The following is a 135203-nucleotide window of genomic DNA, read 5'->3' on the forward strand; positions in this document are numbered from 1 at the left end:
CTTCACACACACTGAGATGTGTGCACCACTTGGCTCTGCTTTAGCTCTTAATGTAACATATACCCTAAGTAAAAAGTTGTTTTAATTAATTGTTTACAGAGTGCTAAGAAAAAAACCCTGTGTACATTCAGAATTTGTCACCTATGCGTGGTTGAATCCAGAGGTTCAGTGCTCATGGATAAGAAAGAACAACTGTTATTCCTTACCAACTAAGTCCCCAGACTGAGCAGAAGGTTCCCTAGACTAAGAAGTAGATGAGAAACACCTGGTATTTCTGTAGGTCAAATACAAGATAGGTGTTGCCCATAACGTTCTAAATACATTTCTATTCCACTGTACACCAAAAGCCAGAGGACACAAAGTACACAGTTCATTATAAAACAACAACGACAAAGCCTATAAGGAACTAACGCAGAACACAGGCATCTTCTGGGCATCTTTAGAGGGAAAATACTTATTTTCCAGGGAGATGTCTGACAGTTATTACACAGCACGCCTTCTCTCTACTCCTCACTTCCCAGTTGCCTATACCCTCTCAGTAGAAGCAGGATGGGAGTCATGATGGCCATTTGCCTGGGCAACTTGATGTAATACTTGTGTTCTCCCTTACAAAAAAGAGGCCTACACGTTTCAGAACCTTCTAATTGAGCCAGAATAAAGGAGATCTAAAGATTTCTCCGTGGGATCTGATAAAGAAGAGAGTCAGATATGAAAACATGGACTCTATTCCAGGAGAGGTGGGGCTAGAGAGAAGGCTTTACTGTTAAGAACTGTTGCTGTTCTTGCATGGACCGGAACTTGGTTCCCAGCTCTCATGTAACTAACTCCTACGCTAGAGGATCCAAGGCCGTCTTCTGGACTCTGCTAGTACCTTCACGCAAGTGGGCACGCATGCGCGCACGCATGCACGCGCACGCACAGAAGACTATCTGAAAAGCATGGAAATAGATGAGTGGTAGACGTAAAGGAAATAAGCCTAGCCAGCGGCAGCGCCTGGAAGGGTATGGTGATTTCAAAGAGAAGTCTCCCATCATCTTGGACGTTTGAATCCCTAGTTGGTGGCTGTTTGGGGAGCATTAAGGGTTGTGGCCTCGCTGGAGGAAGTATGTCACTGACCACAGGCTTGGAGGTTTCAAAAAACAAAAACAAAACAAAAACCAAAAACCTCCTGCCATTTCAAGTTAGCCCTCTCTGCTTCCTGTTCTGTGGTTTAAGGTGTGAGTTCATCTTAAGCTTCCAGCTCTAGTTCCAGCTGCCTGCCTGGTTCTACCTCTGCTCTGCAATCCTGGACTCTAAGCTTCCGGAACTGTAAGCCCCAAATGAACTCTCTTTTTTTCTATAAGCTGCTTTAGTCATGGTGTTTTAGCACAGCAATAGAAAAGTAATTAATAAACGGGATAAAGTGAGTGGGGGTTTGGGGGGTCACACAAGTTATTTCCTAAGGAAATCCAGGTGAGAGGCAGTCTCACCCGGAAGACAAGCCCACAGCCTCACCTCCATTCCAGCTGTAGGCTCCACTGAGGCAGTGATCCTCTGTCAAATGGAGGAGTAGCATAAAGAACCCCATTTTTAACCCTCCATGTATCTTGGAGAGCAGCAGAGGGCCATATTGAGACACAGGCTATTATTAAAAGCTGAGCTATGTGGGAGGCCTGAGAACAAAGAACAACCCTTGGTCAAGAAGACTTAATTTGGCCTGCCACTGCCCCAGGGTGAACAAAGGCCCAGGGAGGCCATTGTGGAGAGCCTGAGAGCCGGTATTAACAAGCCAAAAGGTGCAGTTAACAGGAGGTGCAGCTCAGGCAGGGGAGTTCCTAGAAAAAGATAGCTCTGTGATCAGTTGCCAAGGGCAGATCTCTTCAGTTGATAGTAACCATGGAGTTATGGCTCCCAGCCTTGGGTCAGCAGGTAGGTCAGTCTGTGAAGCATCTGTCTCCCTTTTCCTACGGCAGGAGAACACAAACATCACGCGTTGCTATCTACACCTCTGTTCCTTCCATCAGCGGCAGCCAAAGAAGTTCAAAGGCAGGTGCTACCCTTGAACAGACCTCAGTATGTGAATGCTCCCCACACATCCAAGGCATCTGAAAGACACACTCCCCCAGCCAGAGGGGATATAATCTATAGAATCTGGGGAGGGTGGGAGAACCTTGCCAACATCCACCATGCCAGGATTGCCTGTGTGTCAAGGTCAGAGGACAACTTGCTCTTCAGCCATGGGTTCTGGGAAGCCTGGGCTTTAAGCTGCTGATCCTTCACTTCAACCCCGGTTCCCTAATTTTAGTTTTGTACCTTTTATTACTGGGGAATCTTTTCCCTGTTCTATTCCTCCTGATCGCTACCTCACTTTTCTTTCCCTCCAGTACAATTCCTCCATTCCTCCTCTTTTTTTTCTCTCTTTTATGTAAGCTTGCCCCTTCTGTTAGTATTCTGTCTAAATTCCACCTCCACAGTTACCTGGCAACAGCCAGGTATGCTCCTCCCCACAGTTACCTGGTAACTGCCAGGTAGGCCTGCCCACTATAAAAGGGGCTGCCTGTCCCCTCCTCTCTCTCTTGCTCCTTCTGCAGGTTCCCTCTGCCTCTTGCCCCTCCCCCTTCCCTTCCCCCTCTCTCCACGTGGCCATGGCCGGCCTCTACTTCTCTGCGCGCCCTCTCCCTCTCCCGCTCCCTCTCGCCCGCCGCGTCCCCCCTCCCCCTCCCCCCTCCCGCGCCCGCCCCCCCCCCTGCGCCCCCTTCTCTCTCTCTCTCTCTGCCTCTACTACCCTCCTGGCTCCCCTCCCCATGCCCTGAATAAACTCTATTCTATACCTTCGTGTGGCTGGTTTCTCAAGGGGAAGAGATGCCTCGATCCCCTTCCATCATTGGTCCCTTTCCTTCACCTCCTCTTTCCACCTTTGTCCTGTTTCCTTCCCTTAAATTAGTCACTTACTATTCCCATAGTTACTCTAGATTTGTTTTAATAATTTTAGCACATTTTGCAGTAGTCTTTACACTTTCTGTTTCATGGTCATTGGTGTTATATTTATAATTGGTTTGAATTTATTTTAAGCACATTACATGTCTTATATTGTTTGATGTTGTATACATCCATTCAAGAAATTCAGACACAAATAGTAGGTGTTGAAGTTACTAAAATGAATAATTTATGTCTATAATGCCAGTGCCTTTGAATTCTACATTTTACTGTGGGTGTGGTGAAAGTATAAACAGACATATAGAACAATCAATTGTGATGCAGCCCTGTAAAAACTCATATCCAGATACGAATGATGTGTGGTGTTAGACTGGAGGAAACCACTCTTTCCTGGGAGAGTTTCACAGGTTGGAGGAGGTCCCAGAACACAAAGAAAACACGTTCACTGACAGTGCTCCTGGGTCACAGGCACCTCAAGATGGACCTGTGCTATCTTGCCCAGTAGGTTCTCATTTTCTATCCCACTGCTTAAGATTTATGAAGTAGTCAAAACCACTAGATGCCAAGAGGAGAAAGGACAAAGAGGAACAGACAGCATAGCTCTTAATATAGGTCTGACAGTTAGCACTGCAGCCTGACTGGGCTAAACAACACAAATGTATTTCTTCCCAGATATAGGGGTTACAAGTTCAAGATCCAGGAGTCAAAAGACTTGGCATCTCCCTCTCCAACCTGTGTGTGTGTGTGTGTGTGTGTGTGTGTGTGTGTGTGTGTGTGTGTTTGTGTGTGTATATACATGTCTGTCTAGTGTCTGCCTGTTTCTCTCTCTCCCTCCCTTCCTCCTCCTCCTTCCCTCAGCCCTTCCTTCCTCTTCCCTTGGCTTATAGACATTAATAGCTTTGATTACATGCTCCAAGAGTCATGGCTGACACCTCTAAATACCTGTCCCAGAATTTCTATCGTGAATGTGTCCCAAATATCTATTTCTTAAACTCTGGATCCCCAGATAGTTCTACTTGGAATGGTAGAAGTATAACTCTTTAGAAGTGAGGCCTAGTGAACTTGTGCCTTGTGAACCATTTGAAATGGGTTTCTGGTCCCTGGCCCCTTTGGTTTTGCTTCCCAATGGTGAGGTAGGCAGCTTTGCTGTACTCTCACTGTGGCTAAGCCACTGGCCTAAAATAAAGGGGCCAGCAGACCACACGCTGAAACCTCCATGACTGTGAGCCAAGATATGTCTTTTTTCCATTGAGGTCATTATCCTTGTTATAGTGACCTAAAATTACTATAACAAGTTTATAAAAGAAAAAAACCCAACAAATTTATTTCATCAGAATTTTATATGACAAAGGACCATCAGAAAAACCCAAAGGCTTGATGAAGAGTGAACGCCTTTGTGGAAAGGTGATTATACCCTCAGGGAATAGTGATCAACCCTGAGGGAAACTTAGCAAGCTCCATGGGTTCCAATTCTTCCTGCTACTTTGCCCTTCTTCCAGGCATAGGATAGGATCCCTTCAGGACATAGAGATCTTGGGAGAGAAGGGGCGAGGTCAGAGAGTGACATTTTTTAGGTGTTGTGACTTGTTTTCATGAGGAGGAGTTCTTACCTCTATGGCCCACCTCAGAGAAGAATTCTTATTCCCATGACTTGCCTTGGAGGGAGAAAGAGAACATCCAGGAAGGATGGGAAAGGATTCTAGAGACATTGCTTCACAGACTCTTTGGATCTCATTCAGTTCAAAACACTCTGCATACCAATACAATTCAAACACTGTGCATACCAATACCTTCCTTTGGGATGGCAAGTTCTTAGCCCCAGCACTGGCTTACTCCATTCCTTTCACATGATCTCTCCTCAGTGTCTTCTTTCAAGGACAATAATCACAGTGACGAGACCTGACCATATGATCTTATCTTACCTTTTTCACTCCATATTGCTGTTTGAGTCCCCTAAAAGACTTGTATTTTGAACACTTCATCATCAGTTGGTGACAGTATTTTGAGAAGTTATATTAACTTCAGGGATTAGAACCTAGGTGGAGGAATGTCAGTGGGGATATGTGTCTGAAGGTTATATAGTGTCCTCAATCCCCTCTGCTCTCTGTTTCCTGTCTGCTGTAAGGTGAACAGTGGTCCTCACCCACACTCACACTGCCATGACATTCTGCACAAGTGTATATTTAGAAGTAGAATCTAGTAGGAGTTCTGAACCTTCTGAAACTGCAAACAAAAATCTTCACCTCTTACTACGTGACTTTTCTATCACATCTGTAAATTAGGAATCATTCTCCTATCTAGAGGATACTATATGAGCCAATTCATGCAATCATTATCATTTTTATTATAATTAGCCTTTCTCAGGAACTATATATAGTATTACATTGTATATAGTAGATAGAGTATATACATATATTAGTATTATGTATCTTAGGCATTTGACCTTTGGTTTATTTGCCCTATCTACTTTATTTAACTCTATGGAATATAATTCATTAGCTCCAGCATCATAGTATCCCACTGCCCCTTGAGATGACTGAGCACAAATCCCATGGGAAAACTCATAAGGACTTACATTCTGCAACTGATAGAGCAATTAGAAATCTGACTTCCCCCTTTTTAGATGGTGCATTCTATCCTCGTGTACCTGATCATCTAGCACAGTTCCTATGACAACGTCTCTGCAGTGTTTCTCTGCTCTTTCCAAATATCAATGGTACTGCGTTTCTTCCTGTTCTCAAAGAAATAAACAAAATATATCAAGTAAGCTCATAAATGAAAGGCTGCCTGTCTTTAGTAATGGCAAATCTCAAAATGGATCCACAACGCTTCATGAACCAAGACAGCAAATTCCTTTGGTGTGTTTTCTTAAATGTCAGAAAGCCTTGTCTGCACGCACTCAGTTTGCAGCACAATTATTAGTAACATATACAAAGATTAGGTGATCGTAAGCACAGTTCAATGCAAAAAAAAAAAAAAAAAGACAGGTACATTTGAATGCTGAAGTTTGAAATCTTTTTCTTGACATTTCTTTGGTCTTCACTATCTTCTCTGGCTTTCATAACCATATTGTAAGATGTCAACAAAGGGAACTTTCTGTGGACAAATGAACTCTAATGTATAGCTAAGGGATAAACTGGCAGATGAAATGCGCTCATGTAATTAATATCCTAAGAACTGACTAGACAGTATTCAAAGTTATTTTTCAGAATGTAGATTTCATTTCCAGTACATACATGAGCACACACCACACACACACACAGAGGGGGGATTTCTAGATTATATGGTATATTTTTTAAAAATAAATTAGATATCTCAAAATGTCAGTATCTTTAAATCAAAATCAAATTTACTATAGAGCATTTAGAGGAATTTTTAATTAGGAACATTTATAGGGCTTAAGTTATGTAATATGAGAAATTAAGTGTCTCTATTTTTGCAGAAGTAACATCAGCCAACACCTGCCTAGGTGAATTGTCTGGATGGGACGTGTGATCTGTCCCTCGGAATACACCTGTCTCTTCAGTAAGAGAGATCCTTTCAGGAAGGTGCTCCTCAGAGTTTCAAGTGAGAGGTCTTCACGTATTTGCAATATACAACAGTGGTCTGCCTGCTTCCTAGTAAATACCTGTTTGCTTATTGATACAGCCTGGGCTGTGTCTTTGCTGTCACTTCCCAGTAGCAATAATGACAAGTAACCATGCAGAGCTGTGGTGACTAGAGCGTCCCAATGCGGTCCACACTTGATGACATTTGCAGACCAGTCACTGCAGAGTCTCACTCCACTCTTTGGTGCACTTGTAAGGAGAAGTGTATCTAAATGTCCTTCTGCCACATCGGCATGTATCTTTATTGATGTGCTCATGGGTATGTATGCAAATATTCGTGCTAACTTCCAGGCTCATCAGCCCCACCCCCCAATGTTGAGTAGACTTGATTTTTTTTTAGGGCAATTTAAAGTTCACATTCAAACTGAGTGGAAAGTATATGGTTCACATATATCCCTTATTTTCGTGTGTGTGTGTGTGTTCTACTATCTATATTCTATCTAGAATATAGAACTATCTACATTCTACTGTATAGAGGTACACATGATAAAACTGGTGAGTCTACATTATTCATTCGAACTCTTGGTTAAGAAAAGGGGGGGTCGCCACAAATGTAAAGACATTGTGGGCATTCATTTGAGGCTTCAGAACTGGGTAATGCCCCATTCTATCTATAAAACAGAATGTCATGGTAAGTAGAGAAAAGGGGGTTGTCTTCATCTGCAGAAAGGTACTATAGAAAGAAGAAGCAGGGACACAGAAGAGTGGTCATATAAAAATCTCCTTCTTAATAGCAGACCTGTTCGTCATCCTGACTCATAATGACTAGAATCTACTGATATTTAGGAAAACTGTATCATTTTAAAATTTAGTTTGATTGTATTAAACACTAATGCTGAACTCTGGTTTGATCTGGTCTGCTTGGGCTTAGGAACCTCATCCAAAACAATGTTTCCTTTAAATTGAAATGTGACCCACTGTCTATGGCTTATAAGAGGGTTTATTTGATGGGTGAGCATTCTGAGTTTTTTATGATCTAAATCCAAAAATAATGACAAACTGAATGTTCTCTCTGCTTTGCTGCAAATCCTGTGTGTTCTTCCTAGTCTATTCTTTTCCCCCTTATCTCCTGGCAACTCTCTGATCTTTGTATTACTTCCTTTATAATTTTACAGAATTAATATGCAAATAGCTCTCTACTTTTGATGGTTTAACTTACAGTTTTTGAATTGACAGTATTCTGAACAATATGTGCATTCAATAAAGACAGAATTTTGTATTCTGGTCTTTTCCTGGGCTGTTAAGCATCAGGACATGTTCTCTTGTTGTGGTAGCAGCTCCTGGGCAGTCACACATCATTAAATAAAACAAGTGATACTCTTCAGTGTGCTACGATAACAAATGGAGATAATTGGTAGGTGAGGTATAGTAAAGTCTTTCACTGTGTGTTATTTTCAATTCACAAGGGCCCTATTGGGTCCCAGACTCTAGACTGTGTCAAGTTAACAGTAAATACTAAGCCAACACTCTCCCACCTTCAGCCCTTGCCACATACAACAGGCAGGAACTGGCCCAGAGGTCAGGGGAGCAGTAGAGCTGCCCCTGCCCCTCACCTGCTGCAGCAACTGGGGGACCAGGATGTGGGTGTTTAGATGAGACAGCCTGAGGGCATGAGCATAGGACAGCTGTCTCTGGCCCTTGTCTGCTATGCAGTAGTCCTGATGAGGGAGAAACACCCTCCTCCCCTCGCTCATTCCTTGCCACCTATGGCAGACAAGAGAGCTGTCCCCTGGGGTCACAAGAGTGGAAGAACAGGCCCTGTCCTGCACTACCTACAACACCTGGGAGAGCAGCCCTGTACCTCACCTGGACATTTAAGATAGAGCTGACTCTGGTTGTGGGTGTTTCCAGTGAGCCAGCTCCTAGGATGTAAGAGCTGGAGAGCCTACAGGCTGACCAGCCCAGATACCTCTCAGACCCAAAAACAGAGCTTTGAGCCAGCCCACCCAACATCTACCCCATCAATGGGTTGCTGGAGTACATGAAGGGGCTTGTTTTACAGATCCAAAACTGTAGGAGGAGTCCCAGTGAGGTTCCAGAATTGACAAAGGAGCAGAAGCCTGAGGCCTTGTACCAAGCCAACGAGTCATTGTAATGAACATTTGCAAGCAAAGACATATGGACAAAAGGGTGTACTGTGGGACACACTGTGACACTCTACAGCTTCCACAACTGGCTGTTTTTCTGTTGGTGGGGAGGAGCTGCAAGGATAGAGGGAGGGTACAACGGGAGAGGGAGATTAGTGGGACTAGATGCATGATGAGAAATTCATAAAGAACCAATAAAACATTTTTTAAAGAATACTTTGAGATTTATAGCACTATTAAACAGAATATTCAAGACTAGCTCTCGCATGTTATACTACAATGGACCCTTCTGTTTTCACCTTGACCCATATCTATGTGGCTCTGTGAAGGAAGAGGACTAGAAATATTTGAGAATTGCTCAGAAAAAAAATAAAGAACCAAGACATAGGGCTGGAGAGATGGCTCAGCAATTAAGAGCACTGGCTGCTCTTCCAGAAGACCTAGGTTCAATTCCCAGCATCTACATGACAGTTCATAACATTCTATAACTCCAGTTCCAAGGGATCTAACACACTTAGACAGCCCTATATGCAAGTACAACACCAAGGCACATAAAATAGGAATAAATAAATCATTAAGAATATTTTTTAAGGCCAGGCAGTGGTGACGCATGCCTTTAATCTCAGCACTTGGGAGGCAGAGGCAAGCAGATTTCTGAGTTCGAGGCCAACCTGGTCTACAGAGTGAGTTCTAGGACAGCCAGGGCTACACAAAGAAACCCTGTCTCGAAAAATCAAAAACAAAACAAAACAAAAAAACAGAATTTTTTTTAAGATCTTAAGATACAGAAAAATAAAGGTTAGGAACCTTTTAATGAGTAAAATAAAAATATGTGACCAGTAAAACAAATTCACTAATTAGCATTTCAACTTTTCCTGCTTGGTGCAGTGATTCCAAACTCCTTGACATGGTTATTTAGACACACCTACACTTTTTAGTTTTGATGTCCTGTTACCTGCTGCAGAAAGTTCCCACTGGCTCTTCCGAGGTAGGTGCTGAGTTTTTATAGCCACTTTTTAGATAGAGCTATTATTAAAAATGAAATAATGTAAATGTTCCCTGCTGGTCAGGCATAGCGCTGCACACCTTTAATCTCAGCACGCAGGAGGCGAATGCAGCCTGAGCTCTGTGACTGAGGTTAGCCTGGTTCACATTTTGAGTAACTGGCCAACTAAGGCTCCACAGTGAAACGCTGTCTCCAAAAAAAAATCAACAAAATAATAAACTTCAATCATTTCCCTTCATCTCACTGGAGAAATCCTATCCCCATTGAAGACCACAAGAAGGTGTGATACAGCAAATTGGCCACTACCCCTGCTTGGTGGCTTCCATTATGGTCCTGCCTATGGAACTCATCAATAAGGTTTCTTATTCTCATTTGCCTCTCTTGCTAGCTGAAGGCTTGGCAGACGGTAGTGATTCAATAATAATTTTGTGAGTGAATGGAGGCTAAAACATTTTCCCTTTCTGATCTCTTTACATCATCCCTCTACCCAGAAGCACTCGATATTTTCCATACATCACCCCCACAACCAAACTTTTATCTCCTAGAAACCTGAGCTCTTCCATCCTTTGATCAATCACTATCAGGATAGTTTTGTTCTCCTCCCAAAGAGGTCCAGCTTTCATTATCCAGGGCTCTTGACTGGAGAAAGTCTTTGAAATGCAGATTAAAAATATAATAACAAGAAGTGGGAGGGATGGGTCATTGGGTTAAGGCACCAGCTGCCAAGTCTGATGACCTAAGTTCAATCCTGAGATCCACACAGTGAAGTCAAGAAAGAGCAACAGCCAAAGTTATAGTCTGACCTACACACACACACCATATACACTGTGTGGGTGGGTGGGTGTATGGTGTGTGTGTGTGTGTGTGTGTGTGTAACTGAGTAATCAAAACTTGTTAAATACAAGAAGTTTAGAAATGGAGACTGTTACAAAGTCCCTCAGGTATAGAAAATAGAATAAATTACAATGAATTACAGTCAAGTACCTATCCAGTGATGTGTTTTGATACATAAGCCTGAACTGGAAGGTCCACTGGTTGGAAACGCCACAGAGGGCTCGTTTCACTTCAACTGGCATTTTGAAAATAGAAGAGGAAATAGGAAAGGCTGACTGACATGTATCATTGTTAAGTGCCTTGCTTAATGGAAGAATGGCCAGGAGAGTTATCCACTGACTGCATACACCTGGAAAACACTTTTTTAATACCTTTAGAACATTCTGGATGATTCATGACATAAATGTACCAAGCACTGGGGGGGTGGGGGGGGGACAAAAGAAAACAAAGGTTGAAAGCCATTCTTTTTGTTTTCAGACTATCCAACCTCAGACAGAGAACTACTTGACCTAACTTCTGATTCCACAAACAGCTTTGGGGAAATAGTTATTGCTTTGCCCAGTCTTCCTAGAACAAGAACCAAATGTCCCTAAGGGCACCGAATGACACCACCACCCCACTGCCAAGCTGGCATCAGCAAAGAGATAGGCTATTTGCAGAGCGTGCCCGCCTCTGCTCTGAGTGGGCAGTAAACTACCAGGAAGACGAGTGCCGCCTGCCTGGAGACAGGGTTGCTAGGTGCCTCTGAAGTAGTGAGGCAGAGAGGTGTGCAGTATTGCCCCCACGCTTCTTATTTTACACAGTGACAGTTGCAGCCTGCAAACAAAGGTGAGAGCAGCCTCTACGGTGTTCAGAATAATGGCCAGCCAAGGGCCCTGTGGGGCACAGGGAATGGGGTTGAAGCTTTCATCGGATGGAGAAGAAAGTAATGACATTTGGTTTCCCCATAATTGCTTTAAGCAGCCTGTGTGAGAACTAATTATGAGGTCATCTGGCTCCAGAGAAACCCCACCTCTTCCCTTCTCTAGAATGCTACTAAAATATCAGCATTGCGTCACCACACTGGCTCCCATTGGCAGCCTTTCTTAAAGAAATCAGCATGGTCTGTCTCTGAGCGCCTGAGATCTTCAAAGACCTAGGAATCCACATTTTTCCATTACAAGCAAAACATCCCTGGCACTCACTTCACCTGGAAACTCAGTGCTGGTCCATTATCATATCACAGAGACGTTGTTGATTTTAAAATACAGGAGTGATGAATCACAGAGAAGGAAATGAAGATGAGTTATAAGCTTTATGTCATTATAATGCTCCTGTAATTGTAAGATCCAGGAGGGGTTCTGGATTTCAGATAAAAACGCTTATTGATATTTTGTCTCCTTCTGTCCCTTACCAGACTCTAGTGCTCCTCAAGTGACAGATACTTTTGCCCAGCAAGCTGAATGCATGCTTCTCAAAAAGGACAGAATTAGCATTGCAAGTCATCCGGATAAGACTGGGATTCCATGACAATTTTTATTCTGAATTAAAAATCTATATGAAACTTAGGTAAGATGCTTTGCTTGTGTATATCTGCAATGCAGGTACTACATCAGGTCTGAGAAGGAGGTGAGCTGTCAGATGGTGGTAGAGGGAGCAGAAGTTCAGACCCGACATTCCGCCTGGCCTCAAGTCCTGATTCTGATGCTTAGTATACAATATAGAATATACAATGGCTGCGTGAAGGTTCCTTGACCTCTCTAGCTCATATTTAACTGGTGAGTCAGGGGGAAATAACTCTTCGATGTGGAGTTTCTCTGTAAAGATGAGGAGCATGTAAATGCTTACATGGAACTTGCAGGAAGTGATACAAGATAAAAGTTGGCAAGTGTCCTAGCTGTGCCTCTGTTCTCAGAGTCTCAGAGTGCCTCTGCATGCTGCACTATGGGGGGGGGGGGGTTTCAAAGAGGTACACTGCGTGACTTTCCTCTTGTAAGCCATCATAATGTGGTGACATGGAGGCGGTGAGGGAAGGGGGCTGTCTGAGAGAAGCAGCAATAAAAAAAAAAAAGACACTACTTAATGAAATCTCGGTTCTCTCTGTGTAACTGCTAGGCGAGGTAGGGATTCAGGAGAAGGGAAAAAACAATGAGATCACACAATAGCTTAGGCTACTAGAGAGAAAAATAAACACTAATCACAAGTGTGACCTGACAACTGCAAAGATTTACACAGAACTCATACTTGGACTTAACAGACTAATCCACTGAAAAGAAGCTTGTCATATTTTACACAGATTTCTAATTGTTCCTGGAGGGATGGATTCTAAAATAATTGAGGGATTGCCATAGGTCAGATCTGAGATGTCTCCCAAAGATGCATGTGTTAAACACTTAGTTCACAACTCACTACTGTTGGGTGGGGGCTGCATCTAATAGGCTGTCCTGTAATCAGGACACAGCGTAGGGGAAGATGGCAGTCACATCAGTCTCTGCCTCCCCTTCTGGGCCACAGGACGAAAGCAACTTGTTCCCACCATAAATTGCTCCTGGCTCAAAGGCTACAAACCAACTGACCATGGGCTGAAGCCTCCAAAACTGAGCCAAAATAAAAATGTTCTCTTTCTCAGATGATTATCTCAGGTATTTGTTTAAAAACCAGAGACATCGAGCATTATCTATTTATATCAACTTTAAAAAGTGCAATACTACAGGATTACCTCTAAAAGGTCTTAAGCATGGACTCACATGTGTGTGTGTGTGGGGGGGGTAACGTTAATTATGGCACAAAGATGACTGACTGGACATACCTGATATTTGAAACCCCATTAAACATAATGGAAATTTTAGCAAACAAAGCATACAATAAAAAACAATAGTAAGAGATAGTAGCATGGAAAGACATGAGTGAAAGCGTACTAATGTCGCTGATTGAAGCGGGCTTAATCCAAGATGGCGGCGCAAAAGGTGACACCCGAGTCTTGACAGTCGGTAATACTGGGTACAACCAGACTGAAAACAAACACAAGGCCAACAAATTATAACTTCGGGTCTCCTGTGTGTTCTCTAAAACGTAGTACCGAGGTTTGTTTTGGAGGACAGCTAAAGCAGAGGACTCTAGGAGAGGTGAGAGTAGAAAAGCAAACAGAAAACGGCATGCTCATGATGAAGTCATTCGTGCTCCCTCCACTCCCTCCCCGACATGGCTTTCAGCACCCTGGGATCCAGACCTGGCTTTCAGAGAGGAGCCCAAAACTCTTTCTCCAGTGAATTCACCCCAACTGAATTAAAGAAATGCCAACATTTTGCCAACACTTATGGCAAGTGAGCTGAGCTTAATCTTCCTGCAGTGAGCCAAGAAGCCTTATCACAATCTGTTCCTGTGGTATATGGACTGACCAAGCCTCAGTTTCCTCTTCTATAGGCATGGCAGACTACCTGTCTACCGAACTCCTTCTACAAAGAATATGTATAAAGTAAGTGAAAGTATCAAAGAGTATATATGCCAACTCCCAAGTCGCCTACCACAGTGTATCAGAGTTAAGTATCAGAGATCCTTACTACAACATTATTCACAATAGAAAAGCTGTGGAATCAGCTGAGGCAGACAACAGAGGAGTACATAACGAGAATGTGATGCAGTATACGATGGACTTTTTCAGCCATAAGGAAAAAAACAAACAAACGATTTTCGGGAAAAAGACTGCAGCTGGAGATGATCCCATTAAGTGGATTAAGGCAGTCTAAGTGGGACAAAGTTCATGTTTCTGCTCATCTTTTGATTGTAAATTTTTCAGATGTACATAATACATGCCGCATAAGGCATGAAAGTAGAAGAGAAATGGTCCTGTCTAGGATGTCTAATTTTTTTTTAAATGAAAGGTGGAAGGGAATATTTTCAATGTACATTATATAGTGGAATGAAAATGGCCTAGTACAACACAGTATAATAAAAATATTACAACACAAAATATACAAGCATACCCAAATACCTATGAGCCAATGAGAGATAAATTATTGTACAAATAAATGTGGAACTTCATAATAAGTAATCAAAAAGAACAAAAAATAAATAATCATCCATAAAAATAATAGGTTTCAGAATACAGTCTAGTGGTAGACTCTAAGATCGCATGTGTGAGAAGCCCTTAACACCTTAAAAAAAAATACAGCAATTATTTTTAAGATTTCAAAAACTATGCGACCAAAGAGGTGGGTCAGAGGTTCCGAGTACTTGGAAAGGACACAAGTTCATCTCCTGGCATGCACACTGGGTGACTCACAACTGCCAGTGACTGTAGCCGCAGGGGTCTTACACATGTGGGCACCTGTACTCATGGTCTAAGATGTAGCAGGATGGTTTCCTACTGCTGCTACATTTTACAATAAAGCTCGGTAATTTGGGAGGAGCTAATGTGGGAGCATCGAAGGAGAGGAAGAGGAAGAGGAGGAGCTAGGAGAAAGAGGAGAGATGTAACATCCATGGAGAACTACTCATTGGTCCAGAACCATCCTAAGTAACGATTTATATCTTAAGGCTAGATATTGGAAAACAATTCTAATTGTGTGGACAAATGGTTAACTGAGCATTTTTAAATATATAAAGCCATTGGCTGATAATTAAGCTTTAGAGTCTGATTTCTACCGGGTACCATGTGGATGATGGGTATTGTCTGGGGTTCAGCCAAGCTTTGTGGAGACAAAATTGGCAGAGCCAGCCGCCTCAATGGTGTCTCGTGGGTGCCAGGACCAGTGTTTCTGGCTGGCTGCTTCTAGCTGCGGCACACTTGGCTTCAGGCCGTGGAGCATGGCAACCTGAGCTAAGCAGTGCTGCCACCAGATAGATAGTCGGCGCGCGCAGTGGCGTGCTTTAAATATTATCCTCAACACTAAGGCACAGATATATACATACAATTTAAAATAAATATTTAGGATTTCAAAAAGTAATAAAAGAACTAAAATATAGTTAATTGTATACATTAAAAATTAAATAGCGGGGGCTGGAGAGTTGGCTCAGCAGTTAAAGGGCACTTGTTGCTCTTACTTTAGACTTGAGTTCCACTCATACCACCCATCTGGTGGCTCACAATCATGTGTAACTTGAATTCTAGGAGATCCAATGCTCTCCTCTGATCTCCTCAGGCACCAGGCATGCATATAGTTCACGAATACATGTGATCAAAATGCTCGCACATAAAATAAAAATGAATAAGACTTTAAAACTCTTGAATACCAATGTAAAAAAATAAAATTAGAGAAATAATCTCCAAGGCGGGAAAAAGGAGAATAAGAAAAACAAAAAGATACAGAAATAGAGAAGATGGGGATGCAAATCAGAAAAGTAGAAGATAAATTCACAAACTGAACAATCAAATAACAAGAACAAGGATGGGAATTTATCTAAGAAACATTACAAGTAAATTTTCCAGAGCAAAATGACCAAGATTGAAGGAGTTCAGGGTACTTGGCTGATGGCTCACAAGAAACATCTAAACCCAGTCCTATTACACTGAGACATGCACTGGCTCGGAGAGGGTGGACATTAAGGCTGCAGATAGACACCAGAATAGTGTTTTAAAGCTTCTAAAAGGAAAGTATTTCCTAAGGTAGATATTTAGGCATTAAGATGAGGAACTACGAACATTTTCATTATTCAGAGCACCGATAACTTTGTCCTTTTTCAGACACCTGACAAAGTGATAAAATAAAAAAAATTTTTTAAACTTTATAATATCCTTGTGTTCTTTTTTATTTATCCATTTATTTATTTATTTATTTATTCATTTATTTATTTATTCATCCATTCATTTTTGGATTTTTTTTATTTACATTTCAAATGTTTTCCCCTTTCCAGGTCTTCCTTTTGGAAACGCCCTATCCCATCCCCCCACCCCGCCTCTATGAGGGTGTTCTCCCACCCACTAAAATAAAATTTTTAATTAAAAAGTAAAATGTGAGAGCCTGGTGACACAGAGAGAGGGGGAAAAGGTTCACATACCATGTCTAAGAGCAAACTTATGACCACAGTTCTGGAGAAGAGTCTGAGGTCAGACTTTTCCACACTAAAAGCATTTATCCTTTCTTCCTGGGGATCTGCAATGGCAGATTACATGTTTGGCCACATGCAATAAGAAGAACATTAGACAATTAGCAGATGTTGGAATAGATAAAAAAAAATACCAATGAAAATATTCCAAAGATTCAACCCAAGAAGGACATAGCTGTAATGGAAAGAATAACACTTATACAAATAATTGTTTTACAGGTTTTGGCCATACATAACATTACTATACTCATTGTAATACAGTAATTCTGCTGTAAGTCAGATTATGATACAGCTTCACTAGAAAAAGGACAGATGTATTCAGAAGATAAGGTAGGATACAGGGATGAGAGAGAGAGAAAAATCATCCCATTCTGAAAGAGGAAGTAAGTTGTGATAGATAGTGACTGAGAGAAAAAAAAGTAAAACTGTAAACATAGTAGTTAATGTAGTGGTATTTTAATCCAGCATCATGGCTGCTTTGATCACATCCAAGGACTAATCTAGGTCTGTGTAATCTGGCTGGAATGTAGAACATGCCCTTCATATATACCTTTAATCCCAAACAGTGAAGATGAAATTTGTAGAGGAAACATCTATGTTTGAAAGGGATGTCCAATTGAGAGGCAGAGAAAGTGATGAATCAGAAAAAGATTTAACAAAATAGGATAGGCCAAACTCTCAAAAGAACAGAGAGGCAACACAAGAGGGAGAAGTGCAGGGGAAGAGGACAAGGAGACCGATTTAATGGGACAGTTTTACAGAGACAGGTTGCAGAAAGAAAGACAGAATGAGTCAGAGAATGAGAAAGAGACAGAAGATTAGAACATATTGCCAAAGTTAGTTTGAGGTCAAGCAGAGGACTTCAATCAGAAACTGAAATAAGCCATATTGAATCAGTCAGCTTAGAGAGCTGGGTACCAATTAATGCAATATTAATATTCTGGGGGGGGGGGGGTTGCTATGCCTCTTTTATCCCTTAGTATCTACAGGGAGCTCTCTGCCCCACTTCTGTTCATATAATTCCCAAGTAATAGACACCAAAACACTGTAAATGTATTTATAAGCCTAGACTAGGCAGGTTCTGAGCTATTCTAACCTATACCCAAACCACAGGCCTTGTGTTACTTGCAGTTCATGACCCACCCGGCATGTTCAGTTCCATATGTGTCCTCCAGACCAGATTCTCTTGGTTACCTGCTCATCATCCATCCGGCCTTCTGGCAACCTCCTTCCCCCATCCATCTTCCCCTCCTTCTCATGTTCTCCCTCTCCCTCTCCCTCTCCCTCTCCCTCTCTCTCTCCCTCCCTCTCCCCCTCCTCAGAGCATTCTTTACAGTAAGTACATAGGTTAATATAGCCTATGTCCCAGGTTGCAGTCTGGACCATGGCATAAAACTCAGCTTCTGAATATACAGCACACAAGACTAAGCCTAACAGAAATGAGTTTGAGCCAGAACAGCTGAGTTAAAACAGCCAACAGCATTCGGAAAGAACTAGAAAGTGAGAGCATATTTAGCAGCAAGTCTCAGAGGCTGAAAACATTCTAGGCCTACATAAGACTGTATGAAGGCTAGAAGTTTCCAGGACTTGGCCTAGGTTAGCAGATGGAGGCAGTAAGCCATGGAGACAACAATTACTCCAGGAGAATAAAAGTTACAGTGACAATTTGGAAGCACAAATTTGATGTATCTTACGGAAAGGCATAAAAAGGTGGAAAGGCGTTGATTCTGAGTAAAGAGAAGTGAATGAGAGCAACTAAAGGGATTTCTTATTTTGTAGCAGGCTGTATTCTGTTCTCTAAGCTTTGTGTACCTTTAATTTTGATTTTTTAAATAATCAGTGAGGGGGGAGCACAAATAAAAACCCTTGTTGTCCAAATATTGCATGAGTGTCTACTTACTGCTTGATGGTAGTAGCATCTTATTCCAGTTCCTCCCAGTTCCTCCCAGCCCTCAAATCCTCATCTCACTGGCTCTAGGATTCCCATAGCTTTTCTGTACTATGTCATGACTCCTCCCTCCAAATCCTTGCACTTAGCTTCCCTGTGTCCACACTCACGTTTCACTTGCTTGCATTCCTTATTGGGAGATATGAACCTACTAATTCTGATAATTCGACATATTTACTCTCCACTCCATAATGGGACATATATTTCTTGAGCACTGAAGGTATATATCTCGTGTTCCTTTGAAAATCTCTAACATCTGATTCCATTCTTCTTTAGTATTTTTTTAATCATGTGTATATGTTTTGGGGGTGTTGGCTATGCGCATGTCAATGTAGGTAAGCTGAAGAGTTCAGATGAGAGCATCAGATCTCCTGAACCTGGAGTCACAGGCAGTGGCTGGCTGGAATTGAACTTGAGTCCTCTGAAAGAGTAAGCACTATTAACTCTTGGGCAATCTCCCCAGGTCTCTGATTTCATTCTTACAATAATATGGACACACTCACATATTCACCTGTGACATCTTATGAATCACATGCAGCTGTACACAGGTCAGCATAATTAATGCTGAAATGACTCTACAAGATGAGTTTTATAGCCACTATTTTGCACATGGCGAGGAGAAGAGAAAGAGGTGAAAATTCCACCTTAGCTTTGGGTAGAAGAAGTATCACATTTCTTTATCCGTTCAGGTGGCCAGAAGTGGCAATGGGCTGGCAGTAAATTGCACTTTAATTATTTGTGGATGCCTCCTCCTCCTCTACCATCTCCAGGTGAAAAATAAACAAAAACAAAAAACAAAGACAAAAAACAAAACCAAACAAAAACAACAACAACAAAACAAAAACCCAGAGGTGGCAATGTCTTTTGCAGTTCCAAATACTTAAAGGACTCTAAAGCCCAAGTGACCCCACTGATAGCCACATTGGTGCTGAGATCACCTGTGCAGTCCCCTAAGCTACTTCATTTTATATAAAACGGTGGTTGCTCAGACAGTAGCTTCTCCTGAGAGACTCTACAGGCAGCCTTTGCCTACCTTTTGAAGATAGAGGATGACTCAGTACCTGGCTGGATAAATGAATATCGCCTCATGAATGGCATTACACCCACAGCACAGGCAGATTATTCATCCCTAGGAGTAGAAAGAGTACCAGTCTCTGAACTTATCAGAGTGAATTGGGATTGTAGAAGCACGTCGGCATATAAAATCCTATCATGGGAGCCAGACTCAAGAATTTATCAGACGTAAAATTGAATGGGTGTATTTCTTCACCTGGGCCCCATAAAGACACGGACAACAAGCATTACAATAGAGACAGACCCCACTGAGCTGTCATCTGACCTGGATGTAACAATAAATCCAAAAGGAGAGAACTCCCAAGCATCCCATCCCAGGGCTTAATCTCAGTTCAGTGCCTGCTGTTGACAAGGTCTACCCAACTCATGTCTGTCCTTCCTCCTATTCATCTCTCTATACCTGCCACTTATCCTTCCACCTGCTCAAATATCTGGACCTAGTCCTGTACTTTGCTTTATCTTACTCTAGAAGCTAAATTTGGCACCTGCATCCTGACCATCTATAACCAGCGAAAGTGGTCAAAGTACCTTTTCCAGGCTTCTGCAGCTCATTTATGTTCATCATCTTAGCAAGACAGATTCTATTTGCATTTCTGTCAGCTTCTCTGACTTCTGAAACATCAACTTACCTTAACCTTTTGTAAGCATTCTGATGTGTGTGTGTGTGTGGGGGGGGGGTGTATTGTGTGGTGTGAAAACTAATATTAATTGTTAGTATTCTGTCTAAACTCCACCTCCACAGTTACCTGGCAGCAGCCAGGTAGGCTTGCCCACTATAAAAAGGGCTGCTTGACCCCCTCTCTTGCTCCTCTCTTGCCCCCTTGGCCCCACGCCTGCAGGCTTCCCTCTCCCTTCCCCTCTTCCCTCTCCACGTGATCATGGCCAGCCTCTACTCCTCTACCTTTCTGCTCTCTCTCTCTCTCTCTCTCTCTCTCTCTCTCTCTCTCTCTCTCAACCCCTTCGTGGAACCGTCTGGTCTGCCGTTATCTGTCTAAGCTGCACCCCGAATTAAGATAGGAATAAAAGAATTAGTACTCCTCTCAGGCAAGGCTATCAAGAAAAGCGAGAATGTCTGCCAAGTTGCTGCCACTGAAACCCGTCTTGTCTATTTTTTGTTATTCCAACATTGCAGAAAGACACAAATGTATTCCTCCCACAAGATCTGATACTTGAAGAGAGCAGTGCTTCCCATCATTTTAGAGAAGAGTTGTGAACCCTTTGTCACAGAACATACCATAGCCACTAGAGTACTTGTTTTCTAAGAGTCTGTGGCAATCCACTGCCAAGTGAGACTATCCAGGACCTTTTCCCTGACCTTTTTAGAAACTACCCAAGTCCTCTCCTTTCCTGTCTTAAGGAATTGCCACCTGTAGTGATTGCTGCTATCCCTTCTCTCTCTGAGGCATCTGCAAAATGTGCTTCTCCACTCTCTGGCCTGACAAGAAATAGTCACCACCTAGATCCTAATCTCTCAAAACAAAATAAGAGAAAGGCTTTTCTATGGCAACATTTGCCTTCTGTTTAGCAACCCAAAGCCCCTGGGGCAAAAGAACACAATGGCTTGGCTACTTTCTTGGAAGGGGAAGGGAAAAACACCATTTAGCAATGAAAACAAAGCACAGGTCTATCCTGCAGTGGGGGAGGGAGGAAGCACTTGAGTATTTGGGGCAAGGGGAGAAAGTTAATCAAAGAGTATAAAGTACAATTGGGAGGAATAAGCTTTGAGATCTATGGCATAGCAACAGATATCACAGTCAATAACTGATAATAATGTATTTCATATTTACAAATACCTGATAAATTTCAAATGCGTGACTACAAAAAGTGGCAAGAAAATGAAGGGATATGCTAATTATCTAAGCATTCCACACTGTGTATAAATATAGACATCACATAGCATCCATAAAGTACATAATTATAATATCAATTATAAATATTTGTACTTCAATACTCCAATACAAGCATACACACATACATTAAAAGCAGAAATATGGAAGGGTAATATGTATAAAATTATATTTATTAAACAATTTACAGACTGCTGTGAAAAATAAGGTTTTTGTTGTGACAGAGCTTTTATTAAAAGAACCTGCTGCATCCTCTACTCTGATACTATTGCCTTTGAACTGTATTCCAAACACAGAGAAAAACATGTTTCTAAAACTCCAAAGGTCAAGGCCAGTAATGGAAATTGATTTTACATGCTCAGCAAAGTGTTTTTAAAAAACTGTGGGACAGTACAAGGGGAAAAAGAAATCTATTTAATTACTCGACGGTCTTTTGTTGTCCATTAAAAAGGCTCCACGATTGTCTACTACCCTGAATCAACTTAACATAAATCCTTCCCGTTAAAGAAGTACTTCTTTGAGATGGCATGGGATGACCTCTTGGAAGAGGTGAAAACTCCAGAGTATGAACTCAAACAGAGAAGAGCAATCCCTGAACCAAGACAAGCTCTTTCCATTAAATGGTTGTAATCAGCCAGAAAATTTCCCTTGACGTTCCTGCCTGCTATCTGAGTACCAGGCCCTTCAAACTTGTATTTTTTCTCCCTTCATCTTCTCTTTGATGAGATAATAGAGAAAAAAATCAATAGCCCCTGCTTCAGGAACAATTATGGTCTATTTTTTTTTTACCTATAATTTTTGTCTATCGTATTCAACACTACATTTTTTTCTCTATATTAAAAGAATCATGTCTTAAAATAAGATTTTATTCTTAAGAACTTACTGCATTTTAAAGTCTTACCCTTTTAGATGGGATGTAAGGACACAAATTAGTTTTAATTTGCTTTCGCTATGAATGACTAGTTGGCTATACAAGAAAGCATAAATCCTGTGACAGGTCAACAGGCAAAACAGTCTCCAGGGACAGCATCCTAGGGACATCAGACAGTATACCCTCCTGCAGATCACTGTACTCATGCAATCATTATTGAATTAATTCCATTTCATTAAAATGTCTGAAGTGCATAGTCCAGGCACTATGCATATGAATTTTAGTCACTTATCCAGAGGACCATTTCCAGCCATTTTTATTTAAACACTGTGTTGGTTTGAATATGCTTGGCCCAGGGAGTGGCACTAATAAGAAGTGTAGCCCAGTTGGAGTAGGTGTGTCACTGTGGGGATGGGCTTAAGACCCTCAACCTAGCTGCCTCCACTAACAGCCTTCAGATGAAGAAGTACAACTCTCAGCTCTGCCTGCACTATGATTGCCTCGATGCTGCCATACTTCCACCTTGATGATAATGGACTGAACCTCTGAACCTGTAAGCCAGCCACAATTGAATGTTGTCCTTCATAAGACTTGCCTTGGTCATGGTGTCTGTTCACAGCAAGGAGACCCCCTAACTAAGACAAACACCCTCAAAACTTTATACTGCTCTTTTCAAAATCATTAATCAGGCCTTTCAACTGCTCGTGACTTCCAGTAAAGCTCTGAATTCCTTTGATATTTTCCTTCTTCAATGTGAAGATGAAAACTGCTGTGCCAAAAGACAGCAGGCCATGTCCTAATCCCAGAAGCCTTTGTCACCTTTACATATCTCATAAGATGGGGGCTCTTAAACTGAAGCGACCCTCCTGGATTACTAGGGAGACCTTAATGGAGGCACATGGGTTCTCATAAGTAAAAGGCAAAGAGAGTTCTGACACATGTGTAGGCGGTACCAGGAAGATAAAATGAAAAGAGACAGGAACATGTTGCCCTTGGTGATTGGAGTAAACGTGGCCACAAGCCGTGCAGTACTGGCAGCTGCCAGCAGCTGAGAGCAGCAGGAACAGAGTCTTCCTAGCAGCCTTTAGAGAAAGCTGACATTTTTTGACTGCAAGCCCACTGATACTAACTCTTGACTTCTGGCCTCCAAAACCATTACAGAATAAACTGTCAAACCACATCCAGAGAACAGTCCATGTCATAAACGTCAAAGCTAGCACAGAATGGGAATTCGTTATCCTTTCATTTTGTTTTGTTTCTTACCCAGGCGGGCTGGAACTCAAGAATTTGTCTAGAACTGTAGGTGGTCAGTATGGACACATAGGGTGAGGTATGGGCTGGGGAGGCCACAGAGCCAAAAGTGGTGTCAGGAAAGTGGTAAAAAGAAGTAGTAAATTAACAGCTAGGAGCAGGGTTGTGAGAGACTGTAAATATATTAAGGTCAGAGCATACAAAGCTTCTAGGGCTCATAAAGATAAAAGAAAAAGTATCTCTAGTGTCTTAGTTAGGGTTTTACTGCTGTGAACAGACACCATGACCAAGGCAACTCTTATAAGGACGACATTTAATTGGGGCTGGCTTACAGGTTAAGAGATTCAGTCCATTATCATCAAGGCAGAAACATGGCAGCATCCAGGCAGGCATGGTGCAGGAGGAGCTGAGAGTTCTACATCTTCATCTGAAGGCTGCTAGGATGAGGGTCTTAAAGCCCATGCCCACAGTGACACACCTACTCCAACAAGGCCATGCCTCCAAATAGTGCCACTCCCTGGGCCAATCGTATTCAAACCATGACACCTAGGGTCATTGAAAGTCCTGTAACTCTGCCCGGGAAAAGGCAATTGGACACAAAAAGGCAGACTTGGAGAGAGAGGTCTTTAAGAAAATGTTATGACCTGATAGTAAAGGAAGAAAGCATAAACCTAGAGATTGAGATAAGCAAACAAGAATGGAAACCCGGATTTGCAGAAATGGAACAAGTTTAGATGGTGATGACTTCTGGGGACGTGCTTATGAGAGGCACAAATCTAAATGGTGGAGAAAAGGGAGTCACACTGGGAACACTTGAGTGATCCCGTGTGATGCCATAAACTAGTAGACCAGGATTCCAAACGGACCGAAACTTAAACATAAACACTATGTATACAAATGATGGAACTTCTAGAATAAACAAACATTTTAAAATGTATCCCCAAATAAGAAAAATACAAAACATTACACAAAATACCAGTAGCAAAACAAAAGACTGATAAACTCCAATAAACAAGGGAAAAATGTCACTTATTTCTTTACAGTATCAGGATTTCTAACTGGAAAATAGGCACACACACACACACACACACACACACACACACAAAGATAGGCAATAGGGATGGCCATCCTTCACAGGAAAAGACATACTGTTAGCAAATCAGGCACCTATATGACCAGCCCCGAGGGACCTGGAGACAAGAAGACAGACACCTCATGACTAGCTGCTCAGAGGCAACACATTCCCATTGTCTTCCTACAGCAGCCCCATAAAAAGCTGTGTTTTTCCTCCCCCATCCCCTTCTTCCCTTCCTCTACCCAGAGGCAGCCTCTGGGCCCCTAACCCCCGACCCCCCTTTAATAAACCTCCCACGAGAGACCTGTTGGATGATGCGATTTTGTCAGAATTCACCGATTGGTTCTATCACATACAATGTTAAACATTTTAAAAGATCTTCAATTTCACTCAGAACAGGAAAACAGTAAGTTGTTAAATGAAAATGTTGAAATAACATAAGCATTCAGCCAATCACAGTGAGTGGTACAGAGTGTTGATGACTAAGAAACTTGTTTCAGATGGGTGGCAAAGTTGGGAGTTCTTCCGTGGAGGTAGTAAACATTACCTAGGAGTACTTTTCTGGCAACAAAGACATGGGTTATTTTTTTGTTGTTTGTTTGTTTGTTTGTTTGTTTGTTTGTTTTTTAACCCTCTTTCTACCGGGAACTTTGTGCTAAGAGTCACCAGTGAATAGCACATGGTGACCAGCAGGGCTAACTTCAGCATTAGCAAGATGGGGCTAATGCTAATTATTGGCTTCTCAGGGTCTGAGGGCGGAACTGATGCTGAGTAAGCCCACAGAATCTTTTAGCGGCTAACTCCTCCCATATGTCTCTTCCTTAGACACTTATGTTTTATTTTCTTCCTTATTCTGCTACAGACTCATTCCCAACTCTTAAACTATTCCAACTTCAGTTGGAATAGAAAGCAATAGTATAGGAAACTTGGGGTGCTGGGAGCAATTGAGGTTAGTAGGTATGGCCATATTTCATTGTATACATGTAAATATCGGGTTGGGGTGGGAGCTGAAAGAAAACGTACTCGCTTCAGATATGGAAGGTTTAAAATGAAAGCTTTCTTTTCTGCGTGGTTAGGGAGGTGTCCAATTCGGGATCTGAATGTCCCCAAAGGGAGCTTGTACATTTTTATAGGATGGGAACAAAAAGCAAGGGGGGATAGGGGTGGGCTGTTGCATTGACCAGTCATATTTTGACCCAAGGGGTTAAGCAAGGAACTTAACATTGGTGACTGGGTCTTACCCAGGTCACCAGGTTTCAGGGTCCTTGAGTCAGCTTTTGCAGCCTGGTCCCCTCCCGGACTCTGGTCCGGAATTTACAATGATAAGAGAACAAAGGAGCCTGAAAGCTGCACGTAGTCAATTAAATTGAGACAGGCAACACATTGCCTTAGTTTAGATAACAGGATAACAGCATCTTTCCTCTTTACATCCCTTACTGGTTAACAAACAAACATTAAACATCTGAAGAAGCAGGATAGGAGTTGGATTCCAGGGCCTGGGAATGTGAACTCAGGTTCGATCCAGCCAGTAAGGTGGAACTCATTCCTGAGATGACTGAACTCAGGAAACAACCTCCTAACATACAAAATTTGTAAGCATATTAAAAGCTTTAAAAATATGACTATAAGATACTGCTATCTAAAGAAGGTAAAGTTGTTTGGCTTGTTATTGAAGAGCAGCCCAAGGCCTTTTTCCAGCTATACTCAATCCTTGAAGGCAAGTTTAAACGGGACTATACTAGTAAAGTTCTTAGTGTATGTGGCTTATAGTTCACTTTTATATATCTGTGGTGTGTTTCTGTGTGTGTGTGTGTGTGTGTGTGTATGAGTGTGGGGTGTGTGTGTATGAGTGTGGTGTGTGTGTGTGTAGTCACCATGCATTTCTATCAATCATCTGTTTAATCTGACTACCCGTCCATTGCTGTTTGTTAACAGAAATGCAAAGGACATTTAAAGATACAACCAAGAAAGATCATATGCTTTGTCATTGGAAGGTTAAATTTCTGAGGAAAGGCAACGTTAGCAACGAAAGTGTTAACTCAGGGCGCCTCAGATGCTTCACTGAGATGGAGAAGAAAGGAGAGCTTCCAGGGAGACTGCATTTCCTTTGGATGTGATGTTGGGGTAAGAGACTCTCCCTTTGGGCTCAGGTATTGGTCTCTGGCTTTTGGTGAGGAAGTACGTCAGGAGAGGCGGGGCTTCCAGTGTTTGTGGTTTTGCACAAACTTCCTCACTCCCTGCCTCCTGAATGCACTTGAAATATGATATCTCAGCCTCCTTCTTCCGCCACCCGCTGCCATTCCTATCTTGCCACTCCACTCCGAACTCTCCCTCTACAACCATAAGCCAAAGTAAATTCTTTTTTCTATAAACATAACTCTTGGTTATGTTGTTTTACCAAGTAACAGAAGAGAAACTAATACATTGCACACTCAAAACCCAGAGAGGATGTCTAAAGGCCTCTTGAAAATGGGGACATTGTGTAAAGACAGAAAGATCCCATGGTCAAATCAACAGATCTGTGTTTCTTAGGATGCTTACTTGAAATTTTGGATGAGATCAAGAATGGAGAGGAGCAAGGGATAAAAATAGAGTTTAAAAGCATTGGAGAAAATGTCCAAGGGCAGGCCTACGAGCAGTACTTCTTGAACTGCAGATTCTCATTGGGTCTATTGCTTGTCTATGGCCCTTACTTAGTTAGTATCCTTACTTTGGTCTGTCCCAAGTTCCCACTTTCTACCTACTACCCTCTCTTTCCACCATCCCCATCCCAGCTTAATCCTTTAACCTCGAGTATTCCTCACCCTCCCTCCATTTCACATGTGTTCTTCTGACCCTCTGTGGTGGTTTGAATATACTTGGTCCAGGGAGTGGCACTATTTGGAGGTATGGCCTTGTTAGAATAATGGTGGCCTTTTACCAAAGGCCCCTTTCTAGTTTACTGGCTTGGGGTTGATGCTTCAAGTTAAACACCTAAAACAAACAAACAAACAAATGAACAAACAAACAACAAGTTGAAGCTAGAATGTGCCCATGAGAGAGTACCACTTGTCTTCCTAGAGTGGAGCAATCTCCATCTTCAGGCTTTGACCCTTGCTTATTAGGTTCTGTCATTTCCCAGCTGTTCTGGTTCCCCACTTCTTTATATAATATCCCTATCCCAGAACCATGCAGTTTTGAAAATCCCAGTAATTGTATAGTGCTCAACTTTCCAGACTATCTTCACATGCATCACATAATTTAACCCTTATTAACAAAAAAATAACAACAACAACAACAAAAAAAACCCTATGACCATGGAATTATTTGTGTGCTCGTTTTACAAATAAAACAAGACCCTAAGTACTTATGTGATGCATTCAATACCAATAGCTGATTCCTTGCACTTGTCTTGGACAGCTTTATTTCCCTAAAGCACAGAGAGTCTCCTCTTAACAAAACAAAAAGTTATCTTCTAGTTACCTACTGAGTGATGCAACCTGACTTTCCAGTTCCAACTCCCCCACACCCCATTCTACATTACACATCACCAGAATGTACCAGTGTTTTCCCAACTCTCATGATATTCATACTGCTCTCACCACCTACGTTGTCTTCTTCCCATTATTATCATTCAAGAAGACTTTCTAGCATTCAAACTCCTGCTGAATGGCCTGGCATCTATGAAGTTCTTTCCTGACTAACTGTGACAAACTTAATTACTGCAGCGTTCCACTTTTGCCCACATGGTAAATAAAAGTACTGCTTATAGAATCTAACTGCCAGAGTTGTGTCATCTATTCATCTCGGGCTTCAGTTCCCATCAGTTAAATACGAAGGACAATAGTTTCTACCTCATTAGCTTATGATGAAACACCGTACAAGCAACGAATATAATGGTGATGGCACTGGAGAGGTTTCTGAAGTGATAGGTTTTCATTTCAGATGAAGAAATAAACAACAAATAAGGAAAAATGATGGAGATCTATCATGTTAGCTGATTAGTTATTTAAAGGCCCTCTGAGAAATGAAGAATGATCAGTCTGTTCAATTTACTAAAGAAATAGCATCTTAGAAAAGGGAAGAATGTTTGCATGAAGACCTGGAAGAATAAAACAAACTGCCATGATTGTATAGCTTTCATAGCAAAAGGAAGGAAGAAAAGAATGAAACAAAATTGGAGAGACCAGGTACTTCATTAAGCATGAATCAAAGAAGTCTGAATGAATTTGAGCTGTAATGTGAGGGCTGAGATATTTTAAACAAGCGACCAATGTAACAACTCCTCCTCCTCCTCCTCCTCCTCCTCCTCCTTCTCCTCCTCTTCCTTCTCCTTCTCCTTCTTCTTGTCCTCTTCCTCTTCATCCTTTTTCTTTTATAATAGCCCAGTATTAGGGAGGTTGTGGAATAAGGATCTCAAGTATGACACCACTGAACTACCCAGTGATGCTGTATCAAAACATAATAAAAAGAATGATAGGAAGAAAGAAAAGTAAAGGACGAAAGGGATGCCAATGTTGGTAGAAGTGAAATAACTCATGCTCCAACATCAGCACATGAGCAGGTAATGAAATTATCCCAAATGTATCAGAACCAAGACAACACAACCCATGTGTTCTTCTTCCAATAAGACATTCATTAGCATCCTCTTATTGATGGCTAGGGTCTAAGTCTCAAAACTACAGAAGGATGATGTCTACAGCACTAGTGATAACATATGAGTCCCCAAATTCACCCACTGTCTTTTAGGGAAGCCAGGAACCTAAAAGTCACTGTCCTAGCAGAGGTTCTGGCTTAGACAAAATGAACCCCTAGATATTCAACTGAGACTTCAAATGATTTTAGCTTTCAGCCTGAACCATGGCAGTGGAGACTGCGGATCTCTGCCAAAATATAGACTTATCAGCAAATTAAATGTTGCCATTACTTTAAGTCACTACATTACTTTGGCATGCTTTGTTGGATGAAAGAAACAGTCTGCTAATTGCCAGCACAACAGACTTTCTCCTTTTCCTTTCTGTGTCCAACTTTCTTTGGAATAGCAAAACTCTCAGTTAGGAAAATATATTCCTCAGATAGGTTGGCATTTGCTAAGACCCATATGACACACAATACCAGGGATGGACTCTAACGTAAACTATGGAAATCCATTGATAATAGAGTGTGGTGCATCAATGCAGCTTCCTTATTTGTAATAATAATAGTATTCTAGGTAGGATGTCAAGATGAAAATTTAGCATGATAGGGGGACATACAAGAGCTGTGCATTTTCTGCTCCTTTGTTCTGTGAATCCAAAACTTCTCTAAAAATAGCGATTAAAATAATTAAAATCTATCTAAAAGAAAAGTAGGAAAATATATAGCTATAGCCATGTATTCCCCATGAGCATATTGACAAGATGCATTTCTTTTGCTATATCTGACTGTCCAACGTTTTATTGTTTGACCATAGTCAGGTTACTTACTATTTTGCTTACTAGGCAGGAGTTTTAATTGACTGGTCCCTCAAACAACTTAGGTGGGTGTGTTTGTGGCTTCATGACACCTCTGAACTTCAGTTTCCACATTTCTGAACTTGAGAATTCTCATAGCCCTTCCTTGTGTCAGGAGGCAATTTTGAGGAGAAATGAGTAAGGAGACATAAAGTGTTTTTATTCACACCTTGTGCTGAATAAATGTTAATACAAGAATCAGTTACTGATGCTGGGAACTCAGAATGTGTTCCCCCCAGGTTTACCAATAACGCCTCTAGTTCTCTTTGGGGCATTAGTATCCTTCCCAGTCACTCATACCGTATGACTTAGTGGGCCCTGGCCCTATCCTAACTCCATGTGGTATACCGGATAAAGTCCTCACCAAATTAATCTGTCACACTTCCAAGACCATAGTGACTTATTTCAGGATATACATCTTAGGCTTGATCCAACTTAGGTGAAGAAAATCAGCAAGATTTTTGCGTAGATTTCCAAGACAGAAGTAGATACTCTTTTCTGTTAGACTTACAGTTAAAAAGATATAAAAAAAAAAAAAAAAAAAAAAAAGGGCTGCTGTTATTATCACAAAAGCAGGTGCTGTTATCTTTCTTAGCTTTCTAATGCTGTAAAAAACACACAATTATACTTCCAGATAACAAATCATCAAAGGTAGCCAGGACAGCCACTCAAGGCAACACCCTAGAGGCCAAGTAGGAGTGCCATTTACTGCCTTGCTCAGCCTGCTATGTTATAGCACCCGAGATTTTCAGTCCAAGGGAGGTTCCACCCTCAGTGAGCAGAGCCCTTCCACATCAATCATCGATCAAGGAAATGTGCCACAGACTTTCCCATAGGCTAATCTGGTGGGGACATGTTCGCCATTGAAGTCTCCTCCTCTAAAATGACTTTAGCTTATGTCAACTTGTCATCAAATTAACCAGCACACTATCCAAGGACAATGGTAGGACAAACGTGAAGAATAGAGGCTAGGAAAAAGAAATTGGCCCTAATGACACCATTCCAGTCTCCCCAGACTGACTTTCAGTTATAGGATCAAATAAGCTTTATTCCTTGAGGCAGTGTAGGTTGAGATTTCTATTCAAAGAAGAAGAGTTCTAATTGACTCAGTTGCATATAATTGATAGACATTTCATTATAATCTACACCAAAAATAGAAGAAACTGGACCAGTGAGGTGGCCCACTGGATAACCATGCCTGATAGCCTAAATTCAATTCCCTCTGCCCCACATAGTGTAAGAAGAGAATCAACTCCCCCAAATTGTTATTTGACCCCCACACAAGTATTCTGGTATACAGGTGCCTGTGTACAATTGCTCCTGTGGGTTAGCATGCATGTGTGTGCTCATGTGTATACACACATACTATGAAAAAAAAGTAAAAGTGAAAAAACAATTGAATGACTGAAGAAACTAACGTATATTTTAATTGTTTATAGTCATTCCAACCTGACTACTTTTATAGTTCGCAATATACAACTGGCCGAATTGCATATTATATGCATATTATATATATACCTCAGAGAAATAGAGATATAGTTAATCTACCTCAACCTGAGAAGAGGCATATGTGAAAATCTGCTACAGGCAGTAAATGGTAAAAGATTGAATTCAACCCAACTCTTTCATATCAATAACAATTCCAACTCTTTCATATCAATAACAATTCTCCAGTGAAACAGGATATAAATATACATCCATATGTATACATGCATACAGAGCAAAGAATTGGCTCTTAGGATTATAAATACTGAAAAAAAAAATCCCATCATCTGCAGGCTGGAGGACCAAACAGCCAGAGCCTGAGTCTGAATACTCAGTCTGAAGGCTGAGAACCAACTGATTATGTAAATTCCAGTACAAAAGAAGGAGATAAGATGCTCCAGTTCAAGCAGCTGGGCAGAACAGAGAGGAGGAATGGGAGTGAATTCTTCTTTCCTTTGCTTTGTGTTTTCTCTGAGCCCTGAACAGATTAGATGCCCTCCCACATCCAAAAGACTCATCTACTGTCCTCTCTCCATTGATGCAAATGCTAATCTCATCCAAAACCAGAACACACACGTTGTTTAAGTCCCTTGTGGCCCAATTAAATTGACACAAAGTTAATCATCCCAGATACCCATGCTACCTATCTTTAATCAAGGCAAGAGAAATAAATTATAAGCAAACAGAATAGAAAAGAAGATTTAAGTCTCTATGCGTAGAAAGGATGATTATCTATGTTAAATAATTTGCAACTATGACATTAGCACTAAAAGAGAGTTTAGTTAAATACCAGTCTATTATGTTGATATAAAAGACTAGTCACTGGGCTAGGGGAATAGCACTTAATACGTGAGGTCATGGGTTCCCACCATCACTACACACACACATACACACACACACACACACACACACACACACAAACACATACACAGAGGCAGATAGAGACAGAGAGACAGAGAGACAGAGAGAGACAATGACAGAGACAGAGAAACAGAGACAAGAGAGAGACAGAGACAGTATTTTTAAGTATTAGCTATGAATAAGAAATTGAAAGGAAACACTAAATTTTTATTTATATTAGCATCAAAAAACATGAAATGCAACACTGAGAACTGTAAAAAAATGCTCAGAACTTTAAAAAATACCTCATAAAGAAATATACACAATCTTCCATTTTTAAACATTACTTGTTATTAAGCTGCCATTTCTTTCTGATTTGATCTATGGATTCAAGATTTCCCAATTTAAAAAAAAAACAGTAGAATACTTTATAGAAGTGACAAGCTGATCTCAAAAGATAGAAAAGGTCTAAAATAGACAAAACCAATAAGGGAAATAAACAGAAAAAGGCAGAGGAGGGTGTGTGTGTGTGTGTTTGTGTGGTGTATGTGTAAAACTAGTGCTAGAAAGTAGTTTCTAGAGAATGAAAAAAATATATTTATTAAAGTAATATATTATTAGAGTAAATCTTATGTTAAATACCATTTAGATTAGAAATATTTTTAAAGTAAATTAGAAGTTTTCATGTACTTGAGAAATGCCTGAATGACTTACCCCTTTGGAGACCAAGTAGGATGAAAAGGGGCGGAGTCAAATTCTAACAATATAAATCTTGGACAGGAAAAACTTCATCTGTAATAAGAAAATTAATATAGTGGTAAGTAGAAAACTTACTGACCAATACAAGGAAAATACCCTGTTTTTTTTAACATACCTTGCAAATATTTGATAGTTATACTTGTGTTTTAATAGCATAAAGAAAAACTAACTTAACACCTATTAACAGAAGCTCCAGAAGATACCTTTAGCTAAGAATCTGCTGATATAAACTGCTGCCCTGGGTCTGTTAATTACCAAGAAGTAATGTTTGAACTAGTGACTTCATAGCTCTGTATTTTAGCATTGGTATTTTCAAAATAAGCTTACAGAATGCCTGTGGGTTTTCCCCCTCTTTTCTTCTTTTCCTGTGCACATGGGTGTATGTGTGTACCATATTCACATTCGTGGACGCATTTGTGTGTGCAGATGAACATACCCCACGGCATCTGAAGGCCTGAGGCTGATGCGGGACTCCTCCGCCCTCATGCTCCACTTCGTTCTTTTTGAAGCAGAGTCTCTGAATGAAACCCATTGCACTCTGCCTTTCAAGGCTAGAATTATCAGCAAGCCTGTACACTCAGGCAGTGTTTCAGGTGGGTTTGGAGGACTCTAACTCCAGCGCTGTTGCTTGCAGGGCAAGTGCTTTAATTGCTGAACTGTCTCATCAGCCCTGTTTGAAAGTATCTGCCACATGCCCAGGATGGTGATCTATGCCTTAATCCTAGCACTCTGAAGGCAGAAGCGGGGACATCTCTGTGAATTCGGGGCCAGCCTGGTCTACAGAGTGAGTTCCAACACAGCCAGGGCTATTACACAGAGAAACCCAGTCTCCAAAAAAAAAAAAAACCAAAATCTGCCAGAGATTCTGTTTATTACTATGTCAGTGTCCAAAGAACTAGTGTTCTAAAATACTCTTCCTTTCACAAGCCGGGCCCATGGAAAAGGAATTCAACAGTCTCTACCATTGGTTATGGAGTCTTCTGTTGTTGGTCTTTTTTAAAAATCTGTCTCCAAAATATAATGTTTGTTATCTCATATTCATGTAACATCAACATTATTTATATCTACTCATTTTCTGAGAACATTAGAATAATGTAAGATGTGTAAGTAAACTGAAAAACGGTCTATGATTTTAAAAGTAATAACTAATTCAAACCTCGGTTGTCCTTTCTCTTATAACAACTGCAATCACTCCTTTCCTTACCTTTACAAGCCCTGTTCTGTTCTTAATGAAAGGGCTACTTAGTTTATTGTGATTGTAATCCAGAAAGAGTCCTGGTTAAGTTACCTTTTAGTGCATAATCCAAAATCTAAGACTGTAAGCAACAGGAACCATTTTGCAATCTTTGAAAACAGCTGTGTCTTGCAGGGATGCTGTTTGTTACTTTATTCACCCAAGACCAGTCTCAGGTCTTCTCTGAACAGCAGACTCCAAGATAAAAGATTTTGAGAGATTGTTCTTTTCTTTTCTCTTCCCTTCCCTTCCCTTCCCTTCCCTTCCCTTCCCTTCCCTTCCCTTCCCTTCCCGTCCCATCCCTTCCCTTCCCTTCCCTTCCCTTCCCTTCCCTTCCCTTCCCTTCCCTTCCCTTCCCTTCCCTTCCCTTCCTTCCTTCCTTCCTTTCTTTCTTTTTCTTTCTTTTTCTAAAACATGCCATTGGTATAAATGACTTGATAATCTTTACCACCCAGTTCACATGAAGCCATTTTAAAGTGTATGCTTCAAGTTGTTTGGGGGGGTGGTGGAATCAACTAAAATACTTGCTACAAAATTACCTTTAGTATACCTTTTAAAAAACAAACAAGCAAACAAGCAAGCAAACAAACAAACAAACCCACATAATCCTTGAAACTGTCTAGCCTATATGCTGAGACAGGATCTGCTCTCCAGCCTGCAAATCACAAAACCCATAATCTACCCCCATACCCCCATACTCCCACACCCCTACTCGGTTTTTCTGTTATTGCTGTTGGGGTTTGGTTTGTTTGTTTGTTTGTTTGTTTGTTTTAAAAGACAACTTATCACATATCCCAGGCTGGCCTCCAATTGGCTATGTAGTTGAATTTGAACTGCAGTCTCCACCTCCAACTGCTGGGATAACAGGCATGCACCGCCCTGCTCTCTCCTTCCGCCTTAAGTACAAGCTAAACTCTAATGACTGCCTGAACTGCCAGCTTGCATTGTGTATCTTAAAGACTGCCGAAAATCCTGCACAGCCTTCGTGTCAATACGCAACTCTGTTATTCGGAGTATCACCCTTATCTGTTCTTTTAATAGCTCTTCCTCTCCTTGATCTTTCCAAAGAGAATGTTAACTCACATTGTGGTCGGTGAAGTTTTCCCCCCACAGGGCCCTTAATCGTTGCATTCTGCATATATTTCATTCAATCCTGACTACAGACTGCAAATGCCTTCATGCTCTTGAAGAAGGGTGTGAATTTTGTCCGCTGGCCACCTTCTCTGACTCTTTCCCTTTGTGGTACTCAAACTACAGAAGGAAATAGGTCAGTTATCGGGTCCAGGTTCACTCTCTCACACACACTCCCTTGCTTTCTGTTGAAGCTTTTAGAATGCAGAGGTTCACAAGCAGGATGAACTGGCTCATGCTCCTCATTGTCCCGGGGAGCAAGGATAACCCGTGCACCACACTGAGGGAGACTGGGCGGGGTGGGCCAACATCCACAGCATCCGCAGATCTTAGATGCCAAGGATGTGGAAGGATGTGCAACAGTGACAATTTGTAGAAATGTGGAAACTAAAAAGGACATAAAGAGACATAAAGTCAAAATCATTAAATCTGCCTCGACAGCTTCAGTGGGGTTCAGTAAGCAGGAACAGTCGCTGGGGTCTGCACCAATCACTTTGATACAATAGCTTTTCAAAGGGAGTCTTAAAATATTTCAATATAGTTTGAATTCATGAAACAGCTTTGCTTAAAAAGATTACAGAGTTTGGTATCTGTGAGTGCTACCCTACACTTAGGTAAAAACAACCAGTAGCCCGGCTGTACTTTTATTTGACACTTTGAAAGATTTCTTAAAAGGAACTCATGCACTGAGCTACAAGAAGCAAAAGATCATAAAACAACAAAACAAAGCAGTGGTGATATAAGATTCGGAAAGAGTGAGACATTTTCAGTCCAACTTTTTAATGTTATGGTCTAACACTATAAAAGTAACAAATTATAAAACTATGTTGTACTAGACGTTTTACCACCAGTGGCCTTGACGTGATTTTACAATAACGTCACAAACTATCTGAATGAAGAATGAAGCTGCTCCTCGGTATGGTTGACAATGTTTATTGTAGAGGTAAGGCAGAGAATAGCAACATACGTGTGGAAGAGTCCAGACTGAACATGGCCGGCTGACTAAATGGGGCCATGGGAGAAGAAGTAATGGGAGAGCAGAGATGCGGGCAAGCAGACAGAGAGAAATCCAGAAGTGGAGCAGCCAGGAGCCAAGAGAGTGCTTAGCAACAGAACTAAGCATTACTACCAAAATGGCTGAGTTATAGAAAAGAGAATCTGGGGGGAGGGAAGCAGTAGGCCAGCCCCTGGGTTGGAAAGGTTTAGGGTAAGGGGCAGGGTAAGAAGTTCTGGGAGGAGCCTCGGGCACTGAGTGAGACCTAACACTACGCTTTTCGACAGAAAAAAAAAATGATCATGTAAGTTCTATATTCATGTGAAAGAACCTACAATGCTAAGTGATCACAAATTAGTGGATAAAAGTATTTTAGTCTTGATGCTCAATTTTCCTAGCCAAGGCTGACTTCCACAAGCATCTTGGAATTTTGACACTTACTCTGTTAAGGCCGAAAAAGCTACACTTCTGAACATGACATTTTAACAAGTTAGGAACTTTAAATCGGGAGAAATTAAAGGTCTTAACTTTGCTGTCTTAGAGCTTGGGTTTTTCTAACCTCTTTCTTCTCCCATGACATGGAGAGAAGCTTTTCTGAAACTTTTTCTACGTGAAGAGCTGATCTGCCAAAAAGCACAAGATTGCCTTCATTGTCTTTCCCTTGGGATCCCGCTAAGCAGAAAAGATTAAACTCATATCACAGTAAAAAAAGAACGGGAAGGTCACTACACCCACACAAGCTCTGTCACCAGTTAACAAAGCCCTTCAGTTCATTTAGCTCTGAGATCCCAGACCTGTGTTCTCCTTTGGGCCCATTGAAATCCTTGAACAGTCGTTTAATACCCTCCACGCATAGAAATTTCTGCCACCTTATCCCTCTGTTTTCACAGACTCCACCATTTCTTGGCCTGGTTTCAGGTAGAGATGTACCTATACACCATCTCCTCTCTACTCCATCATCCTCCTAATCTGCATCCTGCATTTCAGATCTGCTCTTCCATTTTCCTGTGCTCAAATTAGCACTGATCTGGAAAAAATCTCTGATTTTTATGCACCTATGGCGTCCTCTAATTCACAGTTTAGTTCATACCAGAATAACACACTCAGAACATGGGACATTTTAGATGAGAGCAGATGCGACTCCTTCAACAAGACCAGTAGTCAGTAATACTATGAGGATCACAATAGGAAAGCAAGCTTGTCTCAAGACTTTAAAGACAGGATATTTAGTGCTGTATAGGACCTTGAATTGTTCAATTAATCAACTGTATGCAGGAGTTTTTGAGGCAATTATGGCTATTTCAATGGGCTGCATACATGTATATACCAAAATTGCATAAACAAAATATTTTTAAATTTTTTTTTAGAGATAAATGGCATTAGATTGTGGTGTTTTTAAAGTTTATATTTGGGGGATAAATTTTGAAGTATGTGGACGTGACATGGAAGAATTTCTCAGGTTTGCTTCTAATATGTAGCAAAGAAAGAAAAAGACATTAAGAAGGTATGGCAGCATACCTTCCCGGTTTCCCCTCCGCAAGCATAGCGGGATGCTAGGGTGGTGGGGTGGGAATGAGCAGGTGGAAGTGGGAGCACCCTCATAAGCAGGGGGAAAGAGGATGGGATAGGGGGCTTGTGGAGGGGAAACGGGGAAGGGGGATAACATTTGAAAGTGAATACATAAAATAAACAATTTTTTAAAAAGAAGAAGGTATGGTAGATATGTGTTCTCTATTTGTATGTGTGTTTAACTTTTTCACATCATGCAATTTTCAAATTTAAGAATTAAAAAACTAGGGATAGGGAGATGATTCAGGTATTAGAAATGATAAGAACACTTGTTGTTCTTGAAGAGGATCCAAGTTCAGTTCCCAGCAGCCAAATGGTGGTTCATAAATATCTATAACTCCAGTTCTAGAGGGTCTGACACCCTCTCTGGACCTCAGTGGTATAACGTACATGTTATACTTACGTACATTCAGCCAAAATATTCACACACAAATTTATTTTTAAAAATTAAGTAATAAAAATAAACAGTTTTGTTCTTAGGAGTACAGGCAAATTATGATCTTAGAAATTTTCATTTAGATATATTCTCCATTAAGAATCACCCAACATATTTTGGGCAGTTTTGATTTCTCCCTTGACTCTCACTCCTCACTGTGGTGATATTCTATTTTCAAATGCCCATATCCTTCCCATACAGAAGAATTTTAAGAAATCCTGGGTAGTCTCATACTGGTCAGAGACCTAATATCCATAAGGAAAATGGCACATCCGTGTTTTACTAAAAACAGTGCTCTTCTTGACACTATATCAACTTCACCTTTCACTTTCACCTTAATCAATCTTCTATTCATATCATTACATTTTTAAAATAACTGTACTGGGGCAAAATGAGGGAAAAAAAATCTAAGGTATTCTAAACTGAATGGTAAAGAGCTGGGATCAGCCAGAAGAAGGAAGGGTTTAGAGACACTCATCACTAATAAGCTATAGATTTAACACATTTAGTTGAGTGTGTGTTGAAACTTTAACTCAAATGCAAATGTGGTGCTGTATCTCCTGCTCAGAACTGCTTACAAGACAAACCAGTCCAGAGGCAATGGTGACTTACTTCCTTTTGTAGATAGCCCTCCTGTCCCAAAGTGTTCTCCTGAAGAGACTACCCATCTAGTCAACAGGGAAACGTCGGCTCTTTATAACTAAGTTGCTGTTTCTGGCTCAAGCATGCATTTTTAGGTATTGCTACCAGCTCTGGGAACTTGTCCCAGGACTCTTTCTTTCTTTTCCTGGATATCATCTCTAATGGCTCAACATATGTCTTCTGGTCTCAGTGGTTGGGTTTAACATCATTAAAACTGTGAATTCTAGTGGATTATAAACTCCTTGAAGACAGAAACTGTGATGACTAAATGTATGCATTCACTCGACTGGGCTCTCAGATAGCTAGTCAAGTGCTGTTATGGGTATTCCTGTGTGGGATGACGCTAACATTTGAATCTAGAGTTAATAAAGCACAAATGTGAGTATGGCTCATCTAGTTAGCTGAGGCCTGAAGAAGAAAAAAGCACTTACTTTCATCTGACTGAGAGGGAATCCTTCCTTTCTGACAGTCTCTAAACTGGGACATTTGTTTTTTTTTTTCCAGACTTCCAACTCTAACAGGATCATCAGGTCTTCCCAGTGGCAACAGAACAGAGACCCACTGTCTTAGTTAAGGTTTTATTCAGTGAAGAGACGCCATGACCAAGACAACTGTTATAAAGGCAAAGGTTTAATTGGGGCTGGCTTACGTTTTCAGAGGTTCAGTCCATTATCATCATGGTGGGAAGCAAGGCATCATGCAATCAGACTTGATGCTAGAGGAGTCTAGAATTCTACATCTTGATTCAAAGGCAGCCAGGAGGATGTTATGTATCACAGTGGCCAGATTTGAGCATATATATGACACCTCAAAGCTCTGGTTCTATAGTAACACACTTTCTCTAATGAGGCCACAATTTCTAATAGTGCCATGTACCATGGACCAAACGTTTTCAAACCACCACATCCACTATGGGCTCTCCTGAAAACCAAGAATTTGGATACAAACAAGATCCATTCCAGTGGCTGCCCTAGAACTCAGTTTCCAGGCTCATCCTGAAGCTGCCATCACTGAACAAGCCGACTTTTGAAACAAGTGATTTGTACACATTTCTACCAATCTTACACATTCTCTGTCTCTGCAGCATCTTGACACAAAATCATGTAATTCTAAGAACCCAGAACCTGGCATAAAGTCTGACAAAAAGCAGATAATTCTCTTTCAAGGTACAGTAAATAAATTGATATTTAGAAAGAGTATTTTTCTAATCACCTAACATATAAATTTGATTTAATTTTTCTTTTTATTAAAGCAGGAAAAAACTACACAAAAAGTTTGGGAAAACCTGATTTTTGCATTGATGTGTGAGAAAAGGCAAATTTTTGCTTTCAAAAATAATTCGACTAGTAAGTTACTTATCTAAAAGGAAGAGAAGTCATGGAGCTTAGGTAGACCTATGCGTCTTACATATTTTATTGATCCAAACTTTGAGTTTGTACACACACACACACACACACACACACACACACACACAGAGAGAGAGAGAGAGAGAGAGAGAGATACATGCACACACACACACAGGCACACACACACACACACACACACACACACATACACACACCATACACACACACACACCTTTGCATCAGTCCAGGTCTTGTTTTGTGTTCACAGACCATGGAGCCCAATTCTCCTCTTGTGTCTCCTGTCATCCATCTCTCATGTCAGCCTGCCCTATAGAAGCTGCAATGTAATGTGCATAACCCGTGCCTTTTATGTCATCCCAAAGGCTTTAGTAGCTAGCTCATGTACACCGTTATACTCTGATATTGAAGCCACTCACAGTTTGATCACCATCCATTTATCGGACTTGTCTTTCATCATCAATCTCTCAAATGCTCTGGCCTCCCTACAGTGTGGGAGTTTGTATAGAACTGACACACACTGAACTACACTTACCCTATTATCAGGGCACCTCCCCCTGACTCACATCAAGGACAATTATCTCATGGACCAGTAGAAAAAAACACTACAGAATGAAGTTGGAGACCTTGGTTTAGAGTTTTCCTATACCACTGGGATTGGTGACATGAGCAATTTTGTCAGTTGACATCCTTGAAGTTCAATTTTCTTATCCATTTGATTGCAGACAATAGAGTTTCAGTTAAACGGAGGCATGCTCCCTTTTGGGACTGGCTTTTATCATTAATACAACAAATAGTTCTCGAGTGCTTCTTATGAGGAATAAACATCTGGCTCTCATTTCAAGGATCTAACTCAGGTGGTCAGGCTTGACAGCAGATTGGTTTACCTGCTGCCCCTATAATAACTCCTTAAATTTAGGCCTCTATATTTATGTGCCAAAAAGAAGTTCTCAGACTTTGAAAGGTGCAACCTGAGATATTTGCTGGGAAAAAATATAAAATTCCCAAGCCTGCACCCCATTCCAGTTCTGATTCAGTAATTAGAAATCTATTTCATAATAACTCACTCCCTGACTCATGATTCTGATCCATCAAGTGCACTCATGATGAAAGCAAATGTTCAGTCTAGATACAGCAGAATTTTTCATAGTTATATAGACTCTAATTCTAGTTTTAAAGCAATATGTTTCAGTCTGAGACTAGTAATACTTGCACTGATGAGAGGAAGGTCACTGTAAAACAGACAATGCATTATCAAAAATAATAGTCAGGAAGGAAAGGAGAAAATGCTAAGGACAAAGTGCACTGGACAAAGTGCTAACTGACCGGTCAGCTATAAGTACCAAAGGTATTGACAGAAACCTATTAAACGGTGATGTCAAGAGGCAAAATGTCAGACAGAGCTAGCTTGTCACAGGAGTTGCCGAGCCAAGTTCAGACACAAGCAAACCCTTCGGGTTCTCATTCTCTTCATTCTTTACTCCAAGGAGAGACTGAGTTGTGAGCAACAGAACCAATACCCTACAGAGTGCAGTTTTTTTTTTTAAGTATGAGAACTTTGAGGCTCAACTACTCTAGCCCAAGTTTTGTGTAGATCTCCAGTAACTATTCTAATCTCTGAGGAAATATTTTTTTTAAAGTATCAAGAATTGGCAAACATGTTCATTCCTGACTTTGAAAGAAAGGAAAAAGTGGATTCTGAACACTGCAGACTTGATTATTTGTTCTGTCAGGATTTTAATATATTGAACTCCAAACCTTGTGGCTCTTGTGATGGAAGTCTTACGTTTCTGAACATACACTAAGGACAATATTGCCAGGTTGTTTGTTTGCTTGTGACAGACCAGGAGATGTTTTAAAACTGCTACTGATGCCTTTCATGGGCATTTCACAGATGAGTGATATTCTTGTGATTCTCTGTGGTCAATTCAGAGTTGGCCCCTTTTGTCAGACCTAATTAGTAAGTGTGTTCTCAGGAGCTTTTTTCTTTAAGAATACTTCGCAGTCATTCAACAAATATGTATTGGGCATTTTACCACTTATCAGGGACTGTACCAGGTACTGGGAATCCAACAGTGAACACATTACAGTCTCTGCTCTCATGCTACTTAGTAATGAGGGACAGATAGGAAGACAAAATGAAATAAAAGGAAGAAAAAGATTAAATGTGAATGAAGGGTGACTGGAGAATGCTTCCTTCAAAGACAAGACAGAGAACAGAAAGAATATAGTGATGAGGGAGCAGAGATGTGAAAAAAGAATCCAAGAGAAGAACATTTCCGGTAGAAGGACCCTGAGCGATGGATCTGAAATAGAAATCTGCTTGGCTAAGAGATTGTCTAACGTAGTGAAGCTTGATTCCCCAAATATGTTCATGCTATGTTATTCTGTTTTGTGCTACTGGAACAAAGTACCTGAAGCTATATTACTTCATAAAGAAGAAACTTTCTTAGCTTACAGTTCTGAAAGATCAAAGTCCCACACATGACTGTAGCCTGCTTGATGCAGTTCAGAGTAATGTTTGTCATCACATAACATGAACCAGAGAGCACACGTAAGTGTGTGTGTCCCCTGATCATTCTCTCTTCTTACAAAGCCACCAGCATTCAATCAGGGGGACCCATTCTGGTGAACTTACCTATTCCTAAGCATCACCCAGAGGCTCCATTTTTACACCTTTATTGGTTAGTTTGATATAGGAACTCATTATATGGCCCTGTCTGGACTGGAACCTGTTGTATTGCTGGGTAACTTTGAACTCACAGACATCTTCCTATCTCTGCCTTTCAAATGCTGGCTGAGGTTGAAGATATGAGCTAACACACCCAGGCCAGTTCATCTTTTTAATTCCTCATAATGGAGATCACAGTTCAGCACATGGACCTTAACGAACATACTCAAATCATACCTGGACCTTAGTAAGGTGGTACTTCTCAGAACATATGAATGTGTTGTATTATATAGCAAAAGAAACTTGGAGATAGAATTGTTTCAACCCTCAAAATAAAAAATAATTCCAGCTGGGCAGTGGTGGGGCACGTCTTTAATCCCAGCACTTGAGAGGCAGAGGCAGAGGCAGGCAGATTTCTGAGTTTGAGTTCGAGGCCAGCCTGGTCTACAGAGTGAGTTCCAGGACAGCCCGGGCTATAAGAGAAACCCTGTCTCGAAAAACCAAAAAAAAAAAAAAAAAAAAGAAAAATCCAGATTATATAGATTATAATCTATTCACATGAGCCCTTAAAAACAGGAAGAATTTTCCTATGGCAGCAAGAATTATTTAACACGAAAGGAAATCCTTGAATTATGAGGAGGATACCTCACACTGCTGCTAACTTGAGAACCTAGGGACCCACCAGTAAAACTTTGGAGAGTCCTGTAGGATATAAGGACAGACTCTACACAACAGCCAGCAAGGAAATAGTGACCTTGTTTGTACCCATTTAAGGCTCTGAATTTTGCCGACAAGCAGAGAAAATACCTAAGCCAGCTCCAACTTCCAGCCCAGAACTTGCGGACAATAGGTGTATGTTGTTATACGTTGCACAGCAGGGGCAATCTGTGATCATTTGTTGTGACAGCCGTGGCAAAGCCATACAGACTATGACCCTAGACTGAAATGTGGGAGGAGCATGGTAAGAGATCAGGAAAGAGAAGAGCAGGGTATGGGGCAAGACTCAAGGACAAATGAGCAGGATACTGCCTTGGGACATTGTGAACCACTATAAGGCCTTTGTCTTTATTGGACTGATATATGGAACCAACAGGTGTTGGGAGCAGAAGTATGGGATTCTTAGACTAATGTTATAAAGAGACCATTTTGAATGGCCATTAAAATGGTCCAGCTAGACAGATGTTGTGATAGTTTATTCAACAAGAAATCATAATGGAGACTGAGTTAAGTTGAAGCATATTTAGTGGGTTCAAACTTGAAAACAAAACGATAAACTAAGAGACATGATGATGGGGGCGGGGCTTGTGGGGTGTTACAGAAAGAGAAGAGTCACTGTTAGCCCCAAGGACTTGGGCCTGAGCCATGGGTAGAAGAGTTACATATAGGTAACAAAGAATGCAAAGGAGCAAGGTGAAGGGACAGAGACAGCCACAGGATCATCTTAGAACTTGTTATGTAGGAAACGCCTGTCAGACAGCCTTGAGGAGAATAATATCCATCAAGCTGCGTGATACAGTCTGGATTTCAGAGGATTATCTGGAACTACAGTTGCTAATGGTGGGGTTCTTTAAAAGTCATGAGGTGAGCAGTTCAGAGAAATTGGCTCCTCCCAGCTGACTCCTCCGTGAAAGTCTTCTAAAGAGTGTATTGTGTTATTGCTGACTTGTGACTAGAAATGTGTGTGTGTGTGTGTGTGTGTGTGTGTGTGTGTGTGTGTGTGTGTCTGTAAGGGGGAGAGAGATAGTCTTACTATACAGCCCTAAGGTCAATTAGAGCCCTGCTGCCTTACAGCTGCTGAGCGTACAGATGTATGCTACTATGCCTAGCTTCGACAAAACAGTACTTCTATTTCCATATTCATTTTCTCTGTGTGTGTGTGTGTGTGTGTGTGTGTGTGTGTGTGTGTGTGTTCGAGTGTGTGTACACATGCCACACCTAAATGTGGAGGTTAGAGGTTGGTTCTTTCCTTCACCATGTGAGTTCTGGGGACTGAATCCAGGTCGCGGTCATGAGACGTGGGAGCATGCATATTTACCTACTGAGTCATCTCACAGGCCCAAAGCAAAATGTATTTTAAATTATTTATATACTTATTGAAAAATTTTAAAATAATGCAATTAAATAAGTCTTACTGAAACAAAACCAAAAATAGTTAATCACTTTTTTTTTAAACGAGTCTTCCAATTAAGATTACACAGTTGAAAAAGGACATATGGTCCACAGCTACATTAAAGACACAGTAAACTGTATTCCCTGAATTGCTGCCACTCTGACCTTCTAATGTCTCAGGATGGGTGGGGCACTTTTTATGTAAAATTTATGTTGAGGACCTGATAAATAGTATTTATTATTTGTTTTACTTCCTCGGTGCCATACGAATTCAGTTGTTACATGTATGCAATTAAAAACAGAACAAACAAAATGACCAGCTGAGTTCTTCAGCTACTTTCCTCTTCCACCGCTCTGTCTCAGCTAGCTCACTACCTTCACCAAAGTTCTGCTGAGGAAAGAGCAGGGGGAGATCTTTGCACACTTTAGAGTAGTACAAAGATGCTGACCAGAGATCTCTGTTAGAAATTTCCATTACCCTTAGAAATAAAGCAAACACACACACGCACACACACACACACACCAGAGAGTAGAAAGGCTCCTGCAATTTCAGAGAAAACCCTGTCCTGCTGCAATTACCTTCTAAAGCACTCCTATGAGCATGCCATTAGAAAATATTTTTGCTAACCACATCACAAACAATTATTAATGTGCTAACTTTAGTTCATGCTTTAAGCTCTTGCTGGATCGGGGGTGGGGTGGGAACATGCTCATTATGGGAACATCTCATTGGCTCATCTGCTGACAAAGCACCTCTGCAAAGCCTACCCATAATCATTCTAATTAGGCCGTCAAGTGTCAGGACTTGCTGTGTGAATTTCATTAATTCTAGCCATCTCTGTGGTGCGACTAATATTGCCTGCCTTAAAGGGGTGACTCTGCCTGGGAAGCAATTTCCTCATGTTTATGGCCTCTCCTGGCTACCTGCTGGTACCTAGGAAGGCTTGCAAAGATGTCATCACAAGTCTGCCAAACCTCCTTTCAGTTGGAAGCCTAATCCCATCCAGACACACTGATGATAATACCTTTACTACCATTATGAGCCTTTACATCTTTATGTGGCCTTTAATGAATAATTCAACCTATAAAATGTGAAGTAGAGTGTTTGCATGTATCTCTTTGTGCTGCTTTGGCAAAATCTCAGAGACTGAGTAACTTATAAAAAATTGAAATTTATTTGTCTCAGTCCTAGAGACAGGAAAGATCAAGATCAAGACCTCAGCAGGAGGAGTCGTCTGGTGAGGGCTCCACTCTGCATCCACCATGGCACCTAAGGAAGCAGTGCCCTCTCTCTGAAAAACAAAACATTAAAGGAGACAAACTCCATCAAGCCATTTATCTATTGTGATCTGAAGATCCAGGGGGAAGGGTCGCTCCTATGTAGTAAAGACTCTGCAAGGCTGATTGACTGATTAGAACTTCTTGATTGTAGAAAGCAGATGCTGAGCCAAACTATCTTGCACTATCTGCAGTCCCCTTCATAGTCTTTCATATCTCATCTTTGCCTCTGACCTAACATCATTTCAGCTATCGGGTGAAACTTTTTTGAATGTATTAAATGAACAAATGACTACCGATCCACCAAGCCAGAAGCTAAGAATGCCATCAGATAGCATCTGAGACTTACAGCTGAGATTTCTTACTTTGCTGAAACTCACCTACAGATGTTTCCACTAGTGTATCTTGGAAAATGTGTTTATGACTTTCTGTAAAAACTATAAAAACTTCATGAAGTTTTTTTCTACATGGAAACATTGGGATAACTTTGTCTTAGTTACTGTCATATTGCTATGAAGGGACACCATGACCGAGACAACTCTTAAGAAAGAAAGTCCTTAACTGGGGACTTGCTTACCATTTTGGAGGATTGGACCAGATCCTCATGGAGGGAAACAGATAGGCAAGGAGTTGGAGCAGTAGCTTGCCTCCTCATCCACAGGCAGCAGACAAGAACAGAGACTGGGCATAGCATGGGCTTTTGAAACCTCAAAGCCCACTCACAGTAAAATACCTTCTCCAATAAAGCCACACCTACTCAAACAAGACTACATCTCCTAATCCTTCTTAAGCAGTTCCACAGGTGACTCAAATATATGAGCCGATGAGGACCCTTTCCATTCAAGCCACCACAAACTTGAATCTGTGTTCCTGGGGTGGGGTCACTCATATTTGGCTCAAGAACTAAACTATCTCTTATTCTCTTTAAACTAGGATTCGTGTTTTGACTCAGCACCACTTCCATTTAGAAAGCAAGCCTTCTCAATAGCCTAACCATCTGTGGTAGGCCCCCACCTCTCAATACTATCACGTTGTGAAACATCTGAGTTTTGGAGGGGACACACTGAAACCACACTAGCATATCTCTATCTTAGAAGAGGCAGTTGGCCATTGATTAGCCCAGCTCTTGTTCTTAACGGCTGCACTGTCCCCAACACTGTAGCAAATCTTTGGTTACCGAGAAGATTGCTTGCAAAAACAGGCATCCAATCTTCCCTCCCACACCTCTAATGTAACCGTTTACATGAGGAATGTCCTCCAGCCCCTTCAGTCTGTAATCTGAGGCACGTGAACACTTGGTGCCCAGTCAATGGCACAGTTTGAGGGGGTGTAGAAAGTGGGGCCTTGCTGGAGGAAGTATGTTACTGGGGCCTGGCTTTAAGAGCTTAAAGCCTCACCCTACTCTCAGTGTGTTCTCTCTGTTTTATTTAAGATACAATCCCTAGAATTTCTGCTCCTGGTGCCATGTTTGACTCTTATCCCTCTGGAACTGTAAGTCAAGTAAAGGCTTCCTTTATAACTGACCTGGATTGTGGTGGTTCGTCAGAGCTACAGGCAGATTCATACCCTGTACCTCACTCAATACACTCTCCCACCCTCACTACCACAAGATGCCTTAAACAGTCAAAAAAAAAAAAAAAAAAGAAAAGAAAAGAAAAGAAAGAAAGCTCAGATATTTTGGTCATCCTGATAAGCCCTTAGAAATAGTGATCATGGAAGTGATCAGGGAACTTTGTTTATTGCCTTGCTTGTTCTTTGACTATTGGTGATTATTGTCTTGCTTGTTCCTTGACTATTTGCATCTATTGTATTGCTAGTGCCTCAACCTAGAACTGACCTTAATACTTACCTGTAATTAAAATGGTATAAAAGCAAAAAGGAGGAGGGGAGATGGGATGGGGGCTTCTGGGGGGGGGGGAATGGAGAAAGGAGATGACATCTGAAATGTAAATAAATAAATTATCCAATAAAAAAGTATAAAAAAGAAAAAAAAGACAATTTTAAAAAAAGAAGGAATTTGTTTCCATTGTGGACTCGTGTGACTGATTGATGGGGAGGGGCATGCTTACTATGTGGAAGACAAAGGATAAGTTTGGCTCTCAATCTCAGGTACGATCCACCTTATTTAGTGAAACAGGGTTTCTCATTGTTTTGGAACTGACCAAATAGGGTAGGCCAGCTATAGAGGGATTTTTTTTTCTACACTGCTTTGGCTCCTGGCAGAACATACACATCCATCCAGGAGCTATCTTTGAATCCTCGAATGAAAGATAAGTTAGCTTACTTTTAAAATGCCTTGGCTACCTCAAAGGCTCGGAACTCCTAAACCTTCCCATGCTACCCCAGGCCCAGTTGCGTAAGTGGCAAATGGCCACCCACTGAAATTCTCGAGTGGCTCGTAGGCTCTCTCTCTCCTGAAGCTCTCCTCTTCCATCTCCCACTGCATCCCCAAGATTCTCCTGTTGCCCTCTGCATCCTACCCATGTAAATCTAAGTGCCCCTCCCCATGCCCAGCCATTACCCACTGGCATCTTTATTGATTGATCAAAACCCAATTGGGGACAAGGACCTTCAGCGGCTGGACATGCAAATTCCTGATTGAATCAAAACAGTAGAACCAATATCCAACAGCCCGCTGTCCAGTGAGCCTCAGAAAACTGCCTATCTCTGTCTCCTCAGTACGGGGATCGTAATTATAACATTACTTCTAACTCATTCTCTCTCTCTCTCTCTCTCTCTCTCTCTCTCTCTCTCTCTCTCTCTTTCTTTCTTTTTTAAACCTAGATTCTGGATATAGAATTTGGGTGTGCCAAGTGCACAGAGCATTTTACAACTGAGCTATCTCCCCAGCCCAAGGATTTGTTTCCCTATATGAGTGCTATATGCGGCTCATTTAAAAACGTATACTTTTAAGCCTACTTATCAGCTTGTCTTTGAAAAGACCTTATTAGTTAGCAGTTGTTTTGGTTACTAATTTCATGTGTCAGTTTGCTAATATAGTTCTCAGTTTGCTCAAACACTAGTCTACATGCTGGTGTGAAGGATATTTTCTAAATGTGACTAACATATTCATAATCAGCTGCATTAAGCAAAGTAGTTTTTCTCAATGACAGATCTGAGCCCCAATCAGTTGAAGACCCAAAATGCAAAAGCTGAAGTTTCTCAAATAAGAAATTGTGCTTTGATCCTCATGTTCGTCAACTTCATGGGGGATGTGGGGTGGGGGGCAGATCAGGTGGTCTAGCACCCCCCACACACACCCACATCCAGAGACAGCTTGACTCATGGAGGTCCATCATAACCAGGCTTACAGGAAAGACAGGCTCCAGTCAGAGGCAGCAAGGCTAGTTAACATTAGAGATAACCAGGTGATGAGAGTCAAGTGCAAGAACATAAGCGACAGAAACCAATGCCATTTGACACCATCAGAACCCTGTTCTCCCACCTCAGCAAGCCCTAGATACCCTGAAAATCAAGATTATGACCTAAGTCCCATCTCATGAAGATGATAAAGACCTTAATGGGGACATAAATAACACCTTAAAGAAATACAGGAGAACAAGTAGAAGCCCTTAAAGAGGAAACTACAAATCTCTTAAAGAATTACAGGAAAACATAATTAAACAGGTAAAGGAATTGAAAAAAATCCAGATATTCCATGACAAAACCAAACTTAAACAATATTTTTCTACTAATCCAGCCCCACAGAGGATAATAAAAGGAAAACTCCAACGCAACGATTGTAATTAGAACATCACACCTAGATTTTTCTTTTTCTTTTCTTTTTTTTTAAACCTAGGAGGGAAACTACACCCAAGGAAAACCAAGAAATTAATCATCTCACAACAAACCCAAAAGAAGAGAACCACACAAACATAATAAATACCACCTCTAACAACAAAAATAAAGTAAACCAACAATCATTGATCTTTAATATCTCTCAACATCAATGGACTCAATTCCCCAATAAAAAGACATAGGCTAACATACTGGATATGTAAACAGGACCCAGTATTTTGCCTTATACGGGAAACATACTTCAGTAACAAAAACAGAAACTACCTCGAATAAAAGGCTGAAAAAATAATTCCAAGCAAACAGTCCCAAGAAACAAGCTGGAACAGCCATTCTAATAGTCAATAAAATAGACTTTCAACCAATGTTATCAAAAGAGATGGAGAAGAACACTTTGAACTCATCAAAGGAAAAATTCCACAAGATGATCTCTCAATCCAAAAATCTATACCCCAAATGCAAGGACACTCACTCACATTCATAAAAGAAATGTTACTAAAGCTCAAAACATACATTGATCCTCATACAATAATAGTGGGAGACTTCAACACCCAACTCTCAACAATGGACAGATCATGGAAACAGAAAGTAAATAGAGACACAGTGAAACTGACAAGTTATGAACCAGATGGATTTAACAGACATATACAGAACAATTTACCATAAAACAACAGAATATATCTTCTCAGCACCTCATGATACCTTCTCCAAAATTGACCATATAATTGGACATAAAACAATCCTCAACAGATACAAGAAGATTGGAATAATACCATGCATTCTATCAGATCACCACTGACTAAGCCTGGACTTCAGTAATAACAGAAAGCCCACATACTCGTGGAAACTGAATAACTTTCTACTCAATGATAACTTGGTTAAGGAAGAAATAAAGACAGGAATTAAAGACTTTCTAGAATTTAATGAAAATGAAGGCACAGCATACCCAAACTTATGGGACACAATGAAAGCAGAGCTAAGAGGAAAACTCATAGTACTTAGTTCCTTCATAAAGAAATTGGAGAGAGCATACACTAGCAGCTTAATAGCTCATCTGAAAGCTCTAGAACAAAAAGAAGTGAACACACCCAAGAGGAGTAGACAGCAGGAAATAAACAAACTCAGGGCTGAAAACAACCAAGTAGTAACAAAGAGAACTATACAAAAAAAAAAAAAAAAATCAACAAAACCAGGAGCTGGTTCTTTGAAAAAAATCAACAATATTGATAAACCCTTAGCCAAACTAACTAAAGGGTACAGAGACAGTATCCAAATTAACAAAATCAGAAATGAAAAGGGAGACATAACAACAAAAACTGAGGAAATTTAAATGATCAGATCCTACTACAAAGCCTATACTTTCAAAACTGGACAATCTAGATGAAATAGATGATTTTCTAGAGAGATACCACATACCAAAGTTAAATTAGCACCAGATAAACTAAACAGTTCCATAACCCCTAAGGAAATAGAAGCAGTTGTTAAAAGTCTCCAACCAAAAATGGCCAGATGGTTTTAGTGCAGAATTCTACCAAACCTTCAAAAAAGACTTAATACCAATACTTCTCAAACTATTCCACAAAATAGAAACAGAAGAAATACTACCTAATTCATTCTATAAAGCCACAGTTATGCTATACCTAAACCACACAAAGACCCAACAAAGAAAGGGAACTTCAGACCAATCTCACTTATGAATATCATTGCGAAAATACTGAATAAAATTCTCACAAACTGAACACATCAAAATCATCATTCACCACAACCAAGTAGGCTTCATCCCAGGGATGCAGGGATGGTTCAATATAGAGAAATCCATCAACATAATCCACTATATAAACAAACTCAATGAAAAAAATCTCATGATTATCTCATTAGATGCTGAGAAACCCTTTGACAAAACACAATACCGTTTCATGTTAAACATCTTGTAAAGATCAGGAATTCAAGGCTGATACATAAACATAATAAAAGCAATATACAACAAACCAACAGCCAACATCAAGTTAAATGGAGAGAAACTTGAAGCAATCCCACTAAAATCAGAGAGAGACAAGACAAGGCTGTCTACTTTCTCCTTATCTATTCAATACAGTACTTGAAATTCTAGCTAGAACAATTAGACAACAAAAGGGGGTCAAAGGGATGCAAATTCGAAAGGAAGAAAGCAAAGTATCACTATTTGACAATATGGTAGTATACATAAGTGACCCCAAAATTCTACCAGAGAACTCCTACACCTGATAAACAACTTTAGCAAAGTGGTTGGATATAAAATTAACTCAAACAAATCAGTAGCCTTCCTCTATACATAGGATAAATGGGCTGAGAAAGAAATTAGGGAAACAACACTCTTCACAATAGTAACAAATAATATAAAATATCTTGGTGTGACTCTAACCAAGCAAGTGAAAGATCTTTATGACAAGAACTTCCAGTTTCTGAAGAAAGAAATCGAAGAAAACCTCAGAAGATGGAAAGCTCTCTCATGCTCATGGATTGGCAGGAATAATATAGTAAAAATGGCCATCTTGCCAAAAGCAATCTACAGATTCAATACAATCCCCATTAAAACCAACTCAATTCTTCACAGAGATAGAAAAAGCAATTCTCAAATTTGTCTGGAATAACCAAAAACCCAGGATAGTGATAATAATTCTTAACAATAAAAGAACTTCTGGGAGAATCACCATCTCTGACCTCAAGCTGTACTACCGAGCAATAGTGATAAAACTGTATGGTATTGGTACAGAGACAGGCAGGAAGATCAACCGAATAGAATTGAAGACCCAGAAATAAACCCACACACCTATGGACACTTGATCTTTAGCCAAAATCATACAGTGGGGGAAAAAAGCATTTTCAACAAATGGTGCTGTCTAACTGGTGTTCTGCATGTAAAAGAATGCAAATGGATCAAGGACCTCCACATAAAACCAGATACTCTAAATCTAATAGAAGAGAAAGTGGGGAAGAGCAGGAAGTAGCCAGATTTCACAACGACCCTATTCCTGCTTCGCCGTCACCTCTTTCTAATTTTTCTTTTTAATTAAACCAAAGCGTGGGAATGTTAGTATTCTGTCTAAACTCTACCTCCACAGTTATCTGGCAACACCCAGGTACGCTCCTCCCCACAGTTACCTGGCAACAGCCAGGTAGGCGTGCCCACTGTAAAAGAGACTGCTTGCCTCCTCCTCTCTCTCTTACTCTCTTACTCTCTTGCCTCTAGCTTCTCCTTGCCCTTCCTCCCTTCCCTTCGCCCTCTCTCCACGTGGTCATGGCTGGCCTCCATCCACTTTTCTCCTCTCTCTCTCCTCTTTCTCCACCATCTTCTCCTGTTTCTCTCCCTACCCTTGCCCTCTGCCCTGAATAAACCCCCTCCCCTTTGGGAAAAAAAAAAGAGAAAGTGAGGAAGAGCTTCGAACACATTGGCACAAAGAAAAATTTTCTGAACAGAACAATTGACAAATCAGACTTCATGAAACTGAAAAGCTTCTGTAAGGCAAAGGACACTATCAATAGGACAAAACGGTGACCAATAGATTGGGAAAAGATCATTACCAATCCTACATCCAATAGAGGACTACTATCCAAAATTTACAAAGAACTCAAGAAGTTAGACTCCAGAGAACCAAATATCTCTATTTAAAAATGGGGTATAGAGTTAAGCAAAGAATTCTCTCTCGCTCTCTCTCTTTTTTTTTTTTTTTCAAGACAGGGTTCCTCTGTGTAGCCCTGGCTGTCCTGGAACTCACTCTGTAGACCAGGCTAGCCTGGAACTCAGAAATACACCTGCCTCTGCCTCCCAAGTGCTGGGATGAAAGACGTGCGCCAAAGAATTCTCAACTGAGGAAATCTCCAATGGCCGAGAAGCACCTAGAGAAATGTTCACTATCCTTATTCATCAGGGAAGTACAAAAGCAAAATGACCCTGAGATTCAACTTCACACCAATCAGAATGGCTAAAATCAAAAACTCAGATGATAGCAGATGTTGACGAGAATGTGGAGAAAAAAACACTCCTCCATTTCTAATGGAATTTTCAAGCTGGTACAACCACTTTGGAAATTAATCTGGAAGTTCCTCAGAAAATTGGAAATAGTTCTACCTGAGGACCCAGCTATACCACTACCGGGGATATACCCAAAAGATTCTCCACATATAAGAAGGACACATGCTCCACTATGTTCATAGCATATTTGTAATAGACAGAAGCTGGAAACAACCCAGATGTCCCTCGACGGAAGAATGAATACAAAAAATGTGGTTCATTTACACAATGAAATAGTACTCAACTATTAAAGACAACAACTTCACAAATTTTCTAGACAAATGGATGGAACTAGAAAATATCATCCTGAGTGAGACAACCCAGACTCAAAAGGACATACATGGTATGTATTCACTGATGAGTGGATATTAGCCCCAAAGCCCAGAATACCCATGATACAACTCATAGACCATATGAAGCTTAATAAGCAGGAAGGCCAAAGCATGGGTGCTTCAATCCCACTTAGTAGGGGGAACAAAATAATCACAGGAAGCAGAGGGAGGGAAAAAAGGAGGGACAGGACCAGGTATCAGAAGAGACAGGTGAGAAGTCCTGAGGTCCAGGAGAATGGATAAAAATAAGTAGCAATGGGGGGTGGGAAATGGGGGTGGGAAGAACCACTAGAAAGTTTCAGAGCCAGGGATTTGAGAAGCTCCCAGGACCCAGTGGGGATTACACTAGCAGAAATACCCAACAGTGGGGAGACAGAACCTGAAGAGACCACCTCTAGTAGATAGACATGTCCTCCAGTGAAGGGATAGGGCCACCCACTCATCTTAAAATTTTTAACCCAGAATTGTTCCTGTCAAAAGGAAACCCAGGGCCAAATATTGGAGCAGAGACTGAAGGAAAGACCATTCAGAGACCACCCCACTTAGGGATCTGTCCCATCTGCAGACACCAAACTCCAATACTATTGCTGATGCCAAGAAGTGCTTGCTGACAGAGCCTGGTATAGTTGTTCCCTGATAGGTTCTACCAGCACCTAAGACAGATGCAGATGCTCACAGCCAAGCATAGGACTGAGCCGAGAGACCCCAACAGAGGAGTTAGGGGAAGAGTTCTGAAGGAGCTGAAGGGGTTTGAAACCCCATAGGAAGAACAACAATATCAACCAATTAGACACCCCCACACACAAAGCTCCCAGGGTCTAAGCCACCAACCAAAGAATATACATGGAGGGAACCACGGCTCCAGCTGCATATGTAGCAGAGGATGGCCTTATCTGACGTCAGTGGGAGGAAAGGACCTTGGTCCTGTGGAGGCTTGTTGCCCCATCCAAGGAGGAGGCTGCAGGGATTAGCCGGGAGTGGGTGGGTGGGCAGGGGAGCACCCTCTTAGAGGCAAAGGGGAAGGGGTTTGAGAAGGGGAGACTGAGAAGGGGGACAACAGTTGAAATGTAAGTAAAATAATAAAAAAAATCAAAAGAGAAATTGTACCTTAAGACCTTAAAATAGGAATCCTAGATACAAATTTCAGACTCAAATGATAAAATCCATTATTGATGGCTTTCAGATTGATGGCCTTATAGATTTTGAATTTTCCATATCCCATAACCATTCTCAGAGCTCCTGTCTCCCCTCTTTCTTTATATGTGTGTATGCATGCATGCTAAACTCACTAAGAAAACTCAGTTTCTTTCATAAATTGGAAAATAGGTGAGTCCTGCCAAAGAAAGCCAACAGCTAAAGAACCATCTCTCCTGTCAGAAAGGGAAAATTGCTCTTAACTGCTGAGCCATCTTGACTGCCTCCGTGGACAAGTTTTGAAAAGCACGAAGGGAGTCACAGTGTAGGAGAAAGGTAAATGTGAGAGGACAGAGGTGTTTCAGATTTGTTTGGTACTATTGAATGTGTGAGATTTCAGGGTTTCATCTTTTGTTTGGTTTTTAACTAAAGGTACTGCTGTCTGAACCACAGTATTATATATAACCACAGATTAATAACAATTACACCGGGCCAGCTGGGCGTGTGAGCCATCAGAGTTAATCACAGAGCCATCCCAGGGTGGTGGTGGCACACGCTTTTAATTCCAGCACTTGAGAAGCAGAAACAGGCAGATCTCTATGAGTTCAAGGCCAGACTGATCCACAGAGTGAGTTCCAGGACAGCCAGAGCTACACAGAGAAACCCTGTCTCAAAAAAGCAAACAAAGAAAAAAATTATATAGAACATTAGTCATGAGATTTTGAAATTTCTTGGCAATTAAAAATGTTAGTAATTGCCTATTTTATGAAACTGTAGAGTTAAAAGCCTTTATCAGTAAAACAACATCAATGTGATTATTCGTTTTAAATGAAAGCAGATCTCCTGGAATAGTCCCAGATATGTATATAACAGCACCCTCTTTAAATTGAGAAATGGCTCTAGTTCCACAATAGTCAAATGCTTTTCACAAAATAAAGGCACAGTACACTAGTTTTATAATGGTTTGAGGGTTGTATATTTCTGGTAAAAATTATTATTTTTGAGGCGCACAAGGCTATAATCACCAACATCAGTAATCTAATCCAAATAAAGCTTTCACGATTAGTTCTTAAGTGATTTGCATTTTGAATTCTCTTTTAATGAGTGTCCTGTGTTTTTTGGCCCATCTGACTTAACAGCTGCTTTTCACAAACCTAACACCTTGCTGCCAGTTCCGCCTAAGGGATGGGAAGAAGTTTCTTTCTTCGGAAAGTTTATGTTCCTTTTTCTTAGGTTTTTAGCCAAGGCTTAAGCTTTATTCCTGGGAAGTCCTTGAGTTAGAAGTTTCTGAGAGATACAAAGCCTCGACTTCTCCATTGGGCCACTAGTGCTGGCAGAGACACCGTGCTCAACAGGAGGCTGCTACGCTCGGATGGAGAAACCAGCCCTGCCAGCCAAGTGTTCAGGTAAGAGTTTTACACAAGCATTCTCACGTACAGGGAGGCAGCTAGTGATTTCACCGCAGGAAGGACTTGGCGAGCCCTCAGTGCCAAGCTCCCCTCCGCAGCCGCTTCGTGCGGGGGTAGGAGTGGGGGGTGGAGATCCCATCGAAGCAAGGTGGAGAGAGCCGGATTGAACCTGCCCTCAGGCAGTAGAGAGGTGGGTTGATCCAAGGGAGAGAGCCCCACGTGAGGAGGAGTGGCTGAAGAGCCTAGAGGAAGCGTCCTGCCCACCTCACCATGGGAGGCAAGGCCCTCGGGGCTCGCGCTGGAGGTACTGCCACCTCGGGCGAGCACGGCCGTCGGAGCCCAGGCTCTGCGCGCGGCCCGAGGCAGGAGCCGGCCACGCGCACCAGCTCAGAGGGGGCGGGCCCGAGGGAAGCCCCGCCCCCAGGGCGCGCGAATTGGTTCCGCGCGGCGCCGGGCCTCTCCCAGCCATCGCCCCTCCCTTCTTCCGGGCCTCAAGCCCCCCGTGCGCCGCGTCGGGACCGCGCTCGCTCTCTCGGCCGCGCGCTCCTCCGCCCGCCAGTCTGGTCGGCGCGCGCTCGGCGGCGGTCCGACGACGCAGCAGTCTGCGCTCGCCGGACGAGCCTCGCGCCGCTCGCGCTCGGCTCCCCGGCCTCGGAACGCGGTCGCAGCCGGCGAGGGTGCATCCCCGGAGCTGCGGCGGTGAGAAGAGCGGGTCGGGGGTTTGTAGAGGGGACGCGGTGGCGGTGAGGAGAGCGGGCCTGGAGTAGGGGGGACGCGGCGGGGCTCCGGGCATCGCGGAGGGGAGGTTGGGACGCGCCCGACGCCACGTCGAAAACGGAGCTGCCGAGGGATGCGCGGCGGCAGCGGGTCCTCGGTGGGGAGGGACGCCTCCTCGTGCCACGTCGCCTACCGCCCCCGGGAGGCGACAGCGGGCAGCTGGCCGGCCGGTGGGCGGGCAGGGGCAAGCCGGTTTGCACAGGTTAGACGCGGCGCGCAGGCCGTCAACTCGGAGCGCGTGGGGGCTCTCCACCCGCGCCGGGCTGCGGGGCCCCGTTCCGGCCGCATCTGGATCCCGCTGGCCAACGCCGCCCGGGCGAGCGGTCAGGGCCGCTCGGCGCGACCACGCTTGTCGCCCCCTGCACCTTGGCAGCGTCCACCTGGAGAAGTTGTGGTTTCTAGAAATTGCGACTAGCTTTTTTTCGTTACTACGTGGGGGGTGGGGGGCGACGACACTGCAAAGTTAGAAACTCCTAGAAGGCCGGGCTCGTGGAACAAAGTAGAACTTGAGGAGCAGCCGCCGCGGTGACGACGTCCTGGGGTGACGTCACCAAGCGGTGTTTAAAATGGGAGCTTTGGGGGGGAGTGTGGGTGGCATTAGATGCCTAAGGTCTAATGCTCCCCTCGTCCCCGGTGGTGTTCACTCCCGGGCTTTAGCTCTTCCTCTTTTGCCTTTGGTTCTCCTGGAACACTGATAAGAGGGGGTTAAGTTTTCAGCTCTTCCAGTCATCATTCCTTCAAAGAGGAAAATAAATAAGTCCGTATGACTCATCTTCTGTTACAAACCGAAAAGCAACCACTAAGTGGTTCTTTCCTTCCTTTATTTTTTAATACGAAGTTGAGCAAACAAAAGCAAATCCCCAAACTGTTACTGGGGACATAACTGGCCCAATTGGTGAATGAGAATGATGTAGGAATCAGGACATTTCTCTAGTTCGAGTCTTCTGTCTTCTTTTCAGTGGAGCGTACGTAGTTCTATCAGCAACTTTTTCGCCCAAGTTGTGTATTCAATTTCAGTGGGTTTTCCGTTCTATCATAAGGTGCTATATGTGAAATATAAATGAAGCTTCATAAAGCGGAAATTGCCCACAGTTTTCAGGAGGAGGGAGGTGGCACAACAGTTGTAGTAGACTGAAGTCCTGTGTGCCCACACGCTGGTCTGTGAGGATTCTATCCACTGGTTGATGACAGCAGTAGAAGGTGTATTTGGCATTCTAAGAGTCCAAGAGGAAAGTTTGAGTATCTTCCCATCCAGGATCAATGTGAGTAGGGCTGCCCGAACAAATCTCAGATAACTATATAGAATTTCTGTCAGTCTGAGGACCCTTGTGTGCATTTGCACACACAGTAAGAATCACATTAGACAAGAAACTTAAAACAGCAGTTTGAGAAAAGAAACCTTTAAAAACCAGGCGTTTCTTTCTTTCTCTTCCTTCTCTTTCTTCCCTCCCTCCCTCCCTCCCTCCCTCCCTCCCTCCCTCCCTCCCTTCCTTCCTTCCTTTCTTCTTTTAGCTTGTAAGACCAGACTGCCAGACTGTTAAGCTAGTTGATTGTTTTAATACAGTAGGGCCTGTCGTTGGCGCCCAGAAAGATGATGTTACTTAGTAAATGCTGGATCTGAATATCTCCAAGTTACAGTCAGCCAAATGAATGAGCTCATCTCAAAACATACATACATACATTTTTTTACCCCAAGAGCCCAACAGCCTTTGTGGATTAATCAATTGAGCAGTCAGATTTCCTATTTTAAGAGTCCTTTGATGCAGCTCCAAAATGTAACTGATTATTTCATTTAATTTTTCTGTGAGTGATCCTGTATTGATGTTCTGCTTAATGTGTTTTAATGCTCATTATTTTTTGTCTTAACTTTTTTTTTTTTTAAGGAAAACATACCTATACCTTAAAGGATATATACAAAAAGCTCAATGCTGAAAAACTTTTAAGGTGTAACAGTTGTATTCACGAGTAATAAATAGTTTATCAAAGCAGAAAAATAACCTTGGACTCACTAGAATCTTTCCTCCTATTCCTCTACTCCTGCTTTAGGCCACCCAGTCTATTTTTTACCTATATAGACTTGCCTGTTCTGGACAGTTGTATATATGGTGGAAATTTCAGTATGTGGTATTGTTTGTTGCCTCTCTGCATTTGCTTGCTGTGTTTAAGTTCTCCCATCTCGTAGCACGTGTTAGTGCTTCATTTCTTGTAATTGCCAGTTCTGTTGTACAAGTAAGCCATACTTTTATTTGTCCAGTCTGCATTTGGGAGATATTTGGAGTATTTCTATTTTGTCATGAATAATGCTGCCATGGATGTATGTCTTCTTTTTTTATGGGAACATATATTTTAGATTTCTTGGGCTCATAGCTGATAGAATTACTGGAAATGTCATAGCTGTTTAACCCTTTGGGAGGAAAAACCTATAAAACTTCTCCAAAATAGAGCTACAGTACTTGGTTTATTTTTTACTTTTTACGTGTTTGGCCACTACATATGTGCCTGGTACCCTCAAAGGTCAGAAGAGAGCCCTCTGGAACTAGAGTTACAGGTGGTTATTAACTATCATGTGGATTTTGGGAACTAACTCCAAATCCTCTGCAAGAGTAGGACATGGAGTTCTGTTTTAAATTTCAGGTGCTTTCATAGAACTTTACATTTTAGTTAGAATTTGACTCTGTAATATTTATTACAGATTCTTTTTGACTAGTATCTGAATTTATTTTAGTTGTCAGAAGCAATATGATGTGTTCTTCACTGAACTACTGCTTAAAACCAAGTAGTAAGAATCCCAGAAGTATTTCCTAGTAGGTCTCTGAGGACTAAAAAATATTAGTGATGATTACTGCAATGAAAGACCAGTAAAATTGAAAGGAAAAGGGAAAGCTGTAAAGGGGCATATTTTGCAGAACTTTATTTTCCTGTGTGTGTGTGCGTGTGTTTGTAGTTGCTGTTGTTTGGATTGATTCGTGTTTTATTTCTAAGAAAATGTTTATCTTTACAGGGAAAAATGAAGAACGAAATTGCTGCTGTTGTCTTCTTTTTCACAAGGCTGGTTCGAAAGCATGATAAGTTGAAAAAAGAAGCAGTTGAGAGATTTGCTGAGAAATTGACTCAAATACTTCAAGAGAAATATAAAAATCACTGGTATCCAGAAAAACCATCAAAAGGACAGGCCTACAGGTAAGGAATTCTATTGGATGCTTGAGTTTGACTAAATGAAGATTAGTCTGTGAAATGACTTACAAGGCCATCGGACTGAAGGATATTTAGAAATCACCTACTAGGATTTTTATCTGAAAAACCCAAAACTCTGGGGGGGTCATGGTATTTTGTTTTTGCTCATTTTAAAGTATGAATATTTGTTGATAGAGTCCTGCTGTTTAGTCTTGGAAGGCCAGAGCTTTAGAGTCACCAGTTAGTTTCTTGTGAGTGGTTTGGCTCCTGCTTGAGTAGATTTTGCTGTTACCATGAGTGCTTAAGGTTAGGGTTTTAGGGTTCTTCAGAAATCTTGAGGACCCTTACCTCTCTGAAATGAGCATGGTAATTAAGAGTTGAGAGAAAGTAGGGTTTTTTTGTTTGTTTGTTTGCTTGTTTTCTAAAGGTAAAGTATATGCTGCATTTTACTATTTTATTTTATTTTTTGGAAGAGGGCAGTAGTGCCATAGGCTTAATCTCAGCACTCAGGAGACAGGCAGGCAGATCTCTGCAAGTTCCAGGACAGCCAGGACCATATAGAGAAACTGTCTCAAAACCACAAAGAAAAGAAAATGGTAAAGTAAGATAACCAGGCAGGCAGACAGACAACTGCCTTTAATTCTAGCACTCTGGGCGCAGAGGCTGTAGATTTCTGTCATTTTTGAGGGTAGCCTAGTTTATGTAGCAAGTTCCACAACAGCCAGGACTATTAGAAAGACTGTCTTCAAAAAACAATCAAACAAACAAAAAAATTGTTAGAGAACATAATATGCCTTCACGGTTGATATCACTTAGGTGTACTGAATCTCCTTTGTGCTATAAACCAGTTGAAGATAACTCAGCTATGTACCTCAAGTGGTAAATACTGGTTTGGGGATTTTAAATCAAGTCTTGAATGACTCCAAATTTCCATGAGCTTGTATTCACCATAGTCTCAACACTGAGAAGGAAGAGATTATTTGCCATTAACTTGTATTTTGATTTGTAAGTGAAAATAAAGAAGAGTAGAGTCTTTACTTTAAGCTGTACAAGAAGAACATGCCCTGACTTGCTCACTTTGGTACAGATGTATCTATTGAGAAGGCAAATAGATCATTTCCTAAAACTAGCTGTCATACCACAATGAGGATTGTGGTTTAAACTGAAACACTGTGACAACTACAGAAATTCCCCTTTATTTGAGTATGTTCTTATCCCTGCTCTTTGTTCCACAAACCAGTACTTACTTGTGGTGTTGTTGTCAAAAGTTCTTTGTTTTAAAAGTATAGGACTATTTGAGAAGTCTTAAGACTGAAGTGGAAATAGAATTTTGTTGTTTCTCATTTGCTTAAAGTCAATTAAGTGCAGTGTACTATTCTGTTAAGTATTTTTTCATAATTTTTACCCAAAATTTCCTAGTAAGTTGGTCAATATTATAAGTAGATATATAGTTGTTAATTAGGTACAAGTAATTTTTAATTTCTCATTTGATTTTTTTTCTTGTACATCTTCACTTCTGATAGTAAAGAGCTTTCGTAAGTTAGAATTATTGAGGCTTTTACACATGTCTAAGTGATGTTGGGTGGATGCTCTTGCAGTTGCCAGGCTACTGAAGGATGGACGCACTGTCAAGTATACAGCAAGGTCAGAGAGCACCATTTCCATTCATTCTAAAACTTGAGAAAACCTCAAGTCAGACTCACGGACATGTGATCAGATGTATCACTGAGTCATTTTGAAGCTTTTTAAAAACTGATTGGACTTCATGGTAGAGTGGGAAAAAAATGAATATAAGTTTAAAATGTTTTTTACATTTTATGCAAATGTGATATTTGTAAAAGACAGTTTGGCAATATAAGATCTGTGAAAATACTCATATTTTGAACATTAAGTCTCAGAATCTTATCTGGAAACAATCAGAAATGCAGACAAATATGGATGAATACGGAAGTCTCTTTAACATTATTGCAAAAAAATTAAAAGAACTATCAGTATTAAGTAAATAATATTCTGTATCTGTGCATCTTTTATAATCTTTCATTTGAAGAACAGTTAATAAAAAAGTCGTTCCAGTATTGGGATTAAAAAAAAAAAACAGAAATTCCCTCTAATTTAAAAGCTTAGCATCTTCATCACTCTCGTGGAGAATACAACGTGTAAAACGTGAAGAGCACCAGTCTTAACTGCTTTTGATGGTACGGTGTGTGGGACTGGAATTGGGTACACGAGATTGAGCCTGGGAACATAGAAACTCAAGGTAGTTGCTGTATACTGAGCTATATCTACTACATCCTAAATAGGACATTATAATGGATAGTATCATTGCCAGTTGACTTTTATATCCATATTTATATCTTCAGATATGGAAGAGAAATGGCAATGGTTTAAGCTCAGACAGTAAATTCCACAAGTAGTTATAATGCCAGATTGTCTTAGTTGAGTCTTGATTGTAAATATATTTCATATTTTCCATTGTAGCTACTGCTTTTTCTACTTAAGCAGAATGCATGTCTGGAGGTACATTTTTACATTCATGCTACTATTTATTCACTTGGAGAAAATACATTTTTATTTTGAGTATAATATAAGGGGGCAACAGGTTAGACAGTGAGTATGGTGTTGCCTACAGCTGATAGCTATATATTCTACATTCCATTCATTGAACAGGCATTTCCTAAATTAACTTGTGATAGGCTTTATTAATTTAAATGTTTTTCTTATTTTGCAACTTAGGTTAAAGAAAGTCCTGTATAACACAGGGTACATCAAATGAAGCAATGGTTCAGGATTACATGTTAGCCTGGAGTCTGCAATGTGTATGGTCCTTGAATTCCTTATTTTTGAAACAACCATAGATGAAGTAAAAGCTGTCTCCTTTAAGATTTAACTTTATTACCAGGAATGTAAAACTATGTGAGTGGCAATAAAACTTGTCACAAAAAAATTCCAGTAATACTTGAAATACTGGTTGAAGTCTTGTAGTTACAGATTTTATTGATTGGTCTACAAAACTTTGTAATGTCAGGCCTGGGGATATAGCTCAGTTGATGCAGTACTTGCCTAATGTACATGAAGCTTAGGGTTGGATCTCTAGAATTGCAATAAACCAAGTATGAATTTACACCTCTACTCCTGGCACTTGAGAGGTAGAGGCAAGAGTATCACAAGTTCCAGTAACATCCATAGCGGGGTGGGGTAGTCAGACTCGTACCCTCCCCAGCTTCCCCCCCCCGCCCCAATTGTCAAGAGTTCTAAACAATCATTTTGGTCTTTATGCTTATTTGAGGTACATGTGCAGTTTAGTGGTTTCTGATAAATTAGGAGACTGGTGATTTCTCTGGGCTCACATGGGTTATCTTAATTATTTTGTCCTAGATGCATTCGTGTCAATAAGTTTCAGAGAGTTGATCCCGATGTCCTGAAAGCCTGTGAGAACAGCTGCATCTTGTACAGTGACCTGGGCTTGCCAAAGGAACTTACACTCTGGGTGGATCCCTGTGAGGTGTGCTGCCGGTGAGTCTTCATGTTTAGCAGCTGATTTTGCTAAATGTTATCACGTGTGTTTATTCGGTGTTCTCAGAAAGGTTTATGAAATTACTGTCTTACCATGAAGAACTCAGAAGCAGGTTTCCTAGAACTTTGCTAAGGATTTTATTATGCACCAAGAAGAGGTAGAATGTAGAATGTACCTCATCCTCTTCCTCCATGCTTCATTCATGTGACAACATTCTTTCTTCAGATTAGAAAAGCTGAGTCCAAATAAAGTAGCAATGTAACCTTTAGTTGGGAGACCTCTGCCTCTTATTTCTGTCTTCAGGTAGCTTAGTAGCATTTTAAAGGTCCTGTTCTCATAATAGAAATTGTGTTTATCTCAAATAACTTTAAAAGAGTTAGATGTGAAATCTATTTAAACTTTAAATAAAAGCATTATATAAACTAAGCATTTGTAGATTTTCAAAAATTAGATCAACATTCTTTAAGTAGTTCACAGGGTAACAAGAGAGAAAAAATAGTAAGCAAATTACAGCATTGTATTATTTGTGCCGTAATAGAATCTATAAAATAGATCTATATCTAAATAGATCTATAAAATAGAGTTGTAAGTGACACAAGAGAAAAAGACGACTGTGTAGATGTCACTTGAGCTGCTCTGTGAAGGTTACTAGGTGACAAGGCAGGGAAGATGGAAACAGGATAAACTAGTAGCATAGACTCGCACATTTTCCTATGACAGTGCCTATGGAGAGTTTCTCTTTGTTTTGAGAGTGCAAGTCTCTTGGCCTCTCTTAATTACAGGGGAGTTCATTTTTTATATGAGTCCAGCTATATACTATAGAAATGGTCACTTAATGATTTATTAGCAATAATCTTACAAAATTTATTCCTAATATCAGATGTTACAAACTTTAGGGTCTTTGAGGTGAAAGTTTCTTGTATGTAACTGACATAAACCCCATTGTTTGAACTGTCTTAATTGCTTACATTATTTCTTTCAGTTTCTTTCCATGAAGATCTACACTACACATTCTTAATAGTAGACATAGTTCTCACACAAGATGCATTGTGTATCCATGTTTGCCTGAATGTCTGTCTGTGAATGCTCTGCAGGCCTGGTGCCTGAGAAGGCCAGAATAGGGCAGTAGGACCTTTCAACTGGAGTTACAGATAATTGTAAGCCTATGGCTGCTGGGAATTGAACCCATGTACTCTGGAAGGGCAGCAAATGATGTTAATTGCTGAGCCATCTCTCCTACCCATGCATTTCTTCTTCTCCTTCTTCCTTCTCTAATATTTTTTTCCTGAAAGGCAAGGCCTGTGTTGACCTAACTGTGCTGAAATTCAGTATGTAGACCAGGCTGGCCTCAAGCACAGAGATCTACCTTCCTCTAAGATAACAATTCTTACAGGGCCTTATAAAGGTTTTCCATTGGAATGATCATGTCCGTACTGCTCCTTATCTGATTGTGTACTATGAGCACTCTCTTCTCAAAGCACTGTAACTCCTGTGAGGCAGTAACGGCCATTACCAACTTCCTTGTCTACACTACTTTATAATACAGTAGCCATAGCTTATTTCAGTTATTTGAACTTTGGTACCCAAAGATGAAAGCTTTGGTGGTATGAGTATACTACTTAACTAGATAGTTCATTCTTAATAATGCCAGCTGTGGTTTCATTAGTTGTTTATGAAAATCTTCCAACCCAGTACTTACAAATGAAGTTGTATATAATCATGACTTTCTCCCCCAACTGGCCACTGTAAAGATGTTTTTGTTGGGTTTTGGGTTTTGTTGTTGTTGCTGCTATTGTTGTCTTTTCTGAAATAAGTCCACACATCCATATCTATACTATGTAGATCAAGATAGTCTCAAACTCTTAGGAATCAACATGCCTCTACTGCCTCAGAGCTGTAATTAAAGGCACGTACAACCATGCTGGTGTGTTACTGACTTTTTTTTTTCATAATGGCTAATACAAATTAGCTTAACATTGTAGTGTGTACACTCTGAAACAGAATCCTTTCAGAAAACAATATAACTTCATGCATTATGTAAATTAGCAGAGAGTACTGAGATAAGGAAACATGATTTTGAATTTGAACCCAAACTGGAAAAATAAATATTCTGGAAATTAGAACAATGCTGATGTCGTAGATATACCTGTCTTTGAAAACAGTAGCTTGGGGCTGAAGAAATAGTTAAGGGCATGGACTGCTTTTCCAGAGGACTTATATGTGGTTCCTAGCACCCATGTAGGGTAGCTCATAACCATCCACCTATAACTTAAGCTCCAGAGGATGTAAAGTTTCTGGCATTCAAAGATAACACTACTCAGTATATTCATAACCAACAAATACAAGCATAATTAAAATGAAAAATAAACTTTCAAAAATAACCCATTGGTATACTTGAGACCAAGACGCTATAATAAAAATTGAGATGTATTTAGACAAAACATTCTTCCTTGTCATATAGAATAACAGAATAACATAGTTTGGTAGGTTATCCACATGATAAAATACTTGAAAACACAGAATAAATAATAGATGTTTTTCCTATGATAAAGTCTAAAAATAGCTGATAACTTAATTGGTTCAATATTCTTTTGTAATGTCTACAATCTTTCTTTTCTGTTAAAGGAGCATTAGGTAAGTATTGATTTGTTTCATAGTAACTAACTTATCCTTGATGATTTAGCAGTCTATCATTGAGAGTGGAAAGTATAAAAGTTGTCCATTATTAATTCTTATAAGGAGTTAACTGTATATTCTTAATATTACAATAATACAGTCAGTGGTTTTATTTAGCGTGAAGCCCTCATTCCAAAGTACTACAGAGGCAAAGATGTGCAAATTAACTGGTTGTCAAAGACATATGAGGAACTATAACAGGCCCATCACTTACTATATACCTACCTTTGTTTTTGATGTCTATTTCTACAAAGGCAATAGTTGTTTACCAGGAAGTTCCTTGCCTTTCTGTTTTCTTTGAATTTTAATTCCATTAGTAGGCAAAAATGAAGATATGCTACATGTATTCTGTTATGAATAACTCATTCAAACTGCTAGGCATTTTAAGAATTGCTAGATTGAGCTGGAGCGGTGGCTCTGAAGTTAAGATTACCTCTGGATTCCTCTCCACTGAATAGGAGACTAAGGCCCAAGGAGATTAGGGAGTTTGCATTTGGTCACACTAGTTTGAACACTCAGGATTTTCCTGTTTGAACCTACAAAGTGTTAGGATCTTAAAATGTTTTTAAAGGTAATCGGTTTTCCTAGAAATCTCAGTCATGTAATATACAATTCAAGCAAACCTTTCTTCATCCTCATCATTTTTCCCTTTAATCTTAATAATTGTTAGAAATTCTTTGTCTGTATCTATAAAAAACATAGGCCCCATCAAAATAAATACAAGGTTTTTCTAGTTGATTTTGGACAGTGGCCATTTAGAAATACATTAGAAAAATCTGAAAGAAAATATCATTAATACCCAGTAAATATAATCAAAAGGTGGATCCCTTTTGATGTCCCAAACAATTTCTTGTTTGATGTCAGTAGAGAAGAAAGTGGCCACTTTTTATTTATACTTCAGTAGACTAGGCGGAAGAAAATTACACCCTGCTCATGCTTTGGAATTAAATGTGCACAGTCCAGTTCTGGGATGGTTCCTTTATTGCCTTGGAACACTGGCATGACCAGACCTGTTTAATTGTTTTTATGAACATTTCTTGCTTTTTATATGATTGGTAAGTTTTTTTTATGTATACCTAGGTATGGAGAGAAAAACAATGCATTCATTGTTGCCAGCTTTGAAAATGAGGATGAAAACAAGGATGAGATCTCCAAGAAAGTTAGCAGGGCTCTTGATAAGGTGACCTCTGATTATCATTCAGGGTCCTCCTCCTCAGATGAAGACACAAGCAAGGAAGTGGAAGTGAAACCGAGCTCAGTGGCTGCAACACCAAGCCCCGTGTACCAGGTAAGATCTACCATGGCCGGTCACTGTGCATGTGCATACCACAAGATGTCCGTGCTCTGGCCAGCTTCTGCAACTAGTCACAGTTACACTGCTCAGTACTCAGGTATATTCTCCGCCTTGGCTCTTCCATTTATATACGTACTAGTGGAAAGCTGCTTATCAGAGATGCAAATTGGCATTCTGGGTCATTTTACCAAAAGTATACTCTACTCCTCAGTGACTAGGATAAGTATATTTTTAAAAGAACTATGCTGTCCTCCAAAAAAGAGAAGTCACAATAAACATTCCTGATTACTGAAAAAATCTTTTTATTTAAAAAAACCAAAAACACCAGTAACTTTTTAAGTCTTTCATTACTTCATTAATATCTTTAGGTTATTTTTCTTCTTATTTTTCTTTTTCGTCATTAACGAAAAATTTTACAGAATTATATTTTGGCTAGTTTCTTATATAAAAACCAAAAGGTTTCCCTTGTTGCTTTGACCATGGAAGCATCTTATAACAAACATGTCTGCCTTATAAGTTCATTTACTTTATATCTGTATATTAAAAACATTTAATTGCTTTCCAGAAATTTGATTAGCAACTTTTTAAAATGTTTTACAGTTTTGTTGTCAGCCTGATTTTTTTTTAATTAATTTATTTTATGTATGTGAGTACACTGGCTTTCTTCAGATACATCAGAAGAGGCATCAGATCAGGTTACAGATGGTTGTGAGCCACTGTGTGGTTGCTGGGAATTTAACTCGGGGCTTTTAGAAGAGCAGCCAGTGCTTTTAACCACTGAGCCATCTCCCCAGCCTCTTAGAAGTATTCTGAAACAGAAAACAATTGGTTTACTCTTGTATTTTTAGTATATTTGAAAGTTTACTCTGAACTAGATGTACTTTAATGTGCAAAGTTTATGGTGAGATCATAGAATGATTACAAACCTTGTACTTAATGATTAAGAAGCTTTTGAGTATGAAAAACTAAACCTTTAAATTTATATAATGATATAATGAACATTTTCCCATTGAAATTAATTTTTTTCCTCTTGATTATGTAATTGTCCTTCCTCAGGTTTATACAAAGGATAGTTATAAAGATTATTGCATATTAGATGTATATGTCTATTTTTTACACAGGCTTCCTTACAGAGATCCACCTGCCTCTCCCTCCTGAGTGGTGGGATGAAAGGCACGTGTGATGACATTTAGCAAAATTCTTTCTAAAAACCATTTATTAAAGCTATAAAAAATAGCTTATAGTTCTTGGAAATAAAAACAGTGAAGTATTCTACAGTAGAATTGTGCAATTTCCCTGTCTCCAGCCCCCTCTCCTGTGTCTTTCCATGGCTAGGTTTGGTTTCATCACTAGGTTTGGCTTTTTGCTTTGCTCTGTTTTAAAGAGTGCTTGCTTTTCAGATTGTTTTTCAAGTCTATGGCATAAATATTTGGAACATTTTTTTTTCTGTATGTTGAATTATACATTACAAATTATCTTTATTGAATTTCCTGGAAATCATCTAAATATGATGATTTTTAACTCAATTTTGTTTTTACTTAGTCACTTTCCCAAGTGACTGGTCTTAATTGTAAATAAACTGACCTTTAAGTTTAAAAATCAGTTTACATTTTCTTTTAAACCAATTGACATTTATCTTTGCCCATCACAAAAGAACATTAGAATAAAAGAAAAGTATGGAAATTAATGTGGCTTACATGCTTTTTTGGAAAACATTTTTCTTTGGCAGTCTACTCTGCAACAAAACATTTCACAGAAAAAAAAATTACTGCTATCTAAGCCCTGTGTAGAAAGTTGATACAGTTCTACTTTAACCTTCCTTTTTACCTTGACTGGTTTTGTTTGTTTGTTTGTTTGTTTGTTTGTTTCTTTGTACTAAGAGTAGTTTTTAAAGTTTGTTCTGGAAACAAGTCCATTACACATAAATACAATAAGACTATACCTTCTGTGATTTAATCATTCATTTTCTAATTATTTTGATAAGAATCTAAAAGGGAATATCAAATAGAGACAAAACCATTCCTAGCTCCTGCCAGGGGACGCTCTTTAGTCTATAGTGTTTTTAGAGATACTCTTAGAGTCGGCTCTCAGTCTTTCCCAAGTTCATCTGTGAACTCAACTTAAAATCCCAAAAGTCCAGTTCTATTAAGTAACACATGGATTTTAAAGTTTTAAGAAACTAAATTTTGAGGGTTAACATGAATATAAAACTATTCTGTGCATCAAAATTACAAATAGTTTAAGGATACACAATATATCATTGGAACAAAAATAGAAATTCTAAAATAAGCTCACTTTTATACATTTGCTTCACTCACCAGTCCCACAGGAGAATACCAGAGCAATTGGGGTAGAAAGTCTTGAATAGGTTTGAAAATGAGGGAGAAGGCCAAAGTGGATCTAAGTGTTGCCTGACAGCATCTACCAAAAATGGACTTGGGATGATCAGAGCTCTGCATATAAGACTGAATTTTAAAGTTATATGTATGAAGAAAGTGGAGAATTATCTTTAAAATGTCTCCAAAGAGACCCCCAAAATTGATTTGTATCAAAACTAAATATTTTTAATCACAAAAAGGGAACATTAGAAAGTGAATGACTAAGTCACAGAAAGTATATTCTCATTACACTCTGTGTTACAGACTTGTTTTGAGAACATGAAAACACTCCAAATAATTATTAATAGGCCTGGTAGAACAGCAGGAAGACCTCACAGTTGACTGCCATCTTGGGCAGGTGAGACCCTGTCTCAGAATAAACACTGGAATGGAGAACTGGGCTGTAGCTCAGTGGAACAGTAGTTGCCTTGTATGCACAAGGCCCTCAGCTCTGTCCCCAGCATTCCAACAACAATAATAGCAGTAGCGATAGTAGTAAAACACAAATAGACTAATTAAGAACTAGGCAGTTGTTATAAATACTATCCACAATGTTATAAATGCCCAGTGAGCACAGGAAAAAGTGTTAGATCTCATTTGTCTTCAGTGAAACAAATCAAATTAAAACAATGAAACATGACTTTCCGAGTTAAACCATCCAGCAACTCAACTTTTAGTCAAGAACAGAGGCAGTTCGAGCTCATAAGGAGTAGAAAGTGCTGTGACCATTTGGAAACACTGATACTCCATCTCTTCTGCTACCATGCTATTCCTATGTATTAAGAATAATGAGGGCAGTGGTGGCGTGCCTTTAATCTCAGCACTTGGGAGGCAGAGGCAGGCAGATTTCTGAGTTTGAGGCCAGCCTGGTCTACAGAGTTGAGTTCCAGGACAGCCAGGGCTATACAGAGAAACCCTGTCTTGGAAAAAAAAAATTCGAAAATAAGGGTCTTTAAAGCTGGTACAGGCACAAATATAGAACCTCTTTTTCAAAATACACACAGAATTGGTTCATGTCATTTCACCATCTGCATTAAATGCTCTACAGAATCTTAACTATTAAAGAAAACATCCCATACTTGGAAGGACAGATTAGAACCAGAGAACCTGAAACTCTTAAGGGTGCAGTGTTCCAAGCAAAGAATTTGAAAACTGCTGATGAGAATTTAAATAATGTGAACTTGGTGTCGCCTACCTGACTAACAGCATACTTTTAAGATTGTTGGACCCAAGTGCTAAACAGTCTACTGCAGAACGATCTGGAAAGCTTTGTCAATATACTTGGCCTCTGTTCCTAAGACTTCATTATTTTTTAATAGACCACAGATGGGGTGTCAAAATTTGTGCTTCAAAGCTTCCCGAGTGACTTCTTGCTTAACTAACTAGAAACATGCCTGATGCCCTAAAACCTGTGGTGTTCTTAGGAGGAACTATCATTCTGTGTTTGCATCTTTGATGGTGGAAGATTGATTTTACTGGTTTTTTTTTCTTTCATTCAGAAAGTACATGGGAGATATTAATGAGATGTGGGCTTTTGTTTAACATATTTAAATGTAACCATAGGAAAGTCACTAGGACCGACCTACTCTTTGGGTCAGTGGTAGATTTGTGTTTGGTAGTGGCCTGGAACTATTTCGTCTTTACTGAAAAGTAGACTATTGTTTTCCTCTTGATTTACTTAATGCTTTCTCTTCCTACAGATTTCAGAACTGATATTTCCACCTCTTCCAATGTGGCACCCTTTGCCCAGAAAGAAGCCAGGAGTGTACCGAGGGAGTGGCCATCAGACTCACTACCCTCCTCCTGTTCCATTTGCTTATCCAAATCCAGGAAGGAAGAATAAAACATTCCGCCCAATTCCAGTGACATGGGTACCTCCTCCTGGAATGCATTGTGACCGAAACCACTGGATTAATCCTCACATGCTAGCACCCCACTAGCTCATTTAATTGTGTTGATGTCATGTTGATAAAAGGGAGACATACCTTCCTGTATACTAAGAGTTCATACTTGTAGTGAAGTTAGATGGGCAGAACCATCAAACTTATTTTTATAGAAAAGTTATTGAGAATAATCTTTCTTAAAGTATATATATATGCACTTTAGATATATTAATATAGTTTGAGAAACTTTATTAAAGTTAGTCAAGTGCCTGAGTTTTTAATATTGGACTTGAGTATTTATATATTGTGCATTGACTCTGTTGGATACAAAAACACTGTAGAAATGGGCGATGTGTTCCTTATAGCACCTTTGAGCATTTACTTTATGGAGAATATGTAAGTTATTTATACAGAAGGACATCTATTTTGTGTCATTATTTAGAAGAATTGTGTGAAATCATGTAGTTGCAAATAAAAAGTCGTTTGAGGCATGACAATGTGTGATTTTGTTCTGTATATAAGAAAAGAAGGTAGAAGAGATACTTAGGAAAGAAAATAATCTAAACTTTCTTTAAAAAAATTTTTTTTTTATTGAACACGGGATCCCCCAAGGGCCACATAATTTACTGGCAGTAGCTAATTGAAAATATAAATATAATAAAACAACTTTCAGCTATCAAAGTCAGTATATATGAGACCTTTGTCACCAGGATTTTGACCCATAATAATTTTCTAGGATATCTGACTTACTTGCCTTCTGCCATTAGAGAAAGCAGAAGTACTCCTGTAGCTGCTGTTAACTCGCCTTGTAAACTGGACATAGTGGGAGTGCCCGAAGTCCCATTGTGAGGCTGAGGCAGACAACAGGACATCACAGCTCACCTCGGTTGTGCGTCACATTTGAAGCTAGCCTGGGCAAGATGATATCCTAGCTTTAAAAGCTTAAAAACAAAACAAAAAATGTGCTGTGCTTTTTTCAGAAACAAAACAAAAACAGTCTTTTACTAGAGTTATAAAGGGAAAAGTATGGTACTTCAGATTCTTCAGTAGTCCATATTTATACCACTGTAATGCCATCGGTCTTGTAAGCGTACATGAACTACAAAGAAAAGGGAAAAGGCATCTATGAGTTTGCATATTCTAAAGGTAAAAAAAAGCAAGATCAGCGAAACGTCTCCCCACATCACTCTAACCTTTATAGTTGATTGAACTTAACCAAGAGTGACAACTTCTTAGTAACTGATTTAAAAAGGATCTGGCTATTCCAAACATTCTTGTTGTCAGGTTTCTTCCTTTCATTTAGTCTTTTTTAGTTTTTTGAGATAAGGTCTCAAGCCATCTTGGAACTCACTGTGGAATAGGCTGGCTTTGAACTTACAGGTCTGCCTCCCTCTGCTTCCTGAGCGCTGACATTAAAGATGTTTGCTACCATGCCCAACAGTTGTCGGGTTTTTTAAATTTACTATGTAAGTACAGAAGATAGAATGAAGTTACAGCTCAGTGATTATAAAGTATAAAGTCAGTTTTATAGTGTAGTTCACGGTGCTTGCACTTCAAATTTTAAACAGATTCAATGTCACTCTGTTCTGACTTAAGCTGTAACAATTTTGGCATATTTCTAAAGCATAATATCAACTTTTCCCCTGAGTATTTTCCTATTGGTAATTGGCATCTTAATTTTAAAATGAGAAGGGAGCAAAAAGCCTGTGCTCTGTGATACCTTAGCACCACATCCTGTTTGGTACCTGTGTAAAGTCTACCAACTACTGGAACTTGTGAGGTTAGACCAAGATTTGACAGAAGGAAACTCAGGCAAAGATTATGTTAAGTGAAAATGAATTAAATTTCTGTATTAGAACTAGTCTTTATTCCTTGTTACAGACTATTCAGTTATGTCCGAAAAGGAACACTAAAAATTTGACAATGATTTTATTTGTTTGAACTGTAAATCAGATTCCAATAGCAGTATGGGCTAATGGATAAGAAGCTCCAGATAAGAGAAATAATATCTCAATGCCTAAGATGGGCATGCTTTTGCTTTTTTTTTTAATTATCATTTTTTTTTTTTTTTGGCTGTTTAACACAATGTTAACAATTACTTTGACCAAATTTCCTCATGGTTCCTCTGGCATTAGACCCTGGTTAGAGAAGCAGTAACTAGGATGCTCCCTGAAAACACATTACCCCTGTGTTATACACACATATACGCCACTTGGAGTATTCACTGGACATTTGTTATCCAAGGCAAATCAAGGAAAGCTCCTGGAATTCCCATGTAAAATCTGTACACTCTAAACACTGCAGAAATTGCTCCTGCTTCCAAATGTATAGCAGAAGGCCATCTCTAACATAAGAACTAAAACAAATTTAATAGTTATCAATTCCATGCAGAGTTATAGCAGGTAATGCCACTCTTACTGTTGTGGTTTGATGTTTGTTGCATAAAACAAGTTTTTAAAAAAATCATAATTGTTTCTCCTCAAAATGGAGGAGCTACAGAAAGAACTCTCATGTTACAGATAGTCATAGGAACTTAAGAACTTCATAGGACTTGAAAACATATCAGTAGAGCTCGTAATGTGTACATCAGTGAGGTGTATGGACACAAGCATCTCTGTCACATTGGCTGTTTGATGTGTCACTTTTGTAGTACTGAGGCTAGGACATGTATCGGCTTCCCTAGTAATGTTGAAAGATTGCAGATACTGGGCAAAATTAATTGCTTAACCCATTAGACAGAAAGGATTAATAATATCCACTGTGTAAACACTGTACAATGTATCCATGTATTGGTATATCCCATAGTTCCCTATGTTGTACCCTACAGATACTTACATCTTTGAGATGTATCAATTAACAAAACAAACATCATTTAAAAGGTAATGTCCCTTGTTTAAAACGTGTCAGAGTAGAGATTTAAAGGAATATAGACTTTTGGAAGGCAGTTGTACTTTTGAAGTGTGTATGGTTTCACCTAGCAACTGTACTTCAAAAAATTTATCTACAGAAGTACTTAAATGGGGCTATCATCTACGTAAGAGTTTAATATTTTTGGGTGACAAAAAAAAATAGCCATAGCAAATGAGCAATTAAATACAATTTAAAATATCTATTCATGGTAGTATGAAAAAGGCTATGTTGCTAAAGGAAAAGAGTGGATAAATATATGACATAAGGGTGGGAACATGAAAATATCCTATCTACAATGGTGTGTGTGTTCTCTGAGTAAACCACTGTTTTGACAGTACATTCAGAAGAAGGAGAAAGGAGCTAAGTACAGACAATATTATTTTTCTACTCTGCATCTTTGGATTTTTCTGGTAAATATTAATACTCCAAAACCTTTTTTTTACTGTTTTTTTTTTTATTTTAAAGGTATATTATGACATACGACAAAAACTAACACATTGGGGTTGGACAAGATAAACAAATAGAAGGAAAGGGCCCGAGAGAGAGAACAAGAATCAGAGACCCACTCTCTCACATACTCAGGAATCCCATAAAAGCACTAAACTGGAAGCCGTAACTCTAGAACCTTTATACTGGAGGAGTTAAAAACATTTTAAAAAGCATTCTAAGGTCAACTCATTTACTTTTAGCTAATACAAGATGAGAAACAGCCTGTGGACATACTGGTAGAAATACAGAATTGATATACACAATGCTTAGTTGAAGCATTTTGCAATCCTTTACAATATCCTGAAGGATTATAATTCATCCATGTTGTCCAAGCGTATAAAGCCAGTAAAAGAATAATCTGAGTCTTCAGAAGAGAAAATGTCATTTTATGATAGGGCTGAAACAACGTATAAAATGTAGTGAGAAAAGAATGTGGCATAGAGGGTTTTGTTTGCTTGTTCTTGACACAAGGTCTGTGTCACAGACAGTCCTCATACTCTCCATATAGCTGAGAAGGACGCTGAACTCCCAATTCCCTTGTCTCTACCTCCAGGGTACTGGGATTATAGGCAGGAGCCACCAGGCCTGGCTTAGAATTTGCTCATTAGGAAATGGGAAATGTAAGACACTGGTATCTGGCAAGTATTTAAAGCTCGATGTGTTTCCATGAGGTGCCTGAAAAGTGAGTACACAAAACAGGACTGACAAATAGAACCTGCTTATTAGCTGTCCAGGGTGGCATACACATGAAAGTCTCGGCACTTGGATGCCTGAGGCAGGGAGATTGCAAGTTCAAGGCCAGTCTACATTATATGGCTAGGCTCTGTCTAAAACAAACTAAAAATCCTAATAATCAAGATTATTTTGTATAGTTCATGTGTATGTATATACATGAACTATTTTACCTAACCTATTGGGAATAAGTATTGTGAGTACTTTCCATTCCATGACAATCCTGTGTGTGTCCTAATATTGTCTACCTTACAGAAGAGAAAACTGAGTATTTAAACTGCCCTGGGTACTGTAATAGAGAACTTTGAACTTGAGCATTGTAATTCTAGGATACATGCTTTTAACAGCTGGGTAACAGAAGTTTACACATTGTCTTGCACTGTTAATAATACTACGTGATTTTTTTTTACTTATTTTTTAAAAGAAACAATGAGGTGTTATTTCTGGTAGATCTGTTAGGCTAGATTTTAATGAAAAATAGTTTAAATTTTAATGAAAAAATAAAACCCCTCTAAAAGTTGTTGGCCACAAGAGGGCATCAGATAATCTTTTTATTGTCAATGCTAAAGGTTGGATTCCAAGTAATGTCCCCTTGATATGAAAAGAGGTTTTAGCCTGAAGGTTTACTTCCTATAGTGGTGGAAATTTTTAAGTGTTCCATAGTTATATACAATTAACATTTCTTGATTAGTATTTTTTATGTTCTAGAAGTGGTGTCCATACAATAAAATATATGTACAAAAGAAAGATACCCTGAAAGCACTTCACCCCTGTGGCAGATACAGCCTCTGCTGAAATGTTGGAGGGAGGGAGGGAGGGAGGGAGGGAGGGAGGGAAGGAGGGAGGGAGGGAGCCATGTTTCCTTCTCTGTACCTCTCTTAGATCAGCATATGGAAAAAGTGTTTTCAGTCTCACTCCTAATATCTATCTCAACTATTAACCAATAAGGAACATAATGCTAGGCCTTTTTTTTGGTGGGGGGGGGCGCTTTTTCGAGACAGGGTCTCTCTGTGTAGCCCTGGCTGTCCTGGAACTCACTCTGCAGACCAGGCTGGCCTCGAACTCAGAAATCTGCCTGCCTCTGCCTTCCAAGTGCTGGGATTAAAGGTGTGCGCCATCACTGCCTAGCAATGCTAGGTGTTCATAAGCCGTATCTTTGAGCAAACTGTAAAAGAGCTGTATTATTTTAGTTTGTCAATATTTTAGGGATTAATCATTAAAATAGGCTGTCCCTGATGTCAAGGGTTGTGGAGCCCATTTTAATTTGTCAGCATGAGCAGATTACTGATGGCTTGGACATCCTGACAGATTTCAAGTGTTACTTCAGTACTAAAGTGCATGGTGTACAAAAGTAATAATGTTTGTTGGGGAAAATTCCATAAATTACCACCGCAAAACTACCTCAAAGTTTGATGTCATTCCTGCAACTGCCACAGAGATTTCACCTTTTTGACTTTACATTTTAAGTCTGTTGGCATTCCCTTGTAAAATTTGAATTGCTACTTAACTTTTTTCCCCTTAGCTGTGGCTTATTGTTTGCTCATAACATAGTAAGAAATTTCAGTCAAACTCACATAAATACATACTGAAATGCTGAGAACATTTTAGTTTTACTTTTGGTGAACTTTAACCTTGATTTGTGTTGTTCTGTGAACACAGAGAAGTACTCGGCTTTTCTTGTTAAAAGCCTGGTGTGTCTTAGAAGAGTCCCAGCTTTTCCAGACTACTGGTCTCCATTCCTCTCTTTCCTACTGTTCCCTAGAAATGTTCTTATTGCTGACAGTTCTGGGACTATGTGAGAGGGAAACTGTCCTATTTAACATTAAAGGAACACACTGCCAGTGGCCAAAATTCATGTAGGAATAGCTAACCTAATATGTCACTTAATCATAAGCTTCTTTTCAAGGGCAAAATAATTCATTCTTTCATTCACTTAGTTTGTGCTGATTCCATAGAACTGTTCTATATAGAAATTCCAGCAACTTGAAGAAACTAAATGTATACTGAAAAGTTCATTAGAAATGTATTTGGGAGTGGCTTACTATGAATAAAATGAGAGCAGCTGCAAATTATCTACAACTAAGACCACTGATAGTCTGCTCGGCTGGACTTTCTGACATAGGGTGTGTGCGGACTCTGAGAACCGCGGCATCTGCTTTTGGTTTTCTTCCCTCTTTTGTAGTGCCTAACAGCACTGAGTCCTAAATCCCAAGACATCTGCATCCACACACTCATTTCCCTGCTTGCTGTTAGACTGCAGTCCATATAGGGTTTGAGTCCTCATCTTCTCCACAGGAGTGTGAACATCAACACACATCTCTCAAGTCCCAACAGTCCAGCACTCTCTCATGCTCCAGATAGACAGGCATTTCAGCATTGTCAGTTCCCTGTTCAAGGAATTCGCTCCACTCGTGTTCCAAGCACAGTTCCATGGCCTCCTTCCAACATTTACAAGGCCAGCTTTCCCCATCTATAACGTGTCTGCCATGGTTATTGGTACTGTGGTCTACCCTCTTGCTGCCAACTTTTTGCCTATAGTAATGATTGTTTTGTTCCAGGTGTAACTCAGTTGCCAGTTATTATTTTGCCTATACGTTTAAAAAACTGGGAACAGAAACATGGTGGTGAGGGTTTGTCTTGTGTCTCCCACTGTATCGCCGTCATTCTTACTGTTTGAAATACAATTTTTAAAAAAGACCAAAGCAAGCTACTCAGACCCAGTTACTAACTTAGAAAGACACGCTGTTTAGTTCTGCTTCCCTGAAAGTCGTCATCGCATCTTTCCAGCAAGAGTCATAAAGACACACTGATTGGTAGCTCATCTGCTTCCACTTGGGGAGCACGTATGTTTAAACGGCATTACCATCCCGTTTTGTTTTTCAAAGATTATAGACTCTGGAGAAAAGAAGAGGCAAGTGAAGGTATCACTCGTGTTGATGGTAAGTCACTATAAGTTAAACCTGGGCAGTGACGCATGGCTTTAATGCCAGCACTTGGGAGGCAGAGGCGAGCAGATCTGAGTGAGGCCAGCCTGATCTAGCGTTTGTTCCAGTATAATGTCTTGAAAAACAAACAAAATCACCACATATTAAACAGAAAATTATGCAGATATTCCATATAAATTTTGACTGTTTGGTTAGGGCCTTTGTAGTTTGCACCCATTGGTATTATCAGTTGAGCTGTCCCCAGCACCCCAGATTCTGCTGTGGAAACGTAATCCTGATTGCATGAGTTGGGAAGCTGCTCTGAACAGATACTACAGTTACGTCAGGTGAGTTCTCCGTTGGGTGTAAATACAGTATGACTGATGTCCTCGAACGAAGCAAATATGGACAGAGACAGGTATTTATAGAGGAAAAAATAATGTGAAGGTGACAGGGAGAAAAGACCCATGGAAAAGCCAAAAAACGGATGCTTGAACAGTCCGTCTCACAGCTCCTGGAGGAAGCCCTCCCTGCCACTGCCTCGACTGAGGCCCTCTGGCCTCAAAAGTTGGAGACATCAGTTGCTGTTACTTAAGCCTCACCATCTGTGGTAGCTTGTTACAAAAGGAAGCCCTAGCAAACAAATACAACTATACATAAAGAAGTCACTTGTAAATAACCAGTTTCAGAAGACCAATCATTTAAAGACATCAACTGACACAGTACTGTAAGATTTTTTTGAAAACTAAAAAGTCTAAGAAACGATGTATTAGGCATCTTAGCAGGTCTCCCTAGATTTTTACACTAAAAAGTATTAGGATATCAAAATTAGGTAATGTGCTACCTACCTAGAATAACATTTATTTCTCAGCTTTTCATTAGCTCGTTAAATCATCACAACCAAGGACAGGACTTCCTTGCTGTTCTCTAATACTTAGCAACATTGAAAAGTCATTTTAGTAACTTTGCTTCTACTTCAGAAACACCAGCAGAAAACCTTAAAGCCCTGAGCTTGGTTTGTGGGGCTGGCCTGTCATCTGCTGCCATTACTGCATTTTGAAGTTATATTCAGTTATGGCTTAGATACATACTAGACAACTTTAATGATAAGATACTTTACATTCAGTGTTGCAGTGTTTACTCAGCTAGCCAAGCTTTTGTCTGGTGTTTAGAGTTATTCTGGTTAAAATATGGTCTATGTTAAAGGCATTCAATTATACACCATACTTTCACCTGACATTCTATTGTAATATGAACTTTAAAATTCAGACTTGAAATTCTGTGTATTATGAGTATCTCAAATATCAAGGATGACTACAAATATCTGTCATGCCAATTCTCTAAAACCTTCCAACACTTCATGAGGTTGCCACCAGTTAAGCTCATGAAATTACAGTTAAGTGAAGCAACCAGTAATCACCAGCACTCCAACATGTCCTGTGTTCTTCATCTTAGCCTGAGTAGGAAATCTCACATTTTCTCTGAGCCAAGTTTGTTCTTAAGTGGACCTGATGAACCTTCTAGCCCAGGCAGTGCAGGGACAATAAGCAGAATTTAAAGACATTTCATTTCAGCAACTGGGGCAGAGGCAAGGCTACTACTGACATCTGATGAGTAGAAGCTAGAAATGCTACTCCCATTCTACAGTGCACAGGACAGTTGCTTATAGTAACAAGATGCTGGCAAGGCTGAGGCTGAGACAACTTAGTAAATAACCACATTATTCTTCAACGTGTATTCTTACCAAAATGCCAATCCCCCATTTTCTTGAAATCAGCATTTCAAGCCCAAGAAAATAGCTTTAAACCATGAGATGATTGTTGCTGTGATTAGAATGTTTTTGCTCTTCTGAAATTCTCATCTTGAATCAACTCTCAATGGCTAATGTGATGGGGGCGGACGGGATGGGGGGATGGGGAGGGGAGACACTTTGGAAAATGGCTTGAGGGATCCCACCCTCTTAGTTGGAATCAATATTCTTATGAAAGGCATGAATGAGCTTGTCTTCCCTCATTCCACTTTAGGAAGACACAACTCTATCAGACTCTTCTGGTGCTATCTGTGGTCTTGGGTTTGCAGGTTTCCAGAACTGTAAGCAGAGTTTGTTTATAAATAAACCAGAATAAGAGATTCTGTTAAAGCAGCGGGAAGGGACCAAAACATGCTTATGTGTTTAATATGCATTTATAAACACTCACTTTTAATTCACCTGAAAAATGTGAGTTGATTTCTAAAATTTTGGAATTCCAGGAGCTTCAACCTCCACATTATACACTGGCATATGTGTGGCGTGGCAAACAATATTATGTATGTTTCATTAATATATGATGATTACATTCTTTTATTCTTCTTGTTCAAGCGATGAGGTTGACAGAGGCTTGATACAGGAAAGCAAGAAGGAAAGACACACTGAAGCTTTGGTAGGTGTCTGTAAAAGCAAAAATAAAGCCACACCGCAAGGCAGGGGACTGCTTTCTTCATTTTATTTCAAAAGTACACAAGGTCACAAAACTAAGAGCAAGTTTCTGTTTTTAAACAAAATTGTTCTTACAAACTTTAAAATCTGCATCATTGGATATGTAAGCCAGATATTTGAAATACAAAATCTGAAACTGACACTACCAATAACTTTACAAATGTGAGTGTCAAATTAGTATTCTTAATACAAGCTGTGTTTATTGCCAAAATTCACAAGTAGGAACAAGAATAAGTCAATTGGTGAATCGTGGTCTTCTTAGCACCTGTGTCATTAAACAAATTAGCTCATCTTTGGCAGACATTTTAGTGTCTGAATAAACACAAAGCCCCAAACTGATGGCCTCTATACTCTAAAGTACAAACTGGACATATTTTGTATGCTTGAACTTAGAGCTTAGGGGCAAGTTCCGGAAGGTAAACAAATGGCCTTCCTAAAGGAGAAATAACCACAATTCACAAATTTATTTATTCCCTCTCTTTCTGTAATATTTTCAAAAGGAATCTGCTTGCTCAAATACAGATTATTTTAGTGTCAAAGTAGGCAAACTTGACTGCAGAACATGTTGCCTTTATTGCTGGAATATCCAGAGGCATTTGAAATATTAAAACTTGCCCAGAACATTTATACTATGAAACACAATGTTATAAACATATGTACATATGTAATATATAATGTCACAAACCACTTAAAATTGTGCCAGCCGTTTTCTACACACTACTCTGTAAGTGACACAGTTAAAGCATTCACCACATAAAATAGGAACATTATCTGTTCACACTGAAATAAGGCAGCTGAGAGCACTCTAAACACTGTTGAAAATATTTTAGAAAAAACAGAAACCTATGAACATTCACATAGCTTCAAATTTACATGCTATACACATAGACAGTAGTTATTTAATAAGTCACACATTAAAGAATAGCCAACTCCATGCAGTGAGTTCTTTTTTAATCGTAAGGTTTACTCGCCTCTTCACTTAATCTAATTCCCAGGGCATGGTCTGAAATTCATTTCTTAAAAGAATTTAGATTCAAATCTCAGTCTTTTTGCCCATTCGAGATAAAATACTGTATTACTGAGTTCAGTCTCCAGGTGTTAGGTCTCTTGCTGTAGCTCAGGCCTGCTCTGAACTGGCTACTGGCCTCAAACCCATGATCTTCCTGTGCCTCTGAGTGCTGGGATCATAGATGTGCAGAGTCACATGTAGCAGAAATTAGGCATTTCCATAATCTGTATGGATCTTCCCTACTAAACACACTTAGTCTGTGTTTCCATACTAACAGAGCCTTGGGAGATAACTCAAATATAAGTAAGTATTTGTCTATGTAACGGAGAAATCATGAAAATCAATACCAGACTTTGAGTATTAGGCGAGGCTTTCTAACAGGAAAACACTACTACGATTATCAATAGTAATACTCATAAACTATTCTGTATTCAGAACACAGACTATGGAATCCAGTGTCACTTCTCTCCAGATTACCCCATGGAACATTAAAATATGGGTTAAGTCTCTCGTTTATAGAGTGGAATCAGAAAGCTCTGCTGTGAAGCCAGTGCTGGCCCTGAACTCATACTGGCTCTGTAGTTAAGATGCACCAACAAAGTTGGTGAGCTGGTGACCATTACTAGTATTGATTCTAGAGCAAATATTTGTTCCCTGATTCAATCAAAATCAGAGACTTGTCTGGGAAATTCTTAGTACTCCTCTGACCTTTAGGTAAACTGAGACTTAACAATGAGAAGCCTGCAGACCAAACCCTAAAACTTAACCATATCTGATTCTATATCCTTCAGGCCTGTTGGTTTTCAATGTTGTGTTTTGTTTTTAAAACCAGTTTCTCTCTCAGATTACAGCTGCTACAGATCTGGACTAAAAGTAGTTGGATACTCTAGGTTGTGTTTGCCTTTAAATAAAAACAAAGTCTAAGGAAAAGATTCCGCACATCTGCTTTTGTCGTAGTTTCTACTTAGCATAATCTTCATTACCTACAAATCATTAAGATCTACTTTCCAGTTTATTCTTGTAATATCTTAGAAAAATGCTAAACATCTGAGAGTCAGCCGCGGCTATGGGTATAAACTAGAAACACAGTCAAAGCGTACTGAGAGGGTGTGAATTTCCTTTAAATCCTAATAAACAATGGTATCATTTAAGTGACATCAAGAAGAGTGGAGGAGAAAAGGCAAGACTGAGACTCTAGGGGTAGAAAGGAGCCACAGTGGTGTGCTGCTGAAAACAGTACCTTCACCTCTAAGCACCTTCAAGGTAGGTGATAGCTAGCTCATAGGCACCAGAAAGTCATTGTAGAAATTAAATTACCTAAAAAGGCACAGATGAAAACAACACAAATATAAAAAGTAATTTTATGTGAGGCTTAGGCCTACTTTTAAAAAAGGCTTCCAAATATGTAAAACTGTACACGAATCCATTACATGGACATTCAGTTTAAGTTCACCATTAAAAAGTATACACAATAGTCTGCCTAACCGTAAATGCATGCCAACATTAATTTATAATGTAGCATTTACCAGCACAGCACCTGAAGAGATTAACAGAGACCAGTTCCCTAGGGGAAAGGTTTTGCAGGTAAAGAAATCTTTTATCATCACAGACCTTATCTACTATGAAGAAAATGCTGGCTCATTACACTCTACACACACTCCCTCACAATCTTAAGGGATATACAATAAATTCACTTTTTTTTCCTACGAAAACTATATTTAATACATTTGGCAGATAGGAGTAGTCCCTTTACTCCTTTTAAAATTTCTTTTACGAGTAAGTCACTTTCACAAAACTAAGACTCAACCTTGATCTCTGTCAACTATCAAGAGGCAGGTTTGGCCACAGGACATCAAGCACATTGCCCAAGTCTGGAATTCAGGACTAGTGGAAGACGCTTAACTTGCCTCAAATATCTTTGATCACTGACTCTTAGAGAAAAACATCCTCCAGGAACCGTACTCCAAATCAAAAGCCTAGATTACATGTTTCTACAACATAAAATATGCAGTTCGGTCTGCCACAAAAGAAAAACACAAATTTAAAAATCAGTAATTTGAGAATTCTCATCCATTACTGCCAGGTAAGTGAATTAATAGTTTTCTTTCTTTCCTTCCCTCTGTCCCTCCCTCCATTTCTTCCTTCCTTTTCAATTGCAAAAACATCACCTAAAGTAGAAAGGCAGTGTTTAGCTGCAGACTGACAAATCTGGCCCCCTCATCCTGCCTGGTCAGACTTTTGCGGCCGTCCAAAGTCCCCGAGGCAGACACGCTCCTCATTGTTCCTCCTCCTACCCTCACCCGTGTTGCATCAAGGGTTTCAGCTCTGTGTGTAGCAGAGGCAAATGCTTCTGAAGCTGAAAGGTGCTTCTTTTTGTAGTGCACAAAAGGTTACTTCTTCCTGTTGCCTCTGTAGTGTATTAGTTAAATACTTAAACTGTTCTACAGCCAGTATAGTGATACAGACTTGTGAGCCTAGCATTCATGAAGCTGAAGCAGAAGATCATGATTTGAGGCCAGCCTAGGCAACAAACGGATTGAGGCCTTATCGCAAAACAACAAGAAAGAAAGAAAGGAGGAGAGAAAGAAAGAAAGAAAGAAAGAAAGAAAGAAAGAAAGAAAGGAAGGAAGGAAGGAAGGAAGGAAGGAAGGAAGGAAGGAAGGAAGGAAGAAAAAAAGAAATCATGTCATAGATGTTTATGAGTGACTTAGAAATAAAACTAGTCATTTCTAAAACACTGTAATGTCTCCTATTCTTACAGATAATCAAATACACTTAAGAATTCTCAGACTATAAAAACAACTTCATACATTAAGTAGTTTTTCCATGGATTTTTTTTTAATTTGAGAGTTACTGTTGTTCATAAATAAATGAGACAGATGTCCTAAAAATAATGGTAGAAACTACAAAGTATCATTTTTAGATGATTCAAGAATCAACTTGGTATGTTTGTAAATTTGCAAATTTCTTGACCCATGACATCATATTCAAAGTGCTGTATCTTTCTTAAGATATACAATAAGGGCATTATTATTTAGATGCCCTTAAAATGAACTTGGTAAGAAACCTCAAATTCTCCAACTGGTCAATGCCATTACTCCTAAGCCTTTAAGGTTTCACTCTAACCAAAAAAATCTTATGGAGCATGTTTCTTATAAACTTCTTCATATATATATATACACACGTGTGTGTATCTGTACATATATATATACACATATATATGTACAGATACACACACACACACACACACATATATGGGCTACTGTTAACAAAATTTAGAATAGAATGAGTTTTGATATGTCAAGAGAAGAAACGAGCCATGGAAAGCAGAAAAGAGAGGTGCAGAGTCCTATACTATAGACCCGTCCTTGCTCTGTGCCGGAATCATCACGGGGATGGCTCCCATCCGGCTTAGATTAGGGGCAGCTACCTTAGCGGGTGCCAGAGTCGGACTCTGAGGAGCACGTTCAAAGTCTTCACTGGGGACCTGGTTATACTGAGCCTTGGAATACCCCTCCATGTTGGAAGGGGACATGGATCCCAGGGAGGAATGGTTGCTGCCAATATAGCTCCTGGCAGTGGATGTCCGACTCTTTGGAGGAGGCACATCTTCCCTGGAAAACAAAGTCCCCAATACATGCTAAAAATAAATATTAGTTTCTACAAAGTTACAATTATGTAAAGCTACAAAGCATGGGTAAGTACAAAAATACAAACACTGGGCAGAGGAAGGCTTCACATCATTAACTGTGTACTAGTCCCAGTTTACTATCTTGGTCAGACCATAAGGAACAGTAATTGAGTTATAGCGTTTGTACAAATGCATGTTTTGTAATGTATAATAAGGAAGACATCTGTTTCCTATCCTAGCATCAATGATCATGTAGTTCAGCCATAACATTAATACTTCATAAAGCACAGACACACATACATATTCTACCCCCAAAAGGAAAGAATTCCTTTTTTACTGTGAAAGTCCTCTAAGACTTCAGCCAAAAACTACAAATTTCTGGTTTCAAAGCCTTATAATTAGTACCTAAGAATTTTCATCAAGCACAGACATAGAATGTAAACCTGAGTAACTTTGGGTGTATCTTAAAAAAACAAGAGTTCCTCCGGGCGGTGATGGCGCACGCCTTTAGTCCTAGCACTTGGGAGGCAGAGGCAGGTGGATTTCTGAGTTCGAGGCCAGCCTGGTCTACAGAGTAAGTTCCAGGACAGCCAGGGCTACACGGAGAAACCCTGTCTCAAAAAAAAAAAAAAAAAAAAAAAAAAAAAAAAAGAAAGAAAGAAAGAAAGAAAGAAAGAAAGAAAGAAAAAAGAAAAAAAAAAAACAAGAAAAACAAGAGTTCCAATCTCCCATCTCCAGACCTAACTAACAACATTTCCAAGTTGTTAAGCTGTCTAAGTCATGTGTTTGTTTTGTTTTTTTTTTTTAAAGTATAACCCTAGTTAAAATCTACCAGTTTAGAATATTTCAGAAAACAAGCCATGTGTGTTAGTGTGTGCACCTGAGACCCTGCCGAGTGGGAGACTGGAACGCTATGATTCTGACTTCAAGGTCAGTTTGGTCAACACAGTGCAACTGTCCAAGGAGAAAAACTAAAACCCCATGACCAGTTCTGCAAACTGCCCACGTCACTTAATGATCATCAGGTCTTTTCACAGGAAACAGCAGGTGTTCCTGAGACAAACATTTTGCTGTGATTCTAAAAACAGGAGAAGAAAATGGGAAAGTTTCACAGCACAGCCAGAAGTGGTCAGACCGATGCATCTAATCTGAACACAAACGCTTGGCAAAGACTTGAAGCGAAGAATCGGAGTTCACCCAGTTCTCCTAATACCTGAGTTCACTCCAGTGCCTCTGGAACGGGCATTTTCGGGATGGGATCATTTGGTATACGCCTGAGGAGTCTAGTTTCACTGAATTACCTGATATCATGATGCACTTCCTTCTCATACTTCTCGTCTCTACGTTTTTTATGACAGCAGAAGAGGATGGCCCCAATGAGCACAAGGGCCAGCAGCGTCCCTATGACAGCGCCTGCGATCGTTCCAGCTCGGTTGGAGGCTAGCAGGAGATTGCAACAAAATTAGCAGGACTAAGAAAACCTACCACATGGGGCTTAGTACTGAAAGTATGAGGTGATAGTGTGTGTGTGTGTGTGTGTGTATCTATCTATATATATGTATATAGATAGGTAGATAGATAGATAGATATAGAGAGAGACAGACAGATTAATTTCATTCCATATATTAACTTTTAAAAAAGATCAAAGCTTTTGTCTAGCAAGGAAAAATGTATAAAAATTATTTTCTTTTAAATGATATATCAAATTTTAAAAATGGATAGAATCTGAGTCCAACCTGTCTTGATTAGCACACAGAAATGTCACAAGCTTCTCATACTTTAATGGCTAAATAGTGGACCAAAGCTGATTTGACAACTTTGAGCTACTAAAATGGTAGTTCTATTGATAAAAGTGTCGTGTCTTCTTTTCTGCATGAACTAGGAAAATGGGCAAACACCAGTGTTCTGATCACTGTGAGTATCCTTGCTGTCATACGCCCTCCCAGAGTAAACTGAACCAGGCTAGGAGACACTAACAGAAGCGAAGCATATAAATGAATGTACTTACGGGGGACAACATCTAGTCGTAGCAAACACTGGTCAGAGCCCACTCTGTTTTGGACTGTGCAGCTGTATGTCCCAGAATACTCAGAACTGGCGTTTTTCACAGTTATAACCGGAGAAGTCATTTCTATGAAAGAAAAGAGGGAAAAGCTAATCTGTTTTTACAGGATTTATGGCTGTCAGTTTTTAATAAAGCTAATAATCCTTATGTAAGGTTGGCAATGCAGTAAAAAGACAGATAATGCTGGGTGCAGACAAACTGCCAGAGGCAGACGTGCATTCATACAACCAGCCTGCCGGTCCTACAAACAAGTTTACAGTTACTGTGATCCTTCAGCCACAGCCTCAGCTAAAGCAAGGTCTACTGCATAGCCATTATAATAATATATCACATGTAGGGTTACATTTAGCCAAGTTGTAACTTTTAAGCTCATGCTGTATCACAGAGGTTTGGTTTAAACTTGCACAGATAAGTTATGGGAATATCAATAAGAATCCAGGCAGAACCACCATGATTACACTCTGATACTTTTGCTCGCCACTGGTTTGAGACCATGCGTAGTTCTCAACATTAAAAAAGATCTACCACAGTAACCAATTACAATATGATAAAGGGGAAATCTTTATAAAAATATTGCTTCTTTGGGGACACTTGGTTGTGACTATAAGATACTGAATAACTTTCATGGTGATTTGAATTATTCTATATAGGCCAGGGAATTTAAAGTATAACACACCACTGAGTTTAAATCTCAATCAGTGACACAAAGGTACCATTTTGGTACCTGACAGGAGTAGTACCTGCTAGCCATGGAGTAGGCATTGTCTGGGAGTCTGACAACTTCTGCCATTCATACTGCAGTGGAAGGGAACCTTCTTTTGGTTCACATTTTAGCTTGAAGTCATTTCCAATCTCTTCCGATCCATCCACGAAGCATCTTGTGCCTGAAGGCTTAACTGAGAGGAAAGGAAAGAGATTATAGCTTTCTCCCAGAGAATGGGATTTGTCTTTCTAATGGATTACGTAAGCACCGGAAGCACAGAATATGATGCGTAGCCACTCGTCCCTTTATCAGCCAGTATGGGGGCTCAGAATGGACAAGGGAACAAGGAATGGTATGTTGTCAGACCAGTTTACGCAGCTTTGTCGGACACAGACAGGTAATGAGCTCAGGCAAGCAGCCATTGCATAAAGTCCGGCGCATCTCAGGTGCAGCGCAGCTCCGCCATTCCACAGGCACATGTCAAAAAAGCAGAGATGATGCGGCGGCTGGTGATGATGCTCCCAGAAGCTCCCCTCCGTTCCTTACCTATTTATTCTCTGTCCTTGGGAATGCAGCATCTGTGAGTACGTGGCCAAGTCATGTCTCTCTAGGTGTCGTTACTGGACAATCGGGGCACTTATTAAGAACACTGATCACCGGGACGATCCGTTTAGTGCAGCACAGACCATCTAACATTATGTATTTACAGGAATTCAAATCCATTCAGACAGCAGAGTCATACAAGGTAAATGGGAGGTTATCTTCCAGACCTCTGAGCAGTGGTTTAGAGGAACAACTAACCTCAGTACCTGCAACTTACCCCAACTCTGGCTTAATACCAAATATAATTGCATGCTGTTCTGCACCTCACTGAGGCATGACATTTATGAAATAAAATTAATATGTTAGCCAAGTGGGTTTAACAGATGTGCTTATAATAGTCATTGTTTGGTACTTTAGTAGGTAATTGCTTTCAGACCCTATGGGGATATAAATATGAGGACTTCTCAACTCCCTGACATAAAATGACAGTATTTCACTTAACCATTCACTTGACTTGCAATTACCTATAGACTGCCTGTAATACTTATTACAATGTAAATAATACATGGTGGTTATAATTACTGGGGGAAAATCATTAAGTCTGTATACTATATATACACAAATGTTTCCAAATATTTTTTGATCCACGGTCTGCTCAGTGTGAGGATGTGAAACCCAAGGGTAGAAAGGGCTAACTGAATACCCACTAAGCAGGAGTCATAACTTTTCTCAAGTTCTCTCCTGGGGGCTGTGGACAGCCTTACTTCAAACTGGCTCATCAGATTTCTATCAAACGACATAGATCTTTTCTCTTTCTGAAATCATGACTTGAATAATAAGGTTAGGCACTTTTTTTTTTGTCTTTTATTCCATGATTTTTGGAGAATAAGCTCATGATTCTGTATCAGTCATCATCATTGTTAAATGCTTATTACTGTCCCACTGCAGCAGCAAAAGCCAAGTGTGCCCCCCCCCATTCATCTACTGATGAATCCTGTAGTTTGGGGACACCTCTAAAACCTGCCTACACACACTCACCAGAACTGTGTGTGAGCTATAAAGTTAGAAGGGAGAGACAGGGAACAATGATCACCACTACACAAGAGGCAAACATCCATAAAGGATTTGTGGATACTCTCAAAACAGCAGAGATCAGCTCCCAGGCAGCTATTTTTGAAAGGAGAGAGGAGAGAGGGGACTGAACATGGAGTGGGGACTGTCATGGGGGAGGGATGGGGGAGGGCCCATGAGTAATTAGTATTCTAGTGAAGGTGTAGTGCAGGTTGGTCTGTGAGCAATGCTGGCCAAACACTAAGTCATTATTTTCATTTTCCTCTAAGACCTCCGGAAAAACAATGCTTCTTCCTATGAAGTCTGTGGCTGGCCTTACCATCTGTCTTCTAAGCCAGGGTTAATTGATTTCTTCCCCCCCCCCCCCCATCTAAGTCGGTTCTCATGCTTTCTGTCCTATGTGAGTTTTCCTTGTTTTATCATTATGAATAAAAATGTGTGTGTGTGTGTGTGTATACACACTTCTGACTCAACAATCCTGCGCACGCGCGCACACACACACACACACACACACACACACACACACACTAGATTTTAAGGGCCATTCCTGCTGATACCATGGCCATCAATGCTGTTCTGTACACAGTTATTCTGGGAATAGCTATGCAAATACCATCGCTCCCAATGTACCTCTTCCTAAATTTTGACAGCCAGCTGTCAGTCACCTCATTGAAGCATATGACTACCAATGTGAAACATTCTACGTGTACCTGGACTCAGAACTTCCTGGTAAGTACATAGTCCCCATAGTCACAGAGCCACCGCATCAGAATCTGAATAAGAGTTCAGACCACTTGTTTAAAGAAACTGTCACCAGCTTACACAGTTTACAAACATAAGGTCAGTCCATGTTTCCGTGATATAAACATAGCTATGTATCCAATGATGCCATATTCCCTTCTCTGGGTCCTGATTCAAGTGCACTTTCACATCATAAAAAATAATTTTAACTAAAACCAATTTAAAACAGAACATTCAGATGGAACCAATTTAAGACCAGGACCCCTTGTGTGCTAGGTCAGTGAGGTGACCAACAACCAAGCCAACCTTTCCAGTTACTATTGGAATGCAAAGGCCATCTCAGTTACTGCTCCTAGTCCCTGTCGCCTCACACAGGCATGCTTTAGAAGAGGCCCTGGCCAGGTACACTTGCCCATCTTACACTAAAACCAATCTAGAGATTGACAAGAGGTAAGTGTCCTACTTCATTATTCCCAAGAGTATCTTAAGTAATTCCAGCAACCAGCATTTCCTACAAAGAGTCAGTCTTCCCTGAACTCTGAGACACACAAGACAGGGAAATCACTACCATAATACTAAATAATCACTACCATAATACATAGAGCTGACAGCTGTGTTTTACTTCATGAAGTTAGCATACATTGTGTGTACAATCTACCACAAGGAAGTTTTAGACATAGAATTATAGAAACCTCTAGACATAAGAGTTATAGCCTTTCAGAGCCTCCCAGTTTGAAGAGATTAATTGTACACATTATTTCTGATTCTAAAGATGGATAACTGAGTTCTGACCGCTTACTAAGATGTTGAAGCATCACCCCTGTAACTATCCAAAGAAAGTTGAAGGCACCCCAGCAACTGTCTAATCCCCTCAGCTGAAGCACAGAAACAGCAGCAGCAAGGAGGTAAGTCTACATTCCAACTCATTCTACCATAGTGCATTGCCTCCAATTGAAACATCCCAGTAATGTGGGGGTAGAAAGATGGCTCCGTGGATAGGAGTGTGTATTAAAGCTCTTGCAGACAAGATGCCATATTCCCTTCTCTGCCAAGATACTGCCAAGTTCGACTCCCAGAACGCACATCTGACAGTTGCTAACTGCATAAAACTCCAACTCTACGGGGATCCGATGCCTCTGGCCTGTATGGGCACTGGTACACATATACATTGTACACACAGACATCCACACACACATAACTTAAACTAAATCTTTAAAAATACAAATAAATACTCTTGAGTAACTAATCATAGAAATCTCATCTTTCCTTAAGAAAGTAAAGGATTAAAACACAAAAACATTTTAAAGCTGAATGAGATCTTAGGCTTAATGATAATTAAACCTTCATGTTTCAACATGATAGGCTGAAGTCAAAGAAAATGAAAAGGTTTAATTCTCAGGGTAATTTCAGAAGAGAAAAAAAAAAAATGTGACATCAGTTAAGGTAACTCCAGGCTTAGTCAACTTGGTTTTTGTTTTCCCTTGCTATAACAAAATGGCTGAAGCTGAAACTAGATCACTATTTTGAAAGGAAAATTGTCTTTGCCTTGTAACTTTGGAGGTCCAGAGGCATAGTGTCAACTCTGCTTGGTTTCCAGTAAGCATTTCATGACCAAAGCAAAACTGACATTTGAAGAAGAAAGCCCTGAAGGGGTCAAAGAAGCTAATCAGCTGGATGATTTCACGATCAATGGTAATTGCTCTAGCAACATTGAACTACATCAATCCCTTCACAAGACTGGAAGTTCCCTGATCTAATTACCTAAAAGCTCCACCCACTTCCTAAGCCTCAGTGAGGTTTGGATCACAACATACTCAAACCATAGCAGAGTTCTACTTCCTAATTTTTACAAAGTAGGCAGTCCTTTCTTTCCCTGTTCAAAAAAAGGGAGACTAGCTGTTTTCTGCTGTCCAAGGATATCAGAAGTACTTTAAGGTGAGACCAGCCTTGTCTTCCATGAGGGCTACTACTCTATGCTGTGGCCACTGGCCCTGACACCATGGAACCCCCTGTGGACAATAGGAACAACAACTTACCAAGAACTGTCAGCAGAAATTTCCTATTTGCAACCCCAGGAGCCTTCTTCACTTTGCACTGGTAAGTGCCAATGTCGGACAACTGCAGGTTGGTTACATTTATAGATGCGTCACCAGACTTGACGTCATTACTTGTAAAATGTACCCGTCCTTTCAGATCCGGATAGTAGTTATCATAAATTTTGTCTCCAGAATACAAAATGATCTAAAAGCAAAATAAGAAAAGGTAAAACAAACAAACAAACAAACACCCATTTCATTTCATAATTGTTCCCATTTCACAATAAGATCCCTTGTTCTTATCCTGAGACTCGAAGGTCAAAGAATGGCACCAGGCACAAATAACAGGGTCACGGCTGGAACAGCTCCAGGTAACTCTATTATCTGTGTAGCATGGGCGGAAAATAACATACACGAATATCTTTCTCTCCCCAATGTTAATATAAAATGCAAAAGCAGGAAAATCCTGTGTTGGGAAGACACCAGCTATCCAAGCACACACAGGACAAGAAACAAAAGGGACACTGGGGCTCAGTTGTAGCTCTCTGCTCCATTTCAAATGGGGAAACCAAAGAAGAACAGGATCACAGAATATGTTCTATCCAAGATATCTCTTGATACTAGACAAAGAAACCTATCTCAAAACGGAACAAAACAAACAAGCAAGTGAACAAACAGGAAAACACTCAAATACACAAACAAACAACCCAACACAACTATAATCTACACAAATTTCTTGTCTCGGATGCCAATTATGTGCAGTATAACTGGAAAATGTCTCCCAAGGATCATTTATCTGAAGGAACTTCTGGAGTTTTCTGTATTTGACTCCTCTAGCGAGTCCACACGCCCTCCTTTGTATGTATGGTCACTGCCCGTCACCAGGTTCCATTCAACAGGTTTGTTGAGTACACACAGGAAAGGGCTGAAGGCGCCGGGACTTGGTCTGAACACACCGGCCATTACCTAGCCCCCGTCTTGCCACACCTCCTCGTCAACATCAATCAACATTCTCAAGCTTTAGCAAACAAGAATCTGACTTCCTGTCTATTAAACTTCTCGTGTTCAAACAACTGTACCTCAGAAGCTCATTCAGGCATACACACCTCACCAGACACGAGCGCGTCCACGGTGAATGACCCTGTAAGCTACCATAGCGTTTTCCTAAGGACTGATTACGAAATGATGCAAGCAGCACTCACCTGATGAGTTTACTTGTCTTTACTAATCTCTCTTTGCAATGTGGCAAGAATGGTGGAACTGCCTGTAACTGTCCCCTTGTAACATTTACCCTAAAACAGTGCTGACTCTTGTCGCAGCAGTTCATACAGACTTAGCTACGTATCAGCCAGACTTGCTTTCACTTGGCACTATATGTGACTGACATTTCTATATTATTTCCAAGCTGACAAGATATTTGTGTGTGCAGTATTTCATTGACATATGTCCCTTTTCTGCCGCGTGAGGAAATGTGCTTATGGAACATGGGAGATGAGGAAGGCCAATGCCATGGATAACAAAAGCACAGGTATGAGAACTGTAGAATTCTGGGTTCAAATCCCACCTACTAGCTGTGTGACGTTGGACTTGTTCCTTCACATCTCTGAGCCTGTTTCCTCACTTTCATAAGCCTAACCACGCTCATCTCTCAGAGTCTGATTAAAGCTTACCTACATACAGTCATGTTCTGCAGAGAGAAGCTTCTGTCAAGCCAAGAGTGTGTACAATGGTGGGGCCATAAGACTACGTCATAGCTCTCTCATGTTTGTGTGTACGCTGTGATGCCCAAATGATTGTAAACGTCATATGGCGATATTCTCAGAAGATATCCTTCATGCTGAAACAGGCATGACTGCCTAACTGAAGACCACCAACAGTATGTGGTAAAGGTCACACAGGGATAATAGTAGACGTTTCTCCAGCCCAGTCTTCCGACTTCAAAGTCCTTAGCTACCATCTATAAGGTTAACTAGATTCAAACCGGCGTTCAGTGGACAAATGGTATAGTTAGACTCCTACGGAAGCATTGCTCTTTCATAGGGAGCTCTCCTTACCTGCCATCTTCCTTTTCATTGGATTTTACTGTGTATTAAACCTGCAGCCAGGCTTTTAGCCCAGAAATGACACTCCAGAGCAAGCACAATTCCTGTGCTGCATCCTTAGCTCGTAAGACTTGGGACTCTCTCACCATGAACAGACAGGCTATGGCTCGAGGCACACTATGCTTGCTGGTCTCTACGTACAGCTCACCAGACTTCACTGTCTCTTTGTAGCTCAGAAGGACTGAGGACTCTTCTATGTTAACCGCAGCCTCAGACTCCTGAGCAGGACAAGGAAAGGGAGTGCCAGACGTCATAGAAATGTGTGTTCAGAGTACAGACATCTTCACAGCGAGAGACAGGGGAAGTCAGAGTGAGAATGGTGGAGAGGACCAGGGTACCCCTCGGGCTGATGAGAGTAAAGGAGGCAACTCTGCTCTATGGTTTTTTTGTGGTGTGTGTGTGTGTGTGTGTGTGTAGTTTGTGGGTTTTGGTTTGGTTTTGTTTCCTTAGGAAAAGGTCTGATGACACAATCAGACTAAACAGAACAGAGGAAATCCATAGTCCAGATCACTGACAGCGAAAGACACTGACAGCTTCTTTACCTCCTTCACAAATATCTGGATTTCTCAAAAAAATACACATTTCCGGGATGCACTAATTCAGCCATTTAAAAGGAAGACTTTGGTTTTCAGTTTTAAAATAACGCCTTCTCTCTTATTTGGACAATAAAGTAAACTTGTAACTGTTTTTTTTGAAAGAGTGACATTATGTGGTGCAGGCTGTCTTCAACCTTGGCATTCTTCTGCCTTATTCTCCTGATGAGGGAATGGCAGGTGTACACCACCATGTTCAAGGTCTTACAGCTAAACACTGCATCTGCGTACTTACATCACTATACCCCGTGAAAACCTGAACTTACTTCCTTACCTCTGCTCCAATGTTTAGTTAAATGAAATATATCAAATGACGTTGATATATAATGTTCTGTATAAAGTGAATACTAACCTTGCAAGTAAATATGGTCTCGTGTTCTGTGTTGTTGTCTCCCACTACCACCCTTTATTGGTTTTGTGTGTTCTGAGAACAGGCTCTAGGAAAGGGACCTATCACCAAGATTGAGTACCTGCCTTCAGCTCCTGGGATCCACAAGGAAAGACTCAACTTCCAAAGCTGCCCTCTAACCTACCTCCACTGGTTCATCAAACTATGGCACATGCATGTGACTAGGCACACAACTAAATAAAAAGTCAAGGAAAAACAATAACAAAGATCTCATTTCCTTCCTAAGTAACTCATCGTATAGGATAATAAACATGGAGAAATACGGAAGGAAACTAGATCCTAACAATAAGACTGCATACCTTTCTTACAGTATATTATATATCTTGTATCTTCTTTAAGAAACTTGCTTCACTCAAAAAGTCCCTAACAGGAATGTACACTGCTGTGTGCCTGCTCCAGATACCCATAATTCCCTGCTCTGTCCCCTCACACGCATGCCCAGACTTTCAGAGGCTTCCCTAGGTCCTTGAAGCAGCCTTCTACTCGCTGTTCCTTCACATTCTTTACATATGCTGTATCTTCTGGGTGTGTCAACACATAGTATGACAGTGTTCCTCACATCACACCTGAGCAGCTGACTTTCTCCTAGGCCCCTGCACCCAAGAGCCGCACTGGCTTGTATGGAGTGACCAGCATTGATCAAAACTCACCACTTGATCCACTTTCTGGTTATCAGACGGGGATAGCAGCCATTCAATGTCCAGTGGTCCCTGGTCTTCGGTGTCAAGAGTAAACTTGCATGGTAAATAGGCAGTTTCCCCTTTAGCTTTTTCGATCCTCTGTTCAGGTGTAGTAATACTCAAACCACTGGTGAAATCTGGAAAAAAAGAACCACATACATGGGACTAAGCCTCTGCTACTGCCCTGGGACACAGCCCTGGGGCTATTCATGGGAGCACAGTGATGTGGGGTTTGGGTTCAATGCAATGTAGTTCAAGGTCTGTGGTGCCTTTGTGATGACCCATTGATACTTCAATAACCAAACAATTCCCTTTAAAAGGACTGTAAACTTTTCAAACACAGGAAAAAAAAAAAAAGCACTATTTATGGGCTGAAGCCTGGAACTGAGAAGCCTGTCTCCGCTGACCAAGTATTGGGATTAGAAAGGTGTACTACCAAGCCTGACTATAAAACTAGTTTTGGTACAGCTGAAGATGGAGCTCAGTTGCCTAGTTTGTGCACAGCTCTACACTTAAATTTAAGGAACGTGAACGGCTGGCTTTTTGTTTGTAGTTTTGTTTGGTTTTGCCACTGAACATGTGGTTCACGTCTTTAATTCCAGCACTAGGGAGACAGAGGCAGGAGAATCAGAAGTTAGAGGCTAGCTTAGGAGACAGGGCAAGACTGTCTCAGAAACAGGAAGGGAAAGAAAGGTTTGCCATCAACTGGAGTAGCACATTCCTGAAACCCAGCACTAAGGGAGCAGGACAGACGATGGAGGGTTTGCGCACCCATGCCCAGCTCCATAGAACCCTTTCTCAAAACAGGAAGCCAACACTGCGTTAGAACACTTGCCTAGCGGTTAAAAGGCTCTGTGGGTTGGTTCCCTGAGTACCACCAAAAAAAAAAAAAAAAAAAAAAAAATCAAGATTCAAAGTATGAATAGTCTAGTGATTAGCTTGACTTACAACACGAATTCATCTATAATTCATTTAAAGGGTACGCCTTTAAAACTGTTTACAACATCATCAAAGTCTCCCCTGCTCCAGTTTGTCGTGTCTGCTAGGTTTTCTGTGACCACTTTTTGTTTTCTTTTGTTCTTCTGAGTCAGGGTCTTACTCATTGAGCCAGCCTGGTCTGGAACTCACTTTGAACTCTGGGCGTTCCGCTTACCTCAGGTTCCTAAGCTGCTGGTATTTTACAGGCATGAGCCGCCACCGGCAACTCCAATAGAAGCCCTATGTATCAACTCAAGCTTCTCGTTGTCCAGGGCATGAAGCTTCACCATTGGTACTAAGAGCAGCCGCTTTACCGCTGGAACCACCTACCCTTCCAGATGTTCAGTGTTGGACAATTACACAACAAAGTCTAGACACTGAGATCATGAATGGTACCCAGGGCCTGCCTCTCTCCACCCCAACACTCTGTCCACCTTCCCCCTCCCTTCATCTTGTGCTCAATCAATCCCAAGTCCTCACTCTCCACAGCGACTATTTGATGATGGTTCTCCAATAATGTGTGGTATTGTCCTTTCTACTAGGTGAGAAGTAATCTTAATACGCTACCTATCAGAAATAATATTAGTGTTGGTGAAGTTGAAGAACAGGAGCTAAAGAGATGCCACCATCTTAAGCTTATAACAGTATTTAAGCACATTCCTCAAACAGAATAAAAATGAGTACAAATCCTCCACATTCTTAAGTCGGACCAGTGAAATGGAACAAGAATGTGCTGGGCGAGATCCAAGGTGAGGCCGCCAGATGCCCTGCTAAATCCACTCTCGAAACTCTGTGGGAAATACCTGGGGTGTCTCACCAGCAGTTGGGACTGTCCAAGATACAACCACACCAGACTACCAACACCCTCTTCTAGATTAGCTTCTGCAGCACCCAGGGTGAGCCCAGAACTTCCTTTCTCAGCCTAGCCTATCCCAACACCCACTGATTTCTGGGTTGAGCCTCTAAAATTGGGGCTGGTTTTTTACACAGCAAAGGTTGACGATCGATCCCCCATCTAAACCTACTGGCTGAGACCATGCGACTGCTTAGCATTGTCCTGAACATCTTTTGGCCTTTGGTCTGTCTCATGTCTACATATTTATTTTATTAAAACACGGTTTGACACTGGCATCTCTAGAGTCCTTGCTGAAGAGATATTGGAACTTTTGGGATCCTGTTTATAAACTCAGTCCTGTGCCTACCTCCTTTTCAGAACACAAGTCTACGACCTCACCACTTTTAAGTTTTCTGTTCTTCCGGCTAGGATGTACCGTACCTGTTTCCATGTATGCCTTTAGCTCATGCTGGCATTAGTGTTTGTTTTCCTTTAGAAATCAATGGCACTGCTGACTCAGCAGCCACATCCCACTGCACTTCCTCAGTACTGGACTGCTTTTCCTCCCAATGCTGCCTTGGAGTTTTAGGACCCATCCTGATTTACATAACATGATTTGTTTCTTCAAGGGGGAGGGAACCTGGAAGGACCTCAGTCTCTTAAAATAGCCCCTTGTTAATTGCTGGAAAGAATTTGAGATTGAATTATATTCTGTTCAATTTCACAACTTTCAGGAAAATGCAAAACCTGCCTGAAGAAAGTCTCATCCTTCAAGTGGTCTGTCTTGTCTTCCCCTTCCCTGGTGGACAATGTGCTTAGGCTATATGCAAATACTCCCGGATTTTATATGTGCACTTGCAAGTGGGCACTCTCGGATACCAGGCCAGGAGATGCTATTCTGCATGAGATATTTTAAGCAAGCTTCGTAAATGACTTTCAAGTATTTCTTTTTTTGAGATGTGTTTGCTCCTCACTGGGTTGTACTAAAAATGTACTGAAATCTCAAGACCCTCACAAAAAAAGAGTTCTCGAGTCTCCTAGCAACACTAAGAGCTCTTTCCAGAGGCATTCTTTTTTTTTTTTAAGTGTTGAAGTATGCACCAGTCAGAATTGTATAAAACAAAAGACAGATATACTTGGTCTCATGCAGTGACTCTGCTCACACTGCAGTAAACTGCAGGGATGGAGTAACTCGAAAGCTACTTGCAGGTTCAAACAGCTCTTGTAAACTAAATAAAGTATAATTTTATTCAAATTGATTTTCAGGGTTTAATAAAATACATGGTACAAAAAACTTCAGGCCACAAGGCCTTCCAGAGGCCACTTATGGGTGCTCAGAACCAGAGTATATAAACAAACAGTGACGCCCATCCCACATGAATGCTAACTGGAATAACATCTCCCGGCCTCCTGCTTGCTTTTCTTATCTCCAATTTCTAAATCAATAGGGTCTTTGGAGATTCTCTGCTGCCCAGGCTAACTGAACATCAAAGTGATGAGACTTCATCAAAGAGTATTCCTCAGCCCTTGATGTCACCACCGACTAAGTCCTTAGGAGATCCGATTCTACAAAGAAAGGCACAGAGAGCAAAGGGAAGAGTCAGTGCTCCAAGGGGAGGCAGTCCCCTGGATAAACGGCAATGCGCTATCCCAGAATAAGCTAACTTTTCAATATGAATGGTTCTCAATGAGCTTTTCCTTCCTTTCATTCTTTTTTTTTTTTTCCTTCGGTGACAGGGTTTCTCTGTGTAGCCCTGGCTGTCCTGGAACTCTGTAGATCAAGCTGGCCTCGAACTCTCAGAAATCCACCTGCCTCTGCCTCCCAAGTGCTGAGATTAAAGGCATGTGCCACCACTGCCTGGAGCTTTTCCTTTCAATCATGCAAATTAGAAAATGTTAAGGAAATTTAATGTTGGTATTTTTCTTTCTTGTTTTTTCAGAGAAGTAAAGGTAAGAGCTTTAAATTATTTTGAGTAAGGATGCTTAGAGAAAAGTTTGTTGTTGTTTTAAGAAATTGGGAGGGAGAGACGGCTATGATGGGAAAGAAAATATTTACTATAAACACTTGAAGTTGGAAATCACCACTTTGCAAAACGACAGAAGAGCTTCAAACAAGGGGATGCAAATAAGAAACCAAGTATCTTACGTGGTGTCGTAAATGACAGAGAGGAACGGCAAGTTTGGAGTGGAGTTTATATAAGCTCCCAAGCTTACTATGATGTGAGAAAAACTTTTAAAGTATATTTGCAGGGCCGGGAATGGGGGTGCCCACCTTCAATCTCAGGTTACTTGGGAGACAAACTCTGTGACCTAAAGGCAACCTGACCTATATATAATAACAAGGGTCAGGCCACCAAAGCTACATCGTGAGACCTTATGTCACAAACCAAAACAGAATAACAAGTATACTGAGAAAAGAAGTCAGTGAGAAGGGTGATGATCTGTTTGACTGCAACCACCTGACTTGCTACAAATGGGACAATTTAGCCCAGTGAGAAGAAGATCAGAGGAGGGAGGCATGGAGGCGTGGAGCAGGTTTCTTAGTGCCATCCTGCCCAATGCTACAATGGCCAACATATCACTGTGCATTTGTCCATTATCTGTATCATAAACGGAACCATAGATTCTGGGTGATAGAAATAGGTCACAGGTTCATCAAGTCTTAGCAGCTGGATCCCTTGGGCAGGGACCGCTGAGACAGGGAGGGTTTTGGCTGTGTAAAATAACCCAAGGTGTGAGGGAACTCCTTGTACCTCACATTCAATTTAAATATATAATCTAGAACTACAGGAATACAAATTAAAGCAATGTGATATTGTGTTCCACATATAAAGCTGATTAAGTGTTTAAAAAGCAAATTTGCCAAACAAGAAGACTCACGCCTATAATCCCAGCACTTGGAAGCTCAGGGAGTTGGGGCTAGCCTAGGCTTCATAGCAAGTTAAGGGAAGCCTGAAACATAAGGAGGAAGATTCTGTCTCAAAACCAAGGGCTGGGATTGTAACTCACCAGAGGAGCAATCACTTTCCTATCAAAACAAAAACCAAACGAACGAAAAAACCCTTTGACGTGGTAAAACTGAATCTCATTTACATGAATAAAAGTAGAGCTAAATATCACCCTTTTGGTTTAATTTCATTTACCTAATGATTTAATCAAATCATAGCATTCAAAGGAATATTGCCTTAGGCAGACAATGTATAATACAGCACACTAATACTAAATACTGAATACTCCTGGAGAATTAGGCTATGATTGAATGTTCCCAAAATCCATGTGGGAAAGTCCCTTTTATGACTTGGAGACACTGCCCGTAAGGTAAGATCTGGCTGAGCACTGGAGAAGAGCCATCCGGGCTCTCCATCTGGTGTGGACAGAGATAAGATTATCTACCTATGAGGCAGAGAGAGGCCTCTCACCAGAAACCACTATGGCGGCCACCCTGGCCCTGGCTTTCATAGCCCGCAGATTTGTGAGAATACAAGTTTCTTTACTTAAGCCATCCTTTCTGGTATCCTGTTACAGCAGCCTGGAGAGACAAACAGGCTCAGAAAGATCCATGGAACAGGTGAGCTGTTTATAACAACAAATCTCCCAAGGATGAGCTAAACATACTCAGAATTCACACACCTCATCAATGCATGTCAGTACTTAGGGGAGAGACTGTCTAAACAGGAAATAACTTATGCTCGGAAGATATAGAAAGTTTATTAATTTTATTTCATTAAACTTCATTAAGTTATTTAATTAAACTTTACTAATTTCTTATGCGTCAGGCATCATTCTAAGGCTGTAAATTCACTTACAAATCCCGTGGAATAGACACTACAAACAATACTAAACAACTGTTTCGCTTCTGATATATAGTTGATATTATGTAACACTGTCACCTTATTAACAATGTATATGGGGTAGAGGAACATAACAGGATAGTGGAACCAGTAGAGGAGCTGGGGCTACAGGCATGTGCCCTAACACCCCATTTAGGCTGGGTTGGGGATGGAATGCAGGGCTTTGCACATGTTACGTAAGTATCCTACCACCTCTACACTGAGGTGTCGTGGGAGATGCATGTGGTTTTAGTAACTGTTTACATCCTCTGACACTACAGCTGAAAACACTGTTTTTAAATCAGGTTTTGTAACAATCAAGAATTCTGTTTTATGAGTTTGAGGCCAGCCTGGCCTACAGAGTGAGTTCCAGGACAGCCCCAGCTATACAGAGAAACCTTGTCTCAAAAAACTAAAAAGAATTGTTTTTTCAAGGCCACCTTGTTAGTGTACAGAACTTCCTTGTCTTTAGGAGAATGTATGTCATTAACTGAATGTCTCCCAGGCCAGATAATTTTGATAAGATTCTTGCTCCCAGGACTGTCTGGAGCTGAGTCACCAGGCCACCTTGATAGAGAATACCCTGAAGTACGGGAGAACTCCACCTGCATCTTCACATCCTTGTTTCTCCATCCACCACTGCCGAGGTCTTAACTCTCTTAAAATCAGAAACCTGCTTGAACCCAAACCGGGTTTGTGCAGCATCAGGCAATCTGTCTTTGTGGTGGCACCTGGGAGATAGCATTCCTCGGGAGAGCAGCAGTCCCTTCTCCAAAAGACTGTGGATCTTCAGATTGATAATTCTGGCATTTTCTTTTCACTTCCGGAAAGTCGGAGTCTGCTTTTGAAAATTGCTACACAACATGTTTATGTGAAAGGTCAGCCGTCACCTAAACTTCCCATTTATAGCACACCATAAAAACTACATGCGGGCTGGAGAGGTGGCTCAGCGGTTAAGAGCACTGACTGCTCTTCCAGAGGTCCTAAGTTCAATTCCCAGCAACCATATGGCGGCTCACAACCATCTGTAATGGGATCTGATGCCCTCTTCTGTTGTGTGTGAAGAGAGCAATGGTGTACTCATATATATAAAATAAATAAATCTTTAAAAAATAAATAATATTTTTTTAGAAAAAAAAAACTACATTGGATTTTACAGTAACTTTAAAGAAGGGGGGGGAGTCTAGCCGAATTTCAAGCAGTTAATTAGATGAAGCAGAAACCCATACATGAAAAAGATTGGTAAGAACAAGCACAAGTTTGCAGTTTAATCACAAATACTACATACAGACTTGCTACTGGTGACCACATCCCAGATGAGTCAAGCCTGTGCCAAGAGAAAGCTGTTATCTATGCTATTTCGATTGATCCCTTCCTGTTTCACCAACCTGTGCCAACCTTCTTGCCAGAATTCCTCTACGATTAGTAATGGTTAGAAAAAAGTCACCTGACTCTCCCTGCTTCTATCAGAGAAGGGAGACCGAGAGGCACTGGGATGGGCTGATCATAGTGCCACACACATGTAATCCCAGCAACTGAGAGGCTGAGACAGAGGATGGGGAGGTTTGGGGTGAACCTGGGCCATAGCAGGAATTTCAGGCCACACTTAACTAAACAGAGACCTCTCTTGAGGAAGAGGGGAGAAGATAGGTAGCGAGCCAGGGGAGTAGTTGCATGTTAATATTACTTCAATTACCCCTTTATGTGTTGCTGTGGGGAAGAAATCAGTAGGAGGAAAGTAGAAATTATGGACAGGTTGCTATAGTTTAGTTGTTCGATTATCACTTACATCTCTAAGATAAGGATAGTCAGATAAATTAGCAACAATAAGAACCAGCCAAAGGACACTTTCGAATTTTATAAATAGCTAGAATTGACGCCCTACACCAAGGAGAATCCCATACCAAGTACCAGAGAAATAAGCTGGGGTAGAAACCAGTCTTTCGAGGAGGAAGGTGACTTTCTGAGACAGGGTCTCACTGTGTAGCTCAAAGGGGCTTCAACCTTGAGACCCTCGTACCTTAGTCTCCTAGGTGCTAAGATTATAGCTATGTACAACACCCAGCTTGAAACCATCTTAACAAACAGCAAGAGTACTCATTAAAGCCTTATGGTTTTCAAAAGGCTCTATAGAGATTAACTCTGAATTCTCACTGACAACTCCATGGCAGAGGTATCCACAGTATCCCTCTTTTGCAAAGCAGAGACACTAAGAGTTGTCAGTGAGAATTCAGAGTTAATCTCTAACTTCTAATGGAACAAAATCAGATCAATCTGGTTGACTACATCTCAGCCACGGTCAACCTGTACGGAGGTGGGGATGGGACAGGGCTCCTCAGCTGCAAGCATCCTGCAGGTAGACAATAAAAGGTTTCACCTCCCAAATCACTGGAAAATGCAGGGAGTCTGCTACCAGAAACCCATGTGACCTGTAGGGAGAGGATGGGTTAAGCACACACAAATCCTCTTCTACACTAAGCATTTGCATTTAAGTGCAGTGCCCACAAAGGCCAGAAGAGGGAGCTGAAGTTCCTGGCAGTCATGAGCCAGCCACATGACATGGGTGCTAAAATGTGAACTTGGGATTTCTGCAACAGCAATAACTACTGAACCACCTCTCCCACCCCTACACCAAACTTCTAAGTAGTGTCTCAGGCAGAGTACATGATTCAAGGGTCTGGGTGGACTGTTCATTTTAGCAGAGAATGAAGTATCAGAGTAGGAATCTGTCTGTTGTCAAATTTGGTGCACACCTACACATAGAGACAGGTCTGTGTCATTTTAGACAAGCTGCCTCTATCTGGGCTCAAGCGTAAATTGAAGGTGTGGAACTAAATTTTCTATTTCAGAATTAAATGTCTTCAGACTGTAGTCCATCCATCAACTAAAAAGATGTCTTTGCCCTCCATCGTCCCCTTCCCAGTATATCCACTGCTCCCAAGCTCCGAAACTACCTCAGGAAGTGCAGTCGGACATTCACAGCCTGAATTATGGAAACAACTTACCCAGTGAACAGTTGGGGCTGTAAGGTCAGATCTGAGTTCAACCTTATAGTTTATAAAACTGTACATGAGTACTTTGTAGGCTCATGATGATGTTCTCACATTTAAGATGAAAACTAATAATCATAACGCCATCTAAGTACTGTAGTGCATTACTAAATCCAAGCACTCTGGAGGCTGATGCAGAAGGATCGCCGTGTGTCTGAGACTAGCCTAGGTTATATTTGAGAGTTCAAGGCCAGCCTGGGCTGTGCAGTAAGACCTTGTACTGGAAAAATGGACAAATAAATTGTAATGATGCCTCCATCGCTATGGGATCTAATGAAATAATGCACGTAAGCCTGAGTAGCCCAGGGTCTGCAGAGATGGCTCAGTGGTTAGGAACACAGTGTTCCCAGAACATCTGTCAGACAGCTTACCTCTAACTTCACCTCTAGGTACCTTACGCTTCCAAACCCTCAGGCACACACATACACAGAGACACATTGTTTAACATGGTTTTAACGAACAAGCTCAAGCATACAGCAGCATTCTCTCTTCAGTAAACAGTAGACAGTAGGGAATACACTGCCACCTTAATAGCCGGTTGTAGGCAGGCATTATAGCTTAGTTAGTAGAGATCTTCTCTAGCATGCAGGAAGCCCTGGGATAGATGTCTACCACAGCATAATTCAGACATGGCGGTACATGCCTATATGGCCTATGGTTTCTATTGCTGTGACAAAACACCATGACCAAAAAGCAAGTTGGGGAGGAAAGGGTTTATTCAGCTGACACTTCCACAGCACTGGTCATCACTGAAGGAAGTCATCAGGACAGGAATTCAAATAGGCCTGGATCCTGGAGGCAGGAGCTGATGCAGAGGCCATGGAGGGATGCTGCTTACTGACTTCCTCTTCGTGGCTTGCTCAGCCTGCTTTCTTGAAGAATCCAGGATCACCAGTCCAGCAATGCAACCACCCACAATGGGCTGCGTCTTTCCCTATCAATCACTAATTAAGAAAACGCCTTACAGACAAATTTTACGGAGGTATTTTCTCAACTGAGGGTCCCTCCTTTCAGATAACTCTAGTTTGTGTGTCAAGTTGACACAAGACCAGCCATCACAGTATATAATAAGTAAAAATCCCAAACCAATCTCTCCCAATAGGATGTAGACTTCTCTGGATCTTTTATCTATAACCCTTAGTAATAATGTTTTCGAAACAGAAAGAACTCAAAACTTATTATGAAAGGAAACGACACTGGTGTGTTATCTACTAGGTTTTATGATCACTAAGTGACCTAGGTCTACTCCAACTTATTAACACTATTTGGCTACAGAATGGGACATACCTCATTAGAGAGATGGGGGAGGGGGATCCAAGCAGAAGCAGAAGTGACTGCTATATTAGGGAGCGTGACCTTCCTTCAAGAACAGGACAAAAACAGTAGACAGACTGAGATCCTGTCAAGCAAGGGGTGTTTGAAATGAGAAATGTCGAGCATGGTTATAGGTCAATAGGAAAAAAAAAGAAAAGAAAAATTGAATAAAACACGAATACATGCAGTAGAACATTCACACTTAAGCATGAAAACCTCAGAGAAATAAAACAGGATATGACCCCTTAACGATGGAACTACATAGTACAATTATGATGCCGCCTTTACATTGGGGTGTAAGAAATTCAGTTAAAGAAACTTGTACCTGACAGTCTATATTTTTTGTCTGTGACAAAACAGGCATACACTCACTTAGAATAAAAGTCACTCAGAGTGGCAGATGGTAAACCTATGTCTGACCTATCCCTCGACTCTGCCTTCTCATTTCTATCTCCTGAAACCTGCTGCAACACCTGACTCAAAAATACTATTTCCCTAAAACTTGCATGGGAACTGAAATGGCTTGTAATGAATATTGAATAGAGAATTTAGAAGCCAGGACTAAGGAAGATAGTCATGGGACGGCAGGCAAAGAGCGTGCAGATAAAAGCAGCACTGAAGTTGATCCTCCCTCCCCCACGGCCCTCACAAAGATCCTCTCTTGAAAGGCAGCATTGACATTACAACCAGTCCCTCTCGTCTGACCTTTCCTATCTAGTAAGCAGCAACTATCTCCCCGACAATCTGTAATCCTGATGGCTGCTAATTCCAAATGTCTCTGGCAAAATGAATGCAAAGAGGTTGTTTTGCATTATGTGTAAAAGTAGACAGGTTGCCATGGTGAATATTTACATCATCTTCATGAAATGCAACGTTAACACTGCGTCTTGGGAAATGTCCTTTGCCTCACTGCTCATAAAAACCTCAGCTCGCATCTTTTCCCTTTTCATTACCACAAGCCTGGAATGAAGCTACTTGGCAAAAGCAATAAGGAAAAATTCAAATGAAATAAGAAACGAAGCCAGGCAGTGGTGGCGCACGCCTTTAATCCCAGCACTTGGGAGGCAGAGGCAGGCGGATTTCTGAGTTCAAGGCCAGCCTGGTCTACAGAGTCAGTTCTAGGACAGCCAGGACTACACAAAGCCTGTCTTGAAAAACCAAAAAAAAAAAAAAAAAAAAAAAAGAAAGAAAGAAATAAGAGATGTAACAAACAGTCATACTCAAAATCAGTAAACAGTGTTTCACCGTATATAAAAAATGCTCAGTCCTACAGAGGAGGTCATTTACATCCGGGATGCACATGCCTAAACTGGCTGCTTTAATTGTAGTGGGAATGCCTTCCTAATGTCCCGGAAATCTTCCTCATCCATTACCAGGGCCGCTGTACCAGTTATTTGGCACCTCTCCACGACTGCATTTATTTCCCCCATGAGCAAGTTTAAGACATTAATTTTTATGCTTACATTTTTCTGGCTTCTCTGTAAAACATGCCATGTTCATAATTATCAAATAAGGGGTGCTGACCTCGTTTTGTACACGTGTAACAACTGCTCTAACGGTTATAGGAAGCTAAATAAGAAACAAGAGACTTTATTTAGCTCGCTGCCAAAAGAAAAATACTGTGTGACATGGATAATTATTTGAAAGGTAAAACCTCCCAAGGATAATAGAAAGCCATACTCTGTTAGTTTTGAGGTCATACTGCTTCTGTGCGTTTTCATAGGACGTGTTTTTTCTAGGGCTCACCATAGCAGAAATATTCCTTTGAACACTAGATCTCTGGCGGCCAGTATGGCAATTGCCAGCCACTGGACAAGTGGCTAGTGCAAGCTGAAATGAGCTACTTAGAAATAGAAACACTAATCAAATGACAAAGGCTACATGGAACATATTTAATCTCAATCAATATGTTGAATGTGACCACTTATGGAAATGTGTTTGATATAAACCAGGTTAAATAAAAGTTACTCAATTAACTTCACCTCTTCTTTTTTAGATACGTCTGGAAGAAAGTGTCTAATGGTCTATGTAGGCAGCATTTACACTTATTTCTGTTGCACCACTCTGTGTGACATCATCATGGCCACAGTGTACTGGATACAGGCTTTGATTCCTGCACTTCTGAATTATGGAGGTGCTTCTTATTCTAAAGCTATTAAGAGAATAGATTAAAATAAAATAGTTTTTCAGAAACAAACCTGAGTGGCAGCCTGTCCTACAATCACAGAGCTCCAGAGGTTGAAACTGGAACATGGGGCTGCAGGAAGATCAACTCCAGCACGGTCTACACACCAAGACCAGACCACATCAAAGAGACAAAACAAAACCAGTGGGCTAGATTCACTTTCCTATCTCAGACTTAAGTCATTCAAGATTGGTTTTAACTGATTCTGTTTGCAGTGAACACGTTAAAGTCTTCTCGATTCTTACTGCAACACTACTCTGGTTCAAAACAAGGTGAAACGTTTATGTCTAGTCCAAAAACATAGGAATTGTCCTGGTTTTCAAGTTCAAAACTTTCTTTACTGGTAAGTCTGAAAATATTGGTGACAGTCTAAGGACTCGGCAAAGATATAACTTCATATTTGACTCACTGCTTCCAAATAGCCCTTAGGAGTCCTTGACAAAAGCTCATCTGTGCAGTCTAAAGTTCTTTAGGAATCCGAGAATCCTAGAAAGCTCACTGTGGAAGGCATCCCTGTATCTTCAGAAGATGTAACAGTATCCAGCAGTCTCCTCCCTTCTTGCAGTCTAACATCACATCCAGGAAACTGACTTGTTTCCAAGAAAATTGTTTTTCTGTAGTATGTACATTTCAGTTCATTGAACTGTGTCAGGCCTTTTTCTCAAATACTAATGAACAAACACTGAATCCTGACACTGGTCTCATAAAATACACCCTTCAAAAAACAGATCACCATGGTTTTTCTGTTTTTTCCTACCACCCTCCTGCAACAGAGCAGGAAACAGCCTTCTAGGAGCAGCCTGTTGATTACAATCAACTGTGAACACTGCAGACTCGAGGTGAGACCTTTATGAACTCTAAACTAGCTAAGTCCCATTCCAAATCAGACTGGGTGAGAAAAAAGTGGAGAAAAGCTCCAGAGGCACAAGTGGGAAAGCATCAGCCACACCTTTTTACCTTCTCAGCCTCATCAAATAATTACCTGCTGTTACTAAATGGAAACCATGTTTCACTTTGTCCCCCATTACCCAGAAGTCTGTTAATGGACTTGGAAAAGTGAATCTGCAGAAAAGTATGAGTAACAAAGTCTCCAAAGAAGCTTGAAGCAGTTTCTGGTTTTCTGAAGAAATCCTATCCCGCCTTGCCAAGGGGACCACCTACACTGCTCACTTTCCTCCATCTGCAATTTCAAACCAAATTTAGAAATTTAGAAAAGAAAGGACTCATAAAGGTCATGCCTCTCTATTCTCTAGTGTCTAGGAAACAGTAACTCCAGGGGTAGGATTCCTGTAATCCCATCTTCAGGAAAAGAGAGACTCAAGGGTCCCTAGTTATCACCCAGACTGAGATATAGACCAAGACACAGTAAATAAAAAAAAAAAGCATCTTTTGAACTACATGTTCATATGTGTTTATGTGTGCACGGGTATACATGTATGTGGGTGTCAAAGGACAACCTCAGGTCTCATCATTCACAAGATACCATGAACCATAACTTTTTTTTGAGACAGTCTCCAGCCTGGGAACTCACAAAGTATGCTAGGCCAGAAGCTAAGGAGCTACAGAGATCCCCAGTCCTAGCCTCCTCAGTGCTCTGATTCTAAGTACCTGACACTACATCTGACGTCGTCATCATCATCATCATCATTATTCTTTAATCTTTTTTTACAGTCCAGTCTTTAACCTCTTTTGGGTCCACTCTCTGACTGTTCCCCATCCCATACCTCTCCCTGCCCCCTGTCCCCCACCCCACCAGACCTCCCAACTCCCTAGGGCCTAAAGTCTCTTGAGGGTTAGGTGCATTTTCTCTGACTAAACCCAGACCCGGCAGTCTTCTGCTGTGTATATGTTGGGGACCTCATATCAGCTGGTGTATGCTGCCTGGTTGGTGGTCCAGTGTTTGAGAGATCTCAGGGGTCCAGGTTAATTGAGACTGCTGGTCCTCCTACAAGGTTGCCCTCCTCTTCAGCTTCTTTCAGCGTTTCCCTAATTCAACTACGGGGGTCAGCAGTTTCTGTCCATTGGTTTGGTGCACATATCTGCATCTGACTCTTTCAGCTGCTTGTTGGGCAACAGGCTTCAGGAGGTGTGGTGGTGGTGGTGGTGGTGGGGGGTATGGAGACTCCTCTAGAATGTACCAGAGACCTGGGAGGTGAAAGACTCTCAGGACTCAAAGGGAGAGGGACCTTAGAGGAAATGCCCTACAGTGGGGAGAGGGAACTTGTAGAGTCCACCTCCAGTAGAAGAAGGGGCATCAAATGGAGGGATTGGGTTGCCATCCCAGAGTCAAAATCTCTTGACCCAGAATTTTTCCTGTCTGAAAGAACAAGAACAGAACACTGTTACTGATGCTATAGTGTGCTCAGACATCTGACTTTTTACGTTAGGTAACTGAACTCAGATCCTCCAGCTGGCAGGCCAACCACTTTCCTGACTCTACTCCTCTGCAGCTCAAAGAGGAAAACCAATCATCTTCCAATCATTTTAGAGCACTGGTCCTCAACCTTCTTAATGCTGCAGTGCCTCATGCTGTGGTGACCCCTAACCCCAAAATTATCTAGCTGCTACTTCATAACTGCAAGTTTGCCACTGTCGTAATGTAGATCTGATGTGTGACTCCCAAAGGGGTTGGGACCCACAGGTTGAGAACCACTTGTTTCACACCCATTATTTTATTTTCTTAAAGAGTGTAAGTCAGATGAAAACCAGGAAGCCAAGGCTCTAAGGTCATTCTGGTTAGATGCCACTTGTTTCCTGCCTGCCTCCAATAATTATTTCAGAGTTCACATGCGTGACTTGTTGACCACTGAATGAACAGTCAAAATCCCCAGGTGAAATAGTTCCTTGATTGACTCACAAAAGGATCGGTTCTCACCTGATGGCTTGGGCGCTGACTGGGGACTCATGGAAACCAGTGGAGGACAAGAAAGAGTAGAAACAGAATACTAAAGTTTGTGCTGGAGTGGAAACAGACCCCATCCGTTTCTGAACACTCAGCTGCCACAGAGCTGGCCAGTTGGTAAACCCAGCCTTGCTCAAGTCGGCCAACACACCATCTCTGACCTTCAAACAGTCTCTCCATTCTAGAGCCTTCCCCTAGGGTCTTGAGGGCAATTCTGTGCCTATCCAATGAATGTGCACAGCTTCAGTGTAAGCCGGGAGGGTATACACAGTCCCTTATCTTAGAAAGAACCAGTCTCCAGAGAAAACCAATTACACAAGGTGTGCCTGGTGTTAAAGGGTTAGGCCTGGGGCACAAGGAAAACTTCACCTAACCAAGGCCAAATGTAGAGTTAAGTCAACAAGGTTAACGGATAGTATACTAGGACCTGAACCGCTCATGGCTGGAGGAACACAGATGTCTTAGAGCAGGATATAATCATATTGAGAGAGTCAAGTCAAATCCCCCACAGTTCTGCCTGAGACTTTTTTGGTGACTGAGAAACAGATTTTCATGTCAGAAGGAATGGTGCTCTGTGAAGTGTGACATCTCAGTGGAGACAGCAAGAGACTGGTGTGATACGATGGAAAAAGGTTGTGAGTGACATAGGCCAGAGGCAGAACGGACAGGACTGGGAACTTCACTCAAAGCACAAAGCTCGAGATATTAGCACTTAGGGTCCAAGTAGGAAACAGAGCACAGCATGCCAGAGGTAAAGGAAGACATTAACAAAGAGATGAGAAAGAGACTGACTATCAGTGTGGGAAGTAAGAGACAGTTCAAGAGGAGAACGCAGTTTAATAAGGTTCTTTTTCATTTTCATTTTTATATATGTGGCTATTTTCCTGCATTACGTGTCTGTGCAACACGAACATGCCATACCCTTAGTGCCTAAAGAGAGTGTTAGATTCCCCAGAGACTAGAGTTACAAATTGTTGTGAGCCCCCATATAGGTGCTGGTAATTGAACCTGTGTCCTCTAGAAGAGCAGCTATTGCTCTTAGGCAACGAGCCAACTATGTAGACCCAACAAAGCTATTACTGCCGCAGGATTTAAGAGGCTGGAGGTAGCCGGGCAGTGGTGGCACACGCCTTTAATCCCAGCACTTGGGAGGCAGAGGCAGGCGGATTTCTGAGTTTGAGGCCAGCCTGGTCTACTGAGTGAGTTCCAGGACAGCCAGAACTATGCAGAGAAACCCTGCCTGGGGGGGCGGGGGGAAGAGGTATGATTGAGCCAGAGGTAACTGCCAGTTTCAAGGAAGGAATGTGACATGGGAAGAGAAAATAGCATCAGTAAATTCGGGCAGCTGCTTCAAAAGATCTGGTTAAGATAGGAAAAGAGACAACAATGAGGGAGAAATACAGGCTGGAAGACATACAGAGGAATCTGCTTAACATGAATAAGGTCCAGAAGTTAGAGATGAGATAGGATGGCCATCCCTGAGCAACCAGAGCATTCAAGAGTTCATCTGCAGGAGGAACAATGTTTGAATAACGAGGTTTTTTGAGATTTTTCAATCTGGAGCGAGAAAAGCAAGAACTGCTGGCTTCTTTCTGGTTTGGAATTAGGGTTCAGTGGTCAAAGTCCAGTTTCTATTCTCCACTAAGCCAATGCCCAGTCGACCTATTAAAATCCAGCTTTCCTCTCGCTACTACAGATAACAACCTGCTGGAATCCACTGACCCGAGTTGCACAATCGTTTGCTGGCAGTAGGCCGGCATCATTGCTCTGTGTGTCTTTAGGACAACCTCACTCTGTGTAGCTCTCCGCAGCGTCCCTTCTTGCTTCCATGTTCAAATCTTGTGCTGCTTATTCCAGACTGATGCTTCCCTCAGCCTTACACGCCCCCCTTAGCTGTTACTCATGGCTGACATCCTTCAGCATCCTTCCCCAGTTCAGGATTGCTGGTCTTTGCCTCTCTCTCTCCTGGGATCAGTCATTCATGTATGTATGTATGTATGTATGTATGTATGTATGTACATACGTACGTATGTATTTTTAAATCTCACCACTTTTTCCCTCCCTCCCTCCCTTTCTTTCTTTTTAAATCTCACCACTGCTTGGGGTTTTGGTTTGGTTTTTGGTTTTTTGTCCCCTCTCATGGGCTTAAGACACTCGTCAAAGGCTGGAGAGATGGCTCAGGGGGTAAGAGCACTTGCTCTTGCAGAGGACCTGGGTTCTAGGAACAAGAACCTACACAGTGGCACACAGTAGCTCCAGTTCCAGGGGATCTGACACTTTCTTTGGCCACCCCAGACACCAGGCATTGATACACACATATACATACATACATATACATACATACATACATATACATACATACATACATACATACATACATACGAACACTTACAGGCACATAAAGTAAAAATAATGAAGTATGTAGAAAACAAATTTTTTAAAGTTGAAATTAAAGTTCATTGCCTTCTCCTTAAAACTTGGACTTAAGAGCACTGACTGCTCTCCCAGAGTTCCTGAGTTCAATTCCCAGCAACCACATGGTGGCTCACAACTGTCCGTAACAGGATCCGATGCCTTCTTCTGACGTGTTTGAAGGACAGCTACAGTGGACTAATATACATAGAATAAGTAAATCTTAGAAAACAAACAAACAGGCAGGGCGGTGGTAGCACACGCCTTTAATCCCAGCACTTGGGAGGCAGAGGCAGGCAGATTTCTGAGTTCAAGACCAGCCTGGTCTACAGAGTGAGTTCCAGGACAGCCAGGGCTACACAGAGAAACCCTGTCTCGGAAAACCAACCAACCAACCAACCAAACAAACAAACAAAAAAAACAAAACAAAACAAAAACCTTGTACTTTTCTTTATTCCCCCACAGATTGTGACATCACCATAAAAATCAAGCCCGAAGCTGTACTGCTGCTCTCCAGCTACTGCCCCTCCCACAAGGAACCAGACAGCACCTTACACATCACCCAGCACAGACCAAAGACCCAAGGGGAACCCAGCACAGACCAAAGACCCAAGGGGAAGGCCAGCATTGCTGTGCAGCCTGTCCATAGGGACCGCACATGTTCAGACCAAGCTAGGTGTCCTGCTAGGAGTGGGCAGTTCTGCCCACCTCCAGAACAACTGCACTGGTACTATTCAAGAACTTTTACAACCCCCACGGCTTCTCAGTCAGAGTCACGGCTCTGAGGGGCTAACTTGACCAACCTATCATGCTCTGCCAAGCTCTCAAAACAGCCTTTCCATCTTTTCCACTAAGCCTCGTCAGCAATGACATCATATGTCACTTGTTAACATTAAAAAAAAAAAAAACCTCAGGCAGGCCCCACCCTGGGCCATCTTATGAGTCATGTAGAATAAGTTTCAAGTAGTATTTGTTACACTTTTTATATACACCGAGCTTTCCAACCCCCCAAGAAACACCATACACCCTTCACTGCAGATTCGCACATCTTTGTGAATACATTTTACAATTTACAATGACATACACTATAGAGGCACCTAGCACACAGCATAGTGTATATGTAAGTGAGCCACAAACACTTGAATGAATGGACTTTTGATCTATTAATTAATGGGAAAGCTTACTTAGGAACGTAGAACATCTAAGGTACTCAAACGACAAAGGACTGCCAGACAGTCAAATAGTAACTTAAACACGTGGTGACTTATGCCTGTAATTCCTGCTCCTGGGGGTTGAGACTGAAAGATGACCAAGAGTTCAAAGGCAGCCTGGGCTACATGATACATCTCAGGCTAGCCCACCTAACAACAGAGACTTCAGAAAGACTAAAAGAAAAATTGACTTGGGAGTGGGGCAAGAAAAAGAAGGGGAAGTGGGGGAGCCCTCTCATAGAAGCAGGGAGGAAGGGGCATGGGATAGGGGGTTTGTGGAGGGGAAACCAAGAAGGGGGATAACATTTGAAATGTATATAAATAAAATAACCAATTTTTTAAAAAAGGAAAAAAAGGAAAAGGAGAAAGAGGTAGAAAAGGAAGGAAGGAAAGAAAAGGAAATAGTAGTTCAGAATCCTAAGTGAGCTGAACTGGAAGTCATTTCTGTGTCGTAACAAGAAATGAAGGTCACAGTGATGATACATGAGGTCGCCCAGGTTTAGGACAGAGACTGTAAAAAGGACTGCGTGCCAAACCATGGGACAGCTGATATAGACAGCGGGTAAGTCAGCCGGCTGGGAAGAACACACTTTACCTTCCGTGACTTTGCTGGAGAGGTTAGGACAGGAACATGAGCTCGTGCTGCCGAGGCTCACTCCCAGAATCCCACCACCTCAGCATTCAGGAAGTTGGGACAAGAGGATGACCATCAGGTCAGCCTGCCTACGTAATAGTATAAGTGACTTAATGAGAGAGAGCCAGAGGTGGACGGGAGGAGGGAGCAGAGAAGAGAGGAGGAGGGATGGAGGAATGCACATACCAGTGCCCTCTGCAATGACAGTATCAAGCCAAGTAATAGACAATTACCTCATACTTTTTTTTTTTTCTGGTAAGAACAGTTAAAATATCAGCAATTTTCAAGACTGTTATTAACTACGGTCAACATGTTCAGGAAGAGAGTTCTTAAACTTATTCCTCTGAACCAATGGAAGCAACGCATCATCTGACCACCACCACCCTCTCAACCCCTTCCTCAGTACATCTATTCTGGACAAACAAACTGATGTATACTGAGGACTTGGCCACCATCACATGGCTAGCCAGTGAGGGAGTCGGAGTTTGGTTCTAAGTTTTATTCACATTGGAAGAGTGAAAGCCAGCAGCCGGAAGGACGGCATCAAACCTCACCCCAGCTGAGGAGCTTTGGCAGCTAGAGGCTGCTGGAAGTCAGTTATCTCCGGGAACTGACTCCCGTAGATTGTCTATGTTCCAATGGTTTGGTTTTTTGTTTGTTTGTTCTATTGTGTTTTGTTTTTAAGACAAGGTCTTTCTACATACCCGTGGCTGTCCTGAAACTCACTAAGTAGATCAGGCTGGCCTCGAACTCACAGAGATTCACCTGTCTCTGCCTCCCGATTGCTGGGATTAATGGCTGGTCCGGGCCATGCACGGTAGTGCATCCATATCTATAATCCCACTACTTGGAAAGCAAAAGCAGGAGAATCAGAAATTCAAGGCTCATTCTTAGTTAGAGGTCAGCTTGGTCTACCTGAGACTCTGAGAATAAACCTTGAAGTACATGGGGTTCATTCAGGGAGATTAGTTTCCAACAGTGTCCTAAGCATGGAAAAGTCTTGGACTCCTCAAAGGGACTCAAAAGCACTCAACCAAGACCATGAAACTAAAAGGCTAAAGTCATAAAAGCCTTCAATACCTGACACAAGGTCAAACCGACAGCAGGTTCTTCCTAAGTGGCGGGTGACCAGGCGGCAGATTGGAGGATGTCAATTACAGGCAATCAAAGAGAAAAGTGGCTGTTTCAAAGGTATAATCTCACAGTGACAGGAGCACAATGAACAACAAAACTGTGACTGTTTAACGTTAATTTGCACACTGCTCCATGCCTCAGTTTCTCCACTCATACAACAGAGAAGACTATAATCCACAGCTTGGAGAGCGTTGCTTGAGAGATTAAAAGAGACGGCCCATGGAGTCAGGCGTGAGATGCACACCTGCAAATCCAGCAAGCAGCAGGGAGAGGCTGAAGGAAAACTGTTGCAAAATTTGCTGTCTACACATCTGAGTTCCAGACAAGACTTGGCCTATAGAGACCCTTAAGAAAAAACACTAGCCATTAGAAAAAGTAGCACTTACAGCTGGGGGATGTGTGTAGCTCAGTCGGTAGACAAGCTGAACTGAGTTCCTAATCCTAGCTCGGGGAAAGAGGGAAGAGGATCAAGTGTTGAAGGTCATCCACCCAGTGTTCAAGGTCACGTTCCAACATAAGATGGAGGCCAGACATGTGGGGGTGGGGGTTGTGCTTAATAACTGTTTAATCAAAGGTTTAATTTTATTACTACCTACATCTTACAGCTCCACTGTTGCTCCTAATCTTATGACTGTGAACTACAGAGGCAATAACTATACCTCAAGAGTCCCATCAGCATCCAGGACATCATAGAAAACTCCTTGAAACTTGCAAAGACAGTCTATAGCAATTCGGTATTTAATGAGTAACCCTTATATTGCAAAGAGAAAGAGATGACGGGTGTTGGCACTGGTGGAGATTTCTCACCGCTACACCAAGAGCCAGATCTACAAAAATACTCAAAGTCATAGATCAGGTGGTTTCTGAGGCATTTGAATTTTGAGCTTTGGATTTATTTTATTTGTTTGTCGGTTGGTTTGTTGGGGGTAGGGGGCAAACTGGGAAATTTGAGTTCTTAAGCAGAAAAAACTGGAGTGAAAACCGTCGTCCTGTTTAGATGACAACATTTGTTCGATGGTATGTTCACTATACACTAACGCACACTATATGATCTGAATGGCTAAGTATATTAAAATAGCCTTAATGGAAAGAGTGACTACCAGAGAGGTATTTCAGAAGAGGGAAAAAAAAAATACCCCATTGCTTTACAAGAAAAAAAAAGAGGAAGATAGGTAGTCAGTCTCCTGCATCCTTCATTCCTCCAGTTTCTGATTTGGATGTATGCAACTTCGGTTTGTTTTACCAAACAAAGGTGGGATTCACCAAGTAGACTGGTTCAAGGACCCTTCCTGTTTTCCAGAAGATTTACTTTCGAAATTTCAGCCAAGCCTAAAAGATCTGTATCAGAAAAAAAAAAAAACAAAAAAACAAACCACGAGGAGGTGGAGGTGGTGTGGTAGTCTCAGATCCACAGATTAGACTTGTTAATAGAATGTTGATCCCATGAGTAATGTTCACAGCTGTGGCATCCAACAATGGAATTAACATTTCAGCAGGAAGCAGGGAGATATCCCAGTAGAGCCACCACGAATCCAACCTTCCCAACTCCCGGGACCCTAACCAACCATTTTAGGAGGCTACCCTTAGCCTGTGTGCATGCCTCATTGAGTTGAACGTGTACAATCGTTTTTATGACTCATTTGGTTTTAAAATTCCTTCAAATGTTTACTATAAGAAATGAGACCGACTTGTTTAAAACACACTTAGAAAAAGATTAATTTCTAAGTGTTAAAATGGTTATGCGTTCTGGGATCCAGGCTTTTTTTTTTTTTTCGCCTTGTTTCCCGAAAAAGACGCTCTGCAGCTGAAATATGTACTAGGCGGATTTCTCACACCACACATCTCACCACCTGAACGTCAATCATCATACCAAAAAAAAAAAAAAATCAACTTATTACAAACCCCGGTAATTCCTCCCCAACACTGATTTCAGACCGTCGGTTCCTAATACCTCGTCTCGGGGCTGCTCGGTCGAGCTAGCCTATTCTTTGAGACTCAAAACCAGCAGCTTCGGTGCTTCTTTCCTAGAGGTAGCCAGGACGACTGACACCGAGCGTCTCAGTCTTCTCTCAAATAATGGCGTTTGTAATTCAGCCTCCCTGCTTGTACTACCCGATTACCTAAAAACTCGCAGCCCGGAGCTTGGAAGTCAGGGAAGGCTGGCGGCACACAACACACAGGCAGACGCGGGAAACAGAGAAGGGCAGATAAAGCAAAGTGGTCCCCAGGGTAAGCTGCCCTGGAGGCGCGCCCCACACGCCGCTCGGTGAGCCTCCGCCACCGCCACCAGGCGATCGGGTCCCCGCTCCGCTGCCTCCCAGACGCCTCACGCCCCCTGCGCGGCTCCCGGGGACAGATGCATTCTCCCGGCTGGCGCGCGTGGCCCGGGCAGATCACCCCGTGCATGGGTACCCACCCGCCACCACCACAGCAGCGCCCCCCAAATTGAGCCGCCCCCTCCCCCCACGCCCCATTGTTCCCGGGAGGCCGCGAGCTGGGAGCGCAAGGGATTGGGACCGAGAGGTGCCGCAACTCACCCGCCACCCCGCACAGGAGCACGAAGCACAGCAGGAGCGCCATGGGAGCTGCCGGGTCGTGGCTTGCAGGTAAAGGCTCTCGGCTGGGAGCCCTGGTTTTTCCCAGAGCCTGGTACACTCCCGACTGGCTCCCGGCGGTGGCAGCAGCGAAGGCACCTCTGCGCCCCGCCCCAGCTCGGCAGGTGAACGCGTCACTTCCGGCAGCAGTCGGGAGCCCCTAAGCGAGAGCCCACAATGTTGGCGCCCTGGGGTTGCCATGGAAACTGGGATCGGTGCGCGTCCCCTCCCCCCTACTCCCCACCCCCGGGGAACCTTCCAGTTCCAGCAGTCTTGCACTGTACACCTGCTTGCACTGGGAGCTACCTCCGGCTCTCCGGAGCTCTCTCCCCTTGGTTAAATCGCTGCTTTGTGAACTGGGAACCAGCGAGCCGGGCTCAGTGCTGAAACCGCAGTCACGCCCTCCCCCAGAGCCCGGCTCCAGGCCAGAATTGCTCCCTCTCCCTAGACCTTGAGCTAGGTTTACACACACCACCAGCCAACAGTCACCGCATCCTGTGGTCAGGGGTGGGGACCTCCTGGCACCTTGTGTTTCCACGGGCTATCAGAGTGCTCCGCGAGTATCTTGCCTTCTGTTTGAATGGCTAGGTTCCTGTAGAAGGCTCGGGAGAGGCTTTTCTTTCTCCCCTAAATACACTAGACCTATAAAATGAGGCTACAGGTTTAACAAATACTTGGGGCTTTTCTCCTCCTTGCGGTTATGAGCCATCCCAGCCCTAAAATTAGCCCACAAGGACGAGAGAACTTTAAAAGTGGGCCTGGTTGGGGATTGCTAAATGAACGGGAGTGGCTTTTGAAAATTAGGGATTTGAAGAACCAAAGCAGTCCTACCCCGCAGCTCTCCCTTGCAGTTATCCTCTGACTTGTCCTTGCTGTCTGTTCTTGGTTGCTCTTTCCAGATCATTTTTTTTTTAACTGTAGAGATGTTGAAATTCACAAGAACCCCGTATTAGAAGCTAGAAAACAGAAGAAACCAGCTTCATGGCCAAGAACTAGGGGTCTGGATGGGCAAGTTATTTAGAAGTGAAAGTGAAATCATACATTTAAAAAAATGCCTGGAGAGCTAGCTCAGCGGTTAAGAGCAATGGCTGCTCTTCCAGAGGTCCTGAGTTCAATTCCCAGCAACCACACGGTGGCTTACAACCATTTGTAATGGGATTTGATATCCATTACAAATTTTGGTGTGTCTGAAGACAGCAACAATGTATTCAAATATATTAAAAAAAAAGTAAATCTTTTTTTAAAAGAATGCTTGGCACCCCCACAGAGCTCATAGAAAGTGTTCAGCAAATAGCTAATAAAGGAAGATTGGGAATGCCTTATTGCTCATTGAACCAGAGAAAAGGGAGAAGGCAGGTGTGGGGAGTTGGATAGGAATGGTCCCCACAGACTCATATTTAAATGCATAGACACCAGGGAGTGGGACTCTTTGGAAGGATTAGAAGGACTAGAGACTGCAGCCTTTTGGAGTAGCTGTGGCCTTGTTGGAAGAGGTATATGTTGGGAGGGGGGGGCTTTGAGATTTTAAAAACCCATAAGACCCTGTCTCTCTCTTGCCTCTTCTCTCCCCACCCAACCCCCTCTCCTTACAGATCAAGATATAGCTCTTAGCTACTTCTACATCATACCTGCCTGTCTGCATGCTCCCTGTATGATGATTATGGACTGAAACTGTAGGCACGTCTCCAATTAAATGCCTTATTTTGTAAGAGTTGCTTGCCTTTGCCGTGGTGTCTATTCATAGTAACAGAACAATATCTGGGACAGCAGAATAGCCAGACAAGGCTAAGCAGGCTCCTACAGGGGAGAAAAAAAGGCTAGTCCATGAAGAGGTGTGCTACCCTGCTAAAAAGCTTAAAGAGTTGGCTAACCACCAGGCAGAATTCTGGGAATGGATTTTAAGGGGTTGAGACAATGGTGGAAGGAACACAAAACTGGATTAGGCTGAGTTTATTGATATGGCCCACTGACTGGGGAGTCTAAGTTTAATATGGAAGCTTGTACAGTTAACAAGAGTGTCAAACATCTGAATAGTTGGCTGAAGCATTTGTCGAAAGATGGCCTTCTAAAAGGGAGTTGGAGATACCCAATATCCGTTGGCTTAATGTTGATGAAGGGATTTTAAAGTTCCAGGAAATTGCAATACTAGAGTGGGTAACCGTGTAAAACCTAATCTTCCACAATGGGAATGTCCAAGAGACATGCCCTTCAGTAATCCTTTAAGCTGCAAAATTATGAGAGGGGCACTGGCACATTTGAAGAGCTTTGTTAGTCAGCCTTAGGGTTGAGACACACAGCTGCTCACTTCGATGAACTAAATGCAATGGGTTTAATCGGCCTCCGAGGTAGCAGAGGCCAGGGGGCAGCACTGACTTTCCAGAAGCAATGGGATCATAGCCAGACAGCATAGACAGGGCAATGTCCATATGGTCGGATCCATAATGGTCAGCACAGGGTCCATTGGACACTGGTTCCAAACTGATGCTGATTCCATGAGACACCCCAAAACATTGTGTCCTTCCAATTAAAGTAGGAGCTTAGGAAGATGGAGTGATGAATGGAGTTTTTGGAGAAGTCTGATTCATAGTAGGTCCAGTGGGTCATCCTGTGGTTATTTCTGCAGAATATATAATTGGAATAAATATACTTAGAAGTCAGAATTCTCATATTGGTTTCCTGACTGGTGAAACAAGGGCTATTGTGGTTGGAAAGGCTAAATGGAATCCTTTAGAGTTGCCTCTGCCAGGGAAAATAGTGAATCAAAAAACAATATTTTATTCCAGGAGAAACTGCAAAAATTAATGCCACCATCAAACAGTTGAAAGACACAGGGGTAATGGTTCCTACCATATCTCCTTTTAATGCTCTTATCTGGCCAGTGCAGAGACAATGGGTTAGCTGGATGTCAGGGACTTGGAAAGACCATGATTGGAAATTTGATGAGAAAGACATCTGGGAAAATGTATGTGGATAGATCTCTCCAAACAGGCAAAGGCTGTGAAGAGACTTGTGTCCCATGTAAATGCTCACCAAAAGATGACTTCAGCTGAAGAGGAATTCAAGCTGGCCCATTCTGATAGGATGGCCCATTCTGTAGACAGCCTCTTATCATTGCCCACTGCGCCCATGAACAATGGGGCCATGATGGCAGAGACAGGGATTATGTATGTCCTGAATAGCATGGACTTCTACTCACCAAGGCTGACATGGCTACAGTACTGCTGAGTGCCACCTCTGCCAACAGCAAAGACCAACACTGAGCCCCACTGTTCCCCAGGGTAACCAGCCAGTGACCTGGTAGTAGGTTGGACCACTTCCTCCATGGAAAGGACAATACTTTGTCATTACTGGAGTAAGTACTCATTCTGCTTATAGATTTGCCTTTCCTGCATATAATGCTTCTTCCAAAACCACCATCCATGAATTTACAGAACGCCTTATTCAGTGATTATGGAGTCCACTTGTCTTACTATATTTTTTACCACTTTGAAGTAGCTGGCATGATAGAAAGAGAAAATGGCCTTTCGAAGATATAATTACAGCCCCAGTTAGGTGACATCATCTTAGAGGGCTGGGACAAGGTTCTCCAAAAGGTTGTATATATACTTTGAATCAGTGTCCCAATCATACATGGTATGTTTTCTCCAAGAGCTAGGTGTCTTAGGGTTTTACTGCTGTGAACAGACACCATGACCAAGGCAACTGTTGAAATGACAATTTTTAATTGGGGCTGGCTAACGGGTTAAGAGGCTCCATCCACTATCACCAAATCGGGAACATGGCAGCATCCAGGCAGGCATGATGCAGGAGGAACTGAGAGCTCTACATCTTCATCTGAAGTCTGCTAGCAGAATACTGACTTTCAGGCAGCTAGGATAAGAATCTTAAAGCCCCTACCCACAGTGACACACCTATTCCAACAGGGCCACGCCTTCTAATAGTGCCACTCCCTGGGCCGAGCATATTCAAATCAAACCATCACACCAGCATCCACAGGTCCAGGAATCAAGAGGTAGAAAATGGAATAGTTTGACTCACTAACACCCTAGTCACCCACTAGGAAAATTTCCCTTTCCTCTTCTAATAACCTTAATTTCTGCTGGCCTAGAAATTTTGGTTCCAGATTGTGGTGTACTCTGTCAGGACCCACACTAAACATTCCACTGAACTAGAAATTCAGACTTCCCTCAAGCCACTTTGAGCTTCTGATGCCCTTAAGCCAACAATAGGCTAAAAAGAGAATAACAGTGTTAGGAGGGGTGATTGATTTGGATTACCAGGGGGAAATTAGATTGCTTCTCCACATTAAAGGTATGTAAGAATATGTCTGGAGTATAAACAATCCGTTAGAGTGTCTTTTGGTACTAACGTGTCCTGTGATTAAAGTCAATCAAAAATTACAACCACCTAATCCAGAAAGGATGACAAAGAGCACAAACATGTCAGGAATGAAGCTATACGTCACTCCTGAGGAAAAGTGCCAAGGAGGGAATACAAAATGGAAAATGGAGGAGAACAGTTATAAATACCAGCTAAGGGCGTGTAACCAGTTGTAGAAACAAGGATTATAATTGACTTTCATGTTTTGTCATATTTTCTTAATGTGTCTATCAGATATTTGTTTTTTCCTTTCATGATTTATTCACCATGTGATATAACATCAACTCAGAGAATAAAAGTGAATATCCTATTTAAGTTTGAGATCCTAAAAGAATGCCCATCAAGGAACATTGCCACCTATTCTAAACTGATAATCCATTTGCATTTGTATGTGGGATAGTCCTATCATGTTAGGTATAATTTTAACATGGTTTTGTTGACATTTGGAAATTAAGCACAACTTGAGGGGATATTATTGTGTGTCAAGTTGACAAGGGGTGAGCTTGTGATGGCTATTCTTGTTTGTTAACTTGACTACACCTGGAATGAACCAAATGGCTGGACATACCTGTGAGGGATGTTTTTCTTAATTAAATCATTTGAAGTGGGTTTTCCCACTTCTTTTATTTTTTAACACAATATAATAAGATAAAACAAGGCAAAACAACAAAAGGAAAAGACTCCTAGAGATGATGGCACGCTGGGCAGTGGTGGCGCACGCCTTTAATCCCAGCACTTGAGAGGCAGAGACAGGCAGATTTCTGAGTTTGAGGCCAGCCTGGTCTACAGAGTGAGTTCCAGGACAGCCAGGGCTATACAGAGAAACCCTGTCTCAAACAAACAAACAGACAAAACAAAACAAAACAAAAAAAAATGATGGCACAAGATGGCACAAGAATCTGGCCCACAAACTGCAAACTATCCATATAAACTGAAAGCTGTAGTACATGCAGAGGACCTATACTATACAATACAGACCCGGTGCTTGGTGCCTCAGTCTGTGAGTTCATCTGAGTTTTGCTCAGTGTGTTTTAAGGACCTTATTCTCCTGGTATCCTCCATCCCCTCTGGCTTTTACATTCTTTCCTCCTCCTTTTCCCCGAGTTCCAAGGGGAGGAATTTGATGGAGACTCCCCACTTAAAGATATATATATATGTGTTCCAAGGAGGAAGACCCACTTCGAATCCAGATCTTAGAGGAGAGAAGATATCCCTTTAATCCAGATCTTTTGAGGTAGGAAGATCCAACTTTGATCTGGACCACACCTCGTGCCATTGTGGGTGGTACCATCCCCAGGCTGGTGGTCCTGGGTTCTGTAAGAAAGCAGGCTGAGCAAGCCAGAAGGAGCAATTCAGTAAGCAGCACTCCTCCATAGCCTCTTTGTCAGCTCCTGCCTCCAGGTTCCTCTCGTAAGAGTTCCGGCTTCCTGTTTGTGTTCCCGTCCTGATTTCCTTCAAGGATGAGCAGTGGTTCAGAAGTGTGCTTGAAATAAACCTTTCCCTCCACGGTTGCTTTGCTCTTGGTGTTTTCTCACAGCAATAGTAGCCCTTACTATGACAGTGACGCATGTAAAATCTAACCTTCTATCTGTTAAATAGGTGATTCCGATGGCTTGCCCCCAGAGACCTAGCCATTGCTTAAGATATGACCTGCCTACATAACCTGATGGCCTCTGGGTGCAACAGCGGTGTGCTGTGCATAAAAGGACCTGTTCGCTTTCTTTCTCTCTCTCCACGTGTTCCCTGTGTCCCCTGGATCTGTTCTCTGCTGGCACCCCACCCCCTTGCCTCTCTATCCCCTCTCTCCGCGTCCATGGCTCTGTTCCTGTCTGTCTACCTCCATTCCTTTCCCAGGCTCCCACTTCTCTTCCTTCCCCCAGTAAACCTCTTTCACACCAGATCTGTTGCATCCCAGGGGCACACCTTGGCATGGGCCTGCCAAAGACACCCCCTTGCCCCTCCCCGCCCCACCCCTTCCCATCCCACACAGCCGCATTCTATTTCATAACTGCATTGCTGGATTCTCTTCGATGCTCTGAGCCTTGGAAGCTCAGCTGAACCCTGTGGATCTTTTCCGTGTGCCCCAGCTCTCTGCCTCTACCACCAGGAGTTGTCGCTGACCTCTAGGACATTTTCTTTACTCCTTTGTAATCATTATGTACTGGTGTGGTGGGATTTGATGTGTTGTGTGTGTGTGTGAAATATATGCTCTAAGTTACTATTAGTAATTAACTGGATTAAAATAATCTGTGGTTGCTAATTAGCAAGAGAATTCAGTACTAGATTGCAGCCCAAACCAACCAAACAACAACAACAACAACACACACACACACACACACACACACACACACACAAAACCGATGTAACTTATGGACTTATTCAATAAATTCTGATAAGTTCTGACAAATTCTGCAAACGCGGCCATTTGTACTCCAGGTGTGGTGAAATCACAGCTGAGAGAGAGAAGGGGGTGAGGGTGGGAGAAAGAGAGAGTTCTGTAATAGTTTCTTCCCAGATTAAAACATTGCACTCTGAAAAAAAAAATTCAGAAGATTAACAGCTGAAAATAGCTTCAGGAAGTCCCTGAAACTGACCAGCTTCACTGGGCCCCTCCCTGCCAGAGAAAGCAATAAAAGCTGAGAGCTCCTCGCCCTTACCCTCACCCCCCACCTTTCCCCACCTGCACAATGTCCTCTGAAGCTTGGCAACTGCAAGATCCTGCTTAGCAACTGCAGATAGACTCAAAGCAGTGTACCATATCATCTTAAGAATAGCAGGGAGACCATAACTCAAGCAGTGTACCATATCTTCTGAAGAACAGCAGGTAGATCATAATTCAAGGCAGTGTAACGTATAGACCATGACATGTTTCAAGGCACAGGCCAAGAAGATTTTGTACTTTTCCACCATCTGGCCCCTCTTACCCCCTCCCCTTGTGAAACATGCTATAAAAAAGCATTTCATGTTCAAAAATAAATAAATTATTTATATATATAAAAAAAAAAAGAAGTACCAAAGCAAAAAAAAAAAAAAAAAGCTGAGAGCTCTCAAACAGAAGAAAGGTGAGCTGTAAACAGGTCTCTCAGATAAGCCAATTTTCCAAGACTCAGCTGAGCTGAATTGCAGGCTCTAAGGAACAAAGCCAAAAGGCAGACTCGGATTTAGATCAACTGAGGCCCCTGGAACAGGCAGTCTCTAACCTGTTGAGCTGCCTGCAGGCTGTGTGTGCAGTGTGCTCCAGGTCTAGGCTTTGTGAGCTGTCACCTACACTGCAGTGGGCTTTGGTGATGCAGTTGTCTTTGCGTCATTTCTGCTCCGGTGAGTAACCCTCCTAACACTCTTTGGTTTACTAAATTACACTTTGGTGGTATCTGCACTTTGATCTTGTGTCAGTTCCCCATCTGGGGTGAGTAGACTTGTGTGTTGTATTTCCCTGGGGAAAGTTTTGTTACACAATAGTGTGTGTCTCTCCAAAGACTGAACTTCCCACCGATAATTCTAGTTTAACCTAATTTGTATAGAATCCTAGCTTACCTAAAAGATGGTCATGTATAATGGTGAGATAATATGAAGCATCTACAGATGACCATTAGCTGAGGGCACTGACCTTCTACTAGGTAGTTGCAGATACGTGATACTTGAATTTGAAATTTTTACTCACGGCCTTATATTTTGTGATATTAAGTCACAAAATGTAAGTGGAAGCCGTTTGGATCCATTTCACAGCTGTGAGAACTTTTCTTAGGATTGACCTTTAACGGCAGCTGTGCCAACTAATTTTATGTCAGCTTAACACAGGCTAGTGTCATCTGAGAGGAGAGAACTCCGATTGAGAAAAATGCCTCCATAAGACTGAGCCGGAGGCAAGCCCCAGCCTGTAGAACATTTTCTTAATCAGTGATTAATGGTGGACAGCCCAGACCATTGTGGGTGGTGTTATCCTTGGGCTGGTGGTCCTGGGCTCTATAAGAAAGCAGACTGAGCAAGCACCACTCCTCCAGGGTCTCTGCATTAGCTTCTGCCTCTAGATTCCTGTCTTGATTGAGTTCCTGTCCTGATTTCCTTCAGTGATGAACAGTGATGTAGAGCTAAAGTCAAATAAATCCTTTCTTCCCCAAGTTTTTTTGGTCATGGTGTTACATCACACCAACAATAACCCTACTCAGACTCGGACAGTAGCTCATATGTGTTATAATGTTGTTGTCTTGTCTATCTCCTGCAGTAGAAATTAAACCTACTCTGTAGGGACCATGTTGGTCTCTTACTGCAGTAAACCTTATAAATTAATTCAAAGGGGACACTTATTTCTTTGATTCTCTTTCCTGATACTTTTTTTTTTAAATTGTCCTCATGTTTTAACTACTGAGATGGGCATTTGCCTACCTATTAACTATGTCTCCTACTCTGAATAGTTCTAGAAGTTAATTTATATCAGCTGGATACATAATTTATATTTGTCATTTATATAAGCTGAGTACATTGTAGGCTCCCTATCATTTGAATGGAACCTTTTCTATATCATGTTGATAAAATAATTTACATATTCCAACAAATCATTTTTCCTTGATCTTTAAGAATGTATATTTTAATTTTTATTCACTTAGTTTTTATGTGTATGGGTGTTTTGTCTGCATGTATATCTGTATCACGTGTGAGCCTGATGCCCTCCAATGCCAGAAGCCAGTTTCAGCTCCTCTGGGTCAGGAGTTACTAATGATTGTAAGCCTCAGTGTGGGTACTGGAAATCAAACCTGGATCCTCAACTCATGACCAGTGTGCTTAACTCCTGAGCCCTCTTGACAACCCCTAGAATTTTTTCATGCAAATGTTACTTGTATTCAGACATATAACCCCAATATATGGGAGGTGGAGACCAAAGAATCAGGAGTTCAAGGTCATCCTCAGCTACATAGCAAGTTCGAAGCCACCCTCATACTACATTTGACCTTGTATCAATCCCTCAAAATATCTCAAAATAGATTTTACAAAATCAGTTGCATACTTCTTTACATTACAGAATACAAAATTTGAGAGCATTTAAAAAAAATCTAACATAAATTTAATTAAGAAAGGAGCAGTTTATCTTATTTGGGGAATTGTTCTTCAGAAAGTTATATAAAGTTACTTTTAGACTCTGGGTTGTGACTAGGTTTTCACATAAATATTAAATAAAATTATACAGGTAAGTGGATCTTGCTAATGACATCTTTACCTCTCTTTCTGACTGTCAGCTTAGAAATTATGCCTCCTGGAAACTGTAGTGTAACAATCTCATTAATTCTGGAATGCGCAACTTACTCATTGTCTGCTGTACTCAAACCAAACAAGCAAATGATACACAGCCATTATATGGGTTTTTCTGTCATCGAGTACACCTCGCAATTCTGTATTGTGTAGCCTCTAAGCTAGCAGAAAGATGAAGAGAAGGTAGTAATTAGGCAGATATAAATTACTCTGCGGTTAATAAACCATCTATCCTTCCACGGATTTCTCAGTGATAATGGACGTGTCAACACACCCGCAAGTGATTAAAATTGTATAGCCAAGGTTAACTTATACTTGATTGAAATGATTTCTCCTTCTTTCCAGTTTCAGATATGAGGATCTAAATAGATCCGTTCTACCACACATGACTGCTGATGTTCATGGTTTCTGGAAAATGCAATATTGCTCTTAAGAAGTCAAGGCCTGTCACTAGTATGTTGTATATTACCAGCACATTGGTTTGATATGTAAATATCACTCAAAGACTGCCTATTAAACCCTAAGCTATATACATACATATACATATTTTATATATATATATATATATATATGACAGAAATTAGTTTAGTACTGGTAACCCTGAGCATGTCTTAGGTTCCTAATAAAATTGATGTGTATGAGTACTAGATTTATACAGACCAAAACTCAGGATTTTTTGATGGAATTTTAAAATATTCATACCCAGGAAGAATCTGTTTCTTTTCAAAGAAAAGGAATAATCTGCTTCCTTTTCTTTCTTCAGATCTTGAGAATTTCATACTATTTTTTTTCCTTATTATTCCAAGTTCTGGGAACTTCATAGTTTTTTGACTCAAAGGTTAAACAGAGTAGTGGGGGCAGGGGAGAAAATGTGTATTGAAATTGCTTAGTTAGACATGGTAACACACCACAGTAATAACATCAGCACTCTGGAGTGCTAATTGCCAATACCAGTAAGTCAGTCCCAGGTCAGAGATACACAAGGAAAAAGGAAAGTTTGAGTAATGACCTTGTGATGATTTGTATTTGCTCTGCCCAGGGAGTGGCACCACTAGAAGGTGTGGCCTTGTTGGAGTAGATGTAGCACTGTGGATGAGGGCTTTAAGATCCTCATCCTAGCTGCCTGGCAGTGAATCTTCCAGCAGCAGCAACCTATAGATAAAGATGAAGAACTCTCAGCTCTTCCTGCACCATATGCGCCTGGATGCTGCCATGTTCCCACCTTGATGATAATGGACTGAACCTCTGAACCTATAAGCAATCCCCAATCAAGTCCTTTATAAGAGTTGCCTTGGTCATGGTGTCTGTATAAGCAATTAAAACCCTGACTAAGACAGACCCCAAGATAATTACTGTTATGATTTATGCATGAAATATTCATTTCATATATTGAATGGCTGGTTTCTGACATTTAATAGGTAAAACCTTTTTGGAGGTAGGACAATTACAAAAGGAAGCAAGTCACTGAGGAATCCCTTCAAAGAATGTGCACAGTCACCAGGCTTTTTGCTTGCTGTCCATTAATTAGTAGCTTCTGTGGCATGTCCCATAATTGAGATGTTGCACACTATCACAACCCTAGAAGTAAATAGAGTCAAACATCATGAATGTGAATATCTGAACCCATAACTTAAAAATGCATCACCCACTTTTGCCAGACAGTGGTGGCACATGCCTTTAATGCTAGCACTCAGTATGCAGAGACAGGTGAATTTTGAGTTCAAGGTCAGCCTGATCTACTGAGTGAGTTCCAAGACAGTCAGGGCTACACAGAGAAACCACGTGTTGGGGGGAGAAAATTCTCCTACTTTTTAGCATTCTGTTGAAAGATTACTAATCTTCAGGTTCCAGTGTAAATGCACTATGCCTGTGTTCTGGAAATACAGTAAGAGAGGAACTAGGCATATCACGTTTAGTGCCTGTAAAGGAATTTTTATCGAATTCTCCTTAATTCAACACTCCATCCATCACAACACTCTGATATCCATTAATCCAAAAACCTTCCTTCCTCTCACTCCCACTGCATGTGGAGGATCAAATCAAGATCTTCATGCAGGCTAAAGGGGCTCTGTACTGTCGATCTGTAATTCTGCCCCATTTGCTCTGATTTTAATGTTTCCAGGAGTAGAGATAAATGCATGTATTTTAGTCTGTACCTCAATTCAAGTCTGTCCTCAATTCAAGTAAATATTCCTATGCATTTTTAAAAATTTCAAACTCTAAATAACATGAATATCTTTATATTGTGTTATAATATTAATAATATTCAGGCTATTTTAATTTATAATGTAATCATTTTTTCTGTTCACCTTATAAATTATACATTGTTTTACGTTGAGTACAGTCAATATCCACTTAGATTTGTTAATGTGTCTCTGCTTACTATGTCATCTCAAATCATTTCTAAGATGAATTGCCTTTGTTAGAGATTATGTCCTTACAAACTCCTGCACTAAAAATTTCTTTAAAGTAAACATTGTTTCCATTGGTGATCTCTGACTCCTGGGAAAATCTCAACAGTCAAATTCCCCCTAAATAAACCAGGCAGTGGTGACTCACGCCTTTAATCCCAGCACTTGGGAGGCAGAGGCAGGTGGATTTCTGAGTTTGAGAGTTCGAGGCTAGCCTGGTCTACAGAGTGAGTTCCAGGACAGCCAGGGCTACACAGAGAAACCCTGTCTCGAAAAACCAAAACCAAAACCAAAAAAAAAAAAAATTCCCCCTAAATGTTGCTTTTCTGCAGTGCCTCTAATTTTATTCTATTAATTAAATATATATTACATTTTTCCTTTGCACTCACCTGAACTTTGGGGAGGGACAACTAACTAGCTCATATCATAATTGTAGTGTGAGTTTTCATTTAAGTTAGATTTTTATTTGTAGATATTTAATTCTTGTTTTACATCTATGTTGCTTGGTTTCTTATTTTCTATCTGAATATTACCAGTTATCTCTTCTGTCTTTTTAAACATAGAAAAGAAATGTGTGTGTGTGTGTATGTATGAATATATATATATATGTATATATATACATATATATATACACACATAGTTTTATATATATAAAGAAAATACACACACGCATACATATACCATCTGAGGTAATTGCATGACCAAATCAATGCCTTTGTGTATCTCATTTTTTGTTTGTGTGTTTGTGCAGATCCTGGGTTCTTTTTTCATGTATTTCATGCTTTTTAAAAATTTTGAAGCTGGGCAGTGGTGGCATACGCCTTTAATCCCAGCACTTGGGAGGCAGAGACAGGCGGATTTCTGAGTTCAAGGCCAGCCTGGTCTACAGAGTGAGTTCCAGGACAGCCAGGGCTACACAGAGAAACCCTGTCTCAAAGAACCAAAAAAAAAAATTGAACTCATTTGGGGAATTTAGTATGAGTTATTTAAGGGGTTTAAGTGGTTTTTTGTTTTTTGTTTTCTTTACTGTTCAATGATGATAGATATGCACAACACAGATTCTTTACTCTTGCAAGTATACAATTCAGTGCCCTGAGAATGGCTGAGTTCTTTGTAAACTGAAATCCTGTGCCTATTAAACAGGCCCTGCCCCCTCTTCCCTCATTCCTAGCCCTGTGGGTCATCATTCTACTTTGTTTTAAACACTTTAAAAACATTGTATCTATTCTTTGAAAATTTTATACATGTATTCACTGTACCTTGATCATATTTGCCCTGACTATTCCCAGACACCCAACACGTCTCCTCCCACCTTCATATCGTTTTTTGATATACTCAGTCAATTCGTGCTGCCTCTAAACACAGAGTTGTGAGACCATACATGGAAATAGGGCGGGTCCACATGATTTCCTCCCCGATCCATGTGGAAATGTTGGTTGCTTAGATCTTGTGCAGGTCTTATGCAGGTAACTGTAACTTTCATTTTTTTCAAAACATATTTTTAATGATGGTTCTTAAACGCTTTAACCTCCCTTGTAGCCCACCATACACCAGAGGTAGTGGAAGAGAAAGGATGGAAAGTGGACCTCTTTAGAAACGTTCTTTGGAGCAACTCATCAATCTGTAAGTCATCAGAGAAGAGGGATCCTCAATTGAGAAAATGCCTCTATAAGTCGGGGTGTAGGGCATTTTCTTAGTGATTGATGAGAATGGCCCAGACTACTATGGGTGGTGCCATTCCTGGGCTGGAGGTCCCGGGTTCTCTAAGAAAGCAGGCTGAGCAAGCCAGAAGGAGTGAGCCAGTAAGCAGCACTCCTCCATGGCCTCTGCTTCTGCGCCTGCCTCCAGGTTCTTGCCTTATTTGAGTTCCAGTCCTGACTTCCTTTGGTGATAAACTGTGATGTGGAAACATAGATTGAATGAACTATTTCCTCCCCACGTTTCTTTGGTCTTGGTATTTTATCACAGCAATAGTAATCCTAAGACAGAAGCTAGAGAGAAGATCTGGGAAGAACTGAAGGAAAGGGAAAAGAT

General features: G+C 41.1%; 2 protein-coding genes across 4 annotated transcripts; one reads left to right on the plus strand and one right to left on the minus strand.

Moving 5' to 3' along the window:
* Positions 1 to 57867: 57867 nt before the first annotated feature.
* Positions 57868 to 73438, plus strand: Btg3 (BTG anti-proliferation factor 3). The gene is made up of 5 exons (XM_028757224.1): positions 57868 to 57944; positions 61024 to 61202; positions 64572 to 64709; positions 68467 to 68674; positions 72759 to 73438. Exons 2-5 carry the CDS (start codon positions 61030 to 61032, stop codon positions 72996 to 72998), a joined length of 759 nt encoding a protein of 252 aa, XP_028613057.1. The 5' UTR covers positions 57868 to 57944; positions 61024 to 61029; the 3' UTR covers positions 72999 to 73438.
* Positions 73439 to 73507: 69 nt separating this feature from the next.
* Cxadr (CXADR Ig-like cell adhesion molecule) lies at positions 73508 to 121272 on the minus strand. 3 transcript variants are annotated; one of them, XM_028757230.1, is made up of 8 exons: positions 121078 to 121272; positions 98026 to 98192; positions 94272 to 94476; positions 89918 to 90073; positions 89121 to 89243; positions 88414 to 88552; positions 86912 to 87095; positions 73894 to 74040 (listed from the first exon to the last, which is right to left on the minus strand). In XM_028757230.1, exons 1-8 carry the CDS (start codon positions 121118 to 121120, stop codon positions 73999 to 74001), a joined length of 1059 nt encoding a protein of 352 aa, XP_028613063.1. In that variant the 5' UTR covers positions 121121 to 121272; the 3' UTR covers positions 73894 to 73998. The 3 variants fall into 3 exon arrangements, with proteins under 3 accessions (XP_028613064.1, XP_028613063.1, XP_028613062.1); XM_028757231.1 differs by lacking the exon at positions 86912 to 87095 and having other exon boundaries at positions 73508 to 74040; XM_028757229.1 differs by lacking the exon at positions 73894 to 74040 and having other exon boundaries at positions 82463 to 87095.
* Positions 121273 to 135203: the final 13931 nt, after the last annotated feature.

The sequence above is a fragment of the Grammomys surdaster genome, unplaced genomic scaffold (assembly GCF_004785775.1).
Source record: "Grammomys surdaster isolate TR1022 unplaced genomic scaffold, NIH_TR_1.0 126153, whole genome shotgun sequence".
Taxonomy (NCBI): domain Eukaryota; kingdom Metazoa; phylum Chordata; class Mammalia; order Rodentia; family Muridae; genus Grammomys; species Grammomys surdaster.

Coding starts and splice junctions, on each gene's coding strand:
- Btg3 (XM_028757224.1), top strand. CDS start 61,030: ATGAAGAACGAAATTGCTGCTGTTGTCTTCTTTTTCACAAGGCTGGTT. Junction 61,203..64,571: donor TCAAAAGGACAGGCCTACAG/GTAAGGAATTCT, acceptor ATTTTGTCCTAG/ATGCATTCGTGTCAATAAGT. Junction 64,710..68,466: donor CCCTGTGAGGTGTGCTGCCG/GTGAGTCTTCAT, acceptor ATGTATACCTAG/GTATGGAGAGAAAAACAATG.
- Cxadr (XM_028757229.1), bottom strand. CDS start 121,120: ATGGCGCTCCTGCTGTGCTTCGTGCTCCTGTGCGGGGTGGCGG. Junction 98,193..121,077: donor GCTCCTGTGCGGGGTGGCGG/GTGAGTTGCGGC, acceptor CTTTTTTTCCAG/ATTTCACCAGTGGTTTGAGT. Junction 87,096..88,413: donor GAAGTGCATCATGATATCAG/GTAATTCAGTGA, acceptor TTTGTTTTCCAG/GGAAGATGTGCCTCCTCCAA.